This window comes from Rhinatrema bivittatum, chromosome 9 (assembly GCF_901001135.1).
Source record: "Rhinatrema bivittatum chromosome 9, aRhiBiv1.1, whole genome shotgun sequence".
Lineage (NCBI taxonomy): Eukaryota > Metazoa > Chordata > Amphibia > Gymnophiona > Rhinatrematidae > Rhinatrema > Rhinatrema bivittatum.
Genome location: NC_042623.1, coordinates 80,404,451 through 80,548,629, shown reverse-complemented (window position 1 = coordinate 80,548,629; position 144,179 = coordinate 80,404,451). Strand labels below are relative to the sequence as shown.

At 45.2% G+C, this 144,179-nt stretch overlaps 2 protein-coding genes across 3 annotated transcripts; both read right to left on the bottom strand.

Moving 5' to 3' along the window:
* Positions 1–3,503: 3,503 nt before the first annotated feature.
* LOC115099195 (fibrinogen-like protein 1) lies at positions 3,504–21,407 on the bottom strand. 2 transcript variants are annotated; one of them, XM_029616627.1, is made up of 7 exons: positions 21,387–21,407; positions 14,776–14,860; positions 14,315–14,342; positions 12,543–12,634; positions 11,262–11,382; positions 9,308–9,493; positions 3,504–3,972 (listed from the first exon to the last, which is right to left on the bottom strand). In XM_029616627.1, the coding sequence occupies exons 2-7, from the start codon at positions 14,854–14,856 to the stop codon at positions 3,668–3,670; spliced, it is 813 nt and encodes a 270-aa protein (XP_029472487.1). In that variant the 5' UTR covers positions 14,857–14,860; positions 21,387–21,407; the 3' UTR covers positions 3,504–3,667. The 2 variants fall into 2 exon arrangements, with proteins under 2 accessions (XP_029472487.1, XP_029472486.1); XM_029616626.1 differs by lacking the exon at positions 21,387–21,407 and adding an exon at positions 15,887–16,036.
* Positions 21,408–70,297: 48,890 nt separating this feature from the next.
* On the bottom strand, positions 70,298–143,341 carry SELENOO (selenoprotein O). The gene is made up of 9 exons (XM_029615492.1): positions 142,672–143,341; positions 132,834–133,037; positions 120,171–120,351; positions 111,719–111,849; positions 101,626–101,906; positions 98,814–98,964; positions 83,404–83,589; positions 75,806–75,962; positions 70,298–71,251 (listed from the first exon to the last, which is right to left on the bottom strand). The coding sequence occupies exons 1-9, from the start codon at positions 143,241–143,243 to the stop codon at positions 71,054–71,056; spliced, it is 2,061 nt and encodes a 686-aa protein (XP_029471352.1). The 5' UTR covers positions 143,244–143,341; the 3' UTR covers positions 70,298–71,053.
* Positions 143,342–144,179: the final 838 nt, after the last annotated feature.

Here is a 144,179-nt window from a genome sequence, read left to right as displayed (position 1 = left end):
GAAACGGGACCGGATGCTGCACGATCGGCGGCAGACCCTTCGTGGGTGAGGCTGTAAGTTTAAAGGGCCTTACCCCGGCGGGTCTGTGGCGCCGATTGCGCAGGCCTGCCTCGTGGACGTCCTCGCTGCGATCGCCGAACAGAGGAGGGGTTCGCGGGCCAGCAGAGAATTTAAAGTGCCTCAGGGCCTCTCCGGGTTGGTTGATCTTTTAGCCAAAAGATCTTCATTCAAAAATTGGAAGAAGGATCCAACAGAAGAAAATAGGATAAAGCATAAACATTGGCAAGTTAAATGTAAGACATTGATAAGACAGGCTAAGAGAGAATTTGAAAAGAAGTTGGCTGTAGAGGCAAAAACTCACAGTAAAAACTTTTTTAAATATATCCGAAGCAGAAAGCCTGTGAGGGAGTCAGTTGGACCGTTAGATGATCGAGGGTTTAAAGGGGCACTTAGAGAAGATAAGGCCATCGCGGAAAGATTAAATGATTTCTTTGCTTCGGTGTTTACTGAAGAGGATGTTGGGGAGGTACCCGTAATGGAGAAGGTTTTCATGGGTAATGATTCAGATGGACTGAATCAAATCACGGTGAACCTAGAAGATGTGGTAGGCCTGATTGACAAACTGAAGAGTAGTAAATCACCTGGACCGGATGGTATACACCCCAGAGTTCTGAAGGAACTAAAAAATGAAATTTCAGACCTATTAGTAAAAATTTGTAACTTATCATTAAAATCATCCATTGTACCTGAAGACTGGAGGATAGCAAATGTAACCCCAATATTTAAAAAGGGCTCCAGGGGTGATCCGGGAAACTACAGACCGGTTAGCCTGACTTCAGTGCCAGGAAAAATAGTGGAAAGTGTTCTAAACATCAAAATCACAGAACATATAGAAAGACATGGTTTAATGGAACAAAGTCAGCATGGCTTTACCCAGGGCAAGTCTTGCCTCACAAATCTGCTTCACTTTTTTGAAGGAGTTAATAAACATGTGGATAAAGGTGAACCGGTAGATATAGTATACTTGGATTTTCAGAAGGCGTTTGACAAAGTTCCTCATGAGAGGCTTCTAGGAAAAGTAAAAAGTCATGGGATAGGTGGCGATGTCCTTTCGTGGATTGCAAACTGGCTAAAAGACAGGAAACAGAGAGTAGGAGTGAATGGGCAATTTTCTCAATGGAAGGGAGTGGATAGTGGAGTGCCTCAGGGATCTGTATTGGGACCCTTACTGTTCAATATATTTATAAATGATCTGGAAAGAAATGCCGACGAGTGAAATAATCAAATTTGCAGATGACACAAAATTGTTCAGAGTAGTTAAATCACAAGCGATTGTGATAAATTGCAGGAAGACCTTGTGAGACTGGAAAATTGGGGCATCCAAATGGCAGATGAAATTTAATGTGGATAAGTGCAAGGTGATGCATATAGGGAAAAATACCCATGCTATAATTACACAATGTTGGGTTCCACATTAGTGCTACAACCCAAGAAAGAGATCTAGGCGTCATAGTGGATAACACATTGAAATCGTCGCTTCAGTGTGCTGCGGCAGTCAAAAAGCAAAGCAGAATGTTGGGAAATTATTAGAAAGGAAATGGTGAATAAACGGAAAATGTCATAATGCCTCTGTATCGCTCCATTGTGAGACGCGCATCTTGAATACTGTGTACAATTCTGGTCGCCGCATCTCAAAAAAGATATAATTGCGATGGAGAAGGTTCAGAGAAGGGCACCCAAATGATAAGGGAATGGAACAGCTCCCCTATGAGGAAGACTAAAGAGGTTAGGACTTTTCAGCTTGGAGAAGAAACAGCTGAGGGGGGATATGATGGAGGTGTTTAAAATCATGAGAGGTCTAGAACGGGTAGATGTGAATCGGTTATTTACTCCTTCGGATAGTAGAAAGACTAGGGGACACTCCATGAAGTTAGCATGTGGCACATTTAAAACTAATCGGAGAAGTTCTTTTTCACTCAATGCCACAATAAACTCTGGAATTTGTTGCCAGAAGATGTGGTTAGTGCAGTTAGTATAGCTGTGTTTAAAAAAAGGATTGGATAAGATCTTGGAGGAGAAGTCCATTACCATGCTATTAATTAAGATACAGATAATAACCACCGCTATTACTAGCAATGGTAACATGGAATAGACTTAGTTTTTGGGTACTTGCCAGGTTCTTATGGCCTGGATTGGCCACTCTTGGAAACAGAAATCTGGGCTTGATGGACCCTTGGTCTGACCCAGTATGGCATGTTCTTATGTTCTTAGAAAGGGAAAGAGACAAGCAGAAAAAATCAAATCAAAGCCTTCAAATTCAGCTTCTTCCAGAGCATAAATCCTCTCCATGGGGAACATTCACACGCAGACCTTACTCAATTGAACTGGGGGCCAAAGATTCTTTATATTAATTACTCTGAGAATTAACATTCTATTTAGGGAATAGAGTAAGCCTTCCAACTGTTGCTGTCTGGTTATATTTTCTGCTCTGCGTCTCACTCTTTTTATCTCCTCCTCTGTTTCCACTTCTCTCTGCCTGTGTTTTGGTGGTGGTGATGTCTCCCTTTTTTACCTTTTATTTCCATTTAGTTTTTCTTTTCTTCTTTGTCTTTTTCTTCAGTGAATTCTTCATTCCTTTCCCTTCCCTGTCTCTTCTTCAGCCGCTCCTCTCTTCTTGTTCTCTCTCCCTCTCCCATTCTCTCTCTCCTGCACTTTCTTCTCATCTTCCTGCACTCTCTCCTTGCCTGTCTCTTTCTTGCCCATTCCTCTCTTCCTCCTCTTCTCTCTCTCTCTCTCTCTTTTTCTCCTGCTGTCTCCCCCTCCCTCCTTACAACTCCGAAAGCCTGCCAGGTCCTGATGGCCACCCAAAGACAAGCATCAGCACTTGCCTTTCACTCATTTTGTATCCATCGTATATGCAGCTCTCGACTCTTGACTTCTGCCCCCGATGGGGCTATCAGCTGGTCCCAGGGTTTAGCAGGCAAGGAGAGGATCTCCTTGGAAATGGAAGAGCATATAAAAGGTAAAGATATTCTTTCCTGCTCTTCTCCTGCTCTTTCCTCTGCCAATTGTAGTCTTGCAGAAGGAAGTGTTTAACAAACAGTAGTGCTTCTCCTTTCTGCTTTAACAGCCATAACCTTTTCTTTGCTGGACATCCTGAACTGCACTCATACACTCCTGAAAGGACTTGGCAACACTGCAGCCCAATCTGGAACCCAGCAGTGACTTTATTCTTCAGACAGGAGCTGCAGAGGGAGGGGAGGGAGCACAGTAAAGAAATCAGGAGGGCAGTGCCTTCTACTGCCTGCCCATGATTGTGTGAAACCAGCGCACAGAGGTCCAGGGTCGGAGGGAAGGTGGCTACTGCCAACGGTGGTGCCGATGGTGCCCCCTCCAGCTCTGGGGCTGCAAAGAGTCATCAGCATGACCTGGGGAGCCTGTCCTGGGAGAGACCACTAACAGATTATGGGAGAAAAGAGAATAAAAATCCACATGATTAGAGGTTGCAGTATTTTTATTGTGTGGTTTTCTGTGTGTATCTCACTGGAGAAGGCCATACAATGCAGTTTCAGGTTTCCCTAGCTTCTATTGATATAACAATTGGTGCTACCTGTAGCTATTACTTTCCTTCCATCCCTTCCCAGTGGGAACTTTATTGTCTGGAGGATTAAGCTGTTTTTATTTTGAGGACACTGGATTTCAGTGATTCACTGCTGTTCCAGGTTTCCCAGTGCACGCCGGAGTCCCAGTCTTTGTAGTCGTCCTGGGAATGCCACTCCCCATTCAGATCTGCCATGCCACAGCTACTGAACCACCAGCCAGAGTATTTTCGATCCTGGCTGCAGCTCTTGTAAGCCCTATCGCCCATTCTGCAGGGGTCACAACCATCATTGTCCCTATCAATGGTGCTGAACTTGCTGCCGTCCTGGCTCCTGAGGTCCTCGCCATCGTTCTGTCCTCGGAATGCGTCTCCTGTGAGCAAAGCCAACACTTTGGTCAGTCATGTTTCAGGATTGAGGGAGGAGCTGCTAGGAAATGCTTTAAATATTCATAAAGGAAAGCCCACAGTTGGTGACTCCAAACTAGTTTGGAAATGGTGCAGGTCACGTATGGATCCTGCACACAAAGACAAAACATTACCCTGTGCCTATGATAACACAAAGAGCCCTGTAACCGAATTAGTGTGTGTGTAATTCAGCTGTGCAGGGAAAAGATGAGCAACCCACCTCATGCAAAAACCATCAAAAGTGAGAATACTGATAAAAATCCTCTCCCAATCAAAGAGAAACAGAAATCATCCACACAGTAATAAACACTGTGCTGTACTAAACAACTGCCCGCTTCCCCCATTATCTAAAAATAAGTAACAGTTCCTAAATTGAATCATCACTTCCTTTTTGTCACAAAATCCGACCAAACATTTTTGGTTTTAAAGTGCAAATACAATTACGTAGCAGAGCTGCAGCGTAGAACCCACAGTGTGACACAAGCAGGATCTCGACACGTTTTGAAATCTACTGCTTCCTTTGCAAAGCTCGAGCAGATATTGGCTAACAAGTTACCCCTGAGAAAGAAATAGATTTCAAAACGCTTAGGTTCCTGCTTGTGTCACACGGTGGATTATGCGCTGCAGTTCTGCTAAGCTCAGTAATTGTATTTGCATTTTAAAAAACACCCCATAAAAACCAAAATTCTTGGATTGAACTTTGTGACAGAGAGGACGTGATGATTAAATCGAGGCACCTTTACTTCACAAGCTTATACCGAGGCCAAGTATGAACTGTTCCTCTTAGCACTTCATTTATTTTTAGATAAAGGTGGCCGCAGACAGTGGATAAAAAGTGAGAAATGTGCTGAGCCCTGTACTCAAGTCCAGGACAGGACAGATTAAAATCAGAAGTCCTTGCCAGGGGAGCTGGATATATCCTGAAGTTTCCATGCAGATGTGAAATAAAGTGTTTGGAGCATAAATATGTTTGGGTTTTTTTCAGATATCCCAACTGCAGGCATTTCTGGATTTCCATCCCCCAAACACAGAAATTGGTTAAGAGCTAAATGAAGATTCTGGCTGTTATCTCTGATTATTAAGAGAGGAGATTTGTAACTAATCTCCTCTGCTTTGCTTTGATTCCCTTAAATCGCTCATTTATAATTAGTATCGCCTGGATTTGCTTAGAGAAAAAACAGATAATATTGTTATTATTTGAAACATCAAATTGCATTCCTCTTTTAAAGTTGTTTATCTGTATACAATTACAATATTTGTTGTTATAAATCTTGAAATGTATAAAGAAAAAAGTCCACGACAGGGCAGCAATAAAAAACATTTCTGAAATCGCATCTCTGTTGACCAACAAACGGTTAAAAGCTTGGCAAAATTCTGCAGCTACATCTCCAGTCTGTGTATCACCTTTCAGAAAGCTCACCCTTTCACTTTTCATGATTATAATAAGCCTGTTTTTATTAACCCTGTGTCCAAGCCTCGGGGTTCCTTATGGAGTTGCAATGGTTTGAATCATGTATGTGAGGAAACTCGAGGCTGAGCGGCACTACTATAGCCTGGAGTCTGGAGAAACCCCAGAATGCAATGTGAACATTGATGGGGAACGTTTCTGCAAAACAGTGCTAAACATCTGAAACCTCTGTGAGCCTTTTCTCAGTATCAGCTGGGAGCTGGGCCTCTGGAGGGTAAGGAGCTTGATTAGGAAGGTCACCTTGGGCAGTTGATTTTTCAGGCTCATTATCTCCGGAGTCTGAACACACATCAGAAACTGGTAAAGACATTTTTGCAGCTGTTTGAGGTTCAGGCTTTAGGCAGTTAGCCTTAAGGATGTGTACTGTTCCGACCTCACATGCAGGCCCTCGGTGTTAGGAACGCAAAAGTGCCCCATGGGACCAGTCTCAGCACTCTCAGTCTCTTAAGTCATTTTTATATGTTCTTATGTTTAATTAGCCACAGCCGGAGAAGAAAGGGTGAGGTCTCAAACACAGATTTGGAAAAATTTCACCTGCTAGATGTAGATTTTGCCTAACATTCTCTAATTGTAACGTAACTTCCATTTAATAAGATTGGTGTACTTTTTAATGTTTGTGCTATTAAGAATGCTGAGAGTATAGGGTGTGGGGTGGGGCTCACTCTCTAGCTATGTGACCCATGCCCAGCAGCCATATGGTTTTCCCTACTATTGGAGCTATTTATTTAGAATATTTATATTCCTCCTATATTGAATATATCATTTAGTTTTTTAAACCACTTTCTCATTGGTCATCATGATGAAAAGCCATTGCTGGGGTCAGGGGTCCAGCGGCCTGATTCTACCACTTTGGCTGCAGGGGGGGGGGAAGCAATTTGCCGTAGTTCGAACAGGGTCCAGGTGAGCGACCCGGCCGAAAAGCAGCACTGACTGGAGTGGAGTTATTCCTCTGCGGTGAGGCCTGCTATTGAATATATGGACTTATTTATAAGCCTTGTGACCAGCCCATCGTAATATAATCAGACTCCTCCTGTTTGGTGACCCCCGTGTACATCAGAGCTTGTTCCTGGAATCTCTGTGATAACCTCCTCTAACCCTGGAGCAGCATAAACACCATCAAAGCCTTTGTCTTTTTAAAAATACAACTCTCGTATGGTGATGGAAAGTCACCGTAAGGACTGAAGCATTATCAACTGGCTGCATGCCCTCTGGCTTCACTCAATTACTTTTATGGATTTCTAATTCAGATTTTTCTAAGGCAATCAGGATTACAAGGAGCGCAGCTACAATGGGTGGTAAATACCAGGACTGACTCAGCCTGCCTTGTTAACATGGAGCCAGCGGGCAGGCCTAAACAGTGGGCTCTCAATCTAATCCTTGAGAGAGGGCAAGGCAACTCCAGTCCTCAAGTGTCACAAGCTTGGTCAAGTTTTGAGGATATCCACACTGAATATGCAGGAGATGTACTTGCATGCAATGGAGGTTGTGCATGCAAATACATCTCGTGAATATTCAGTGTGGATACCTTGAAAATCTGGCCAGCATATAATACTCGAGGACTGGGGTTGCTTATCCCAACCCAGTTTGACACTTAGTAGTGTCAAACTGCAAACCTAGAGGAACACAAACTGGTCAAGTTTTATGGCTATCCCTAATGAATATGCATGTGATATCTTTGCATGTGTAACCCCCCCCCCCGGACTGTATTTTTAGAGTGAGTTTCTCATTAAGATAGTAGCGGGCAACACCAGCCCTTAAGCACCACAAGCCAGTCAGGTTTCCAAGATATGCACACTGAATATTTATGAGATGCATTTGCATGCGCTGCCTCCATTGCATGTAAATACGGATTCATTGTGGATATCCTGAAAACCTGGCTGGCTTGTGGCATTCAAGGACTGGAGTTGCCTACCCCTGGCATAAAGCATGCTCAGATGGCTGCTGTTACTTTTACCCTCTTCAGGGTCAGTGCAGAATTCCTGGCCCCACACAGACCCCCAAGGGAGGCAGCAGCCCTGTATTACCAGAGGCCAGTGAAATCTGAGTGGCTTCCAGCACTTTCCTTTCAGATGGACCAATGGCCTACTAAAAGCAGAGCAGCCAGAAGAATCTTCATAGGGAAGATTACTTCAGAAAATGGACCCCTCTCATGGAAGAAAGCTACAAGTAACAACAATTCTGAGATAAGGGACTGGGAAATTGTGAAATCTGTTTAAATAATCAGAAAGATAATTATAGAAAAATAATCATTGGCATTCATTTAATGAATACTTGGTGTAATGGTACTTTTATCACTGATAATGAATACAACAGTTCAAGTGCAGATTATAAAAATAAAGTTTTATATTGTTGGTAAATAAGTCATTGTCGCTGTCATTTCTCAGGTTTTCCTGAGAAGCTGATAAGTACTTACCAATGGAAAAGTGAAAGCACTCTAGACCCTGAATTGAGAGTGGTAAATGTTATCCATGCATTGCTTTCACTGTATGCAAAATATCTAATGCATAGTCATTAGGGAGCCTGAAAACCAGACTGATTTGTGGCCCTCATAATGAATATGCATATGTTTACGTACGTTGGGCACCTAGCATATGCAAATATATTTCATGGATATTCATTACGGATAACTACAAATTCAGACCAGCTTGGGTGCTTCCAAGGACTGGGTTGAGAACCATTCCCCTAATTGCTCCAGCTATTTTAATTTGTTCCAACAGTTTCCTCTGATAGAGGAAAAAGCTCCTGCTGTAGTTTTTTGAGCTGAAGTGGTATAGAAGGTGGGTAATACACTCTTTTGCCGCTGCAGTTTTGTGGCATAATTACAACCGGCAAGCTCTGTGTTAAATAAACTTCATTCCAAGTCTTAAATCTCCCATTAAAATGCATCCGAGACGGGAACATTTAGGAGGGAGATAATGGGAAAATGATCATTTCAATCAAAAGGTGCATCTATCTGATGAAGAGGGATAGAGAGAGCATGGGAGCTGGCCTTCTTGGGTCTTTGATATCCCAGTGTTAGTTAAACATGAGGCCTAGTCATTAATGAATTGTGAAGGGAAACAGCAGAGCCATTCTGACTTGCCATGAAACTGGTTTCAAGCACTACGTGGATTTGCGCCTCTACATTATCATTCCTTCCATGCATGTAGCATCTTCTCCATTTTACGCTGCTCTCAGAACTATACAAGGAGAACTTCAACATTAGATCCCTGTGATGTGTAAATTGTTCTTACCAACACCAGGCTAACTGAAAGAGCTTTGAGCCAAGTTGTCATTGTGCCTGTGACCTACTCTACTGTACCAAAGAAGAAAGCCAGCTTCAAGGCATCAGATCTTAGCCTGTATCCTGTGTGTAGCTTTTTACTTTCTGAATGTCAGAAATAATATTTTTCCTATAAGTGGGAAGCTGGCACAGTGGCAGGGAAGAGTGAAAAGGGAAGGATATGAGCTCCACTGTAGCGACCCTGCTCTTATAACTTAGTGGTGGACAGTCAGGACATTTGAGGCTTAAATCACAAAGTCCCCTGGTTAGAAACAGTGTGTGCCACCCGTGAAGTGCTGCAGTGAGGAAGGACCCCTGGTACGCACAGACCTCTTAACCTGGCCTGACAGAGGCCACCACCTTGTCTTTGAGAAGCAGCTGTTAAAATTTGAACTTCAGCCTGTTTATCTATGTCTGTTTTGGTATGTCTGCATCATTTTGGCCATGGTTTGCTTTCTTCTTGGAAGATTAACACAAGACTTAGGATAAACCTTACACAAGGGTGGAATTCTGCCATGCAACACTCCATTTCTGCTCTGCCAGTATATAAAAGATTTCATTGAATACTCACCTGCAGTACCAGAGTATGCACCTAATGAAAGATGATAGCCATTCTCTTCATTGCCGACTTTGAAGGATGCATATTGTGCATAGGCTTTAGCATTGCTGAAAGCTTCCAGGCTCACTAATAGCTGAGCTGTCTTGCCTGCCTGGTTTGTCAGGTAATAAATGGGGTCCAGACCCAGCCAGTGTTCACCTTAAAGAGAGTAGAAATGATTTCATAAAGATCATTCAAGGACACGGACAATGGTGCAGTGCTGGAGTGCAGAAGATTTGCATGTCTGGAATATCGTGCTCTGTAAATTAGATGTTAATAAATATTCTCTAACTCTGCTTTTCACTTTACTATCTTATTTCTGTGAATAGATGCACTAATGTAATGCTGATAATGAATCTTTTCCGTTCATGGCTTTTACATACTGGTGAATAACTAAAAAAATGGTGTAGACACATCATGAACGAGGAGGATAATTCTAGAACACTAAGTGGCCTAGGTCCGGTCTCTGGATTTTGCCCCAAATGACAGGGCCAAGGTCAGGTCAATGCCATTTTGAAAAATGGTGTTGATGGGCCCGGAGCTAGGAGTCACTCTCGGCCCCACTGGACACCAATGATTAGAATGAAGGGTATTGGAGGGTGGGAGAGTCTGGCTGACCCTCCGACCACCAGAATCCTTTTTTTGGTTGGATGTGAACCACTAGATCCCAGGGATATTTCATTATTTGGATGGGGGGTAAGGCTAAGGGGAACTTGTTTTAATTCATGGGAGGGATTGGAGAAGAGAGCAGGCCATTGCCGTGTGGTTTGTCTCATTTTGGTTTTCTTCTGGGGTGCCAGAGCCACTTTGGAAGGCAGCGGAGGTCTCCAAAGACCCTGGGGTGAATTTTGGCTAATTTTGAGAAGGGATTTTGCAGCTGGCCCTTTAAACAACGGTGACACCCCCTCCGTTCAAGGTGGGCTGCCATCGCACGGTTCTGCGGCACCATTTTTTGCCATGCACTTGTGCCGTGTTTAAAAAACCTGCACTGCAGTACTGCCGCAATAGTTTGCTGGGGAGGGGGGCTCTATATTGCAAAGACACTCTTCCCCACAATAAATCCAGTCAGACCGCAAGTTCCTGGGGCAGGGATCTACCAACTGTAAGTGAATTTGTAAATCGCCTTGAACTTATGTTTGAAAGAGAAGCAATGAAATGCAATACTTCATTTGGACTAAGACCGTGCAAGAGAGCTCTCAGAGATTTTGGCACCTCTCGGTCAGCACAACTGCTAGCAAAACTTAACTGTCCTTAAAAATGCATAATGTAAGGACGCGTCACGGACCACAAAACAGCAATGCAAGCATTTATGTAAGGTACAATCTGCTTTGGGGTGCCAAAAAGCAAAACATAAATCAAATTTAAAAAAAAAAAATCAAAAGGTGAATCCGATTTGGATTTTCAGATTGCCATGTGGTTCCTGAAGCTCTGAAATATTTCTGATTACTAATTGCCAGGATTTTCATTTAAAAGGGACTGTTCATCCCAATACAAAAGACTGTGGAGCAGAGAGAAGGTACTAAAAGGCCAATTTAAGGAGTATTGAGAAAAAAAGAACTAGCAGGCTCCTTCATTACAGCGATGGCTTCTGAAGATCTTAGTCGGCAGTGCTTCCCAAACCTGTCCTGGTGACCCCACAATCAATCAGTTTTTTCAGAACGTTTACCATTAATATGAATGAGGGACATTTGCAAATTTCTCTCATACATATCCTTGGTGGATGTCCTGAAAATCTGACTGGCTTTTTGAGCCATCAGGACAGGTTTTTGGAAGTCCCGGTGTAGTGCAGTCACTTCTGCCTCATGGAAAGCTTCATTTTGCCTCCTTCCTCTCTATGCAGATCGCTAGAAATATGTTCCTCTGCATCACAAACCAGGCTCTGTGTGTGATGCAGGAATAAAGCCCCCAAATCAGACTCTCTACCTACCTCCACGGTTTCCAAATCCTTGTTTATATTCTTCCCAACCTTTGTCAAAGCTCAGGGAGTCTGCACCATCGTGTTTCTGTATGACTGTCCAGCCTCCGTCCTTGTTCATCTCACAGAAAACCTGTGCATGGGGCGCCATGAAAAATGAGTTACTGCTGTAGATTGCAGCTCATTTAAATAGAATCTTTCGTTTTTCTCATCCAAGCACTTATCTCTTTACATTGCAGGTTCTCAATCCAGTACTTGGGACACATCTAGCCAGTCAGGTTTTCCAGGATATCCACAAGGAATATATGCAGGAGATAGATTTGCATACAATGGAAGCAGTGCAAGCAAATCCATCTCATGAATATTCATGGTAGATATTCTGAAAGCCTGACTGTCTGGGGGTATCCTGAGGACTGGGTTGAGAGCCCCTGCTCTATTATTAATCAAGGGTTAGGGGTGGGGATCCTCTGGTTCTCAAGGGCCAAAAACCGGTTGGGATTTCAGGATATCCTTAATGAATAGGCATGTCTTAGATTTTAATGTAGTTGAAGAAGTGCATGCATTTTCTTTAGGGATATCCTAAAAGCTGGAAGAACTCTACAACTGATCTGGGCATTGCTTTCAGAGTAGGGAATGCCATTGCCATCTTTTCCATAGATTAACATATAATACTTAATGCACTGTTTAGAGTAGAACATATATAAATTCCACATTTAAATTACTGAAGCATATCTTCTGTTAACCTGTGATCAATTTTTAAAAATGAACATTGGAGAGGGATCATAATCATTGCAATCTCTGATCTATTCTAGGTCAAACAATAATTAAGATTATGATTCTAATTCATAGCAATTCCCAAGGGTGTAACGTATCGGAGTACGTTCCTAATTCAACAATAATCAAAGTCCTAGAAAATCAGGCCCCAAATTGCTGTATCCCTGATGCTGGTGTATCTTTTATCATGTGTTTCTTCACTAGATGTTTAATATGTACTGTATATATGAACTACTTCAGGAGTGGCAGCTCCTGGAGTGCCACCAACAAGTCTGGTTTTCAGGATATCCACAATGTATATACATGAGATAAACGTGCATGCCAATATCTCATATATTTCCATTGTGGATATCCTGAAAACCAGACTTGTTGGTGGCACTCTAGAGCTGGAGCTGCCTACCCCTAAAACTGCTTGGATGCTGCAAACAGGTAATTCTTGTTTTGATAGATGTTAGTCTCTGTGTCCTACAAAGTCTCAATACATTTTATAATTAAGCTAAAGATCATTTATGTTCCTACCTGGTAAACTTGTGGTGCCCCTGCTGGTTTTATTGAGTATACTCCACTACCAGACTCTGGATTTTTCTTCCAGATGTCAGAACAATCCTCACCTTTAAAAAAAAAACAACAAATAGAAGAATAGACACTAGGTCAACTATTTACAGAATATGTATATTTCCTATATTTGTATAATTCCTTTTTCTTTACACTGAACATAGACCGCTTTTTGATGTTTCCTTTCTGACAAATGCAGTGCCCTGTCCCTCCTGAGGCAGTGTCTCTGGTGAAACTTGTACAAGTCGAGGGATTGGTTTGTGCTATATTGCTTATATACATTTGCTTTTGATGGATGCTCCAATAAAACCCTCCTGGATTTGTTCAGCAAATAATCTTGTCATCTTTAATGAAGTTTGAATTTAATATGAAATTTTGTTGTTAAGAATAGTTACTGCACCTTCTGTTCTCTACATAATTCCTTCATTAAACAAAAACACAGGTTTGGGGTGTTGCTGATCTGGTAATTTACCTCTAGACCAGTGGTTCTCAATCCAGTCTTCAGCACACAACCAGCCAGCACTGTTTTCAGGATATCCTCAATTAGTATGCATGAGTTAGATTTGCATGCGCTGTCTCCAATTGTATAAAGATCTATCTTACACATATTTATTGTGGATATCCTGAAAATGTGACTGGCTGAGTGTGTCCCGAGGACTGGGCTGAGAACCAGTGTCCTAGACAATATTCTTAGGCATCCAAGCCTCAGCATCTGATATTTTTAAATTATCACTGGACTATATGTAGTTCCTATGACAAATCAGGCCATAGACCAGGCTCTTATTTATTTATTTTTTAAATTTCTAGTCCTCACTATCGCCAACTCTATGTGGACTACAATGGTAAAATTATACATTAAATAGATAAAGATAAAACAGCATTGAATTTAAACAATTAGAGCACTCTGCATTATAAACTACAGAATATGAAAGGCTTAAAAACAGGTGAAACATATGAATTGCAGCTGACATGATCACTTAGGACGACCATTATATACTACAAAAGGGTAAACATCAGGTCGGTGTAACGCACTATGGAAGGAGCATGTAAAATAAACAAGAAGTTCCATGCAGAACTAACTGAGTTTTTGTTCTGGGACATGGGCACATCCTGGTGTATATGTCCAGGGTGGCCGACTGATCCTCAAGAGTCGCAAACAGGTCTGGTTTTCTGGATATCCACAATGAATATGTCATGAGATAGATTTGCATACAAGGCGGGCATTGTATGCAAATATATTTCATGAATATTCATTGTGGATATCCTGAAAACCAGACCTGTTTGCAACTCTTGAGAATCAGAGTTGGTTACCCCTGGTATATGTGGATCCCCTTCCAAAAATTATTCTTGCCAGGATCCTCTTGGAATCCCTGATGTTTCCTGAAAATTTTGTGCGGAGAGGACACCAGACACACACACAAATTCATGAATGTATCAGCTTTGTATTTTGCTTTTGCCATGTTTCCATATTTGACACGGTGTATTTTCTTAATTTATGAAGTAGTAATGGTGGGCTGTGTTACTCCAGGTCTGCCTCTCACTTCTCACACAGTATTGAATTGTATAAATCAAAGCTCATTAAAGTGGCCAGTAACCTCTACAAATAGTTGCCATAAAAGCAGATGATATGCCACCAGTTTTCATGACTCTCCCTTGAAGCTAATTATGATTTTTGAAACATATAAATTCCAGATGACGTAATAGCTCATACACATACAGTTCTGAAATGTCTTTACCTTTAGCCACTGGCTGAGAATCTGGAACCTGTCAAAAGAAGAGGCATATTTTACTTTAAAAAGAATCAGATTCAGAAGCTATTACAACAGTACCTGCTGTAACCCTTGCACCCGCCCCTCCCAAAAAAAGATAGTTATGCAAGTTAAATTAATTATAAAAAACCAAGAACATGACATTCAATCTTCTACCATAGTGCAATTAACTACAATTTAAAATGACCACTTTGCTTAAGTTGCAAATGACCCCTAAACAAAGCGTATTCAGTAAGCAACATTCAGTATTGCACCTGCAATATATCAGCTTCCCTTCAAAGCAGGATTTCATGCAAGGCTTGTGACTACATTTAATATTCTCTTCTCAATCTGTTTTTACCTCCTTTTAATGTATCTACCTCAGCAGCTAAGCAGTGTAATTTTCTCACCTGCTTCGAGTGTAAGAATACCAAATGTGTTTGTCTTACCTGTGGCTTGACTTGGTGAAAAGAGAGGCATAGCAGTATGGCTATGCCAGAAAAACACTTCAGTGGAAAAGCTGAATTCATTTTCCTAAGTAAAATCAGAAAAAAAAAAATGGGTTAGAAATGTCTGAAGTGTCCTTCAGTTTGACAAGATCCAATTAAAACAAACATTTCCAGTTGCTTAAAAAAAACCTAAAAAACCTCTTGTTTAGTGGTTTGCTTACTGTTCTTTAAGGGACACTTTTTCAGAAATACTGTGGGATATGACTGTGATAACCTTACAGGAACATAAGTTATTACTGGTGCTCACCAGTAATAATTTACAATTTTATTGACATTTATAACAGTTAACTCTGAAGCTAAAAGTGGTGCAGGATCTGTCCAGCCATAGCTGGCTCAAGCCTTCAGTGCCGGGCACCTATTTTCTTTTTAAACAAGTCATTAGCACTGTTCCCTCTATGCTGTGCACGTGTGCATGCACTCACAGGTCGTGAGCTCTGTGCACACATCAAAACATAGTGTGCACAAAAACTCCTGATATTCTTTGCATTATACTGGCTCGTAGTGCACAAATTTGAGCTCGCTTATAAAACGTTTCACAAAAACAATATATTTGCATAGTCTTTCAAAAAGTTGAGAGAAAATTGGTCATTAGCATAAAATAATTGTGCACCCTCATTTAAAAATTGTGCATTTCTTTCCTGAGTTAGTGCATCTCTGATCATATTCATTTCCCACCCAAAAAGACATCTTTTTAAGGTTGCTTTTAAATCTGAAACACTGGATCTCCTCACTTGTTGATTTGAAAAAATTTACACAATGTGAAATGTGCTGCCAAAGTAATGTACAAAATGATTGAAATAAAAGGGTAGGAAAAGAAGGGGGAAAATGACAAAGTTCTTCTCTAGCTATCTTGACTAGACGGTAAGTTCTCTGGAGCAGGGACTGTCCCTTACATGTCTGTACAGCGCTGCATTCGTCTAGCAGGGCTAGTTAAGACGCTAGCTCAAAACTTCGTGGACAGTTTACTTAGTTTGTCTAAACTAAAGCCTTCCTGGAAGATACATAACCTGCAGGAACAAAGAAAGCATCTGCCAGAGGAGATGAGGTTTACCTATCAGCCGCAACACTTCACTTCAAGGCCAGCTCGACCCAATGGAGATCAGAGGAAAGATGCAGCGTGAAGGCTGAGCACTCAATAAATAGGCAAAGCAGGGCTGAGCCCCTTAGTCACAGAAGGAAGTGCTGGAGCTGTGCTAACAGTTTAGTCACAGATTGTGGGAGGGAAAGTTTCCACTCTAAGCCCTTACTCAGAGAGAGGCAGCGGGACTAGGGCGGAGCCCCCTCTCCAGCACTGAGAGAGGTGAAACTTCTGCTTAAGACTTCATTAGTATTAATGTTATTCATGATTAACAAAGTGGTGCAACATGCAAATCATGCCACATCTTTGCTTTTTTTTCTACAATGTGACGGATAAATAGGTTTCACAGATTTACAGATAAAAGACTGATGCATACAGACGAGGATCCGAGATAAGATACTATATGTGAGCAAACCAGAATGCATCCAAACAGGTTAACAACACAGACTAGCAGCAAACTAACAAAACATTAAAACATACCAAAATGAATCCGTGTACAAAAGATGTTCATTTAGGGGTGAGTTTCCACATGTAAAAATCAGCATATACTCATGTAAGTAGTGTGTACCAGCTAGAAGCAATTTGAGAAAACTCATGAGGACGCACATACTTGCAGCATTGCGTGTAAATGTTAAGAGGGGAGGGAACAAACTTGGCCGTTTTGGGGTGCTTTCTGGCTAGGTGCGGATGTACGCACATAAATTGCTATTTCGTAAGAGGTATATACGCATTCAGTACCAAACTTCTCCATGTGCTTTTACAGCTGCTCATTCAGTCACAAATGTGAAATTGGACTTGTCTTTTGTCTGTAGTTTTTGGGTGGGGGGATCTGGGTTAAGTGGTGGGGGGTCTGGGTGAACTGGTGATTCCAAGCACGTGCAGAAATAACTATTTTCAGAAGCCGAGTATTTGTGCTTACTTTAGCAAATACCTGACTCCAGGTTTAACTCTGGGTTATTATGTGCACACGTTACAACTATTGCATACGCAGTGTTACAAAATATTTATGGAAAGAATTTGTTTCTTTGCTTTACAAAAGAACGCGCTTACTGAAACATACATGCATACTTTTGGGACAGAAGTATGCGGTATTTTATAAACTGTGAGGCTTCCACACAAATCTCTGCAGGCCCCAGTTACACACATTTGATGCCTTACGCAGACTTTTCCAAATTGACTTCCCAGTATTTTATTTTTTAATAGGTTTATAACCCGCTTCCCAAGTAGCTCAAAGAGAGATGCAGGAGACAAAAAACGTAATATGAAAGCATCGGAAAACAGCAAAAGGTATAAAAACATAATATTAGGACTTGTTAAAAACTAAGTAATACATAAAAAGAACAGAAATACATATATGATGCAATCTAAACAATTTAGAAGTAATACAAACAAAATAATTAATTAAAAAGTGTCATAAAAGAAGAGCTGTCTATAATATACAAAAATGAAAGACAATAGAAGAAAACTATGTACACTTCAAGAGAGTGCAATGCTCTATAGAAAGGTGTTATGGCAAATTAAATACAGGGTGGGACAAAGGCAAAATTTCCTGAACTCAGAAAATGCCATAAATGCCCATCTCAACTTTGGGTCAAAGACTCATCTTGAGGATGAGTGGACAACAGATGGATGATGTGACTGCAAAATTGGCTAACAATAAATTGAGAAAGGAAGCAGTGAAATATAGTTTTAGGGTTAGTTCAGGTTTTCTCTCTCTGCACCAAGGGACAAGAGAAAACTGGACAAAAAAATGGCAATTATAGCTCAAGAAAAATCTCAGTGCACTGAAGGCATCAAATGCATATCCACATAGAGGAATGGGAGTTTGACCTGTCAAATTGGCAGCACTTCCTAAACATTTAAATGATATTTGAATGCCATCAACTTTGCCATATATTATTATTCTGTACCTTGCCATGTGTAAACTACTTATTATGTAAGCATTTTGGGATAATACGCAGCCTCCACGTCCAGTTATTTGACTACATTGACCTCTTTCAGCAGCTATTTACCTATAGGTTTGTACTGCAGATTTGACAATTCAGACTCCCAGACCTCTGTCTCTCTTTATATTTCATGTATTTTGTGCACAGCTATTTTGCGCTGTGACACTTTATCTTATCCACAGACCAGTATTCAGAGTCCATACTACCTGAAGGAAGAAGGAGAAGCCCATAATGAGAGTTCAAGAAAGCTTGTAAGCCTATGTGAGTGTGAGAGTGAGTGGAAGGATGTGTGTGTGTGTGTGTGTGTGTATGAACATGTGCAAGGGAGTGAGGTTGCCTGTGTGAGGGAATGTGTATGAGTGAGTGATTTGAAGCCTGTGTGAGGGAATGAGTATGCATGTGTGTTTGTGTGAGAGAGAGAGAGTGTGTGTATGAGAGAGAGAGAGAGAGGGAGCCTGTGTGAGGGTGTATGTGTGTGAGAGAGAGGGAGCTTGTATGATGGTGTATGATGGAGCAAGGGTACATGTGTGAGTAAGAGAGACAGAGGGGGGGGAGCCTCTGTGAGGGTGGGTGTGCATGTGAGATAGAGAGGGGGGCCTGTCTGAGTGAATGAGGATATGTGTATGTGAGGGAGAGAGAGTATGAGAGCGAGAAAGCATGTGTGCATAAGTGAGAGAGCATCTGTGTATGTGGTAGAGCCTATATATATGTGTGTCTCTGTATGTGAGAGAGAAAGTGAACATGTATGTATGTATGTATGTATGTAAATGAGAGAGAAAGGAGGTGGTTTGTGCACAACAACCTCCGCTCCCCACCACATCAACTAATCCATGACAATCTCAGGGCATCTGGAAATCAAAAGTTCCCAGTATAGAGAGTGGTTGATTTATATCCTTGTTAGTTTTAATTATTGGGTGTTATTTGATGTGTCTGCTTTTTTCAAAAAAATTTTTGGAGGTTGGAACTTTTTTTAAATTTTTATGTTTGTTATTATTTGTCAGCTATTTTGAAATATTCTTTTTAATAGTGCCTGTGTTCTGCATGTGTGATCAAACTTGAGGTATTCTGCTAGCGTATAGTTTCTGTGTAGGGTTTTATAACAGCTAAGCTTGCTCTGTTTTCTAATAAGAGGTGTATTGATGTTTTAAGGACTGGTATAATATTTACAGCATTGCCTTTTCAGAGGTAGGGTCGTTACTAATTGAATGCTGGCAGGTAGTCTGCTGTTTTGCTATGGGAGGTTTACTATATTGTAATTCGCTTTACTCATGGCTTTGAGTGCCAAGCCTACATCCAATAGGCCTAATGCCATATGGGTTCCAAGTTTCTGTTTTGCCTTTTAAAAGGGTTGACATACAATATGGGCTGGATTCTAAAAGGGTTACGTGCGCGCCGAGCCTATTTTGCATAGGCCTGGTGGCACGCGCAAGCCCCGGGACGAACGTAAGTCCCGAGGCTTCGTAAAGGGGGCATGTCAGAGGCGTGTTGGGTGGGCGGCGCAAATTTTGGGGCGTTTCGGGGAGCATGTTGGTGGCGTGGCGCCAGCCCGGGGGCGTGGTCGAGGCCTCCGGACCAGCCCCTGGGTTGGGTGATGGCGCGCCAGCAGCCCGCTGGCGAGCGCAGAATTATGCCTGCTAGAGGCAGGCGTAACTTCCATAACAAAGGTAGGGAGAAGGATTAGATAGGGCCGGAGGGGTGGGTTAGGTAGAGGAAGGGAGGGGAAGGTGGGGGGGGGGGGGGGTAGAAGGAAAGTTCCGTCCGAGGCTGCTCCGATTTCGGAGTGGCCTCGCAGGGAACGGGCAGCGTGCGCAGAGCTCAGCGCGGCGCACGCAAGTTGCACAAATGTGCACCCCCTTGCGCGCGCCGACCCCGGATTTTATAAGATACGCGTGGCTATCTTATAAAAGTATATCTTATACTTTTGTTCGCCTGGTGCGCGAACAAAAGTACACGCACGCGTAAATTTATAAAATCTACCCCTATATATTATATGTAAATGCACTGCTGTAAGTGATATGTTTATCTCAGAAAACTGTACTTTGAAAGTCCTTTTTCATGTAAAATCTGTTATTATAAATACATCATTTTTATTTGTTTGGGTGGGCCAGGGGAGGAGGTCTGGGATGGGGCTGGCGCAAAGCTGAAGGTTTGCCTAGAGAGTGCTTAATAGCCTTGCACTGGCCCTCTTGAGTTTGTTCCTAGTATTTGCCATAATAAAGGATACCAGCTCAGCTATTAAAACTGAGAAAAAAAAGGCACTTTTGGACTGTTTATTTTTGTGAGATTATTTGGAGAAATATTTTGAACTTTACGTATTTTTTGGTTGCAGTAAAGTTTCTTTGAACCCCCCACCCCACCAGTGACCAGCGCCTTTCAGCCTTCAAGCCAGGCCATTCCATGTATGAATACTGTGCAGCAAGATAGTTTACAAGAAGTGAGAGACTGTTTGCGTCCCCACCTCCATGAGCCCAGGACCTTGGAGGTTTATCCTCCCCCCCGCTGGAATGAACCAGGACACCCCCAGGGCAAGAAGACGGTGATTGTGGTGAGAAGAAGGAATTTTGTGAGAAAAGTGCCTCCAGGGATAACAGTGTGCCCCTGAATTCCAGGAGGTCCCTGACGAGGGGGTTGCAGATATATTATTTATATACAGAGATGTACATGTGTACACAACACATATAGTAACCCATCTTGGGCCACAGCAAAAAAGGTTTGCTTGCCTCTGTTCTATAAGTTTCAGAAAGCCTCCCTGGGTTCCAGCTGACGACGATGCAATCGCTGATACTGGTGGTAGAATTGTTCCTCCTGTTGAATAAAATGGCATTGCTCTGGATTCCTAGCACACCTGTCTTGCTTGTTCTTCACTTCTTACACCACTTCTAGCTCATGACTGATGATTCATTTTAGGGACCTGATTTATCTTAACTTTCACCATAGGCACAGAATGGAAGAGACCTTTGTGATAAATCAGGTAACATTGTGCGGAGGGAGAAAGTCCACGGGAATCCCATAAGTGGATATTTTTGGCTACTCACTTTTTCCGGAGGCTCATACCCATCAGTTTTAGCCAGATCAAAAGATTCAAGTTAGTTTAGTTGTCTTCGTCTGTTAAAGTGGATTAGCTTTTAAAATGTGGTCTAAAATATATAGACGTGCATTCTGGCTTGTGCCAGTGGACGCAGCCAATTTATAACATACGTGCGTATGTGCGCACATGGTATAAAATCAGCTGCATGCATGTACACGTATGCACAGTTTTAAATGTGAATATATGTGAAAGAGTCTAGCACAAATGTAAGGATTGTGAGAAAGCATCTAGGGAAAACCTCATATGGTGCCTTAGATAGGCTACTGATGCCTATAAGGCTACTGATACTCCAACCCCACAGTTGTGGATGAAGGATATGTTACCCCAGAATGTATGATGCTTTCATGATTTGTAAAGCTATCAATGAAGTCAAGTATGAGTCCACTGAAGTGGATATGCTGGTATACAATGTCATGTTTTACCAGACTGTTGTACTCACTGCTATGGCGCCAAGATCATGGTTGAAATATCTTCATGCTATCTGTATATCCATCCCGACATTGCAATGTTTCGAAAATCAATTCTTCGTCAGGGAATCACTTATGAGCATGATGTCGGCACTTTGAACATTAATCTCGGCACTGTCATAAATACCTGAAACGATAATATGCAACACAATACTTGAAATGATGTGATAACATCTACATGTAGACGGAGGTAAACTGTGATGGACACTTACTTAGTTTAGAGTGGTCATTAATAATGCGTCTAAGATCGAGACTCTTTGCACACTACAAAAAATGTTAGAGACATCAATAAGTGTCCCTATAGTAAAGAACAATGTTAAGTTGAGAAATCTCTTCAAAACTTACGTGTGCGATCTGGGTCTGCTTCATCTGGCCGATCTGTGATTGACAGTTGGTGGCTATAAGACGCTGACCTTTAAATCAAAAAAGTCCTGCCGATTTCGGGAAAGCGGACATGACGCGTGTGTCCAAAAAAGGGCATGTGCGTCATGAGGGGGCCATTTTGAATTGGTTGGAAAACCCCAGAGTCCAGAAATGGGCTTATACGTCATCCGGCGGCCATTTTGGCTGATTGGATAAACCTAAAGCTCCAAAAATGGACTTGTACGTCATGTAGCAACCATCTTAAAAAGGTGAAGCCTCCAAAAATGGGCTTATGTGTCATGAGCAGCTATGTTGAATGATTGAGTAAACCCAAAGCTCAAAAATGGGCTTTTATGTCATACCGTGCACACATGTGCATTCAAATGCCAGCTCTGCCGCGTAAGTGGGGGGGAGGGGGGGGGGTTAAAAACAACCGCATGCTGACGCAATAGCCCTTTTTCCCAGTTCGCCCAGTTAACAGATCTGACTTTCTAACCCCCTGTTATATAGCCTTCCTTTTACCCCCGTTGACTTGCCTAGTTTATTTTAATACTTACATGCCGTCGATAGTAGAAGTAAAGTTACGCGGTAGGGGACCTCAGTGCGCTTTTTGAGCCTACATACTTACGTGCACATTTCAAGGTAACCTCCCAGAATGCCCACGCCCCGTCCCTTTCTTAAACCTTTTGATTTGTGCACATACCGGGAGGCACTCGCCTACCCGTGTGCTTTCTAAAATCCATGCAGCGAGCGTCGGCCCAAGACACTCGCACATCTCCTGGCTTTGGTGCACATACGGCTTTTAAAATCGACCTTTATATATTCCTCCAGATCAAGCTTGCCAATACAACTGTGCTCAGAGAGGCTGGACCCTTCAATTCAAACTTCAGTTAGGAATTTGGGGGTACAGATGGATTCAGATTTTTCCTTTCGGCAACAGTTAGCAGGCATGGTTAAATCAGGGTATTTCTTTAAGCTCCGCAAACCGCGAAGACTAAGGTTTACCTTAGAAAAGGATGATTTTAGAGCAGCTTTACAAGCTTTTGTATTTTCCATGCTGGACTATTTTAGTGCCTTTTATATGGGTCTCCCGCAATGTCTATCTGGTAACTGGATCTCCATTATGAGATCATGTGTCTCCCGCGTTGAAATCATTACGCTGGCTGGCAGTTATCCAGAGGCTGAGTCTAAGCTGCTACCTTCAACATTTAAAGCCATCCATGATGAAGGGCCAGAGTATTTATTTGTTTAAAAAATGTATATACCACCTAGCAACATTTCTAAGTGATTTACATAACATTCATAATAATCATTAAATTCAAATGAAATACATAAAAACAATAAATATTCCAGGCCTCATTAAAAAACATTAACACATAACAGCACATTAAAACCTGTCTTAACATAAAACCTAAAAACATTAAAGGACACACAAAAAAATATTAACTACATCTGCCGTGTTATTTCCTGCATAAGGAGTCATATTCCCTGTTAATGCTCCTACAAATTATATGCTTGCTGAGAAAGAGCAACTTTCAACATTTTTCTGAATTTTAACATAGCTGGTTCCGCTTTTACGCCCTGTGGCAAGTTATTCCACAGTAAAGGACCCTGCACATAAAACAATCGCTCTCTTGATTCATCTACCCTCACCATTTTAAAAGATGATACATTCGGTAAAATCTGTGTGGCTGATCTTAATATCCTTGTCGGTTGATAAAATTTTAAAGCAGCTTTAAAAAAGCAAGGGGGGGGAGGGGCAACGTATTTATGCCCTTATAGACCAGCATGATAATTTTGAATTTAATTCTCCAAGCAATTGGGAGCCAGTGATATTTTAATAATAGAGGTGCATATGTTGACACAAAGGAACCCCAGACACAGAACGCGCAGCTGAATTTTGCACATACTGTAAGGCTCAGATAGTATTATTTGGGAGACCTGGATATAGCAAATTACAGTAATCCACTGAAGAGGTAACAAGTGAATGAAGTGCAGTCTTTAAGTCATTTCCATTGAGATATGGTGGTAACCTCTGCAACATTTGTAGTTTAGAAAAAGCATTCTTTACAACCTGGTTCATTATAGCACTAAGGTTACATACTTGTTGGAGACCTGTTTTTGAACTCTATCTACCATTACCCTACTTGGCATTTCTACAGAGGGAAATCTAGCTAAATACAAGATCTCTGTTTTACTCATGTTTAATGTCAATTCGTTTTCAGATGGCCACATTTTTAGTCTCACTGTATGTACCAGCTCTTGCCTTGAGATCAATGGGAGCACTCTTGTTTACAGTCCCAGGAGTAAAAACTGCTCAGCTGCAGGAGACCAGGACACGGGCTTTCTCCTGAAAGGCACAGACCCTGTGGAATGATTTACCTGAGGAGATAGAATCAGCTAAAGCATTACAAGGTTTTCAGGAAACAGGTTAAGGCCTATTTGTTCCGGGAAGCATTTGAGGGTGGTTAAGATGTTTTTTTTGCTATTAATGTTTTAGCTTACTGTTTTTAGATAATGTTGTAGTTTTATTATGTGTGTTATATTGTAATTGGCCCAGAACAGATATATTGATTGCGGTGGAACATAAATTACTGTAAATAAATAAGTTGCAGTCTTCAAACTTTAATATGAATCATGACCATAGGAATGGATCCCAAAATAGAATAGATCAGAAATTGTTGGATTCAGATCATACATTTTGGATGGTCCCAATTCTAGTGAAATATGAAGAAGTCAACAGGTTATCTCTGAATCTAACAGCATGGGCTGATTTAATTTAGACGTACACAAGGACAGTATTTCAACATAGCTGCCCCTCAGCCTGGTTGTGCTGAAATGCTATTTCAGACATTTCTTTCTTTGCACGAGGTCCACACTGCACTTTCATCCATAGTACTAGCACATGGATGAGGCGTGCTGTTACTACTTAAGGAGACGTAATTAGGGCATCTAGTTCGTCATTGGGATTTTGCACAATTTTAAGTCGCTATAATTAAATGTTAAATCTAGGAAGTGTCTCACTCGTTCTATTGCAACATTTTCAACCTCTGCATGCCTCATTGCAGCCCAAACAGTACTATAGTAATCTTTCTAGGACTCTCTCATCTTTGCATGTCCTGCAGTGCCAGTGCTGTGAGCCCTTCTGACTTATGAACATGCTCTCCCTGGCCTCCCCCTCCCCCACATACACACACACACAGGCCAAGCAGGCCACTAAATATAGTCAGTTAGATTCTGGATCACCTCCAGAGGAAGAGATACTCAGATTCTGGATCACCTCCAGAGGGAGAGATAATCAGTTAATTCTGGATCACCTCCAGAGGAAGAGGTATTCAGATCCTGGATCACCTCCAGAGGAAGAGATAATCAGATTCTGGATTACCACCAGAGGAAGAGATAATCAGTTAGATTCTGGATCACTGCCAGAAGACGAGATTGTCCAAATAAAGAAATTTTGCCTTGAGATTTTTTTTTTTGTTTGGCTCAGCAATGTCCTCCAGCTCCTTCTCACTTCCAGCTTAACTGAATCCAGCCTCGCTAGGGCTATGATGCCATAAGCCACTGAAGTGAAAGTCCTTGATCGGGGGGCTCAGACTGCAGCTCCCTCTGGAGCTCGGATCGTATGCATCCTAAGTCTGATCAGTTGCTGTAAAGCAATGGCTGAGACTCCCAGCTACCACAGGGACTGTGAACGCTGCCTCCATGGCATCTTCAGCTAGCCTGAGGAATGGAAGATTTTCACCCAGGTCCTCTGCATGGAAGCGCACAGCACTGCTGCTGGGCTGGTAAAGGATTAATTTCTTAGGTGCTTTGTCTACCAAAGTTTCAAACCATAAAATCAATCAAAACGCTAGAAGGTTAAAGGAGCATTACCAGCTACGTGCTCAAGGGATCACATTTCCTGTGTCTTGCTTATATCACTTTGTTTTTCTGATTGCCTTTCTTCTCTTTATTATGTCTGTTCTCTTTACAATAGCAGATGTACACATTTTTTTAATTATTATTATGGCTATTCCCCTTATTTTAATAATCTCTTTCCCTGTATCTACTCTTGCACTGGATCTGCTATAGTCATACTCTGTGGAATCTGCTTGGGGTAACAGATGACAACCAAACCACCTACTTATTTAGCTCCTAATGACTGGGGATTGATTAGCTTCACAAGATGAATTTTAAAAACCTCATTTATTTTTCCCTCAAACCTAAAATAAAATTAAACAGAAAAAAATATGAATGATGATGTTTATTTTTAGCTACCAATTGGATTGTTGAAAGCAGATGTCCTGATTTAGTAAAACACTGCCAATATGAAAAATTATGTTTAATGTTCTCCATTATTAAGTCTTTTGGACTTTATTGATTGTGAGGAAAACTAAAATTATGGAAATGTAGTGTTCTTCCATCATACTATGTGAGCCAGGTTGTTTAATACATTTTAACTTTTCTCTGCTCTGGAATGTGCTAGGTATTTTGTTTTGGGAGGCCGGGGGAGATCCATTAACTCACCTCATCTGTGCGGAAATTTGAGTTTGAGAATAGAATTACTGTCTCTGAGCGTGAGTAGGCTCATTTGAACTCGCATTTCCAAGAATGAAGTCAACAGAGCTGTTGATGATCCTAATTTCTGAAGGGAGGACTTAGGCCAGGACATCCTGGTGACTCCACAGTCGGGTTTTCAGAATATCCACAATGAGATAAATTTGCATAGATTGGGTCTCCAATATGTGCAAAGTTACCTCATGCTTATTCATGGTAGATATCCTGAAATAGAATATAAAGGTAGATAAGGAAGTTAAGGTTCATCTAGTCTGCTTACTTTCATTCCTGGTGCAATGCGTTAGACCCCAGGTGATTGTTGGCTTTCCCCTCGCTTCTTCACAACCAGGAATCCTCTGTGCTGATGCCGGGCTTTCTCGTATTCTGTCTCTACTACCTCCCCTGGGAGGGCAATCCATGCATTCCCCATCCTCTCTGTGAAGATTTATTTCCTGAGGTTGCTCCTGTAGATGTCCAACCATTCATGGGGTTTGGGAATTTTGAAGGTTTTTCTCTCTTCCCCACCCTCCTCCCATTTTCTCAGTAGTCTCTGTAGGGTTCTCAAGTAGCTCCTTTTGTTTTTGTTTTTTTGGGGGTTTTTTTTTTTTTAGAACAGGCTAATCCAGTTCTACCTCACTGAAAATACAAACTTGTAATCCTGCTTTTTGTTGGGAATTCAAAACTATGAGTCCATACAAGCAATGTGGTAAGACTAAAACTGGACCAACCTGGCCTAAGATAATTGAGCCAGCTAGCAACCCTAGTCTTCTGTCACTTCCCCCTTCCCCAAATGTTGTCCCAGGCAGCTCAAGGGGCGCTCACCACTCATTGGCCTGCAGGAGTCACCATAGCAACAGTAGCTTTCTTTCCTCCCTAGCCAGCACTGGGCACACCATCTTTATGGAGCATCCAACCCCCTCACCACACACACCTAATGGACAGAAGATGAGAACCCAGATTTCCAGTCCATAGTGCTATGGTCTGAGCCATGGGGCTGCTCTCAATAACTACAATCCTGAAAAATTCTTTTAACTGTTCCTTCATAAAATTCACCAAAGATCCTCTTGCAACTTTAGTCAAGCAGAACACTGCCATGTTCAATTCATTTTTGTCTCACTTCAGTTAATGACAGAAAGAAATCTATGGACTGAAAATTATGAATCAAAATAGAAATAGTGAAAGTTGTGTCACAAGATTTCATTGATAAATGTTAGTCTTAACAGACTCCAGTATTGTTTTGAAAGGTAGCCTTGAAAACATTTCTCAATCTACAACATGCAGATGCTCTCCCATGGCTAAATATTGACATGCCCCAGGGTATAACTGGGAAGTCAGTGAGAAAGAACCAGAGTCTTTAGGAGAGAGAGGAGAGGTTTGAAGGGAGCTTGACGAGCACAGAGAGGAGAGGTTAGCAGAGAAAGGGCCAGGATCAATTGACTTCTTGGTAGGGTTGCCCATGCCTAAAGGGGTGGGGAGATGAAAAGCTTTGGGTCTGGAGAAGAGAGTCACAAGTTCGTGAACAAGGAAGAATTGGAATTCTATCAATTCCCACTGGGGCAAGAGCCCAGATGTGAGAAAGGAGTTTGTTGTGGATGAAAAGGATTGTCCAAGGGAGGAGACCAGTGAGGTGAGCAAATCACTCAGTGGTGCCAGGAAACTGATCCTGAACACCAGTGTTGTGGGGTGCAGAAATTAATCATATTCCTGAGATATGCCAGTAGATAAGAAACTCCTTCTGCATGTAGTGGGGAATCCTTTTGTGAATATTGTAAAATAGTTACAAGCACTATCATTTGCTACAAGAATGGCTAGGACTGTATACACGAAACTTGTGTTGAACTTTGTAATTAAAAGCAGCCAGCTGGGAGCCCCTCTACTTATTTTATTTAAAATTTATTTAAATACTTATATTCCACACATTTCCAAGTATTCAAGGCAGATTACAAATAAAATGCTCATAAAACATAAAAGCCTCATATCATCATACAATATCACATAAATTAAGCAATCATAAAATATTAAAACATATTAAACACACATCTATAAAATTAAAACATTAAAATACATCTATAAACAAAACATGATCTTTGTGCCACCAAAGACTGCTGTCTACACTAATAATAAATAGAATATGTGCCTGCAGAAACCTTGTGTTGCGTTCGGCGGTCTGTGGGCTGCTCCCGCAAACTGTCGTCCATATCTACCTGGCAGAGCCAGCCTTGCTGCCTCCCAGCGCTGCAAATGCTGCAAACATGCCACTGAGCTCCACACAGCGGGATGCCGCGACCCTCTCCCATTGCACCTCTCCTTAGGCTCAAGCGCACCCGACATCGGCCTACTTAAAGGGCCCACAGCGGGAAAGGCCCCGCAGCACCCCTTGATGACTTCACAAGCTTAGCCCTATAAAGGGCCCTCTCTGCCTTTCCCTTACTGCCTCAGCAACAGGTCCAACTACTGAGGTAGTGCGTGTTGCTTCCCAAGCTTGTTCCAGTCTTCGTCTCTGCCTGCCCTAGTCCTTGTGTGCCTGACCTGCTTCTGCCTTGCCTGCTTGCCTGCCCTATCCATTCCTCTTCCTCTCCCTTGGATAGCTGGTTTGACCCTTTCCTGGACTCTGGATACGCCTGACTGCTGCCTGCCTACAATCTTCGCCTGGCTTCGGACCCTGTCTCCAGTCACCAGCAGAGACCCTTGCCTAAGTCCTGCCGGCCCCAGCCCCCAAAGGCTCAAACTGAGGGCTCTTGGGCTGGTAAAGGTGAAGCATCTGACTGGGTCCGCCTGCCGATGTGAGAACCTGCAGGGCTCCCCTCCCTGCACGTACAGCCAATCTCGCTTCTGCCCATGGGTCCACAGACACATGAAATTAAAAGTTAATGCATATTATCAACTGCATTTTTTAAAAAGTGTGTTTTTACTGCCCACTTGAAACCAGAGAAAGTTATTTACGTGATTTGCCTTTTTAGAACAGGATAACATCAGTCAAATATAAAACATAAGTAAAAAACAAAACATTAAAATTAGTGAAAAACCAAAATATATATGTTAAAAAAATGCCAGTAAGCACACAAACTGATAAACAATCCCCCATCACCAACACACCCTCAATCTAGCCTCTGTTAATAATGTCCAAAACCCGGGGTGAGAAGCTAAATCAATCCCTCACCCGCTTACATCCCAACAGATAAAAACCTAAAATCCAATCAATTCTCAGCACTGTCAAACAATCCTTGAAATTTATAATGTGACATGAAGTGGTTAAAGTTTCTGGATTAACCATGTCTTTACAATTTTTCTAAGCAATACGTGGTTCTGCTCCCTCCAGCATCTCCGGCGGTCCTATTCCAAAGAACCGGTGCAGCAACTGACAAAACCCTTTCCCTAGACATTGCTCAAAGTAACTCCTGCAAAAAAAGCATATTAAGCAAAATAAGCAATGTCTCCTGGCTAGATCTTAATTCCCTACTAGGGTGATACCAGCTGAGGTGATCCTTCATATAGTTAGGGCCCTTTGCCCTTAATGCCCTGAAAATGCCCAAGGAAGATGGCATTTTGTATTTTTCTTACCACTTGAGGTCAACACACCACCTTTCTAAGAACTCACATAGCCATGTCAGAACTCTTACTAAGAGATGGCTGCATACTGATAGCCCAGACTGTTTAGTAACTAAATTAAGTGGTGAAAAATAGGACTTGCAGAGGACATTTTTGAATTTCGTGTCCCATTGTATAGAAATAGAAACCAGTTCTATCTGCAGGGCCCCACATCCCAGGAATATGTGCCAGAAATGATCAAAGAGTTGCATGGTCAGCCTGGAGCCGCATAAACGTGTCATTCCCATAATCCTCATCTTTTTGCAGCATCCTCGCCCTGCAGAGGTTTGCTATTTTGTTCTACCTTAGCTCAAACCCTTCCCGTTATTTCCGGCATAAAATTACAGGTTCTTTCTCCAAGCCGGCCAATTTATCACAATGGTGACGCCGAACCAGAATTCTGCCATCAAGGAAGACAAAGTCCCTTACTGCATTGGCATTTGCAATGCTGGACCCTTGCTTTTAGTCCTTAGGAAGGCAAGTTGCAAAGCATCTAGTTAGGCTAAACCAGGTAAGAGGTTGACGCATCTAGATAGCCCTGCCTGAAAACTACCCTCCTCCTCCCAAGTAAAGGAGCGCGAGAGCTGCCCCAGCCGGCGCACTTTTAGCTTGTTCCTGAGGGGATGTTTAGGCCAGTGAGGGAACAAGCGCACCCAAAGGACATTTTGAAAAGAAGGCATGCTATTTCACCCTCTCAATCAGCTGCACAAAGAAGCAGATGAAAAGTACCAGGTGTTGCATAGCCTTTGCCTTCCCTACTGCAGCAGCAACCAGAAATCTGATAGAAACATGCAATATGCCATTTTATTCAGCATTCAAAATGAAATTAAACAACAGATAATTAATAGTTGGTGTGCCCACTGTTAGCTTGCAAAGTGGCATTAAAATGAGTGGGGTAACAGGTTTTTTTCTGCTTCTTGCTGGAATTTTCAATAATTTCTAAGCTTTCTTGAGACAATTTTGGCAGTTGACTGTCACCAAATTCCATAAAGCACTCTTGAGCAGTCTTGCCCCATGACCTCTGAACCCAGCTATTGGTACGACCACATTTTTTGGCAAACTACTTTTTTGTAATAAAGTTTGCTCCAGCATCACAAATATCACGAAATGTAATACACTTAGGGCCAGATTGTAAAAGCCCTATGCACGTAAATCTATAGGATTTACGCACGTAGGTGGGGGTAACGCGCGCTGGGCCTATTTTATAAAGGCCCAGTGACACAAGTAAAGCCCCGGGACGCGTCTAAGTCCCGGGGCTTCGAAAAAGGGGCGGGAAGGGGTGGGCGGGGTGGTCTGGGGGGCGGGGCAGGGTCAGAGGCCTCCAGCACAGCAGCCATTTGCTGCTGTGTTGGAGGATCGCATGCCAGCAGGGTGCCAGTGCGCGCAACTTGCGCCTGCCCAGAGGCAGACGCAAGAGGTAAAATAAAGGTCTGGGGGGAGGTTAGGATAGGGCTAGGGGAAGGGAGATTAGGTTAGGGGAAGGGAGATTAGATTAGGGGGTTAGGAAGTTCCCTCCTAGGCCACTCCAAAATCGGAGCGGCCTGGGAGGGAATGGGTGAAGGCGGCGGGTGTCGGCGCGCGCAGGGTGCAGACCCCAATTTTATAACATGTGCACACCTGCGCACGCATGTTATAAAATCGGGCGTCCATGCGTGCGTGCTGGGTAGCGTGCGCACAATTTCTTAAAATCTACTCCTTAATGTGGTCAATCTGATGCTTTTTGCTATTGTACCTTCCGGCCATAAATAATAAATTTAAGTAATGTGTAAAGTAATTGAATGGCCTACGAAATGGTACAAAAATTATATTAGGGAGATAATCCAGTGGGGAGCTGGGGGGGGGGGGCGGGGGGAGGCTAAGGTGTACAAGGGCATTTGAAGCAAATGTGCTTTAAGCCAGTTTTTAAGAGAAATTGCCGGGAAAGTGTACAATACACACATTTAAGGCACCCGCTGACATTACAATTATGCTATTTGAAATCTGCTCCCTATAAATTTGATTAGGCGCTCTGCTCTTGTCTTTACTGTTCAGATTTCTTTTCCTCTGGCTATTTTGTATAAGCCCGTTTTCTACCAGTGTCCTGAAATTTGGTGGATCGGTAGCATACACAATACAATGACTTCAACAGATGCACATAGTTGTATATTGAGACTAGGCAGGAATCATGCCTCAAAACAATGCAAATTAGTAGTAAAAGGAGGAAAAAGGAAAGCAAAATAAATACCCAGCTGTGTTTGAATTTCCTGGAAGCCATCCCTGTGAAAGAGGCAAAACCAGCTGCAGGTGTTGCTCTATATACACTTGTGATTCACATGCCCATGTTCAGAGGAATGGGGAAGTTTTACAAATAATCTTAACAGATATCCTGATGTTGCAAGACTTGCAAAATCCTAGCGTCTAGACAATGGCATGACAACAGACAACGCAGCACACAATAACGTGTGGGACTGTAGTTCCCCAAGTTCCATGCTACATGACTCCAAAAGCCTGTGTTCAGTCTTAAGTTTGTGCAAGCCAAACATCAGTTTCTGTGGACAAAAAAAAAAAAAGACTAGGCATCAAGGACCAGGTGACCGCTCTGGTTGTTATGTTTAGTCTCCCACGTGGTCAATGACCTTTAACCTCCCAGCCAGGGACAGACCAGCCACTGGTTTCTCTTGCTGCTGCTGGTTTTTCCACTCCCAGCAATCATATCTCACGTGTCCTACCTGGTCGCGACCCCAGTTTATAAGATTCATTCGGAAGCTTGTTTTTGGCTTAAATATTCCTGGAAAAGACTTACTTTGAAAATGCATTTTAATTAGCTTGCCTACCTGCAGGTCCAGTTTTTAGCTTTTTTTGCTGCCCTGCTCCTCCCCTCCCCTCCCCAGTTCACTTTTTTTTTTTTGTTAACCCTTAATTTTTTATTGTTTTTCCAATCAGGGCAGGTGCAAGGCATCCTAGGCAAACCTTAGCCTTGTGTCCACCCCCCCAACCCTGGTCCTCCCCACACATAATTCCACATTTTATAACAGGTTTGACATGAAAAAGGACATTCAAAGTACAATCTTCTAAGGTACAAATATCACCCACTACATGTATATTATATTTGCATGCACTACTATTATGGCAACCAAAAATCCTGCAAAAAAGGCACTTGGAACCCTTATGGTATTGGGCCTATTGTAATGTATTGGGTGTGAACTTGGCCCTCAGAAAGCCAATAGTAAACTGAATTTCAATTACAATATAATAAACCTCCCATATCAGAACAACATTAACCGCCAGTTCTCAAACAGTAAAAATCCTACCTCTGAAAAGGCAACACTACAAATATTACACCAGGCTCTACAATATCAATACATGTCCTATTAAGAAAATAGAACAAGCCAGGTTGTTGTAAATCCCTGCACAGAAAATAAATTCTAGCAGAATACCTCACCTCAGTCACACATGCAGAACACAGACAGATTGACACCAAATACAGAATAAGAACATAAGAACATAAGAAATTGCCATGCTGAGTCAGACCAAGGGTCCATCAAGCCCAGCATCCTGTTTCCAACAGAGACCAAACCAGGCCACAAGAACCTGGCAATTACTCAAACACTAAGAAGATCCCATGATGCAATTAATAGCAGTGGCTATTCCCTAAGTAAACTTGATTAATAGCCGTTATTGGACTTCTCCTCCAAGAACTTATCCAAACCTTTTTTGAACCCAGCTACACTAACTGCACTAACCACATCCTCTGACAACAAATTCCAGAGCTTTATTGTGCGTTGAGTGAAAAAGAATTTTCTCCGATTAGTCTTAAATGTGCTACTTGCTAACTTCAGGGAATGCCCCCTAGCCCTTCTATTATTCGAAAGTGTAAATAACTGATTCACATCTACTCGTTCAAGACCTCTCATGATCTTAAAGACCACTATCATATCCCCCCTCAGCTGTCTCTTCTCCAAGCTGAACAGTGCTAACCTCCTCATAGGGGAGCTGTTCGATCCCCTTTATCATTTTGGTTGCCCTTCTTTGTACCTTCTCCATCGCAACTATATCTTTTTTGAGATGCGGCGAACAGAATTGTACACAGTATTCAAGGTGCGGTCTCACCATGGAGTGATATCGAGGCATTATGACATTTTCCGCTTTATTAACCATTCCCTTCCTAATAATTCCTAACATTCTGTTTGCTTTTTTGACTGCTGCAGCACACTGAGCCGACAATTTTAAAGTATTATCCACTATGATGCCTAGATCTTTTTCCTGGGTGGTAGCTCTTAATATGGAACCTAACATCGTGCAACTACAGCAAGGGTTAATTTTCCCTATATGTAACACCTTGCACTTGTCCACATTAAATTTCATCTGCCATTTGGATGCCCAATCTTCCAGTCTTGCAAGGTCCTCCTGTAATGTATCACAATCCGCTTGTGATTTAACTACTCTGAATAATTTTGTATCATCCGCAAATTTGATAACCTCACTACTCATATTCCTTTCCAGATCATTTATATATATATTGAAAAGCACCGGTCCAAGTACACATCCCTGAGGCACTCCACTGTTTACCCTTTTCCACTGAGAAAATTGACCATTTAATCCTACTCTCTGTTTCCTGTCTTTAACCAGTTTGTAATCCATGAAAGTACATTGCCTCCTATCCCATGACTTTTTAGTTTTCTTAGAAGCCTCTCATGAGGGACTTTGTCAAATGCCTTTTGAAAATCCAAATACACTACATCTACCGGTTCACCTTTATCCACATGTTTATTAACCCCTTCAAAAAAATGAAGCAGATTTGTTAGGCAAGACTTCCCTTGGGTAAATCCATGTTGACTGTGTTCCATTAAACCAATTCTTTCTATATGCTCTACGATTTTGATCTTGAGAATAGTTTCCACCATTTTTCCTGGCACTGAAGTCAGGCTCACTGGTCTATAGTTACCCGGATCGCCCCTGGAGCCTTTTTTAAATATTGGGGTTACATTGGCCACCCTCCAGTCTTCAGGTACAATGGATGATTTTAATGATAGGTTACAAATTTTAACTAATAGATCAGAAATTTCATTTTTTAGTTCCTTCAGTACCCTAGGATGCATACCATCCGGTCCAGGTGATTTGCTATTCTTTAGTTTGTCAATCTGGCCTACTACATCTTCCAGGTTCACAGTGATTTCATTCAGTTCGTCTGACTCATCACCCCTGAAAACCATCTCCGGAACTGGTATCTCCCCAACATCCTCATTAGTAAACACGGAAGCAAAGAATTTATTTAGTCTTTCTGCAATGGCCTTATCTTCCCTAAGAGCCCCTTTAACCCCTCGGTCATCTAATAGTCCAACTGACTCCCTCACAGGTTTCTTGCTTCGGATATATTTAAAAAGTTTTTATTATGAGTTTTCGCCTCTATGGCCAACTTCATTTCAAATTCTCTCTTCGCCTGTCTTATCAATGTTATCAATGCTTATGTTTTATCCTATTTTCTTCAAATGGATCCTTCTTCCAATTTTTGAAGGATTTGTTTTGGCTAAAATAGCCTCTTTCACCTCACCTTTTAACCATGACAGTAATCGCTTTGCCTTCCTTCCACCTTTCTTAATGTGTGGAATACATATGGACTGCGCCTCTAGGATTGCATTTCTAAACAATGTCCATGCCTGTTGAACACTTTTAATCTTTGCAGCTGCACCTTTCAGTTTTTTTCTTATTTTCCTCATTTTATCAACGTTTCCCTTTTGAAAATTTAGTGTTAGAGCTGCAGACTTACTTATTGTCCCCCTTCCAGTTATTAGTTTAAATTTGATCATGTTATGATCACTGTTGCCAAGTGGCCCCACCACCATTACCTCTCTCACCAAATCCTGCATTCCACTAAGAATTAAATCTAACCAATTGCTCCATGAAGCAGTCATTTATTACATCCAGGAATTTTATGTCTCTAGCAAGTCCTGATGTTACATTTACCCAGTCAATATTGGGGTAATTGAAGTCTCCCATTATTATTGCACTGCCAAATTGGTTAGCTTCCCTGATTTCTCTTAGCATTTCATCATCTGTCTGACCATTTTGACCAGGTGGACGGTAGTATACTCCTATCACTATACTCTTACCCAACACACATGGGATTTCTACCCATATAGATTCTACTGAGCATTTAGTCTCTTGTATGACCTTTATTCTGTTGGACTCTATACCCTCCCGGACATAAAGTGCCACACTCCCACCAAATTGATCCTCCCTATATTTCGATATAATTTGTATCCTGATATAGCACGGCCTTAGTAAGTGGAAAAGCAGCGCGGCCTTGCCAGAATCAGCAGCGTTGCCGCGCTGCTTTTCCACTTACTTAGGCCGTGCCGACAACGCAGTTGATTTCAATGGGGCCGTGCTTTTTCTTTTGCTGTGTACCCGCCAGCCACACTGCTCTCCTCGGCACATAGCAGTGGTAGAGGTACCTATTGGTAGCGGCGTCTATGGCCATTGACATGCTATGGCTCTGGGGGCTGGATCAGAGGTGACCCGCTGAAGTTTCTACATTTTTGTGAAGATTTTTCTGAGTTCCCAGGAGGAAGAGGAAACATCTGTAGAGAGAGGCTGTGTTCCTTGCTACTGGACTTTTCCGAAGAAACAGCTGAAGAGGAGAACTGTGACTAAGACTTATAATTCTAGTCTAAGGACACCCAACCAAAGTCTTCACCCTGAGAAAGACACACTTTGGGAGACTGTGCAAAGACTATAATATGTGTGTGCCATCAGTAGTTTCAGAAGGGGTTTTCCATCCCAGTTAAGGATACCCTGCCCAACTGAGAAACTTGCTTGTCTACCTGCCTGATACTGAGAGACTCTTGCACAAATACAATTGCAGAGCTGTAAATTCCATCGTGTGCCAAAAATTGATGTGAACAGTGCCATTTTACTAATTAAGAACTCTGACAGTAAAGATTTCATTTTAGACATTTACTTTGACCCTCCAGAGCCTTTTGTGGCATACACATCCTTTAAGTTGATGAGAAGTGTTACCCCTCCCCCCCCTTCCCTCCAGGGCCATGGAGGATTTAGTCCTCCCCCCATTGAAAGAACTCTATCCCGGGGCCTTTGGACTGTGTCAGAGTAGGAGAAAATTAAGGGATGAACCCAGGGACATTTGTGTGCTTCTGCTCTCTTGGCCCCTAAACTGGAGACGGGGGTTACAAAATTTATAGATTTATAAACTGTCTTGCCTTCCTAATTAGGCGGCTTTCCAAATTGTTGCACAATAATCAGGGCTATTTTGAAGGTAAGCCTGGCCCTGGGAGCTCTTTTAGATTCCCTCCCAAGAAGATTTTGGTAGCAATTAGAGAAAAGCTGGCAGAATTGCAGCTTTAGTCACGTGAACGCCATTAAGAGCCACCAAGCAAAGTGCATAGAGGTTTTGCAATACTGAACATCTAAGGTAATTGCAACTCTACAGACAGTAAACTAGCAACTGAAAAGTAGCAGGCCTCAAACATTAAATTGTCACATTAGATCTAAGGGCTGAGCATGGACACTATGACTAGTGGACCAAGATGGATACCTCCAGTTAGACTGAACTAGCACGCTAAAGGCCTTTGGCTCATGGTGTGCTTCAAAATGTTTTCCTGAACTCTGACCAACTTTGCTACAAATACACCTCTTCCTATTGACAGGCCCAGATAATGGCACAAGTAATGTAGGCAACTGCCTCCGGCACCAAATTTTGATAGGCATCACTGCCACCATACCGGCCTGCCTCCGTTGTCTTCTTAAGCCAGTGCTCATGACAGCAACTCAAATAAATGTGAGTATAGGACCTGTGAAGCCAGTGTGTCTTTACAGGCCTGTGGAGGTCCCACCACCTATGAGTCTCCATGGTTACAGGAACTCCTGTGGGAGGAGAATGCGGGGCGGCTGCAGGGCCTGTGAGCATGCGCTGACTCACAAGCCCCAATGCTCACTTTTTTTTTTTTTTTTTTTTTTTTTTTAGAATTCCTGCAGCTGCTAGCTAAAGACCTCCTGAGGTAAGAGGTAAAGAAACCATGGCAAGAAGAGAGGGCAGGGGCAATCCGAGGGAGTGGGGGAATCCCTCCCTCTCAGTCCAGTGATTTGCGGAGTGGAGAAGGGGAGGTAAGAGAAGAAAAACATCCTCTTCCCTGTGCCCATGAACACACACGTTTTAAATCTGGCACTGCTGACTAGGCAACTCTGCATCCTATCAGTGTAACACTTGGTCGACCGAAGCAGTCATGCCACGGCTGACTCTCACATATCCCCAGGTGCCCTGCCGATGTTGATGTCACTGCCATGCTACCTCTCTCAACAGTTCCTAGGCGCATGCATGTACCCTGCTCCTTAATAGGCCCTGTGGCGGGAAACCAGGATGTGATGCCCAAGGATGACATCATGAGCTCCGGGTGTTTAAACTCCAGCGATTTACTCAAATGCTGTCTCAGCAACAGGTCCCCCTGCCTTGCAGTGCGGGTTGCTACATTCCCACACCTCATTCTTCTGCCTTGCCTTGTTTTCCTGTCTGGTCCTGCCTTGCGCTGTTTCCCTGCTGTGCTTTCTTGCCATGTTCTTGACTTGCCTGTCTTGGCCTGATTGTCTGGTTCTGACCTTTGCTTTGCACTTTGACTTTGCTCTTGCTCGCTGCCTGTCCTGACTCTTGGCCTAGACCCAGATACCATCTGCTTGCTGCCTGTTCTGACCCTTGGCCTGGACCCAGATACTGTCTGCTCACTGCTAGCCCTGACCACTGCCCAAATCTTGACTTTTGCCTAAGCTCTGCTGGTCCTTGGAACCCAAGGGCTCAACCTGTGGGGAACTGGGTTGGTACAGGTGAAGCTCCAGTTTCTGTCCTAGTAAGAGTGCGTCCATCACTCGCTAGGCTACATCAACCATGCCATAGCCCAAGAGCGGGCTCCAATCCATGACAATCAGGCAGGCTACATGGGATTAAATCCTGAGTTAGCTAAATCTCAGTCTTCTTAGGGCCAGATGCCCTAAAGGGGTCCCCCCCTTACAACATCTGACCAATCACAGAGAGCCAATTGTCTCAGCAACACAAAATATTCAGCTACACAAATTGTTTGTATGATCCATTGACTTTATTGACAGAATAGCTGATCTGTTGTGGTCCTCAACAATCAAAGGACAAGTAAAGATCTGTTAGAAAGTCCTGCATCCTGATCTCAGTTGCATCTCTGCATAGTCATATCTGGGAACTTTTGAGTTGTGGTCACCCTGAGATTGCTGTTGATTAGCAGAGGGTGGGGGGGGGGGAAGCAATGGAATAATATGAATCAGCTTTCTCTCTTCCACTGCCTCCCCCCAACTAATCCACACTTTCTTTTTCCCCCACCCATCACATCACCTGCCCCCCCTCTCGAGATGACCCAGCATACTTCCCCTTCATCTCTCCCTCACCAGCACTCCCGGTGCTTGCTCCCACAATAAGTCTTAGCACCATGACTTATCCTCACTCTGCCCTTCGCTGAGTAATTCCCAAGTCCTGGAATCACAGCTGCAGACTGAGTTTTGTGTGTATTGTAGGCCCTCTCCAGTTTCTCCCCATGTGCTGTTTGCAGTGTCTACTCCAGGCTCACTATTTTCTGAAGGCTTACAGAGGAAGGGGAGTGGCTGAGCTGTATACAGAGAGGCCCTGAGATTTCTTGTGTTTCCCCTGAGACCCTGCAATTGATGCAGATTCCCCGAATCTCAGGGTGAAATCCTGAGAGTTCCCACGTATGTACACAATCATACCACCACCTCATCACACATTCACAAATCCTAGTTACTAAGCGATGATTAATATGTTGTTTTTTTTCAATAAAATGTAAAGTGAAAGGGCTGTTGTCTGTGCTGCAGGAGTCTCACACACCCTACATGAGAATGTTAAGAGGACAATCAGCCTAAGTCTCTGTGTTTTCACCTAGGCCCAGGGTTACCCAACCATGAGCTGATTTCCAAAATTATGTATTGAACAAAATTAATGGTTAATGCCATAAATTAAGACCATTTGTTAGCCTGTTTGGTGGAAGTTCAGGCACATAGTGGAGGCGGTGTGCTCTACTCAGGCCTCTGGAGTGAGCCAGGGGTCTTTGCTGGTTCTGCAGCAGTGCCGTAGTTGCTTAGTCAACAATTTCAATTAGAACTCTTGGCCAGTCATCGTGGGAAGGGTGAGAAACGAGCAAAAGATCAGGCAAAAGTTACTCAGAGAGTTATGATTGTTATCAATGCATGACCTTATTACACAGATTTCACGAACTGTGCACACTCTGGTAATTAAAGGAAAACAATGGTAAGTGAGGTGAGCTGCCCATGAGTGCCAGGGCAAGCATTAGAGATGTCATTTTGGAATGTATCAGTTATTCCTGTATGAGGTAAGACAAGGAAATCGTACTTGGTCAATATTAATTCACACTTCAATTACAATGCATGCTCTTAAGCTGTCCTAATTATAGTGGATCTAAGAGCCTTGACTAATTCAGTTCATTTTGTGCCATAAACAGCACAAACAACTGTTAATCATCTTAAATGGACAAAGCACTCTACACTTGCAAACATGAAAGCATATAAAGAAAATAAGAGGAGCTTGGTACATTCTATACGTGCTTTTTGTACCCAGGTGAAATTAAAGCAACATTGGTATTTAGATTCTTAAAAAAATGAACATGCCTGCCTTCTGTGCCTTAGCTACCTCTTTTGCTCTTATTACTAAGTCCCCTTTCATATTTGTCATAATACATTTTATGTTCTGTCCCCAGCACCAGTGCGCAGTTTCGTGAAACCTCACTCAACAATGTGCTTCTCACGGGACCTGACATGATCAATAACTTGTTAGGAGTAGTGATCCGCTTCAGAAAAGAAGCAGTCGCTGTGACAGCCGACATCCAACAAATGTTCTACTGCTTTGTTGTTCACCAAGACTACAGAAATTACCTAAGACTCCTGTGGTACCGTGACGACGACATTAATAAGGAGATTGTGGAATACCGGATGCAAGTGCATGTCTTCGGTAATAGTCTATCACCTGCAGTAGCCACGTACGGGCTCAGAAGGACAGCCCAAGAAGGAGAAAGAGAGTACGGGCAGATGCCAGACACTTTGTGGAAAGGAACTTCTATGTAGATGACGGACTAAAGTCCTTACCTACTGCAGAGGAAGCAATTGATTTAATAAGGATGACACAAGCAATGCTGGCAGGCACCAATCTAAGGCTCCACAAAATAGTCTCCAATAGCTCTGAAGTAATGAGAGCATTTTCTTCAGATGATCATGCCAAAGACTTAAAGAACTTGGAACTGAGAGTGGACAAGCCTCCTCTCCAAAGAAGCCTTGGATTAAATTGGGATCTAAAGAGAGACGTCTTCACATACTAAGTCTCAACCCAAGATAAACCGTATACTCGCCGAGGCGTTTTGTCCATAGTCAACAGCCTGTATGATCCACTGGGGTTTGTGGCTCCAGACACGATACAAGGAACAGCCTTGTTAAGAGAGCTCTCATCAAGTACTATCGAGTGGGACACCCCACTACCTCAAGCAATGAAGCCAGAATGGGAAAAATGGAAGAGCTACCTAAAAGTGCTTGAACAGTTCCACATACCACGCATTTATGTCCCAATACCGTTTAATACAACCAGCCGCAAAGAGATCTGCGTTTTCTTGGATGCATCTGTGAAGGCCATAGCTGCGGTAGCCTTTTTGAGAGTGACAGACGCAGAAGGAATAGTGCATGCGGGCTTCATCTTCGGCAAAGCCAAGTTAGCACCACAGCCCAACCACACCATACCACGTCTAGAATTGTGTGGAGCGGTGCTAGCAGTAGAAATAGTGGAGTTAATAACAGCCGAAATAGACATGCAAATTGATGCTATCTGCCTTTACACAGACAGCAAAGTAGTACTGGGCTACATCTACAACCAGACAAGAAGGTTCCATGTGTACGTCAGCAACAGAGTTGAGTGTATACGTAAGTCAACATACCCAGAACAATGGCATTATATGCCCACCGATCATAATCCAGCTGATCACGCTACAAGAAGTGTACCAGCATCCCACTTAATGAAAATGACGTGCCTGACGGGGCCAGATTTTCTCCGGAAATCAGAGCACAAGTTCCCTGAACGCTCATTTGATCTTGTAGACCCCGGTGCTGATTCGGATATTCGCCCAGTCACAACTACTCTTCTCACCAGTTTTGTTCCTGAAAGCAGCTTGGGAGCTCACCATTTCTTTTGCTTCTCAAGTTGGACAACACTGAGAAGAGCAATAGCGCTCCTCATCCATATAACACTATCAAGACACCAATCAGCTGATGACAGGCCTGTCATCGATGGCACCTTTGCACAAAACCCCCCTCAGTGAACGAGCTTACCCGAGTGGAGAGTACCAGTTTATGCTGCGTACAACAGGAAACATATGCAGAAGAATGGAGATGCATCAGCAGAGGTATGAACTTATCCAAGGACAGTACCCTTCGGAAGTTGAACCCTTTCATTGACAAAGACAGCCCTGCTGAGAATTGGTGGCCGCCTCACACATGCAGAACTAGATTGGAGTGAGAAGAACCCTGTCGTCCTTCCTGGTCCACACCACATAGCCACCCTGCTCGTGTGACACTACCATGAACAGGTCAAGCACCAAGGTCGGCACTTTACAGAGGGAGCCGTCAGAGCCGCAGGATTATGGATCGTGGGAGCGAAACGATGCATCACCTCCGTAATTCACAAATGCATGAAGTGTCGCAAATTATGCAGCAACTTTCAACAACAACAGATGGCTGATCTGCCAGCAGATCGACTCAGTACTGAGCCCCCGTTTACCTATGTGAGGCTAGATGTTTTCAGACCCTGGTCGGTTATATCCAGACATACCAGAGGAGGGTACACGAATAACAAGCGTTGGGCAGTGATATTCACCTGCATGAGCATTAGGGCTGTGCATATTGAAGTCATCGAATCTCTGGACACTTCAAGTTTCATAAACACATTACGTAGATTCTTTGCGATCAGAGGTTCAGCCACTCAGATCCGCTCTGACTGCGGAACCTGCAAAGAGCTGAAAATTGCATCTGTTAAAATTGACTATCCTACCATTAAAAGGTACCTCTATGATCAGAAATGTACGTGGATATTCAATCCACCCCATTCTTCACACATGAGAGGATCATGGGAGCGAATGATCGGGATGGCACGCCGAATTCTTGACGCTATGTTAACAGAAACCAAACCAACTTGACTCACCCATGAAGTCTTAACTACCCTTCTGGCAGAAGTGGTAGCCATCATAAACGCAAGACCGCTAGTTCCAGTGTCATCTGACCCTGAGTCGCCACTGATCCTAACTCCAGCCATGATTTTAACGCAAAAGACTATTAGCATTCCTGTGCCACATGGAAACTTTGACAGCAAAGAGCTCTACAAGCATCAATGGAAACAAGTCCAACAACTTGCCAACTCCTTTTGGAGTCATTGGAAGAGAGAGTACTTGCCGACTCTCCAGTATTGAAGCAAGTGGCAATCCAACAAGCCCAACATCTGAGACGGTGGCCTTGGCCTTCTCAAAAACAGCCAAGCCCAACGCAACAGCTGGCCTCTAGGACTCGTCGTCAAGACTTATTCTGGAAACGACGGACATGTTCGCAAAATTGAAGTAAACACTGTGAACCAAGGGACAGCCAAGATCTTCTACAGGCCCATCAATGAGGTGGTGCTCCTCATGCCGCATGAAGAGACGAACTCCGTGGACCGTTGTCCACTTCAGAGACTCTTTCTCTCTTTGTGTTGTCTGTCTCTCATTTCAGCTTGGTGAAACCCTTTGAAGAAGACATCGCCTGGATGGCTGAGATGATCGTGAACCTCCCTGAACATCAAAGGATCCAGTTATAGTGAACTTTGCACTGTTGCATAATGATATAAGAACTGATATAGTGGTATCTTGTGATACCAGACGGGGAGTGTTCTGTCCCCAGCAGTGGGTACATGTTTGTATCTGTACATATTGTAGTTTAACTGTGTTTAGTGCAGTCCTCCCTTCTGAGGATTCTTAATACCAAAACATTTTTTGTAACCCATTAAAAAAATGTCTGTGAGCCTTTGCCTTTAAGAGAAGCTCCCTCCCCCTCCACTTTCTCTCACTATTGGAAGAGCTTGAATGCCCCTCAATCTAACGTGAGTCTTCCTAGGTGCCTTATAGGTTCCAGGGACTACCCTTCATGCTCTCCCTGAATCACATGGCTCTTAGGATCACTGCCATTGGACCTTGCCCCCTGCCCCCAGCTTGTGGAGGCGTTTCCTTTAGTAGCTCTCAACAAGAGTTCAGTTCACCCCTTGCATGCTTCTGAGCCAGCAGCGCTCTGTAAAACTCCCTGAAACGATCGGGTTTTTTACCTTCTTTCTTACTGCCTTCATCTGAAGACTAAATCAGCCTCATATCCCTCAAGCTTCCTACCTCTACCATAAACTAAATCCTGCAACACAAGAGACCTCCTTCTCCCTCCTGCTACTCTGTCTCCAGTTACCAAAGGTCTTTGCCTAGGAGCTCATGTTTGAAATGCAACAACTGTAAGTAGAATTTACCTGTACAATAAATAATTTCAAACTTAAAGAATCTTTGTCTTGAGGACTGATTGGAGAAAAAGTTTAGCTGCCTGAATAGGAAAAAGCACAGACGTTTACCTGGTTCAGAACATTTTATATTTATATTCTTTGAATTTATAGCCACAGTCCCTGCTTCTGTGTCTCTTTTCTCATTCATTCATTACTTATGTTTTTCATGTTATCAACCTGCATGGAATTTTCATAACAATCAGCACAGCATCACTCAAATTTACGTAGATTAATGTAGATGTTTTTAGACACTCCATAGTTGCTGTCTCGTGTTTCTTCTTTTATTTTGCTATGGGGAAATGCAAAAGGAAGAAGCCTGCTTACTTTGTGCCTTCGCCCCAGCTGTCGGCTCCGTGGATAGCTTTGTGGTTCTCTGGTGGAGACAGCTTGGGATGCAGTTGGTACTTCAACAGTGGAGTCCAATCTCAATGCAGCAGGAAGTTTTGGTCTCCCCTCTCCCTGCATGTGTGGGTCAGAGCCAGCGTGTGTATGAAAGAGACAGAACCTGCGTATGTGTGAGAGTGAGAGAGCCTGTATATGTGACAGCATATATGTGAATGAGACAGATTCTGTGTGTGAGACAGCATGTGTGTGTGTGTGTTGGGCGGGGGGGGAAGAGAGGATAAAGATTGTGAAATCCCCCTCCCTCGATCCACAACAATCTGTAGGTGGCTGGAAAACAAAAGATCCCAGGTATGGAGAACTGGAGATTTTTAATCCTATTATTTTAAATTTTGGGGTGTTATTTCATGTGCCTGTTTGAAATATTTGGTATTTGGGAAGTATTAGAAAAAAATGTGTGAGTTATTTATTTTTTTCCAAAATCCTTTTTATTAGAGAGCAACACAGGTACAATCAATAACCCAATCTTAGGGAAAAAGAGTACAATGGGAATTAGATATTATCAGCATGAAACAGTGTAAGAACAATCCCCAATATAGCGATATCAGTTATAACAACACCCCGTGTACTCTTCTTTTTGTGGTCCTCCGACCCAGCAAAACAGATTAAACTCCAGACAGATCCCACCACCCATTCACACCACATACTACTGCTAGCATTCCACACACGCTACACCTTCACAACCCCTCCCCCCCCTGCCCTGGGAGACACCCCCTCCATAGCTAGCATTATCCAACATTAGTAACATAGCAACATTACAGGCCTTTGCAAAATTCAGTAATTATTGTAATGCACAACAAACGCAGAGCAAATCACTTCCAAGAGGGGTGATAACCGGCGGCTGTTGAAGTACATTGAAGGTCCAATGGCAGTAGGTCATAACAGGTAGACCAGCACGACTGGTATAGCATATCCCTTTCTCTCTCAATATCCATGGCAGCCATTCGTTCCATTTGCATGGAGAAGGCCAGCCGTCCAAACCACGCCCGCAGGTTTGGCGGTGTATCTGGCGCTATCCAGTCAGCTAAGATCGTGCGGCATGCCAGCAATATTGCAGTGTGACCAAATTTATCCAAGGATAATTTGTAACAAGGAAGAGTGCCTCTTAAACCAGAAAGAAGTAATTTGCCTGTCCAGCCAATAGAGGAGCCAGTACATTGAGCTACTACTGCAAGCACCTTCGTCCAGAAGGTTCGCAGAACTGGACAAAGAAACAGTCTATGTGCCAAAGTACCTGTCGCTTGATGACATTTAATACATTTTGGGGAGAGTAACCGTCCCATCCGACAGCGGCGAACGTCATCGCAAAAAATGTGATGCAAAATCTTAAATTGTAGCTCCTGAAGAGAGAGATCTGGTAGACTTTTGGGCATAAGCGTAAAACATGAAAGCAAGTAAGAAGTAGGGATATCCATAGTCCACGCCTCAGTCCAGTATCATGCTAAAGAAGCCACATGCGGCACAGTGCGACTTTTTCTACCAAACTCACACCATCCTTTAATGGAGTTACACTTGAAAGCCCCATCAAAAAAACTCTGCGTAAAAGCCGACTCTTGACGAAAGGACTCATCAGTCCAGTGAAAGGATTGGAGATAATGATGGGTCTGTAAATATGCATAGAAATGTTTAGCTGGTAAATCATATTCTCGAGCTAAATACACAAAGTCATGTACTATTGGCGAGTCAGTAACATAAAAGCAAAAAGTAAACGCCAAACCTTTTTGTAGCCATGTATCAAAAAGAAAATAGTTGTCTCGGCCTGGAAGAAAGTCTAAGTTGCCCATTAAGGGCATGAAAAGAGAGGAAAGCCCCTCCAGTCCTCTTCTAGACCTTATCCATCGCCAGGCCAAGTTATTTTAATTACTGGATGTTTGTTGGCTTTTTCCATTGTTGCACTGCATAATAATCGGGTTTGCTGTGATTTCAAAAGCATGTGTGTGAGCGAGAGTGAGACAGTGAACATGTGTGTGAGAGAGAATATAAGGGAGTCTGTGTGGAAATAAACACATATGTTAGAAAGTGTGTATATATAAGAGAGAGGAGAAAGTTTTTTTATACCTCCTATCCCTGACTAATCCATGATAATCTCAGGGTGACTAGAATCTAAAGTTATCAGGTATGGACAACAAGGAATTTTATTTTATCCTTAGCTTAATTATTGGGTGTTATTTGATGTGTCTACTGTTTTGAAATATTTTGATTGGAAAATTATATATTTATATATTTTTAATCATTGGATGTTCTATTCATCGCTACTTTGAAATATTTCTTTTTATGAGTATGGTTACTATTATGATTGATGTTTTTTATATCAATTTTATTTTGATGTTTAATGAGGAATGGTGATGTTTCTGTTTTTCCATTGTTCCACGGCATACAATTAATATATTAATTAATACATTAATTTATTTATTTGAAGCATTTATGTTTATCTGAATTAATGAGAATTTTAATGTTATTTTTACTATAGTTAAATGAGAAGTGGCATGGAATGGCTGACCTATGAGGAAAGGCTAAAGAAGTTAGGGCTGTTCAGTTTGGAGAAGAGACGACTGAGGGGAGATATGATAGAGGTCTACAAAATCATGAAAGGACTTGAACGAGTTAATGTAAATCAGTTATTTACTCTCTCTCAGATAATAGAAGGACTAGGGGGCATTCCATGAAGTTAGCAAGTAGCTCATTTAAAACACATTGGGGTAGATTTTTAAAAGAGCGCGTTCGCGTACTTTTGTTTGCGCACCAGGCGCAAACAAAAGTACGCTGGATTTTATAAGATACGCGCGTAGCCGCGCGTATTTTCTAAAATCCTGGATAGGCGCACGCAAGGCTGCCGATTTTGGGCAGCTGGCGCGCGCCGAGCCGCGCAGCCTGTCACCGTTCCTTCCGAGGCCGCTCCGAAATCGGAGCGGCCTCGGAGGGAACTCTCTTTCACCCTCCCCTCACCTTCCCCTCCCTTCCTCTACCTAACCCACCCCCCCGGCCCTATCTAACCCCCCCCTTACCTTTGTCCATAGATTTACGCCTGCGAGAAGCAGACGTAAATCTACGTGCGCCAGTGGACTGCTGGCGCGCCGTGCTCCGACCCGGGGGCTGGTCCAAAGGCCTGGACCACGCCCCTGGTCCCGCCCCCGAAACACCACGCCCCGCCCCCGAAACACCACGTCATCGGGCCCCGCCCCGCCCCCAACACGCCCCCTTCCAAAAACCCCGGGACCTAGGCGCGCCAGCGCGCAAGGCCCTGCTCGTGTAAATCCGGGCGGATTTACGCGAGCAGGGCTTTTAAAATCCGCCCGATTGAAGATAATTCTTTTCCACTCAGCACATAGTTAAGCTCTGGAATTCATTGCCAGAGGATGTGGTTACAGTAGTTTGTGTAGCTGGGTTTAAAAAAGGTTTGGATAAGTTCCTAGAAGAAAAATCCATAAACTGCTATTAATTATTAAGCAATAGTAGCTTGAGATTCATTTAATGTTTGGGTACTTGCTAGGTACTTGTGACTTGGATTGGCCATTGTTGGAAACATGATACTGGGCTTGATGGTCCCTTGGTCTGGAGCCTCCAGGCACAGCGTCCATTTGCCGCTGTGCCCGAGATCGCAGGCCGGCTGTCAGCCGGTGCACGCAACCTACGCCTGCCCAGAGACAGGCGCAACTTCTAAGTTAAAAGTAAGGGGGGGGGGGGTTAGGTAGGGGAAGAGAGGGAAAGATGGGGGGGGGGGGGCGGAGGGAACGGAGGAAGACTGCGTGGCTCAGCACGTGCAAGTTGCACAATTGTGCACTCCCTTGCACGCGCTGACCCTGGATTTTATAACCTGCGCGCAGCTACGCAAGCATGTTAAAAAATCAGGCGTAGATTTGTGCGCACCGGCTTGTGTGCTCAAATCTACGCCCATGCGTAACTCTTAATATCCAGCCCTATATACGTTGTAATATTTTTACTTTAGAACACTGAATGTTCTTTTTCATGTAAAATCTGGTACTATAAATGCATAATTTTTAATTGTTTGTGGGAAGGTTGGGCTAGGACTGTGTGTAAGACTGTAAAAGCAGGATTCCATCTAGAGCTGTGCTTCTTTGGGTTAGTGGCTCTCCTCCGTCTCAGCCAGTATGGATCACTTCTGTTCCCCCTTTCCCTTGAGTAGGTAAGTAGAGCAGAGCCTGAGGAACCATCAAAACAGCCTGAAGTCAATGGGAATACACTGGCTGTGGAACCAGTGAATCTCCTAGAGAATGGGATTGGGAAAGGGAGGAAGCTGCAGAATGGGGAAGGGCTGGTAGTAGGCAAAACTTTACACCATGACGCAGCAGTGTGAGCACATAAGCAGCAGCACAACAGTAGTATGTCAGAGAGCGTTTATGTGGTTTGATGTCCTTTGGAGTGAGGAAACTCACACAAAGATGAGATTTGAACAATGTTCTCTCAATTTAGCTTGATGTACCTAGGTACAGAGTCCATCAAGCTAGGGCGAGAGAACATTGTACAGATCTCATCTTTGTGTGAGTTTCCTCACTCCGAAGGACATCAAATCACAAGAGTGTACTGTTCTGTAAGTACGTCTCACTCTGCATGTCAACGTGGCCCCTAACCCTTACAGTACTACCTAAAATTAATCTAGGCCTAACTTTGGAAGTGTTTAAATCCTTTACCACCCAGAGGACTTCCAAGAATATGAAAAAAAAAAAAAGAAAACTATGAAGGGAGAGGTTACATGGTGGAGTTAGGACGGTAGCTGCAAGTAGTAGAGTTCCAGATGGCACCCCTGTTATTTTCTTTTGAATTTTTGTCACATTTTGTGACTGGGCATAGTATCAGGAAACGGCCGCAATACATGGACAGATTCTTAGGCAAAATTCTTGTGCCATAGCAATTAAAACCAGGAAAAAAGAAAGACAAAATAAAGCTACCTGACTAAGATGATGACGGAGCTGACAAGGTAGGCCATGCTATGACAGAGAATATGATCATGGATCTTACTGTGGTAGTGGTACAAGCCTTGGTAGCAGGCTTAATAAAATAAATGAGAATATTAGGAAAGTGAAGGTCTCAATCCAAGACACTGAAAAACGCTTGAATGAAGAGGAATCCAGAGTCTCCACTTTAGATGATGAAATTAGGGATCTAAAAGAGAAGGTGTGCACATTGGTAAAATCTGTGACACAAGAAGTAGACAAACTGGAAGATCTCAAAAACTGTTCAAGACAAAACAATTTTAAGTTTTTTGGGGATTACTTATAAAGTGTCAAATCTCAAACTGTCAGCATTGTCGAAAACATGGCTCCCAAGGAAGTGCAAATCCCGACCTGCTGGGTAAAATAGTGATGGAGAAAGCCCACAGGATTGGAGTCAGATCAGCGATACAAGGCAGGACACATGTAGTGACTGCAAAATTTCTAAATTATGCACACAAAATGCTGATTCTCTAGGCTTACGAAAGCAAAAAGAAATTACACATCAGGGCAGAAAGTGTTTATATTTCAAGACTTTTCCAGTGGTGGTGTCAACAAACACAGAGAATTTACACAAATGTACTCAGAACTGATTCGTCACAACATTAAGTTTTCTGTGCAATACCTGGTGCAGCTGAAGATCTGGCACAGAGGCAAAGTATTATTTATGAATATGGTCACTGGTACCAAATCTTTTGTACAAACTCTACCAGGGCCTGAGTGTGGAAATGGATATAGACCGATAGATGTTTTTGTAACTTCATCATACACCCAGTTTGCATTTAATTGGTTGGGATTCATTGTGACGCAGCTCACATTTAATGTTGCATTTCAGTATGCATGACTCTGGTTGACAATGGCCTTGTTCAATGCTTTTTTTCTTTTAGCCATTCATTTACTGGTTGTGGAGACAATGACTGTATTGTATTTTTTCCACAAATTTTTCTGAATTGGAAGTAGGATCCAAACGCACTGATGTGAACCTCTGACTCAATAATGATTTTTTTTTGCATAAACTGGGAGTTTTGTTTTTGTTCCTGCTGGAGGTCTTTATGAGTTGAGGGGATGGGAAGGGAAGTGGGAGTTGGGGGGTATGAATGTGGAGTTGGGTGACTAGGCAATGATACCGTTCAATTCTTCTGGTTCTTTTTCAGCAGGTTGCTTATTATTTTGTCTTGTCATTCTTGTAGGGAGGCTGCTACTCGTGGTGGGACAAAGTGGCCTCTCTCTGTGCAGGCCTTCAAGCTCATCAGGCTTTGGATACTATTTTCTATACGCTGCCGGTTAAGGTTATTACTTGGAATGTTGGGGCATTAGGCAAACCCATTAGGTGGGAAAAAGTATTCAGTCATTTTCAAAAAACTTGAGTGCAGTGTAGCGCTGTTAGAAGAAACATCTCTCAGACCCTGAACACTAAGCTGAAAAGGAAGTGGGCTACACAAGCAATTTTTTGCCTCTAGTTCCACCAAGAGTCAGGATATAGCTATTCTAATTTACAGGAATACTTAATTTAAATTGAAAGACTCCATAGCAGATCCATATGGCAGATTTATTATACTTTGGGGGGAACTACAGGGTAAAATCATTATTATGGTATCTATATATACTCAGTACATAGTAAGTGTGATCCTGTAATTTCTGAAGACAGAATATATAGCTCAATGTTGAGATTACTTACCTGATAATCTCGTTTTCCTTAGTGTAGACAGATGGACTCAGGACCAATGGGTATAGTATACTCCTGATAGCAGTTGGAGACGGATCAGATTTCAATCTGACGTCAGCCCCTAGTACATATACCCCTGCAGGAAGTGCAGCTCTTCAGTATTCTCCTCGAAAAGCATTGTGGATATATGTGTGACTGACTAATTTGATTAACTTGAATAACTTCATAACTTGGTTAAACTTTATAACTTGATTAACCTGAACTGGTTGGAACGACTATAGCTGGAGACTGCCAGTGTACTCAACCAGAAAGCGCCGACACCTGGTAGGGTGGGTGCCCTAGGTGAATGAAAACATGGCTTACCCTTGAATCATTCGAAATTCCATGCGTAACGGCTGCCAAGAGTGGGATGCTGAGTCCATCTGTCACACTAAGGAAAACGAAATTATCAGGTAAGTAATTTCTCCATTTCCTAGCGTGTAGCAGATGGACTCAGGACCAATGGGATGTATAAAATCTACTCCCGAACCGGGTGGGAGGCTGCCCGTGACCCACTGAGTACTGCCCTTGCAAATGCTGTGTCCTCCTGAGCCTGAACATCCAGACAGTAGAATCTGGAGAAGGTTTGGATGGAGGACCACGTCGCAGCCCGCCAGATCTCAGCGGGAAACAGCATCTTAGTTTCTGTCCAGGACACTGCCTGGGCCCTTGTGGAATGGGCCTTCACTTGTAGAGGTGGAGGCTTGCCTGCCTCTATTTTGGCCGCTTTGATTATTTCTTTGATCCTGTAGGCTATGGTTATCCACGAGCCTGCTTCCCCTTGTTTCTTCCTGCTGTGAAGGACGAACAGGTGGTCATCAGTCTTTCGTATGGATTCCGATCTTTCCAGGTATCGGACTAGGATTCTGCCGACTTTAAGATGGGTGGAAGGCGTGAGTCTTCCGAGTCCTTATGCTCGTCTGGAGATGGCAGCAAGATGGTTTGGTTTTAGATGGAAATGAGAAACCACCTTTGGAAGGAAGGAGGGGACAGTGCGTAGCCGTATGGGTCCAGGTGTGAATCTGAGGAACGGTTCCCGACAGAATAGTGCTTGAAGTTCGGAGATGCGACGGGCTGAACATATTGCCCCCAAAGAATGTAGTCTTCAAGGTCAGGAGCTGTAGGGACAGACCGCGTGTAGGTCTGAAAGAAGGTCCCACTAGGAAGTCGAGTACTAGACCACTTTAGTGGTGGTCGGATTTGCTTGACCCTTCTCAGGAAGTGGGAGATGTCTGGATGGGAAGATAGACTGATGCCGTCCACTTTGGCTCTGAAGCAGGCCAGCGCGGCCAATTGAACCTTGATGGAGATGAGAGACAACCCCTACCTCAAGCCATCCTGCAGAAATTACAGGATCATGGGAATTTTGACCGTCCGCGGAAGGATGACACGGTCTTCACAACAGGCTTCGAATATTCTCCATGTTCGTATGTAAGTTAAAGATGTGGAAAACTTGTGTGCTCGGAGCAAGGTGTCAATCATTGCCCTCAAGTATCCGCTCTTCTTCAGGCGAGTCCTCTCAATGGCCAGACCGTAAGAGAGACTAGAGTTGGGTCTTCGGGGAGGATCGGTCCTTGCTGGTGCAGGTCCCTGTGTGAAGGTAGACAAAGGGAGGTCCCCGCCAGACGTCTTCGCATGTCTGCGTACCATGGCTTTCTTGGCCAGTCCGGGGCCCACTAGAAGTACTAGCCCCCTGTGGTGTTCTATCTTGCGGATGATCCCACCCACAGTGGCCATGGAGGAAAGGCGTACAGTCGGTCTTCCCGTGGCCAGGTCTGGACGAGGGCGTCAATCCCCTGGGATTGTGGTTCTCGTCTGTGGCTGAAGAACCTGGGAACTTGGGCGTTGGACTGGGTTGCCAGAAGATCCATGGCTGGTGTTCCCCAGCGGTTTACTATCAACTGGAAAGGCTGTGGTTGACAGCATCCATTCCCCTGGGTCTAGACTCTCTCTGCTGAGGTAATCCGCAGTGACGTTGTCTTTTCCCATGATGTGGGCGTCTGAGATCCCTTCTAGGTTTGCTTCCGCCCACGCCATTTGGGGTGGGGGGGGGGGGTCTATTTCCCGGGATGCCGGTTGGCTTCTGGTTCCTTCCTGGTGGTTGATGTAGGCAACTGTTGTGGAGTCTGACATGACTCTGACAGATTCGCCCCGGAGTCTGTGACTGAATAGTAGGCAGGCTAGTTTGACTGCCCGTGCTTCTAGTTGGTTGATGTTCCATCCCGACTCTTCCTTGTCCCATTGCCCCTGGGTCGTCAGTTCCTGGCAGTGGGCTCCCCACCCTCGTAGGCTCACATCCGTGGTGAGCAAGACCCAGGTCGGTGGGGATAGCCTTACTCCCTTGCTCAGATGGTCTTCTTGTAGCCACCATTGGAGCTGGAGGCGAATGGCATAGTCCTGGGACATCGGGTTCCATTGTGAAAGTAAGGAATGTTGTAGCAGTCGCATGTGGGCTCTTTCCCATGGAACTGGTAGTGATGGTCCAGGATGTGGAAATAGGCTTCCGACAGATCCAGAGGGGTCAGAAATTCTCCTGGCTGTACCGTCCTTATGACAGAGCGTAGGGTTTCCATGCGGAAGCATGGTACCCTCAGATAGCAATTGATGGACTTGAGGTCCAGGATGTGCTGGAACGTGCCCTCTTTCTCGGGGACGATAAAATAGATGGCATGGTGTCCAGTATTTTGTTGGTGCGTGAGCACCGGTGTTGTTGCCTTTAGGGTGAATAGTTTTGTCAGTTTGGTTCCCACTGCTGTCCTCTTGGAGAGGGAGTGGCACAGTGATTTCACAAATTGTCAGGAGGGATGCTGTGGGAGTCCAGATAGTATCCCGCTTGAGTTATAGTTAGGACCCAGTTGTCCGACGTTATCTCGACCCATCTTTGGCAGAGTAGGGCAAGCCTGCCCCCCATGGCTTCTTCCTGAGGATGGGTCTGTTGATTCTTATTATGGGGTGTGACTGGGCCTGGGCCGGATCCCCTCTTGTTGTGTTTGTTCCGAAAGGACGCCCCTGCCTGTGAGGCGAGGTGCTTGATATGTATGTTTGTACAGTCTAAGACGCTGTGATCCTCTGCCCTTAGATGTTTGAGGAGAGGGGCGTTGGCTTCTTTGTTCTTGTCCTCTGATAACCGAGGTACTGGGGGTTCGCACCAATTGTCGGCTAACTTCTCCAGTTCGCTTCCGAACAGGAGGACATTCTCTTGAGTTTCGTCTTGGAAGTCACGTCGGCTGACCAGCTTCAGAGCCAGAGTTGCCTTCTGGCTGTCATAATGGATGAGACTCCCCTGGCTGAGTTGCGCACCAGGTTGGAGGTCGCATCCGTGAGGAAGGATATTGCTGGTTCTAGTGTTTCGACGGGCATGGTGGCGTTCCTGGCAAGTGACAAACAGGCGCGTGTTACCACGGCACAGCAGGCAGCAATCTGCAGTGACTTAGCTGAAATGTCGAATGACTGTTTAAGGATGGATTCCTCACATCTGTCTTGGGCATCCTTGAGTGCCGCTCCTCCTTTGGCTGGAATGGTAGTACGCTTTGAGACAGCACAGACCATGGCGTCCACTTTGGGGAACCCCAAGAGTTCTTTGGCTGAGGGTTCCAGGGGGTATAGGGCTTCTAGGGCCCGCTCCCCTTTGAAGCTGGCCTCCGGAGCATTCCATTGCAGGTCAATCAGTTGCTGTACGGCCTGCAGCATTGGGAAATGGCATGAAGCCTGACAGAGCCTGACCAGAACAGGGTTCGTCTTTGGCTCCGCTGTGGTGCTTGTGCCTGGGATGGCCAGCGTCTTCAGGCTCAGAGACACGAGGTCCGAGAGCTTGGCTTGGGAGAAGAAAAACATCATGGTTTGGTATGGTTCCGTTCCCGGATGGATTTCCCCTTCCTCCAAGGAATCTGGCTCTTCCTCCGAGGAGTCCGTGTCCCCTAAGGAGAGGCTTTTGTCTGGAGAAGGCAAATCTCGGGGAGACCGAGAGGGCCCTGGAAGGTTTTGGTCCTCTGGTGGAGCCTGTGGCTGTAGAAACCCACCCAGGAAACGGTTCCTAGGTCTATATTGAACCCAGCAGCATTCCCCGAGGGGCCCGTGCCGAGCCAGGGATAGAGAGGTCCAGGTAGTACCATTGGTGGAGCTGGGTTCCTCTACTGGCAGAGGAGGGCCTTGTCGCGGTTCCCCCAGAGCCGCCTCGCACTGTAGGCACAGGGCAGTAGCCACTTCGTGTTGCGCAGCTCTCAGATGGCGGGCTGGGCAGAGGGCTTGTCCCTTGGCTTTCTTGGCCGGCGGTGCCATGATTTGTGCACGTGGAGTTGTTCAAAACTTGTCTGTGCGCGTATATGCGCGCTCCGGGAGGCTTAGTTGTGTGCGCCGCTGTGTGCAAAGGCCTATTTGTGCGCGCCACTGTGCGCACAGCACAGATATGCGCACGCCGCTGTGCGCACAAAGTAGTTTGTGCGCCCGGGTTGCTGCTGTGCGCACGGCTCAGTTGTGCGGACAATATGGGGATCAAGGGGGTGAAATGGTGCTGGCAACCATGCGGGCAAGATGGCGGCCCCCCAGACGTTCACGTGGGAGGATCCTCGCACTGGATCGGGGTCTAGCCCGGATGGGGCTGCTCAATCTGATTGAACAGACGCTGGAAGGACGAACTGTGCGGCTATCCGAGCCTCGGAGACTTTAAAAAAAGTTTTCTACCTTACCTTGTCTCGGTGCTTCCCAGTCTCATGCCAGACGGTCTCCGGCTGCGGGGGGAGAGGAGATTACCTTCACTGCCGCGCTTGGAATTGTACCCGCTGCCTCTCAGCCACTCCCGTTCCTGGGGGCTAAGTCCACATCGGGACCTGGCTACCGGACCGAGGCTTACCTCTGAGGGATCTTGGAAATCACCTCAGGAATTCTCGACTGGGGGAGGGACCCTTAGGTATCACCGTAGGAGAGCGAGGCTCCTCTGTAGAGGTAAGATTATTTCTTCTGTATTTTGGAATTTTCTTCTTTGGTTTGGATTTTCTAACGCTGTGCAAGCGTGTGTATAGTCCCAAACTGCTAAGGAGACGGAGAAATACTGAAGAGCAGAGCTTCCTGCATGGGTATATGTAGTGCTGACGTCAGATTGAAATCTGACCTCGTCTCCAACTGCTATCAGGAGCACACTATACCCATTAGTCCTGAGTCCATCTGCAACACACTAGGAAATTAGCCTTATGACTGTCATGTGTTCAGTGTGTCACACATGTGAGATCAGGTGTGTCCCAACAGAAAAAATGTTGGGAACCACTGGTATAGGGCATGCTGGGTGTGCTCAGTGTGCCAAGTCAAAGTTCTAAAACCTTTGACACAAGTTTAATGTGTCGGGGCTCCATCTGATGATGTCACTCATGTGTGAGGACTACCATTGTGCTTGTCCTTGGAGAATTGTTGCTCTGTGCAGTTACCCCAGTCAAAATGAGTTTTCTTTTTCTCCATCATTTAGCCACTATAAATTCTTTGTGTTTATCCCATATGCTTTTGAATTCCATTACCATCTTTGTCCTCACTACTTTCTCTGGAAGGACTTTCCGCGTATCCTCCACCCTCCCATGAAGAAATACTTCCTGATATTGGTCCTAACTCGACCCCCTTCAAGCTTCATATGCTCTAGTTTTCTTCCCATTAAAAAAGGTTCCTGTACATTATTAATACCTTTCAGTTATTTAAAAGTCTATCATTTCACCCCTGTTGCTCCTTTCCTATACCGTATAAGAAAATTACTTCTTACCTGCTAATTTTCGTTCCTGTAATACTATGGATCAGTCCAGACGGTGGGTTATGTTCCCCGTCCAGCAGATGGAGTCAGAGCAAACTTCGGAGGGTGCTGGCATATAAGCCGGTGCATCCCTCCTGTATCCTCAGTATCGAGAATATCAAAGCCAAGGAAGAATACTGGACAGACCAAGGCAGGTGGATCAAGCAAAACCCTGAACAATCAACCGTAAACCGTGAAAAAACTATGCAACGTGCAATAAGAACTGTCCAAACAGGGACAAACAGACACACAGGTAGAGATCCCCGAAGGGAGAATAACCATGAGAATAGGAAGACAAGAGAGACGAACGAGCAGGTTCCCTCCTAGATCTCAAGAGACGTCCAGGGAGGGCGTCTGGACTGATCCATAGTACTACAGGAACGAAAATTAGCAGGTAAGAAGTAATTTTCTTTTCCCTGTACGTACTAGGATCAGTCCAGACGGTGGGATGTACCAAAGCTTCCCTAAACCGGGTGGGTCCCCGGGAAGCCTGCTCGAAGGACCCTGTCCCCAAAGGAACCAGACTCAGATACCTGTACATGGAGCCGGTAATGTCTGGAGAACGTGTGGAGAGACTTCCAGGTCGCCGCACGACAAATTTCCTGCGCAGAGACGAGCTGGGACTCCGCACAGGAGGCAGCCTGGGCTCGGAGAGAGTGAGCCTTGAGACCCGGCGGGGGATCCTTTCCGGAACCGATGTACGCCGAAGTCACCGCCTCCTTGAGCCAGCGCGCAATCGTAGTCTTGGACGCTTGACTACCCTTTCTAGGCCCCGACCAGAGCACGAAAAGGTGATCGGAGACCCGGAACTCGTTAGTCACCTCCAAATAACGGAGAAGGGTGCGCTTCACATCCAGGCGGCGAAGAGACAGGGGAGCATCAGCCGGGAAGGCTGGCAGCTCCACTACCTGGTTCACGTGGAAGGAGGAAACCACCTTCGGCAGGAACGAAGGGACAGTCCGGATGTGAACCCCCGAGTCCGTGAACCGGAGGAAGGGTTCCCGACACGAAAGAGCCTGCAGCTCGGAGATACGCCGCGCCGAAGCGATGGCGACCAGGAAGACCGCCTTCAGAGTGATGTCCTTGAGAGTGGCCTGCCGCTGGGGCTCAAAGGGAGGGCCCCCTAGAGCCCGCAAGACCAGGTTGAGATTCCACGAAGGACAGAGAGGACGCACCGGCGGACGTAGGCGCTTAACTCCCCGGAGGAATCGCGAGATGTCCGGATGAGCCGACAGACCAGGCCGTCCCGCGGCACGAGCCAGCGACGCGAGAGCGAAGACCTGCACCCTCAGGGAATTATAGGAGAGGCCCTTCTCCAGCCCCTCCTGCAGGAACGCCAGCACTAGATGACGGGATACTGCAGTCGCGAGAGCCCCCCGCGCCGAGCACCAGACCTCAAAAACCTTCCATACCCGCACATAAGCGACCGATGTGGAGGTCTTCTGCGCCTGGAGGAGCGTATCTACCACGGGACCGGCGTAGCCTTTGCGCAAGAGGCCCCTCCTCTCATAAGCCACGCCGCAAGACAGAAGTGTTCCGCCTGCTCCGAAAATACCGGGCCCTGGCGGAGCAGACGTGGCAGGTGCGAGAGACGAAGGGGCTCGCCCACCGCCAGACGAAGGAGATCCGCGAACCACGGGCGCCGCGGCCACTCCGGAGCCACTAGAATGACCCGACCGACGTGTTTTTCTATTCTCCTTAGCACCTTGCCCACGAGGGGCCAGGGGGGAAAAACGTAGAGCAACAGCCGAGGGGGCCAGGGAAGGGCCAGGGCGTCGACGCCCTCCGCGCCGCGCTCCCGCCGACGGCTGAAGAACCGAAAGGCTTTCGCGTTGACCGCTGACGCCATGAGATCCAACGCGGGCGTCCCCCAGCGTCTGACAATGAGAGCCATCGCCTCGTCGGAGAGGGACTACTCTCCCGGATCCAACACCTGACGACTCAGATAATCCGCCTGGATGTTGTCCACCCCGGCGATGTGGGAGGCTTCCAGACAGTCCAGGAAACGTTCCGCCCAATCCATCAGACGCGCCGCTTCCAGCGCCACCAGTCTGCTCCTGGTGCCCCCTTGCCGGTTGATGTAAGCCACCGTCGTCGCATTGTCCAAGAGGACTCGGACCGCTCGTCCTCTGATCATGGGCAGGAACTGCACGAGAGCCAGCCGGACCGCCCGGGTCTCCAGGCGGTTGATTGGCCAGGCCGTCTGTTCTTTCGTCCACAGACCCTGCGCCGAGCTCCGGAGACACACTGCCCCCCAGCCGGACAGGCTGGCATCGGTGGTGACAACAATCCAGTCCGGCGTCTCCAGGGGGCATCCTTGGGATAGGTTCCTGGGATCCAACCACCATCGCAAGCTGGCCCTGGCGGTCGGAGGGAGAGGAAGGATCGCCTGATAGTCCTGGGAGACCGGCTTCCATCTCGAGAGAAGGGACATTTGCAGGGGCCTCAAGCGTGCAAACGCCCAGGGGACCAGGCTGATTGCGAACGCCATAGAGCCGAGGACCTGCAGGTAGTCCCGCGCCGTGTGAACCGGGAGAGCAGAAAACCTGATGATCAGCTCCCGCAGGGCTTGCGCCTTGTCCGGCCGCAGGAAGACCTTGCCCTGTACCGTGTCGAAGCGCGCCCCCAGGAAGTCCAACCGTTGGGACGGAAGGAGACTGCTCTTGTTGAATTTCACCACCCAGCCAAGGGACTGTAGGAAGGACACAACTCTGTTGACTGCCGCCCGCCCTTGCGGCAAGGACTTCGCTCTGATGAGCCAGTCGTCCAAATAAGGGTGTACGAGAATGCCTTCCCTCCTTAGCGCTGCTGCCACCACTACCATAACCTTGGTAAAGGTCCTGGGCGCGGTCGCCAGACCGAAGGGCAGCGCCTGGAACTGAAAGTGTTGACCCAAGATCTTGAAACGAAGGTACCTCCAATGGTCCGGCCGGATCGGGATATGCAGATAAGCTTCCGTGAGATCGAGGGAGGCTAGGAACTCCCCCTGATGAACCGCCGCGATGACGGAGCGGAGCGTCTCCATACGAAACCTGGAGATCCGAAGCGTCTTGTTGACCTCCTTGAGATCCAGAATAGGGCGAAAAGATCCGTCCTTTTTGGGAACCACGAAGTAAATTGAATAATGTCCCGAGCCCACCTCTCCTGAGGGGATGGGCGCAATGGCTCCCAAGTCCAGGAGGCGGTCCAGCGTCTGCTGTATCCCCAGCCGCTTGATGCTGGACCCGCAGGGAGAAAAGAGGAACCTGTCCCTGGGAGACCGGACAAATTCCAACGCGTAACCGTGCCTTAGGATGTCGAGGACCCAGCGGTCCGTGGTGATGTTGGCCCACTCCTCGTAAAACAGAGCGATGCGCCCCCCAATCCGGGGTAGCGAGGAGAGGGCCAGCCTGGCATCATTGCGTTGACTTGCCGGGGGCTCCCTGAGCTGAGGAGTCCCTGGAGGGTCTGCGGCCACGAAAGGGCAGAGTCCACGACTGCGACCAGTTTGACGGGGTCCTCGGGCCTTGCTGTCTGGAACCCCTGTAGCGCCTCTGAGCGCGGTACCTGTTCCTAGGAGTCCCCGTGGACGGACGAAAGGGCCGGCGACGGTCCTCTGGAAGCTTGTGGACCGAGTTCTCTCCCAGGGTCTTGATAATCTGATCTAAGTCCTCTCCAAAGAGGAACCTGCCCTTAAAAGGCAGGGCACCCAGGCTAGACTTGGAGGAAGCGTCCGCAGCCCAGTTCCGAAGCCACAGGAGGCGCCTGGCGGACACCGCCGACGCCATGGTCCTCGCCAGGACCCGCAGCAAGTCATGTAACGTGTCTGCTCCGTAAGCGATCACCGCCTCCAGCCGGTCAGCTTGAGCCGCCTCGTCCGGTGGCAACTGCTGGGAAGTGAGGAGCTGTTGGACCCATCGCAGACCGGCTCTCTGGGTAAGGGAACCGCATATGGCCGCGCGGACTCCCAGTGCCGAGACCTCGTAGATCTTCTTGAGGGCGACCTCCAGCTTCCTGTCCTGGATATCCCGTAGGGCAGTGCCTCCCGTGACCGGAATCGTGGTGCTTTTCGTGACGGCGGAAACCGCTGAGTCAACCTTGGGGACCTTCAGAAGATCCAGAAAATCGCTCGGGAGAGGATAGAGCTTATCCATGGCCCTGCTAACCCGAAGGGACGCCTCCGGGTTATTCCACTCCCTCACGAGGAGGTGTAGGAAGGAATCATGGATCGGAAACGTCCGTGCCATGGGACGGAGACCCGCTAAGACAGGATCACCCTTGGATGTAGCGGAGGCCACGGAAGGCGCTGGAGGCCCCGGGGGCTCGACTGGGGGGTCAAGGTCCAATTCCTGAAGCACGTGCGGAATGAGATCCGTCAATTCCTCCTTGCGGAAGATCCGCAGGACCCGTGGGTCGTCGCATTCCAGGTGTGCTGAGAGTGTCTCGTCGTCCGCCTGTGACGCCGGGTCGCCCCCCAGCCCCGGTAGGGGCGCGGGCGTAATCAGGGGGGTCCTGGGGCTGCCTCCCCCGGCCCCTAATCCTGCCACCGACACACCTGCCAGCCTTGGGGCTTTAGCGGGAGGAGGAGTGGGAACCAAGCCCCCCTGTGGATTCAGGCTCTGTAGGTACGCTTGGTGCATGAGCACCACAAAATCCGCCGAGAAACCCGATGGGCCCGCTGATGGGGTGGGAAGGGGGTCCTTGGAAAGCCCGGAGGAGGAGGAGGGAAGAGGCCCCGGATCCAGGCTCGGGGGCGCCAGAGGTAAAAATTCCCCCGAGGTTTCTTCTGCGTCAGAGCCCATGCTACTTTCCAGCTCCAAGATGGCCGCCGCTCCCGCCAACGCCGGGGGCGGGCCCAGCCCCTGAGGCCCGCGGCGCTCGGCTCGCGGTGGAGAAGTGGGCAGGAGAGCGGTGCTAGTCTCCCCTCCAGGAAGGCACCTGCCGCAGAGACCGTCCCTCGATGCGGCTTGTCCCGGGCCGCCACAGGCTGAACAACGGACGCGCTGCATCGCGAACGTCCGGGGAGGGGGGGGGGCCAATGCACACGAGGCAGCAACGCCGAAGAACTCGCCGCGGGAGGAGCGGGCCGCTGCGCCCGAGCTCAACTCAAATCCGCCCCAACAGCCCCGGGGGCGGCAGGGGAATGAAACGTCCGTGCCGCCTGCGGTCCCGGGGAATGTGACGTCGCGGGACCGCGGGGAGAGGGCGAAAGACCGCGACTGAAGTGAGGGGAGAGGCTGGCCCCACCAGCATCCACCGACGGAGAACGCCAAAAGCGAGCTAGAAAGGAAAAAATACAAAAACTCCCCCCCAAAACACTTACCCTGTGCCCCTCCGGGATAGGAAGCTAGACGGGGGGGGGAAGGAAGGAAGAGGCAGTCCAAATGGCAAGCCTGAAACAGAAACAAACGTGGCGCCAGCCGAGCCAGCTCACCACCAGAAGAACAAAACTTTTTTTTTTTTTTCAAACTAATAAGATTTAATAACTTGATCCACCGGAAAGATAGAATAATAAGAAAAAACAAGTGACAAGTCACTCAGTAGAGGGAACCATGAGTTCCCCTCCTCACATCTGCTGGAGTCAGAGAGATACTGGGGATACAGGAGGGGTGCACCGGCTTATATGCCAGCACCCTCCGAAGTTTGCTCTGACTCCATCTGCTGGACGGGGGACATAACCCACCGTCTGGACTGATCCTAGTACGTACAGGGAACCGTATTTAGTTTCTTCAATTTCATAACTCTTTTTGTGCAGACCCCATACCATTTTGGTTGCCTCTCTGGACTGTTTCCATCCTGTCTCTATTCTTTTTGAGATGAGGCTCCAGAACAGAAATAACAATGTCTTCACACAAAAATAGGAGTGTTGATCTGAGATTTATTTATTTATTTATGCATCTGCTTTGCTGTTTATGGACTGGTGCAAAACCTAAATACCCATTTGGTATATGGGTGAGTTGGTATGGAGCTCTGGTGGCTGTGTGGTGGTTTGCAGTTTCACTTCATTTGCAATGAAAAAATATTACCTTATGTTGAAACTTTGCAGTAGAAACCAAACAGTTTTCTTTACATAGTCCAACCTTCCTTACTGTTGTCTCAGAGTACCTGGGACAGAGGGAGTGAAGGCAGAAATCCTGTGTATATGCAGCCAATTCAGCTATACGATGAAAACATTGCCTTTAGAACCTCAAAAATCACACAAAAATCAGCACCTCTCCCCCAAAAGCAATTACATCTTATCATATACACCTTGATCCTGCAAAACCTTGTCCAGTTTTCTTCTGAATTAATTTTTGTAGTCATGATTATTTTCATGATGCTAGGACCACACCTCTTGGAGCAGACAGCCTTTTAACTACTGAATGTGACAGAATCCAAGCCTTCTGGAATGATTAGTAGTAACTGGTGAACAAAAACTTGCATTATGACATATCCTCAAGTCAGATGTAATTTTTACTCAAATAGTAATTGTAATGTTATTCAAAAAAAAAATTCCCCTGAATTCCAAAAAACCTTGGTTAACCAAAGAACAAGTCTGGTGATCTTCAGGGATGCTTTACAAGCACTGTATTGCCAAAAATATTATTATACACAGATGATCAATGGAATTGTTTTATCATGTGATCACAAAATCTCTTATTTGAACACATAAAAACTATTCAGGGGAGAAGTGATGTATTTTCTTACAGCATCGTATTACAAAGGCACAAGAAAAATAGTTACTGATTGTACATGAGATGTTGAAATAACTTTGAAAAACCTGTAAAACTTTGTGGACTTTGAAGCAAGAGGTAATCTCCTAAGGAATGTTGGGAAGCAGGAACAAAACAGTGATAAAGAAATATTCTTGCAGTGGCACCATAAAGCTGACATGTGAATGGGAGAATGAATGATGTATGAGATCAAACAAACAATAACCTAGGTAATCTGCCAGAGCCTAGGGGAGAATACCAACAGACTGGGACTGACATGGCCAGAAACAACAAATACTACTGAAGCCTTGTACCCTTTGGAGCTCTTAAACGTCAATAGCGGGATAGGTCTGGACTACCATTTCTGGTAACTGTATGCTTTCTATACTTTGTTGCTGTGCTTCATATTTGTGCTCTAGATCAGCGATTCTCAACTGGTGTGTCATGACACACCAGTGTGTCGCCAAGCACCGAAAGGTGTATCGCGTGCTACCCACAGCCAGCGGGAGCCAAAGATTGGAGCACTGCCACTGCTTGAGACCAGGCCAGCGGGGGCCGAAGACGAGCTGTTCAGCTGGGGGGCCAGTGTGTGTGTATTTGAAATGAGAGAGGGGGGGTGTGCTTCAGTCTGTGTGCGCGTGTGGTTGTGTAATGTGAGAGGGAGGATATTTCAGTCTCTGTGTGAGAGCAAGAGAGCATGTATGTGATTGAAAGCGACTGGTCAGAGAGGTGACACGTGAGCGTGTGTGAGATTGAGAAAGACTGGTCAGAGAGGTGACACGTGAGCATGTGTGTGATTGAGAAAGACTGGTCAGAGGTGAAACGTGAGAGTGTGTGCGCGTGTGATTGAGAAAGACTGGTCAGAGAGTTGACGTGTGTATGTGATTGAGACAGGTTGTGGTCCCTAAGGAAGAGGACTATGAGGACAGCTTCAGCTGCGGCTTGCCAGGGAAAGGAGTAGAACTACTGGAGAAGGTAAGTAAAGGTGGATTTTAAGTTCATTTTTCTTGACTGACTGCCATTTTAATTATTGGGTATTATGCGATGAATCACCTGTTTTGAAATATTTTATTGGTGTTTGGAGAGTTTTTAATTGTTAGATGTTGTTCTATTCATCAGCTGTTTCGAAACATTTATTCATATAGTTTTACAACTATAAAACAATAGGGGGGATCTATAGCAGCTTGGCTTTTTCTGTTTCTCTAATTGGAGGTGTATTGGTGTTTAGGGCCTGGTTTAATATTTGTAGTGTTGCCTTTTTATAGATAGGGTTGTTCCATTTGAGTGCATGCCATAATGCAGGTGTAACTTTATACGGATTAGTTTGTGTGCATTAGTGTAGATCTTGGTGCTATGTTAGGTGCTATATTTCTGTTTCCATTTTTCCAATTTTGTACTGCAGGCAGAGTAGCTTTTTTGGGTTTCCATTCCAATTTCTGTCTCCTTATTTGTAATTTGTGGTCTTTCTGTACTTGGTAAAGGTCGATTTTGTGTGTGTGACAGAGGTGAGTTATTTAACTATTGTGTTTTCTCAGTAGGACTTTTTTTTTAAATTTAGGTTTTTTGTAGAAATAACCATAATGCAACAATAAGGCAATATCTAAGAACAGATAGGAGTTTTGTAGAGATACAATAAACTAATAAACAGTAAAACAAAAACTCCAAGATTTCAAATGAACCACGAACCAAAAGGGTTACATCATGAGTGCACATGGTTTACATCATAATTTCACCTGGTTTTTCCCAATAGTACAACCTCCCACCCCCTCCCTGACATCCGAGGAGACAATTTGCCAAAAAGAAAAAGAAAAAAAGTGTCATCCACGGGGGTATGTGTGTCAGAATAACTGTACGGATGGTGTACCTAGACGCAAGTCTTATAATCCCACACCTCATATCCCAGAAAGAATCAAATTTTCCTAGGGTAGACTGGTTGACCAGACTTCATAAGCTTGCCAACGTTTCTGAAACAGAGGCAGGCATTTGTGTCTTACGGCCGTTAAATGTTCCAAATAGTGGATCTTTGCACGTTTCTGGACTACTTGCTGTCGGGTTGGCACTTCTGTCTGTTTTCAGCCTCTAGCAATTTCTGTCTTAGTCGCAGTCAATATTTATATGATTAAATAAAAATGCTCTAATGTCCCTTCTGCTGTCTGTATGTTCAATAAAAACAATGCTGAATGCGGGATTAAGACAGTCAATTCAGACATCAAGTGTGCCAACGACATCTCAGGGTTAGATATTGCAAACAATATCTCGTCCGTGAACTATCGTCCGTGAACATGGAGAGTTTATACTCTTGATCTCCCACCCATACTCCCTGTATCCCCCCCTTAGCCCTGATTGCCACCGCTAGGAGTTCGAGATAGAGTGCAAACAGAAATGGCGAGGACATCCCTGCAGAGTCTCCCGTTCAATCTGAAAAGATTTAGAGTAGCCCCCATTAACTTTAATGCAAGCATTGGGAATCCGATATAATTGTGTAATCCAGGTAGAGAAATTACCTCCTAGCCCCATTTTGTCTAATACTGCTAACAAGAAGTCCCAATGTACCATGTCAAATGCCTTTTCGGCATCGACCATGAGAAACGCCATGGGTACCTGTCTTCCTGTCCCCACCAAATCAGATCTAGCACCCAGCGCACATTATCCGCCGCAAGTCTACCAGGGACAAACCCCGTTTGGTCAGGATGTATTAAGGAGGTCGCGACGCCCCCCCAGACGATTAGTTAGTACCTTAGCGAGAAGTTTTAAGTCCAAGTTTATAAGTGAAATGGGTCTATATGATCCACAATGAGTCGGATCCTTACCAAGCTTAACCAAAATTGTGATTCCCGCTTTATTAGCTTGTTCTGAATTGTCCCTCCTTTTAAAAGGTGGTTGAAGGCTCTAGTAAGAGGCCTGGTGACGACAGTGTGCAATTTCTTGTAGAAAACCGCGGAGAAACCATCTACCCCGGGAGATTTGTCCAATTTCAAGCCCTTGATCGCTTGCTCTACCTCGAATTATTATCTCCTTATTTGCCATATCCTGCTGTGGTTTCCCCAGTAGCGGCAGATTGATATCGGACAGATAATCCTGGATACCGCTCTGCAAAATATCCAGATGTTTAGAGTAGAGTTGTTGATAAAATTGGGTGAAGCGGTCTCTAATGGCTGCTTCTCCGACACAAGTTCCCCCTTCTCATTTTGAATTTTAAGTATTTGGTTGAGACTCAATCTGGCTTTAAGGCGTCTAGCTAGCAACCTAGCCGCTTTATTACCCCCCTCATAAAATTCTTGCTTTGCTTTATCCAGTTGGTGCGCTATAGCCCCCAAATCTAGCTTTTCTAGGTCCTCTCGCAAACTTTTCAGTTGAGAGCATACCCAGGGATCAGGATTTCGCTTGTTCCGAATTTCCATTTTACCTAATTGTTGAAGAATGGTAAATCACCGGCTTTCTCGCTCCTTTTTTTTTACATAAGTGGCTCGCACAATTAGCTTGCCTCTCACTACCGCTTTAAAACAGTCCCATAACATGTTGGGAGATACTTCCCCATTATCATTCTCCTCTAGATATCTTTCCATCTCCTGATGAAACTGAAGTTCGTACTGACTATCCTCTAGCAGGCTCTCATTGAGCTTCCAGAATTGTTCACCCCCCAGGTCACCCAGGCCTTGCAAGGAGATTCGGATTGCCATGTGGTCCGACCACGTGATCACATCAATGCATGCATCCTTTACAAAATTAACCAGAGTTTTATCTACTAAAAGCATGTCTATCTTAGAGTAGGATCCATGGGCAGATGATAAGAAAGTGTAATCTCTTTCTGAGGTATGAATATGGCACCAAATATCCACCAAGTCCCAGTCCCTCATGAAGTTCCTTAGGCTTTTTCTGTGTACCTTAGAATAAGTGGAGCTGCCAGTACTGGTATCTAAATAAGGATAGCATGGCAGAATGAAGTCTCCACCAACAATCAACAGTCCCTCTGCCCATTGCCTCATGACTGCAGCTATTTTGTCTATAAAGGGACCTTGTCCAGTATTGGGAGCATAAATATTTACTAGCGTATATACTTGGTGACCAATTTTAATTTTTAGGAGCAGATATCTGCCTTCCTGGTCCCGAACCACCGTCTGCATGTCCAGCGTCAAATTATTTGAAAAAAGAATGCCAACCCCACTATATTTAACTTTGACCGTAGCTGCAGCAAAGTACTGTACTGGAAAGTTATGGGAAGTCATTAATTTCTCATGCCGTTTTCTTAAATGTGTTTCTTGACAGGACAGAAAATCTATTTTAGCATTAAGGGCATCTTGTAATAAACGTTTTCGTTTGTGATATGTATGTAAGCCCTTAACATTCCATGACATCAGTTTGATTGTTCCCGCCATATTAAGTAACACACCCAGGGCTCATCATTACTGTACACCGGTAAAATATGATGCACAAACTAACCCTCCCCCAACACTGCCATCCCCCCCATACCATAGGTTATACTCTCCCTATCTTCTCCACCCCTCCCCCCTGCCCTTACCCCCCCCCCCCATCTGCTATGAAAGGAATGGTCACTCAAATCCCCCCCAGGGACCCGATCTCTCATTTCCCTGTATCCTTACGGTTATAAAACAGTCTACAGCTATAGAGCCATCTCTTAAAGATGTCCATTCTCTGCAGATAGACTCATAGAGCATGGGAAAGCCCATATGTCCACGAACCTCCAAAAAAGGGAGAAGACCACACTGGGTGATGCATATAGTGCTGCCACTTCAACTATTAAGGTCATGAGATGGAGCAAATCCCTCCGAATTCCGGCGCAGTCTCTTTCCTCCGGATTGCACTCGTTGCCAACGCTGGGGAGTTGCCCCTCCAATCTGATGCTGCAAACAGCAGATTATCCTCTCTATTTGTATCTCCATCCCAGCATCTACAAGGATTTTCCGAGCTTCATCCACAGTCTTAACTCTGGAAGTTGTTCCCCTGATGGTGAAGGAGAGCCCAAAGGGGAATAGCCACTTATATCGTACTTCTCCTTGTTGCAGAGCAGTCACAATGTCCTTAAACTCCCTTTGCTTCTTTATTGTATGGGCAGACAAGTCCTGAAAGACCTCAATGTTGTATCCCTGCCAAACAATATCTTTCCGTTTGCGTGCTTGCGCCATCACTTTTCTTTCAGCTGATATGAGTGGAAGCAGACCACTATATCTCGCGGTTGGTTGTCCCGTGGCTTAGCCAAAGCCCGATGCGCTCTATCCAAGAGGATCTCAGATCGTCCTTCCGGAGGGTCATTATCATAAAGGAGTAAAGCACAATTGTCTTTAATCACCACATTACAGTCCAGATATACAGGTTCTTCGGGCACCACCCCCCGAAACCGCAAGTTGCCCCGCCTCGAGCAGTTTTCTAGGTCATCAATCCATGCCTGTAATTCAGTGTTGGACTCCTGCAGATATTTCACCTCTTTTTGAAGGGACTCTTGGTGCTCTTCAATTTCGCCGACCCGCTGCTCTGCTGCACCCACGCGGTCTCCCAGCTCCTCATGATCTTGGCGCAGCTCTGCCATCATTGCCTTGATCTCTTCCTTCATGGACCCCATCTCTGTTTTGAGATCCCCAAACCAAGCTTGAAAGTCGCCGCGTGTGAGGGGTAGTTCATCAGCAGCTGATAGCAAATTCAGAGGTGCCGCGCTCGCCAAAGCCGGCGCGCTCTCGCTGCCATTTTTGCGGGCTTCCCCCTCCTCCAGGACTGCCCCGGGAGGCCACGGCTTCGTGTTGTCGAACGAAAAGTGCTTTAAGTCGGCTATTTTCTTCCGTACTGTCATCCTGGTAAGTTCTCGAGTCCCTTCAGCTATTTTTCTCTCTTGGTTGGAGGTTCGGTGCGCTGGAAGCTGCGGTTATTAAGATCGGTGTCGGAAACAAGTTCCCTAGGCGGCCATTCAGTGAGGTGACATCCAGTAAAAGGAGTTTCTGTTGCTGTTATTGCGATAACACCAGAATATCTTTTTTGTATGGTGAGTTGTATGGGGAATGTTCTAGTTCTGCTATATACCTATTGCTGAGGGTCGGGAGTATGGGTGGGGTTCCTGTGGATGCAAAGTGTACATTTACATTTAGCCTTGTGACTGTCATGTGTTCAGTGGGTCATGCATGTGAGAACTATCAGGTGTGTCCCAACAGAAAAAAAGGTTGAAATCACTGCTCTAGATCTAAGGCTGGTGATTCCTAAAAAATAATGGCAGTGGTTTTCATAATAATGTTTCTGGATTTGGTAACTGTGCTGCTTTGCAGTCTTATATTTAGAAATTGTAAGCAACTACTGACACAGTGAAAATCATGAATATGGCTCTTTATTTAACCCATATTGTGATTCACATTAGAAAGCATTAAAATTGATATGTTTATATGCCAATGTATATTTTGTAAACATTTACACGCATGCATAAATTGAAAGATAAATAGGGAACTCAATTTAGTGTACATGGCTAATTACTGTGCAATTTTCTCTGCTCATTGTATATAAAAACTGATAGAGTTGCATTTTACAGGCTTAACCCTGAATCTCTTTTCTAGCAAAGAGAATATAAGAAAATTTGATAAAGATAGGAACGTTCACAGGAAATGAACTACTTAATTAAATGAAACATAGCTTCAATAAGCAATATCTGGGCCTTCACTTGCAAAAGGGCAGAGAAAACTCAGCTGTGCGTCTCTACAGCAAGCTTTTTTCTTCAGAAAGTGCTTTTAGTCCATCATCAGACACAAATACATCAGATTTCTGAGTTGATATTTGTGACGTCATAACCAACTACACTTGAGTGCCTGAGCGCCAACTATTTAACTTCCACATCAAAATGCACATGATATCCATTAAACAAATAAAATAAATGGTTTACCTTGACAACAATACTCTCATATCCCTGTGTACAGAAAAGGTTATCCTGGAAGTTTCTTACTAAAGTGCGCTTCGGTGGCAGCCAAATGAACTGTGCTCAGAACTAAACAGCGCTTTAGTTATACCTTGTAAGATTCTCCAGAGTTGAAGAATGACCAGGTTCTCCAGGTTCAATGGAAAATCACAACAAGGTAATTATGATGATCATGTAACAGAAAGTTCAGCAGCCCAGAGTGGAGGTTTACTGCTATAGGAAGGCATGATTCTGTTCATTGAACTACAGGAAGCACCCATAGCTGAGACCACGTCATCTAAAGGATCATCTTCATGCAGCTCATAGAAGCTCTCTTCTCCCTGGTAAGGTTTTTCCAAAAACTTCAACACCCGTTTTACCTAGATGAAAACATTCAGACAGTGACAGTATTAAGTGACCGAGAAAATTATAAAGAAAAATTCATCTGGTTCAGTCATAGTGCTAGTTCACAAACAACTGTTTGCCTCACCTTGTAGAAGAAATACTCATGATGTAAACATATTGACCCAAAAAATATAAAAGACATTCCAGAATGTTGTCGCTTTAAAAAGGAGCTTTTTCCAGTCCATACCCCCCCTCCCCCCAAAAACACACATTTCTCTCCTGCTCCATTGGGCTTCCAGTTCAATCAGAATAGGCTCCAAATGGGATTATGGTACCACGAGCCTTTACTTGCAGATACATGTGATGTTTCCTCCAGTTTTAACTTCCCTCTGCCCCCGCAAAATTGGAGTGCTTCAAATGCTGCCTTAGTAGTATCCCCTTGCCAGCCTGAGGAGTAGAAGCCTGACTGCAATCAAAGCAGGATCTCCCATATGGCAGTGCACCACCATCACTGGGCCACAATTTCAAATATAAAACATAGACATTAAATAGCGGACATTAAAACTTTCATTCTAAACCAATAAAAGTTTGATTTTACAGAATGTTGACCTAACTGTAGGTGCAGTGTTTTCTAAATACATTGCAACTGCAGAATTTTAGAATCCCATTTTTAAGATGTGTCTGGTTTTGAAATACTGTTTTTAAGAACATAAGAAAATGCCATACTGGGTCAGACCAAGGGTCCATCAAGCCCAGCATCCTGTTTCCAACAGTGGCCAATCCAGGCCATAAGAACCTGTCAAGTACCCAAAAACTAAGTCTATTCCATGTTACCATTGCTAATGGCAGTGGCTATTCTCTAAGTGAACTTAATAGCAGGTAATAGACTTCTCCTCCAAGAACTTATCCAATCCTTTTTTAAACACAGCTATACTAAGTGCACTAACCACATCCTCTAGCAACAAATTCCAGAGTTTAATTGTACGTTGAGTAAAAAAGAACTTTCTCCGATTAGTTTTAAATGCACCCCATGCTAACTTCTTGAGTGCCCCCTAGTCTTTCTACTATCCAAAATAGTAAATAACCGATTCACATCTACCCGTTCTAGACCTCTCATGATTTTAAACATCTCTATCATATCCCCCCTCAGCCGTCTCTTCTCCAAGCTGAAAAGTCCTAACCTCTTTAGTCTTTTCTCATAGGGGAGCTGTTCCATTCCCCTTATCATTTTGGTAGCCCTTCTCTGAACCTTCTCCATCGCAATTATATCTTTTTTGAGATGCGGCGACCAGAATTGTACACAGTATTCAAGGTGTGGTTTCACCATGGAGCGATACAGAGGCATTATGATATTTTCCGTTTTATTCACCATTCCCTTTCTAATAATTCCCAACATTCTGTTTGCTTTTTTGACTGCTGCAGCACACTGAACCGACGATTTCAATGTGTTATCCACTATGACGCCTAGATCTCTTTCTTGGGTTGTAGCACCTAATATGGAACCCAACATTGTGTAATTATAGCATGGGTTATTTTTCCCTATATGCATCACCTTGCACTTATCCACATTAAATTTCATCTGCCATTTGGATGCCCAATTTTCCAGTCTCACAATTTATCACAATCTGCTTGTGATTTAACCACTCTGAACAATTTTGTGTCATCTGCAAATTTGATTATCTCACTCGTATTTTTTTCTAGATCATTTATAAATATATTGAAAAGTAAGGGTCCCAATACAGATCCCTGAGGCACTCCACTGTCCACTCCCTTCCACTGAGAAAATTGTCCATTTAATCCTACTCTCTGTTTCCTGTCTTTCAGCCAGTTTGCAATCCACGAAAGGACATCGCCACCTATCCCATGACTCTTTACTTTTCCTAGAAGCCTCTCATGAGGAACTTTGTCAAACGCCTACTGAAAATCCAAGTACACTACATCTACCGGTTCACCTTTAGCCACATGTTTATTAACTCCTTCAAAAAAGTGAAGCAGATTTGTGAGGCAAGACTTGCCTTGGGTAAAGCCATGCTGACTTTGTTCCATTAAACCATGTCTTTCTATATGTTCTGTGATTTTGATGTTTAGAACACTTTCCACTATTTTTCCTGGCACTGAAGTCAGGCTAACCGGTCTGTAGTTTCCCGGATTGCCCCTGGAGCCCTTTTTAAATATTGGGGTTACATTTGCTATCCTCCAGTCTTCAGGTACAATGGATGATTTTAATGATAGGTTACAAATTTTTACTAATAGGTCTGAAATTTCATTTTTTAGTTCCTTCAGAACTCTAGGGTGTATACCATCCGGTCCAGGTGATTTACTACTCTTCAGTTTGTCAATCAGGTCTACCACATCTTCTAGGTTCACCGTGATTTGATTCAGTCCATCTGAATCATTACCCATGAAAACCTTCGCCAGTACGGGTACCTCCCCAACATCCTCTTCAGTAAACACTGAAGCAAAGAAATCATTTAATCTTTCTGCGATGGCCTTATCTTCTCTAAGTGCCCCTTTAACCCCTCGATCATCTAATGGTCCAACTGACTCCCTCACAGGCTTTCTGCTTCGGATATATTTAAAAAAGTTTTTACTGTGAGTTTTTGCCTCTATAGCCAACCTCTTTTCAAATTCTCTCTTAGCCTGTCTTATCAATGTCTTACATTTAACTTGCCAACGTTTATGCTTTATCCTATTTTCTTCTGTTGGATTCTTCTTCCAATTTTTGAATGAAGATCTTTTGGCTAAAATAGCTTCTTTCACCTCCCCTTTTGACCATGCCGGTAATCGCTTTGCCTTCTTTCCACCTTTCTTAATGTGTGGAATACATCTGGACTGTGCTTCTAGAATGGTATTTTTTTTTAACAATGACCACACCTCTTGGACATTTTTTACTTTTGTAGCTGCTCCTTTCAGTTTTTTTCTAACAATTTTTCTCATTTTATCAAAGTTTCCCTTTTGAAAGTTTAGCACAAGAGCCTTGGATTTGCACACTGTTCCTCTTCCAGTCATTAAATCAAATTTGATGATAGTATGATAACTATTGCCAAGCAGCCCTACCACCGTTACCTCTCTCACCAAGTCCTGTGCTCCACTGATAATTAGATCTAAAATTGCTCCCTCTCTCGTTGGTTCCTGAACCGATTGCTCTATAAAGCTATCATTTATTCCATCCAGGAACGTTCTCTCTCTAGCGCAGGGGTGGGCACTTCCGGTCCTCGAGGGCCACTAACCAGTCTGGTTTTCAGGATATCCCTAATGAATATGCATGAGAGAGATTTGCATGCACTCTACCTCAGTTGTATGCAAATCTATGCCATGCATATTCATTAGGATATCCTAAAACCTCGACAGGTTTGTGGCCCTCGAGGACTGGAATTGCCCGCCCCTGCTCTAGCGTGTCCCGAGGATACATTTACCGTCAATATTGGGGTAATTGAAGTCTTCCATTATTACCGCACTACCAATTTGGTTAGCTTCCCTAATTTCTCTTAGCATTTCACTGTCTGTCTCACCATCTTGACCAGGTGGACGGTAGTATACTCATCACTATAGTCTTCCCCGACATACAATTTCCTCTGTTATAATACACAATTGTATTTATCCTTCGTGCATGAACTTCCGGTCTGTCTTTCCAGACAATTCTAAGGGTCTGCACCCAAACTTATGGATGTGAGCATGTTCCATCACTTTTTGCTACTAATCCCAATAAACACATGGCACAAAAATTAAACAAAAACGTCTAAACCCTATTACACATGTAGGCATATGATTGTAATCCACCTAGAACAGGTATTCTGGAAATTGGGCAGAACATAAATTAAAGTAATTAATTAATTAATATTGTCAGTCACATGAGATTCTATTTCACAAAATGCAACTGCAACAAAAATAAAATTCCTATGATCAGACTATCACAGCTGTGACTGTATAAAGTGAAAGCAGTGAGAGGTCCTATTTCTATCAAGAATGCTTGTGCCAGCTTAACACTAACAGTTTTTACTGTAGACGTCCCACAACCAGACTCTCTAGTCTGCAAGGTCATCCTTATTTTCGCTCCCACTCTAACAAAGATAGTTTTTAACTGATTCAAGTCTTACTGCTGGAAGGAAGTCATGGAGGCGTAAGCCCAGAGTCCTGCTCGTATGCAGAAAGTGATCACCCAGATTGTTTCTTGGCTTAAGATCAAATCTGAAAATGGCTCCTTCTTGGCCTTCTGGCTGAAAGTGAAAATCTGTACTATATGGGAGAGGGAGAATGTAATGCCCTATCCCACCTCAATGCTACTGGGGACATGAAAATGTTAGGAGTATGGCCAAACATGGAAAATTAAATTTCATGTTTAAAAAAAAGAAACAGCAATTATCCTGCCTTCTCTCTCCCCCAGAAGCTTTCTAAGGCCTGAGCATATTAGTTCAGAGATGCCCCGACTTCTGCCAGCTTGGGAGACTCAAACCCAAGCTTTGTACTGCCACAAGTAATTCTGAAATCAAGCTGCTGGGCCACTAACTGGTAAGATTTAATGAGCTAAATACTATTAAAAATTAAAATACACAATAACTTTTTCTCTGCAGGAAACATTCATACTGTACCTCTGTGAAATCTCCATTTTCAGCAGCTTCTATGGCATTCTGCGCAATATAATTTCTCAAGATATATTTCGGGTTATTAGAATCCATCATCTTCACTCGATCAGAATTCAGTGCTTCAGCATTGCCAACACTCACTCTCTCTTTCTCTAAACGGGCACTGAAAGTACGTAAGAAATTACATCGATTTTACAGTTTGATTCGACTATAACACTGACGTTCTTTAGTTTATTGTGGCCATGTAAGCACTGCAGTAAAGACATGACTTACTAAGGCTTTTCTCTCATACTGTAATCTATGGGAAAAAAAGGTTCATAGATCAGATTCTAAATGACCAACAGAAGACAGTAAGAACCTGACAAATATGAAAAAGGTCCAGAAACGACCATTTTATATATTATTTTTTAAACTTCTGTACAGCTTTGCTAATGCATATCAGCCCAATCCAGACGTTCCTTGCAAATGTTGCTTACCTGTAACAGGTGTTCTCATAGGACAGCAGGATGTTAGTCCTCACATATGGGTGACATCACAGGATGGCGCCCAATCACTGAACACTTCTGTCAAAGTTTCCAGAACTTTGACTGGCCCCTACTGGGCATGCCCAGCATGGCACTAACCCTGCAGCCAGCAGGGGTCCCCTTCAGTCTTGTTAAAAAGCTACAGGTAGTGCTGAAAATAAAATAAGAAAACGTTACGAACCCAACACCGCGGGGCGGCTGGCGGGTTGCGTGAGGACTAACATCCTGCTGTCCTGTGAGAACACCTGTTACAGGTAAGCAACATTAGCTTTCTCACAGAACAAGCAGGATGGTAGTCCTCACATATGGGTGAGTACCAAGCTGAGGATGTCCGAGTATGCACCAAATGTACTCAGGCATGCAAGGCATTAGGCCTGGGATGAAATTTGGCAGAGGGCATCCTGAACCCTAACGGGCAGGTGGAAGGGTATTGGTACGTCACATAAATAGGTTGCGCAAAATAGATTGGCCAAAGATGGAATCTTGTCTTCCGGCTTTGTCTAAGCAATAATGGGCTGTAAAGGTATGGAGAGAACTCCAGGTGGCAGCCCTGCAAATGTCAGGAAGCGGCACTAAGCGTAGGTGTGCTACTGAAGAAGCCATGGCCCTCACAGAGTGTGCTTTAACATGGTCTTGACGTGGAATGCCCGCTTGCTGATAGCAAAAGGATATGCAATCCGCCAACCAGGAGGAGAGTCTGCTTACCCACAGGCTGCCCCAATTTGATAGGATGGAACGAGACAAACAATTGAGTGCTTTTCCTGTGGGCAGCTGTATGGTGTAGGTAGAACGCTAGAGCCCGTTTGTGGTCAAGGGTATGCAGAGCCTGCTCTCCTGGATTGGAATGGGGCCTGGGAAAAAAGGTAGGTAGTATAATGGATTGATTGAGATGAAACTCTGAAACTACCTTAGGTAAGAATTTAGGGTGAGTGTGGAGTACTGCCCGGTCCTGCAGAAGTTTAGTGTAAGGCGGGTAGGTAACTAGAGCCTGTAATTCACTAACTCTGCGAGCGGAAGTGATTGCCAAAAATAAAATCACTTTCCATGTGAGATAGCGAAGGTCACAGGATTGAAGAGGCTCGAATGGTGGTTTCATGAGCCGACCCAAGACTAGGTTGAGGACCCAAGAAGGGGCCGGAGGACGCAGAGGAGGTTTGAGGTGAAGCAAGCCTTTCAAAAAACGTGTTACAATGGTTGTACTGAGATGGGAACATCCCCGACACCTTTATGGAAGGTGGATACTGCACTGACATGCATCCTGATGAAGGAAGTTTTTAGACTTGACTCTGACAAGTGCCAGAGATAGTCCAGAAACTTCGTGATTGGACAGGTAAAGGGGTCAAGGGATTAAGAAGAGCACCATGACGTGAACCTGGTCCATTTGTAAGAATAAGATTTTCTCGTGGAAGGCTTCCGTGAAGCAATCAGGACACGGGAAACTGATTCCAAAAGGCTAAGTGGCTGAAGGATTAACCTTTCAACATCCATGCCGTCAGGGACAAGGCTTGAAGATTGGGGTGGCGTAGGCACCCGTCGTTTTGAGTGATTAGAAGCGGGTCCTTTCCCAAGGGAATGTGCCTGCGAATGGAGAGATCCTGAAGTATTGGAAACCACATTTGGTGCGGCCAGTGGGGTGCTATCAGAATCATGGTTCCCTTGTCCTGACGTAACTTCACGAGAGCCTTCGAGAGAAGTGAAAGTGGAGGGAATGCATATAGGAGACCGGTTGCCCATGATAGGGAGAACGTGTCTCTTGGCTGATAGTGTTGGCTGCAAGTGAGAAAGCAGAAGTTGTCTACTTTGCGATTTTGAGGTGATGCAAAGAGATCTATTTGAGGATAACCCCATTGGTGGAAGATTGAGTTCGCTACTGAGGGGTTGAGAGACCACTCATGCGGTTGAAAGGTGCGACTCAGCTTGTCTGCCAACACATTGTCCACTCCCAGCAAGTAGGTGGCCCTGAGGTACATCGAGTGGGAGAGGGCCTCCGCCCAGATCTGTGCAGCTTCCTGACACAGAAGGTAGGAGCCTCCCTGTTTGTTGATGTACCACATGGCCACCTGGCTGTCCGTCTGGATCAGGATAATTTGATTGGAGAGGCGATCCTGAAGTACCCCGAGAGCATATCTGATTGCTCGAAGCTCCAGGAAATTTATTTGGTGTTTGACTTCCTCTGGAGACCAAGATCCTTGTGTCTGCAGATCGGCCACGTGGGCTCCCCAGCCGAGGTTGGAAGCATCGGTGGTGAGAGTTAGTTGAGGGTCTGGAGCCTGGAAGGGCAAGCCTTGGAGGAGATTGACCTGATTTCTCCACCAGGTGAGAGACTGACTGAGTGAGTCGGTTACGTGGACAATGGTCGACAAGGGCTGAATGGATTGAGTCCATTGTGACCTTAAGAGTCCACTGCATTACTCATGGCCAAGCGGGCCATCAAGGTGACCTGAACTGAGGACGCCATGTGTCCCAGGAGGATGAGAAAGTGGTGTGCAGTCGTGGAGTGCTGAGACTGCAGCTGGTGTGCAAGAGACACGAGATTGAGAGCTCGCTGTCGAGGCAGAAAAGCCTTTGCCTGCAAGGTGTCCAAGTCTGCCCCAATGAACGATAAGGTTTGAGATGGGACTAAGTAGGTTTTGTCGTAGTTGACAAGAAATCCAAGCGAAATTAGAGTGTGTAAGGTAAGATGTAGGGACGACAGAGCAGCTTGCTGAGTGGGAGCCCTGATCAACCAATCGTCTAGATAGGGGTAGACGTGAACACCTTGAGTCCTGAGGAAGGCTGCAACTACGACGAAGCATTTTGTGAAGACTTGTGGTGCAGATGCGAGGCCGAATGGAAGCACTCGGTACTGATAGTGCTTGGGGCTTACTAGAAACCTCAGGTATTTGCGATGAGATGGAATTATCGCGATATGAGTGTATGCGTCCTGGAGGTCTAGAGAGCAGAGCCAGTCTCCTCCTTGTAGAAGAGGAAGAAGAGAGCCCAAGGTTACCATTTTGAACTTCTCTCACTGGAGGTACTTGTTGGGGGCACGTAGATCCAGAATTGGACAAACGCCTCCCGATTTTTTGGGGATTAGAAAGTACCAGGAATAGAACTCTAGGCCATGCTGAGAGTAGGGTACTGGTTCTACTGCCTTGGACTGGCGGAGGAGGGAGACCTCCTGTTCCAGAAGGATGGAGTGATCGGATGTTCTCCACGTCGGTAGAGGTGGGGAGTCCGATGGAATGGAGAGAAAGTTCAGACAATAACCTTGAGCAATTATCCTAGGACCCACTGGTCTGAGGAGATTGAGTGCCACCTATTGTTGAAATGGCACAATCGACCTCCCACTGGTATGTGGGGCAATGGAAGCTGGCTGCTGCTCTCTATGCAGGAGTCAAAGACTGGAAGCAGGGCCCGGCTGAGGAGCTGCTTGTGGTTTTTGTTTTTGTGTCTGACGAGACTGGGCTTTTTGAAACTGTCTCGTAGAACAGGTTCTAGTTGGTGGCAGGTAGGACTTCTTCGGGTGGAAGAATGACTTCTTAGAGTCCTTTCGAAAGGGCTGTTTTGAAGAGTACTCAGAAGGCATCACAGAGAGCTGTCTCAGGGTCTCATGATGGTCCTTGAGTTCCGCCACAGTCCGTTGAATCTGCTCGACAAACAGATTGTCTCCTACATAGGGCAGGTCAGACAATCTATCCTGAACTTCAGGGCAAAGGTCGGAAGACTTGAGCCAGGCCCATCGCCTTGCCGAGCTAGCAGCTACAGATACCCTGGTGGCAGTGTCGAAGATATCTTAAAATGATCTAATCTCATGCTTGCCTGCCTCAAAACCCTTGTTTACTAGGGTTTGGAGTTGCTCTTGAAATTGCTGAGGCAGGGAGTCTGTTAAGTCTGGTATCTGCTTAAATAAGACCCTATTATATTGGGTCATATAGAGCTGATAAGAGGCAATTCTGGAGATGAGCATTGATCCCTGGAAGACACGGCGACCAATGGCATCTAGAAATTTCTGTTCCTTGCCTGGGGGAAAGGAAGTGTGAAGTTTTGATCTCCTTGCTCTTTTCTGGGCAGATTCGACAACCACAGATTGGTGATCCAATTGAGGTTTGCGAAAGCCTGGAGCTGACTGAACGAGATAGGTGGTGTCAGCTTTCCTGTAGACTGGAGCAACAGAGCCAGGATGGTTCCTAGTTCTTTTTGAGGAGATCCAGAAGAACCTGGTGGATAGGGATGGAGGTTATTTCCTTGGGAGCATCCAGGAATTGTAACAGCTCCATCATTTGATGCCTGTCATCTTGTTCAGTCTGCAATTGGAAGGGAACCAATTCAGACATCTCCTTCACAAAAGTTATGAAGGAAAGTTCCTCTGGAGAACGCTTTCTGCTTTCAGTAGGTGAAGGTGGTGAAGGCAAATCATCGGTGTCTGGTGAAGAATCATCAGTCCACGTGTCGTAGGGATCAGCACCTGCTCCTCTAGAGACTAGAGGAGGACGGGGCGGTGGGATCCCTGAAGGATCTGGTCGAGGCTCCGAAGGAGTCGAAGGAATAACTGGAGGCACCAATGAAGGCATCGAAGGCACAGATGGATGGCTCAGTGGTGCCAATGGACGCGTCGGAACAGATGGGTGGATCGGTGGCATCGACGGCTGAGGCATCAGCAGAACTCCCGATGGAGGGATGCGGAATGGTGTTTCTCCTCCCGATGACAAAGCAAGCAGGGAGGGTACTGGAGCCATCGGTGACCCGGGGTCCATCGGTGAAAAGCGGCCATAAGCGCTTCCATTGAGAGCAGCGGTGCCAATGCTGCTGGAATCAGGTCAGTGGTCGGTTCCGCAATCGGTACTGGTGTCTATGCCGGAGGAACCTGGAGTCGATGCATCGCCTTGTCGATGGCCTCCTGAACCATCTGGTCCAGTTCTTCTCGGAGACCTGGAGCAAGCAGCCCCGGCTCCGGAACAGAAGGAGGCAGAGGCATAGCCAGAGGGACCACCGTTAAAGGTTGAATCGCGGCTCCCGATACCCTATCGGGTAAGGGTTTCCTCGGTGACCTGGTCGGTGCCTTTTCTGGCCAGGGCTTCTTCAATGGTGGCTTGGACGATGGTGAGGTCGATGATTTCACTCCCTCGATGGTCCGAGACTTTCGATGCCTGTGGCGATGTTTATCTCTACGATCCCCTCTGTCCTGAGGGGGAGTAGAGGGTGTCAAAGGCCGAGAAGTCGTTGATGCCAGGCAGTCACCAACCGGAGGTCGATGCTGGCGCGAAGTTGACGGTGCCGGTTCCGACGACATCGATGCAATAGATGGCGTTGGGGTTTGAGCACGGAAGAGAAGTTCATTCTTCTCCATTCTAGCCTTGCGACCTTTTGGTGTCATAAGGGCACATTTGGTGCAGGTTAGGACATTGTGCTCACATCCGAGACACATTACACAGAATTTGTGAGGGTCTGTGAGGGACATGGTGCGATTACAGTTCAGGCACCGGCGGAACCCCGACGCCATAGCCATGAAAAAATTGAGCCGTGGTACGGTCGACGGCCAGTAGGCCGCGAGGGCCAAACTAGACGGAAAACGGGTAAAAAACTTACCGGAGTACCACGGCTTGAAAAAGTTGAAGGAGGGACCCCTGTGGGGTAAATTAAATTTTAGTAATTCCGTAAAGAAAATTCCTGTCAGGAATCTCTGCAGAGCTCCTTAACTGCGTGGCTACTGCTGCGCAGAAAAAAGAAGACTGAAGGGGGACCCCTGCTGGCTGCAGGGTTAGTGCCATTCTGGCATGCCCAGTAGGGGCCAGTCAAAGTTCTGGAAACTTTGACAGAAGTGTTCCATGATTGGGCTCCATCCTGTGATGTCACCCATATGTGAGGACTACCATCCTGCTTGTCCTGTGAGAATCTACCATACAGAGGGTGTTCATGTGATAAAGTCAAATCTGCCAATCATGTGATCTTTAGAATGTCATATTTGTGATGTTATAAGTAAATTCTAATTAAAAGTATTTTATATTAAAGAAACAGTCTGATTATCTAAGGAGTGATGGCACCATATGACTTGTCTTGTTCATGCCTCTGACCCCTCCCCTCTTCTTGTTCTTTCATGGTTAGAACAGGCTTGCCAGAAAGCTCAGAGAACCTGGAAGGTTGGCAGGAAGAAAGCAAGGCTCTTATGACATCCAGAGAGAAAGCCTGGGTCAAAAAACAATGAGTGGAGATGAGGACAGCATGAAGGACCCAAAGATGAAGGAGAAAGGAAGCAGAAGCAAACTTTCTTCCATCCAGATGAAAGGTTTTGGGGAGAAGGATGGACACTCTAATGCTGCAACTTTGCTACTGAGATGAATGAAATTGTTAAGACCTGGGTTTCAGCAAGTGATTAATTTAGTAAACGACAAGGAACCAAAAGACTTGGGTTCCATATAGCAGAGAAAGTCATCATCAAGCTTCTTTATTCATTTATTTTCAAACACTGAGGTTTCTACTGCCCTCATTCTCTCTCAGAGGGGCTGCCAGGATAGTGCAAGTGACCTGCAGGACGACTCCTCGGAGGCATACTCTCAATGCAACTGGATGGCTAGCAAGGTTGCCACTGTAGCAGCAGCTGCCTTCCCTCCCCTTTCCTGGATATATACATGACACCACCACAACATCCCCACAACTCTATGCTGTGGTCTGAGCCAGAGGACCACACTTAAAAAAACAGAGCAAAATAAAAGTGGAAAGAGCCAGTGCCCTGGTACAGCAGCTTGGAAATAGTGGAGATCCATGCACTATTGCTTCTGCTTCATTAGTAGCAAGGTATCAGAGTTGATTCTATTTATCCAGATACTTATATTAAATTCTAGTGGTATGCTTGATTATTTCATAATGTCAATAACAAATTGGCATGCCAATTTCAATTGCTATTTCAAATAATAAAGCTGCAGACCCAAGAAGTTGAAGCAATGGTGATGGATATTCTGTTAGGAGAAAAGGGAAAGGAGGAGAGGAGGCATGACTAGTACAGAAATTATGGAACACTTACATATCTTCTGTGTTAATTGCATTTTTATTACTAATTTAAAAAGAACAAAACAAAATATCCTTTGCATCCTGTCATTTTACCTGTATTTCTGCAGCCACTCTCTCCAGTGTTCTTTGTTCCTTCTCAGTAAATCACAAGATGTTAGTTCTTGTAGCTTGCTGTACTGCTCTATACGGTCTATTTCTTTGTTTAAATGTTCTCTTGTCCCAATCATTGCAAATAACTGTGGATTTGATTGAGCCAACATAAGCATCATAGAAAGTTGCCTAGAAAGAAATATCAAATAAAATCATTAACAGCCAGAATGTGATTAGAGATCTCGGTGGATTTCATGTTTTCAAAGATTACAGGTTCTAAGATATGACTGGTTAAGACTTCAGGGCAGTGTGTCAGCCTTAAATGTGCCTTTAATCTCCTCAGATTGCAGCCTAAAAGGCCCAGCTATGCACTCTTGCCTTCAAACTTCATTTTCCTTTAAACTTGGTAAAACCATCAGAGACAGACTCTTGTTGTGGTGGATAAAAGTTCAGATAATGGCTCTTATTCAGCTAACAAAATCCTTACCGTGCATATGGACACTGGGGAATTCTCCAAGCAAGCTTAGTGTGACTCCCTTGATTATATCAATAAAGTTCTTGTTTTCCATCTGCTGAGTCAGAAGAGAGATCCTGGATTCCCTTCAAAGGGTGCTCCAGGGACAAATGGTAATGAAACCCACAAGGCAGTAATGGATCTGGTATGTATAAATGGGGAAAGTGTTTCTAGTGCACAGGTGCACAGCCACTTCGGCTCCAGTATCAGAAAGTATTTATTTATTTATTTTTAATTTTTATATACCGAAGTTCTTGTGAAAATTACAAATCACTCCGGTTTACATAAAACGATGAACTGCCCAACAGAGAAAGGGGCTTTACATAGAACTATATAAGAGCAACAGCAAAGAGGAATCAGAATCCTTTACTTCAAGGAGTACTGACTTTGGCAGGATGAGAAAAAGTGTGTAGTAGTAGAATGGATTAAAATAAAAGAAGCTATAATAAAGGCTACACATCTTTATGCTAGAAAACAACATAAAAGTAAGAGGAAAAGAAGTTGACTATACTTTTTTAAAGATGGTGGTTGAAAAAGTAAGGGCAAAATACTAGCAACAAACATCTGGAAAAGCTGAAAAGCAGGAAAGGTTGTCCGCAGGGCAATGGCTCGCCAAAATGCTGCCTTGAGCAAGGGTTGCTTTTGATGCTGCCCTTCCCTTTTGTGCTTGCAGACTCAAAGTTGATGTGTTGATGGGTCCATGTCCCTGCCCCATGACTTGATGTCCTTCTTGCTCACTCCTCAAGATAACAAAGATACAAGCAAAAAAAAAGATAGCAAAAACTGCAGAGCAAGGTGGCAAGACATTTTGCAAATATGTCAGAGAAAGATGGAAGTGCAGAAGTGGAATTGTAAGACATAAGAGAAAGCAGAGTTGCTTACCTGTAACAGGTGTTCTCACAGGACAGCAGGATGGAGCCCAATCACGGAACACTTTTGTCAAAGTTTCTAGAACTTTGACTGGCAACTACTGGGCATGCCCAGCCATGCACTTACCCTGCATCCAGCAGGGGTCCCCCTTCAGTCTCGTCTTATAGTAAAAAGTACGTGCAAAAAATAAAATAAGAAACGTAAATGAACCCAACTCTGCGGGGTGGCGCGCAGGTTTCGTGAGGACTAACATCCTGCTGTCCTGTGAGAACACCTGTTACAGGTAAGCAACTCTGCTTTCTCCCAGGACAAGCAGGATGGTAGTCCTCACATATGGGTAAGTACCGAGCTGAAGATGCCTGAGCAATGCACCCAAAAACGTGCAACAGGCACAATAACAGGGGTGGAAATTTGGTTAGGAAAGCATCCTGAACCCTGATGTTGGGAAGTTAAACTGAAAACAAGTTGCGTAGAACAGACTGGCCAAAGATGGAATCTTGCCTGCCAACCTTTTCTAAGCAATAATGTGCTGCGAATGTATGGAGAGAACTCCATGTAGCAGCCTTACAAATATCAGCAAGCGGCACCGAATGTAGGTGCGCTACTGATGTTGCCATGGCCCTGATAGAGTGTGGTTTTACATGTTCTTGCAGCGGAATGCCTGCTTGCTGGTAGCAAAAAGAAATGCAGTCCGCTAACCAGGAGGAGAGGGTCTGCTTTCCCACAGGATTTCCCAATTTGATGGAATCGAAAAACACAAACAATTGAGTGGATTTCCTGTGGCAGACGTGCGGTCTAGATAGAAGGCTAGAGCACGTTTGCAGTCTAAAGAATGCAGAGCCTGTTCTCCTGGGTTTGCATGGGGCCTGGGAAAAAAGGTAGGTAGGATAATAGATTGGTTAATATGAAATTTCGACACTACCTTCGGTAAGAATTTAGGGTGAGTGCGGAGCACTACCCTGTCATGCAGAATTTTAGTGTAAGGCGGGTAGGTAACTAATGCCTGCAATTCACTAATTCTGCGAGCAGACGTGATAGCGAGAAGGAAAAGTACTTTCCATGTGAGATAACGGAGATCACAGGAGTGGAGAGGCTCAAACGGAGGTTTCATGAACCGACCCAAAACTACATTAAGGTCCCAAGCAGGGACTGGAGGGTGCAGTGGAGGTTTTAAGAGGAGCAAGCCTCTCAAAGCGCGTTACTAAGGGTTGTGTGGAAAAAGAAACATCCCCTACGCCTTTATGAAAGGTGGCTACTGCGCTGATATGCACCCTGATGGAGGAAGTTTTTAGGCCTGCCTCCAACAGGTGCCAGAGATAGTCCAGAAACTTCGCTGTGGAACAAGTGAAGGGGTCTAAGGACATAGACCATATTGTAAACCTCTTCCCATTTGGAGCGGTAAGACCTTCTCGTGGAAGGCTTTTGTGAAGCTACCAGGACTCGGGACACCGACTCTGAAAGGTTAACAGGTGGAGTATTAACCTTTCAACATCCAGACAGTCAGATAGGGCCTGGAGGTTGGGGTGGCGCAGGCATCAGTTCTGCGTTATCAGAAGGGGATCCTTCCCCAGAGGAATATGGCGGCGTACTGATAAATCCTTGAGGATTGGAAACCACATCTGGCATGGCCAGTGAGGGGGCTATCAGAATCATTATGCCCTTGTCCTTTCGTAACTTTACGAGAGTCTTCAATATGAGTGGAAGTGGAGGGTATGCATAGAGGAGACCGCTGGCCCACAAGAGGGCGAAAGCGTCTCTCTGTTGCGAGTGGTGACTGCGAGTTAGAGAGCAAATGTTTTCTACTTTGTGGTTGTGGACTGACGCAAACAGGTCTATGTGAGGGTAACCCCAAAGTTGGAATATTGTGTTCGCTACTGTGGGGTTGAGAGACCACTTATGGGGAAGAAACGTGCGGCTCAACTTGTCCACCAATACATTGTCCACGCCCGGCAAATAGGTGGCTGTGAGGTACATTGAGTGGGAAAGGGCCCATGCCCATATCTGTGCAGCTTCCTGATACAGGAGGTAGGAGCCCGTTCCACCCTGCTTGTTGATGTACCACATCGCCACCTGATTGTCGGTTTGAATCAGGATTGTCTTGTTTGAGAGGCAATCCTGAAGGACCCTGAAGGCATATCTGATTGCTCGAAGCTCCAGGAAATTTATCTGGTGTTTGGCTTCCTTTGGAGACCAGGTTCCCTGAGTCTGCAGGTTGCCTTCATGAGCACCCCACCCTAGGTTGGAGGCATCTGTTGTCAAGGTAATTTGAGGTTCTATAGTCTGAAATGGAAGGCCTTGAGTTAGATTGGAGTGTTGTATCCACCAGGCCAGCGACAGTCTGAGCAGTGTGGTAACGTGAACAATGTTGGACATTGGCTGACAAGCTTGAAGCCACTGGGATTTTAGAATCCACTGCATGACTCTCATAGCTAGGCAGGCCATCGGAGTGACATGTACCGAGGATGCCATGTGACCTAGCAGTATGAGGAAGTGACAAGTAGCTGAGGATACTAGAATCTGTAAAAGTTGTGCCAGAGAGGCTAGGGTGAAAGCCAGATCCTGAGGGAGGAAGGCTTTCGCCCGTATTGTGTCGAGGTCGGCCCCTATAAAAGATAGGGTTTGAGATGGAACTATCTTGGATTTGGGATAGTTGATTAAAAACCCTAGGGAGGTCAAGGTATGGATAGTGAGACGCAAGGATGCTAATGCAGCTTGTTGAGTCGTGGCCCTTATCAACCAATCATCCAGATAAGGGTAGACGTGGACACCCTGACTCCTGAGAAAGGCTGCGACTACCACGAGGCACTTGGTGAATACTCGTGGGGCAGACGCTAGGCCGAATGGCAGTACAGGCTACTGGAAGAGACGAAGGCCGACCAGGAATCGCAGGAATTTGCGATGAGACGGAAGAATTGAGATGTGTGTGTATGCGTCCTGGAGATCCAGAGAGCATAGCCAATCTCCTTTCTGAAGAAGAGGAAGTAGAGATCCCAAGGTTACCATCTTGAACTTCTCTCTTTGCAGATACTGGTTTAGTGCACGAAGGTCCAGGATTGGACAAACGCCACCTGACTTTTTCGGGATGAGGAAATACCGGGAATAGAACCCCTGCCCTCGTTGGGAGAGGGGCACTGGTTCTATTGCCCTGGACTGGAGGAGAGTTGATACCTCGTGTTCCAGAAGAAGAGAGTGGTCGGATGATCCCCACGTCAGCTGAGGTGGGGAGTCCATCGGCACAGTCAGGAAATTGAGGTGGTAACCCTGAGTGACTACTGCAAGTACTCACTGATCGGTGGTGATTGAGTGCCAAGTGTTGGTGAAATGGCACAACTGAACGCCGACTGGTACTGATGGGAAAGGAAGTTGGCCTATGCTCTCCAAGAAGGAGTCAAAACCCCGACGTTGTTCCTGGCTGAGGAGCAGGTTGGATCTTCTGAGGTCGGGATTGCCTGGACTGACCTTTTTGATAAGGCTTAGAAGGGCGACCTCGGGAAGCCGGAGGATAATACCTTCTTGGTTTGTAGGCCGGTTGCTTAGAGTCTCGCCTGAATGTCCTCTTAAGAGTTGGACGAGAACTCAGCAGGCACTAAAGAAAGTTGACGCAGGGTTTCATGGTGGTCCTTGAGCTGCGCCACAGTCTCCTGAATTTTGTCTCCAAAGAGATTATCCCCAGCACATGGCAGGTCAGCCAACCTGTCCTGTACCTCTGGTCTGAGGTCGGAGGATTTCAACCAGGCCCACCTTCTTGCACTAATCCCCGCTGCGGACACCCCTAGAGGCAGTGTCAAATATGTTGTACGCAGCGCGGACCTCATGCTTACCAGCATCTAGGTCTTTCTGAGCTAGAGCGTTAAGGTCATCCTGGAATTGGTCAGGTAAAGATTCAGAGAAATCCTGAATCTTCTTAAAAAGGTTTCTGTTATACTGGGACATGTACAACTGGTAAGAAGCAATGTGAGATACAAGCATTGAGCCATGATAAACCCGTCTGCCAAAAGCATCTAGGGATTTCTGTTCCTTTCCTGGAGGAATAGAGGAATGAGGTTTGGAACGTCGTGCCTTTTTCTGGGCTGATTCCACAACCACAAAGTGATGATCCAATTGTGACCTCTGAAACCCAAGAGCTGTCTGCACAAGATAGGTGGCATCTGTCTTACGGTTGACAGGTGGAACTGAACCTGGGTGCTCCCAATTCCTCTTCAGCAGGTCAATGAGGATTTCACGAATGGGAATTGACATGATTTCCTTAGGTGCATCAAGAAACTGAAGTACTTCCAGCATCTTGTGCCTTGAATCCTCTTCTGTCTGAAGCTGAAATGGAATTGTTTCAGACATTTCTTTAATGAAATTGATAAAGGACAGATCCTCTGGAGGAGAACGCCTTCTCTCTTCAGGAGGGGAGGGCTCTGAAGGCAGATCAGCGGTATCCTGGGAAGAATCATCAGTCCAAGGATCCTAAGGTTGATCACCAGCTCCCTGAGGATCTTCAGAAGGGAGAAATGGTATTAATCCTGAAGGACCAGGCCTAGGCATCGATGGAGGCAACGATGGAACCGGCGATATCGATGGATGAGTCGGTGGCAGAATCCCAGACGGCGGTAGGGTAACGGTGTTTCTCCGTCTTCTGATGACACAGGTATTGGCATCGAAGGAAGAGGACATACCGGTGTTTTCGGTTCCAGCGGTGGAAGGGCACCAAGTAACGCATCCAATCTACCCAATAGCGGTGCGAGCACCATGGGAATCGGATCGGTGACCGGCTCGGGCACCGGTATCGGCATCGATGGAGGCTGGAAGCCTTGCAGTGCTTTATCGCTGGCCTCTTGGATCATCCGATCCAATTCCTCGTGGAAGCCTGGGGCGGGGAACCCCAGCACCGAAGTAGGAGGCAGCACTGGCATAGCCGGACAGTCCACCGGTGAAAGTGGAATCACGGCTCCCGGCACTGATGAAGGTGGGAAATACCTCAGTGACACAGTCGCAGAGGAGGATGGGGCCTTCTCTGGACAGGATTTCTTTGTCGGTGGCTCTGTTGACGCCAATGGCAAGGACTTGCCAGGTTCGGCGGAATGAGCCTTCCGATGCTGATGTTGACGCTTTTCACGATTTTCTCCTCTGTCCTGTTCTTGAGGCACAGAGGAGGTAGTAGACACCTTCGGAGTAGTCGATGCCGGATGGACAGCACCGGTGTCCCATTGACGACGAGAGGTCGATGGCACCGGCTCAGATGAAGTCGAAGCGGTTGATGGAGTCGGGAGTTTTGAATGAAAAAGAATCTCCATCTTCTCCAAATAGGCTTTGCGACCCTTCTGCGTCATTTGGGCACATTTGGTGCAAGTTAGGGTATCATGGTTGGACCCCAAGCACAAAACACAAACTCTATGCGGGTCTGTGATGGACATTGTCCGAGGACAATTGGGGCACCGACGAAAACCCGACCCCATGTCTGCGACAAAAATTTAGCTGCGGTGCGGTCGATGGCCAGTAGGCCTCGAAGGGAAAACTTGACGGGAATCAACCGCAAAGAAGGGAAAATCTTACCTTTCGACCGCGGAGTACAGATATCGATTGGGGGACCCCATAGGGTAGAATTTTTTGAAAATGTTTAAAGAAGTTCTGTGAGAAAAATTCCTGTCAGGAATCTCAAGAGAGCTCCTTAGCCCACGTGGCTACTGCTGCGCGGAAAAAAAGAGACTGAAGGGGGGACCCCTGCTGGATGCAGGGTCAGTGCATTGCTGGGCATGCCCAGTTGGTGCAAGTCAAAGTTCTAGAAACTTTGACAAAAGTGTTCCATTATTGAGCTCCATCCTGATGTCACCCATATGTGAGGACTACCATCCTGCTTGTCCTGTGAGAAAAGCAAGTTTGCTTACTGTAAATGGTGTTTTCCATAGATAGCAGGGATGAAGTAGCATGATCTGTGCTGCTGGATGACATAGACCAGGTCTAATTCAGCTCTGCTTATCAAAAGGAAAAAGACGACATGCGTGAATGATGACAAAGAACAAAGCAGAAATGCTAAATACTTTTTAGTGTTCATTACAGAAGGGAATGGAGAAGGATCACAGACAGTAGGAAAGGGCACTTATGGCAGTGATGTAGAGAATCATGACAATTTTGAACATAATGCAATCAAATTTGACAATCACTGTAAGGAGGATATCAGGTAAAACAGATGCACTAGCATTTAACTTCAGAAAGGGAGACTACGATAAAATGAGGGAATGAATTGGAAAAAAAATAAAAGGAACAATTGTGAGGGTTAAAAGTTTGCATGAGGCATGGACCTGCTACTTGGATGTCCCACTGCCAATTTAAACATAACATGACCAAGGAGGAACTTATCTTTTCACAAAAACCCACTTCCCCTCTTCCCTTTATTACTGTCTCTGTAGATAGCACTCTCATCCTTCCGGTTCCCTCGGCCCGTAACCTTGGGCTCACCTTTAATATCTCTCCTTTTCTATACATATCCAAGATATGTCAAAGCGTGTCATTTCTTCCTCCATAACATTGCTAAAATCCATTCCTTTTTTCTCAGCATCCTACCAAAATGCTCATCCACTCTTTATCAGCTCCTGCTTTGACTACTGCAACTTGCTCGTGAGCCACCCACTGAACCATCTTTCTCCACAGCAATCATTCAAGATTCAACTGCGTAACTTATCTTCCTTCAGCATAACTATAACCATGCAACCCCTCTCCTCAAATTGCTACATACATTTCCTGTCCACTTCCACATACAGTTCAGCTTCTCTTTACTTACCTAGACATACATTTGCTGTGCAGCTCCTCATATCTAGCTTCACTTCTCTCCCCCTACACATTTCCTCGTCAACTCTTCCTCAGGCAAGATGCTCTTATTTATGCCCTTTTCTTCCACCGCCAACTCCTAACTCCGTGCTTTCCACCTTGCTGCACCATATACATGAAACAGACTTCCTGATTCAGTGCATTGTTCTCTCTCTCTGGCCATATTCAAGTTCAGTCTAAACCTTTTGAGGCTGTTTTTAAATTTGAAACACTTCTCTACAAAAAAATACACTTCCCACAGATTTGTCATGTATGTTTGTCTTGACTAGATTGTAAGTTCCATGGAATAGGGAACGTCTTTAATACATATCTATACTGTGCATGTCTAGTAGCGCTTTAAAAATGTGGAGTAGGAGTAGGAGTAGTAGTAGTAGTAGTAGTAAATATTACTAATAGATTTAACTTTCATGCAGGGACGACTGTCCTGAGAGGGAAGCTCATGTTGCCTTGGCAGCATTTCCCCGGCACTATAATTTTCTGTCAGCTTGGGGGTAGAGCCATATACAGATGCAGAAATTACTTTTCCTCTAATACAGATACAGATCCTCCTCTTTCACCCCCCCCCCCCCTCACTTAACATGGACTCTTTCATATGTCCCTCCCTGATCCAAAGCAATAACAAAAGAATTAAGACTCTCACAAGATTCTAATACAGATTCCTCTAATATAGAAATTACTTTTCCTCTAATACAGGTACAGATCCTCCTCTTTCATCCCCTCCCCCCCCCTCACTTAACATGGACTCTCTCATATGTCCCTCCCTGATCCAAAGCAATAACAAAATAATTAAGACTCTCACAAGGCTCAATGTTACCAACACCAATTTTCCACGTATCAGAATCTCTATATCTAACGTTACCAATAAGAAAATTATTCCTTACCTGCTAATTTTCATTCCTGTAATACCATGGATCATTCCAGATGGTGGGTTATGTTCCAAGTCCAGCAGATGGAGTCAGAACACAAGATTCCCAGGGGAGGAACCATATAACCACGCCTCCCCTGTAACAGCTCTCAGTAACTAGACTAACAAAGCCCAAAAGAGAGAGACTAAAAACAGAGGGATCAAGTAATCAAAGAAGGAATTGAAATAACCGCTGTCCAAATAAACAGCAACTAAATTCTGGACAGTGAACTTGCGAACAGCAGTGCGTGAACAAAAAAAGACGCGCAGTATTCGAAATACAGAGTAAAAGATTGTTAAGACAGGTAGGCAGGGATGTCCCACAAACAAACCCCCAAACCAAGGGAGGGTGTCTGGAATGATCCATGGTATTACAGGAACGAAAATTAGCAGGTAAGGAATAATTTTCTTTTCCCTGTACATACCAGGATCATTCCAGACAGTGGGATGTACCAAAGCTTTCCCATCACGGGTGGGCCGCAGACAGTCCTGCTCGTATTACCTTGTCTCCAAGCTGACCGCCTGACAGAGCACCGACGTCCAGGCGATAATGTCTCGCAAAAGTATGGATCAACTTCCAGGTGGCCGCCCTACAAATCTCCTGAGTGGAGACGGAGGAGCTCTCCGCCCAAGATGTCGCCTGGGCTCAAAGAGAATGAGCCTTGACAACCAGCGGAGGGGACTTACCTACGCCAAGGTACGCCGCTATGATCGCTCCCTTCAACCACCGCGCTATAGATTGTTTGGAGGCCATGCAACCCTTCCGGGGTCCGGACCAGAGGATAAAGAGATGATCAGAGAGCCGAAAATCATTAGTCACCTCCAGATAGCGTATCAGAGACCACCATACATCCAGTCTACGCAGGTCTCCAGACTCAGAAGAGGCAAAAGATGGTAATTCCACCAATTGGTTGAGGTGGAATGCCGAAACCACTTTAGGGAGAAAAGAAGGAACCGTCCTCAGCGAAACCCCTTCAGGCGTGAAACGAAGGTATGGTTCACGACAGGATAGGGCCTGCAGCTCAGAAATACGTCTTGCTGAACTGATTGCCACGAGAAAAATGGTCTTGAGAGTGACATCCTTGATGGTAGCCGAGCTTAGAGGTTCGAACGGCGAACCACAGAGGACTCGGAGCACCAGATTCAGATTCCACGACGGACAAGGTGGGCGAATCGGAGGCTTCAAGTGTTTCACTCCTTTAAGGAAACGGGAGATGTCCGGATGCGAGGACAGAAACTCCTTATTTTCACTGCGAAGAAAAGCCCCCAAGGCCGCCACCTGAACCAGAAGAGAATTGTAAGCAAGACCCAAATCCAAACCTGCCTGCAAGAAGGAAAGGACTTGTGGCACTGAGGCCTGCATGGGAAGAATGTCATTCGCTCCACACCAATCCTCAAAGACCTTCCAGACTCGAACATAGGTAACAGAGGTGGACATCTTACGTGCTTTCAGTAGCGTTGAAATAACTGGCTCCGGATAACCGCGCCTCCTCGACTGACGCCTCTCAAAAGCCAGGCCGCAAGACAGAAGCGATCTGCCTCCTTGAAAAATATTGGTCCCTGGTGTAGAAGACGTGGCAGCTGACCGAGACGAAGGGGACCCTCCACCGTCAGATTGCGCAGATCCGCGAACCACGGTCGTCGGGGCCACTCTGGCGCCACAAGGATCACCGGCCCTTGGTGTGCCTCTATCCTGCGGATGACCTTGCCCACGAGGGGCCACGGTGGGAAAACATATAGGAGACAGTGGCGCGGCCAGGGCAGGACCAGCGCGTCCACGCCCTCAGCGCCGTGCTCCCGCCTGCGGCTGAAGAAGCGGGCGGCCTTTGCATTTCCGGCGGTTGCCATTAGGTCTACGTGTGGTGTCCCCCATCGCCGTACTATTATCCGCATTGCCTGCTGCGAGAGCTCCCACTCTCCGGGATCCAAGTTTTATCGGCTAAGAAAGTCCGCCTGTACGTTGTCCACTCCCGCTATATGCGAGGCCGCTAGTCGTTGGAGGTGAAGCTCTGCCCACTCCATCAATTTGTCGGTTTCCAGAGAGACCAACCGATTTCTCGTGCCTCCCTGGCGATTGATGTACGCCACTGTAGTCGCATTGTCCGATAGCACCCTGACTGCTTGATCGCGTACTATGGGGAAGAAACCCTGTAACGCAAGACGGACCGCCCTGGTCTCCAAGCGGTTGATGGGCCACTTCGACTGTTCCTCCGTCCATCGACCCTGGATTGAGCTGTCCTGACAGACCGCTCCCCGGCCTGTGAGGCTGGCGTCCGTGGTGATAATCACCCAAACCGGGTCCTCCAGCAACACCCCCTGAGCTAGGTGCCGCGGTTCCAGCCACCAATGGAGACTGATGAAGGTTCCTCTCGGAATCGGAAGGATTGCCTGGAAATCTCTCGACACCGGCTGCCACCGGGAGAGTAGAGATCTCTGCAGAGGCCTCAGATGCGCAAATGCCCAAGGAACCAAATCGATGGTCGAGGCCATGGTCCCCAGTACCTGCAGGTAGTCCCAGGCAGTGGGCGTCTCTAGCGCCATAAATCCTTGAATCTGCTGAAGCAGAGAATGAGCTCTGTCCGGATGCAGAAAAACCCTGGCATTCTTGGTGTCAAAGTGAGCTCCCAGAAAATCCAACAACTGGGACGGGACCAGGCTGCTCTTGGTGAAGTTGACAATCCATCCCAGAGATTGGAGAAGTTGTAGCACTCTGTCGACTGCGAGGATACACTGCGCTCGTGACTTTGCACGGATGAGCCAATCGTCTAGGTAAGGATGCATAAGGATGCCTTCCTTGCGCAAGGTTGCCGCCACTACCACCATGATCTTCGTGAAAACCCGTGGAGCTGTGGCCAGGCCAAAGGGAAGAGTGCGAAATTGGAAGTGTTGACCCAAAATTTTGAAGTGTAGGTAACGCTGATGAGCTTGACAAATTGGTATGTGGAGATACGCCTCCGTGAGATCCAACGAAGCCAAGAATTCTCCCGGATGAACTGTTGCTAACACTGAACGGAGTGTCTCCCTGCGGAAATGAGGGACTCTGAGGGATCGGTTGACCTGCTTGAGGTCCAGGATAGGACGAAAAGTACCTTCCTTCTTGGGAACCACAAAGTAGATTGAATAATGCCCCCGGCCCAGTTCGGCGGCTGGCACCGGCACTATGGCCCCCAATTGAAGGAGACGATCGAGGGTCTGCCGCTCGGCTCCCTGTTTGATTAAGGACCCGCAAGGGGAAAACAGGAACCGGTCCAGAGGAGCACAAACAAAATCCAAAGCGTAACCGCGTCTTAGAATATCCAGAACCCATTGATCCGACGTGATTTGGACCCACTCTTTGTAGAAGAGAGCAAGGCGACCCCCCAGTCGAGGGACCACCTCGCGGGTCCGTCTGACATCATTGGGTAGATTTAGCGGATGTACCAGCACCCTGCGCTTCCTTACCCGGGCGGCGCCCACGAAAGGGCCGGTTCCAGGAGTGCAAATGAGAAGAGGGAGCCCGAGGTGGCTGTTGCCTCTGAGGACGCGCTCTCCGCTGGTTACGATAACGGTTTCTGGAGTAATTATATGATCTTGACGAACGGGGTCGATTTTCGGGCAACTTGTGCACCGCGTTCTCATTAAGGGACTTGATGATCTGATCCAAGTCTTCACCAAAAAGATACCTACCCTTAAAAGGAAGGGACCCCAAACGTGTCTTGGAAGAGGCATCAGCCAACCAATTGCGAAGCCAAAGGAGCTGACGCGCTGAGACCGCCGCCAGCATGGTTCGGGCTAGGACCCTTGAAAGATCATATAAAGCATCCGCTCCATAGGCAACCACGGCTTCCAATCTGTCCGCCTGGTGAGCCTAAGCGTCTGGTAAGGACTAGGAGGTGAGAAGCTGCTGCACCCACCGAAGACCCGCTCGCTGTGCGAGGGAACTGCAGATAGCCTCCCGCATCCCTAAGGTCGAGACCTCAAAGATACGCTTGAGGTAAACCTCCAGCTTCCGATCCTGCATATCCTTCAACGCCGTCCCTCCAGTGACAGGAATAGTGGTATGCTTTGTGACCGCTGATACCGCAGAATCTACGGCGGGAACTTTGAGAATTTCCAAAAAATCGGCCGGCAGAGGATACAATTTTTCCATGGCTCTACCGACCCTAAGGTTGGCCTCCGGGGAATCCCATTCCCGAGTGATCAGCTGCACGATCCTGTGATGAGTGGGAAAAGACTTGGCTAGAGGCCACAGTCCTGCTAGGAGTGGGTCACCCTTCTTGAGAGCCGGGTCAGGCCCCACCGGTTCCGGAGGGGATCAATATCCATTTCCTGGAGGATGTAGGGAATGAGGTCATCCAACTCCGCCACTTGGAAGATGCGGAGGACCCTAGGGTCGTCGCCCTCCACCTGGGCCGCCAAGGTGGGGTCGTCCACGTCAGGGTCCTGGGATTGTCTTTCCCCCGACGAAGTCTGTATTATCAATGGTATCCCGGTAGGGCCACGAGATGTCCCCGCTCCCCCGCCTACTAAAGGGGGGCGAGCCTGAGGGAGGGTCCCACCCAGGAGAGGGGTAGGACATGGTATCTTGGGGGGAGAGGGTCCCCAGGTCCCGAAGGTCGTTTCTCTGCTCTGAAGAAAAGCCCTGTGCATCAGGACTATGAATTCAGGGGAAAAGACCTGGCATCCTGAGGGGTCACCCACCGGGGGATCCCCCCTCTGCCTACCAGGATTAGACTGAGTAAAGGTCCAAAACGGGCCTAGAAGTGGGGAACGGATTATCCGTGTCCTCCTCAGAAAGCGCGGCATCAGAATCTTGCAACAAAATGGCCGCCGTTCCCGCGTTGAGAGGGAATGGGGCCTGGCGCTTCCTTCCCACGCGGTCTGCAGCTCGAACGTCCTTGTTAGTAGCTGGCGCACATTCCCCCTCGGGGAAACAGCCTGAGCACAGACCCTCTTCAGAAAATAATCCGGCCCTGTCGGAGCCTTCACAAGGCGCCGCGGACTGCATCGCCGCAGGGAGAGAAAGAGGGGGGGAAGCTCTACAGGTGGCTCGCGCCTAAAATGAGCGCCGACCCGGCAACGGACGCTTGCCGCGGTCCCCCACCGACCTCAAGAACTGACGGGGAATTACCCTCCCGACAGCAGGCGGCCCCGGGGAATAGTGCTTCGCGGGGCCGCAGGTCAGGACATCGGTCGCTCCCCAAAAGGGAGGGGGGAAAACCTGGGTCAGGAGGGAGAGGCCGGCGCTACCAACTTTCACCTCAGAGAGCCGAAAGGAGTCCAAAAAACTGCAGTCTTCTGCTGAAAAAGAAGATGAAACAAAAATACACTTACCCCAACTGAGCCCTCAGTGAGGAAAATGAGAAAAGAAAGAAAGAAAACAGGCAACAGCCTGTCAGCAAGTCACCAGGCTAGAGAGCGATGAGCCAGCACCAGCGGAGAGCTCTCCCCCTGCTCTAAGAGGAGCCTTAGCAAAGTGACCTAAACTGAAAATTTAAAATTTCCTTTTTTTTTTTTTTTAAACTTGATCCCCCTGAGGAGGTAGCCCTAAGCTAACAAGCTGGGGACCACAAGTCCCCTGCTCACATCTGCTGGAGTCAGAACGTTACTGAGAGCTGTTACAGGGGAGGCGTGGTTATATGGTTCCTCCCCTGGGAATTTTGTGTTCTGACTCCATCTGCTGGACATGGAACATAACCCACCGTCTGGAATGATCCTGGTATGTACAGGGAATACTATATATTCGCATGTATATTCTTCGGTATTCCTCCATCCATTTTTACCTTCCGTTAACGTTATAATACGTTACATACGTTATATAATATATATACGTAATCGTTCTATACGTTATATAATTCGTTATCGTTCTAAATCCTCCTCCCCTAATAACATTCTTTGAAATGCTGTTCTATGTAAATACGCTTACACTAAGTAAATAGTTCTAACTCCACTAAACATATATTAAAGACAACACCCCTCCCCTATCTTCTTGTTATAATCTAATCCGTTTTCTACTCTGCACTATGTAACCAATTACTGTAAACTGTCCTTGTTATAATGATTCCTATTATTGCTCTGTTCTATGTAACCAGTTATTACTGTAAACCGTTGTGAAGGCTTGCTCCAAACAACGGTATATAAAAATCGACAAATAAATAAATATACAGTGTTCTGGAGGCCATCTGCAGTCAATTCAACCCAGGTCCTGCACCCTTCTAAAGCCAGCCCTAATACCAGGACTGTAGAGGTGCTATACTATGGTGGCTGATAACATGCTTCCTTACTCCATAGTGGGGAGGTTTCAGAACACACAAGTACATTGTTCCATTATACCTTGGATCCATCTTAGGCCTGAAAGCCACTTTAAGTTCTTCTATGGAGGCACACTCCTGGATGATTTTATCCAAGAAGGTTTCCATTTTAACTTGATCAGATACTCCTAAGAAAGAGCTCAGTAAACGAAAGGCATTTGTAAAATCTGCACCTGAAAAATAAATTAGGATTATTATAATAAATTAAGGAACATATTTCATTCAAACAGGATCCTTCTGCATTTTATTATTACCTCAACCACACATGAAGCCACTTCAGAAGCAACAGACTAAAACATTTCTAGATCAAAGGAGTAAGGGTTGGGAAATGAGGAATAATGTTGCTGCTATAACCCAGTTACAATTGGTTAAACTGATGCACAGGGAGATAAAAAGATTTGTCCAATTTCACATAATTAGTGGCAGAAGGAATGTAAACCCATGTCCTGGAAATTCTTCTCATTTCAGTGTACTAAACATCAGATCATACTTCCTTCTCATTATATTATTTGCAAGTACATATAATCTTAAACTAGATTTAAACCTCTTAATATCAATAAGCTTAGTTTGCTACATGTTCCTACAAGGTTGCTAACCAGGCATTTTGGTCAAGCTAACTGAAAAAACTCCTCCTAATAAAAATCAAATGTATTAAAGTAAACTCACAACAAACTCAAATATATAAGTCAAAATAAAAGATTGTCACATGGCAGCATTTTAATGCTAATTGAATTGTGTGAAATGTAAAATAAATATCTGGCCAGCTGAGTGATCAAGGTATGTTTAGATTTCCAAAAAAGTAGCTCTATTGCAAACCTAGGTCCTGATGTAATAAAACAAGAATAAAAAATGTGCACTGTATTTCAACGCACATATTTTTAATGAGATCACTACATAAAAAAGTTTACTGAGGCAGTAAACTAAATAGTATGCAAATGCATCAGGAGTTTAAAAAAAGCACATAAACCTAACATGCACACAAAGAAAATGCACATTATAGGGCTTGATTTTTAAAAGCATTTACATGCTTGAAACTGGGTGTTACATGTATAATCCACTTTATCCATGTTAAATGGCTTTTGAAAATTGCTACAAAATATGCCACTGAATTGTCCATAGGATTTACCTGAGTTAAGTGTACTTAATATGGGTAAATGGCTTTAAAAATTGCTACATTTACATGCGCAACTCCTTTGAAAATGTACCTGTTAATTTGAATAAATCAAGATTTAGGGCAGGGAACTCCAAACTATGGCCCACAGGCTGCACCCAGCCTGCTCAGCCTGTCATGCTTTTAATTTGTGTGGCTAGATTTGGCCAGTGGAAGAATTTATTTTCACTCATGGTAGCAATAGAAAGGCTAGTGGGCATAAGAGGCCCCAGCGCCCACACATGAAGGATGCCACTGCTGGGAAGGCCACGCCCACCAGTGTACGGCCAATATGTGAGTGAGAGTAGGAAGGAAGGAAGAGGCGAGGAAAGTTGTGAGAGAGGAAAATGAAGTGAATGGGGAGGGGAATAGGGTAGGGAAGGGAAGGACTGGGAGGGTGGAGGTAGGATCAGAGGAGAGTAGAGGGGGGGGGGGGGGGAAAGGGGAAGCCAGAGTTCTTAGGGGTGTGGCAGGTTATCAACTGCTGAGAAACCTAGAACTGTTATTACCGGCATGTCATCTGATTTGCCACATCCTTGGGAACCCTCCCCCCTCTCCTCCCACAATCAGGAAACTCCAAGGGATAGTCTAAGATCGCATTTAGGCACAGGCAGGTGTCTAAGGCGCCAAATTCTAAAGGTACCCCAAAAGATGGAACTTTCCCCACTGCTTTATGATTTCTGGAGGAAGAACCCATAGCTCCTGTGGAAGCTGCCTATGGGCGCCATAATCTTAAATCTGACCTGGGTACATCCTCTGGCCCTTCCCTTGAGTTTAGGGACCCCTGATTTAGGGGCACAAAATGTGGTCTGTGTGTATAAACCATCTTTTGCATGCATAAACTATATTTAATGCACATAAAACATGTTTTAGGTATATAACACACCATGGTCTGCACACATTGTGTGCAAGAAACATTTTTGCACATAAATGATGTATGCAGAAAATATGAGTTAGGAGCATAAAAGTGGTGCTCCTAAAGGTTGTATGCATAAATCCTGAGTACAGGATCCTGATGCCAAGAACTCTAGATTCAGTTCCATAGACTAACACCAGCTCCAGAAACTTTACTCCAGCTCTGATCAGGAGTTAAAATTTCCAGCATTAAGAAAACATGAGTTAAACCTAAGCATGTCTCTGCACTGGGAAGTAATAGGTAACACCTTGATTAACACAGAATTTGCATGGAGGAGTGCTAAGCTATGTAAACATTTTTTTGAACTCATTATCTAATCGTTTCTTAGTTTAAACTCTGTACTGTCTTCCATTGCCCAGGTTTTACGCTCCCTGTTTAATGTAACTTTACTTTCTACCTTGATGTTAATTGGTTTCCCCTCAGTTACATTGTAAACCGGTACGATAAGACCTAGTCTTGAGCATCGGTATAGTAAAAGAAACTAAATATAAAATAAATAAATAAATTATCTCCTTGCTAAAATCGAAACTACTGAACTTAAGCAGAACCAACTCCTGACATGCACACTGCCTAGCATACTTTATTAAAATGGGACCCTAGTTTGGAGTTCATTTATGCTTTTCTAGCCATAAATAATATTTTCTATAAAATCAGCTTTAAATGTTTATGATGGAATGTCATTCATGTTATTTTACTATTTTGTAGGGTGACCTAGATTTGTTAAAATACTATAAATCATAAGTTCTTTGAAGTTACTTTCTCACTAACCTGTGAGGTGCATGGTTTCTAGGAAGTCAGATACCAATTTGCTATCTTCTTCTAGCTCCAACTGAAGGAGGCCTAGTTTCTTTCTCATCTTCTGCAAATAATATTTCTCAAACTCTGCATCATACTCCTCTTCAAGGATACGCTCACTCACATCCAAGGGCAGTTCTGGAACCAAAGCTTCAGCAAACTTTTGTAGATTCCACTTACAGATGCTAGGTTGTTTGTTGTAAGCATAGCGCCCCATGTTATCAGAAGCATTGCATATGTGATCTGGATCATATCTGCAATAAGGATAGCACAGTTTGCAAGCTTCTTTGTTTTATGGGCATGGAAACTGCTGGATTCTGTAGAGGATCAATACTCATTTTCTTTAGATAGTATACTTATCAAGGAAGCATTGCTGGCAATATAGCATTTCATCATATGATAAAATCCATATTTAGGAATAACACTCATTTACAGACCTCTTTTTTCCATGGCATAATGAAAGTACATTTTGCAGTGTTACATTAAATCTAACAGCCAAGCTACACAGAAATAATATACCGTAGACACTGTAATGGGTATACGTTCAAACACACATACATAAAGGGCTGAAGACATATTAAAAATTCCTAGGTATCTGCAAGAAGTTTTAGAAGCTGGGCAAAAAACTGAAATCTCATGACCTATGTTCCTCCTTATCCCCATCACTCTGCACCATGTGCCTCCATATATATCTATCTCCCTTTTCAAAAAAAAATCACCTTACTTTCACTGAGCCATAAGAGTAAAATCACAGGCTGGTGACAGCACATGGATATAAGTGGTGTTCATTTCTGGGTCCCACAGCAATTCCTCACCTGTTTCCCCTGTTTAGAAAGGAAGCATGAAAAAAGAAATGGGCAAGAGATTTATTTGTATTTGAAAATTGGTATTGTAAATGGGTAGGCAGTAGGGGTACTATTTCCAGAATTTATGACTTCTGTAAGAAGTTTGGGTTGAATAGACAATATTTAATTGGCAACATGGGAAAGATGTTGATAGGCCTGTAACAGAGGTAGAGTGGAAAGGGATCTGGTAAAAAAAAAAATCAATTCACAGAATCAGAAAGAGAGATCTAGAATCCTTCTTATATGATATTACATCCCAGAGAGGGTATAAACGAGGACATAATTGTGAAATGAATGTACTTTTCTTCATATATGATGGCCTTCCCCCAAAGATTTAGATATACTGCAGTGAGGTAATTAAATAGATTTTTGGGGTAAGACAGACACACTGGTCAAACACGCCCCCACCACCACCACCTTCAGAGAGGGCCCTTTAGCTCTAGCTCTTTTCCTCAGATAGGCTTTGTGCATAAAAAGCACAAATTATGCCAAAAAGGGTCTCTCTTAATAAGAAACCAGAATCTCCTTTTGTGCTGTCCCATGGAGCACCAGATCCCAATACCACGGGCAATCAGGATTCCCTTGCCTTGCAGGGGAAGACAACACTATAGCCACTGTTCCTGTGCTGCTACATTCTCCACCATTAAAGGCTTCAGGGCCACAGGACTGCTGTTTTTGCTGTTGACTTCCATCAGGGAAGCTCTCGACAAACTCTACCCATCGCCTATGCAATGTGTGCACAAACCAGAGGCCTGTAGCTGGGCTCTGGGATTCCCGCTCAGCGAGAGTGGCCATGTTTACAGCATGCTGCTGCTTTGAAAACTTCTACAGGTTGCCTCTCTCCTCTTGTGGTTCCCACACCTCTTGGACAACGGCCCAAACCACAGGCAGAAGCCCCGCAGCTTTCTCTGCCCTCTGGATCACTGAATCTTGAACACTCACACCCAGCCTCCCAGTCATTCACTGCCAGTGCCCATATACCTTTTTTTTTTTTATTAAACTTAAAGGGATCAGAACCCCCCCCCCCCAAAAAAAAGAGAGATAAATACAATACTCCCTTTACAGGAGTCTTTTGAGGAGGGCAGGAAGAAACAGAGAAAAAGAGGGAAAGGGATGGAGGTGAGGCTAGGATATGAGAGAGCCAGCTCCACTGGGCTTTCAAAACTCTCCTTCTGGACATGGTCCAAGTCACTGAAGGATCACCTAACCCTTGCTCAACCCTACTCTACCAGGAGGATGATCCTACAATAGGACCTAACATGCCTCAGAGCAACAAATTTTGTCTCCAAGTCTGACTGCAGGTTAGACACTTCTCCCGTACGAAAGAGACGAGAATACTGATTGACTGCAGGTGGCAAAGTAAGTTAAGTACCAAAAATATAGTAAAACTTTTCTTCTTGGTCTTCATCTGCTAGTAGGAGAGAAAAATCCAATCGTCTGGACTGGCCTGGGGACGATAAGGAAATACTAGTTTCTCTTTTTTTCCTTTTCTTTACCATTCTTTTCTCTTTTTCATTCTATCTTCTTCATTTTACACCTAAGTTATAGACATTTATAACTGGGTCATCATTAAAGTTTATTTTCTTTGAAGTACTACTAAATTATTTCACAAATGAGCTCTTGTTCAATTATGTTGTTTAAGAAAATAGAAAAACGATGGCATCTGTTAAACTATTTCAGATGAATTGGCTTCTCTTGAAGAGGAAAAATGCAATTCAAACTTATGTCAAAGTTAATTTATATAACTGTGTTTAGACATTTCCACTTTAAATATGCCACTCAAATAAAAGATCTAATAAAAAATAAAAAAAGTATGCATGAGTGCAATGGGAAACAGCTCCAGAAACCAAGTACAGCCTGCTGACACTAAGCCTACTGTAACCTTTGAGGAAAAGGGTAGTAGCAAGTGAGTCCCATATAAGCTCCAGCTCTTCTCTAATATGCAACAAGAAGGACTCTACTAACCAAAGATGTGCTCACCACCTTCTTTTACAGAATCCAAGGTGGTAATGAAAAAAGGCTGGTACAGAATGCTGGACCACCTCACCTCCAGCTTTAGATTCAGTATTCCATGCACCCGTGTGACCAAGAAATTTACAGTCCTGTATATATGTGTGTGAATACACACAGACAGGCAAAATCTACACCTGGACCACATTTTATGCACAAATAAAAGTATTGAGATGTTTAAGCTTTCTGCTGTTTTTAGAAAGCAATGTGTCAAGGTAACATCTTGAAGGGATCGGGGGGGGGGGGGGGGGGGAGGGGGGAACGGGACATCATAAGAACATAAGATATGCCATACTGGGTCAGACCAAGGGTCCATCAAGCCCAGTAGCCTGTTTCCAACAGTGGCCAAATGAAAATTGGTTTTTACCTGCTAATTTTCGTTCCTGTAATACCACAGATCAGTCCAGAAAAGTGGGTTGTATATCCCTACCAGCAGGTGGAGTCAGAGAACAATTAGAACTCTGGGCACTGCTACATAACGAGAGTGCCACATGCAGTCACTCAGTATTGACCAGTACCCAAGCCCATGCTAACAGAACTAAATAACGAAGGGTAGCACCCAACCAAATTTTCGACTACCACTTCGTCGCTGGCAAAAAACCAGACCGAACAACTGCTAAAAACTGCTTCATGAATCATGTCTGCAAAAAAGGAGCTTCAACAATAAAAAAAACTTAAGCAGGTTCTGACCAAGACAGTCTTTCGGTATCTGAAGAAAGGGGTGAGCCTCTGGACTGATCTGTGGTATTACAGGAACGAAAATTAGCAGGTAAGAACCAATTTTCATTTCCTGAACATATCCAGATCAGTCCAGAAAAGTGGGATGTACCCAAGCCACCCTACACTGGGCGGGAACCAGAAAAGCCCACACGAAGCACACTCTCCCCGAAGGGCGGTTCATCAGAAGCCTTTACGTCCAATCGGTAATGTTTCGTAAAAGTGTGAATAGACGACCACACCGCCACCCTACAGATCTCCTGAGGCGACAGTAACTGACACTCTGCCCAGAAGGTAGCCTGAGCCCTAGTTGAATGAGCTCTGAGACCCAAAGGCACCTGACGCCCTCGGGCTTTGTATGCCGCGCAAATGGCTTCCTTAATCCACCGAGATACGGTCGCCTTTGACGCTTTGTCCCCCTTCTTTGGGCCACCAAAGAGATTGAACAAATGATCAGAACATCTGAAGTCATTGCTAACCTCCAGATAACGCAATAAGGCGTGCCGCACATCCACAAGATGAAGGTCTCTGTTCTGAGAAGACTCCCAGGACCAGTTAGGGAACTTCCGAAGCTCCACAGTTTGATTGACGTGAAAGGCTGAAACCACCTTAGGGACAAAGGACGGAACCGTACGTAACGATGCCTGATCGTCATAAATCCGAAGAAAAGGATCCCGACAAGACAGCGCCTGCAACTCTGAGATCCGACGGGCCGAGCAAATGGCCATCAAAAACACCATTTTCAAAGTCAAATCTTTCAGGGAAACTCCACGAAGAGGCTCGAAAGGAGCGCCACATAGAACTCACAGGACTAAATTCAATCTCCAATCCGGATGGGAGGGAGCAAATGTTTGACCCCCTTAAGAAACCGAGCAATATCCGGATGCGCTGCCAGCAAACAGCCATCAAAGTTTCCCCGCAAGGCACCTAGAGCTGCAACTTGTACACGAAGGGAATTGAACGCCAAGCCCTTAGCGAGGCCCTGTTGCAGAAAGTCAAGCACCCGAGGAACATGCACCTCTAAAGGGTCGCAGGAACGCTGATGACACCATGTCTCAAAAAGCTTCCAAACTCTCACATAGGCCATAGAGGTGGCTGGATGTCTCGCCTGTAGGAGGGTGGAAATGACTTGTTCTGAATAACCCCTCAAGCGTAAACGTCACCTCTCAAAAGCCAAGCCACGAAAGAGAAGCGATCCTCCCGATCTGAAAATATGGGCCCCCGACGAAGCAGATGCGTTAGAGGAGCCAGCTGAAGTGGGCCCTCTAGAGCAAAGCGTACCAGATCCGCGAACCACAGACATGGCCACTCCAGCGCCACCAGAATTGCTCTTCCCGGGTGCAGCTCTATGCGACAGAGGAGCCGACCTATGAGGCACCAGGGCGGGAAGGCATACAGCAGAATCCCCGTGGGCCAAGGACACGCGAGAGTGTCTATGTCCACAGAGCCCTGTTCTCGGCGATGGCTGAAAAAACAAACTGTTTTTGCGTTCGCCTGCGTTGCCATCAGATCCAGCTGAGGAGTTCCCCATCTGGCACAAATGAGATTCCACGCCTCGAGAGATAGTTCCCATTCCCTTGGGTCTAGTTGCTGATGGCTGAGATAATCGGCTTGCACATTCTCTACTCCCACGACATGGGATGCGGCAATGCCCTCGAGATGGCACTCCGCCCAGGTGAACAGAAGACGTGCCTCCAGTGCTATGGCGGGACTTTGAGTCCCGCCTTGCCGGTTGATGTACGCCACCGTTGTCGCATTGTCCGAGAAGACTCGCACCATTCTGCCTTGGATCCAGGGAAGAAACGCCTGCAGGGCCAGACGTACAGCTCTTGTCTCGAGCCAGTTTATGGACCAGGATCTTTCCATCGCCAACCAGAGCCCTTGGGCGGACCTGTTTGCACACACCGCCCCCCAACCTGAGAGGCTGGCATCGGTGGAGATTATCAGCCAGTTCGGAGTGTCCAAATCCACCCCCCCCGTTCCAGATTGTCCAGTGACAGCCACCATGACAGACTGGTTCTGGATTCCGGAAGTAGAGGCATTGGTAGATGGAATTGCTCCGACACCGGGCTCCAGCGAGACAAAAGTGCACACTGTAAAGGTCTTAAGAGTAAGCGAACGCCCAAGGAACCAAGTCCAACGTTGAAGCCATGGAGCCCAGGACCTGAAGGTGATACCACACTGTGGGATTGTTCCTTCGAAGAAGGGAATGTATTTGTAACTTCCTATTTGGTCCGCCGCTAGAAACACTTTGCCCAGCAAGGTATCGAATTGTGCTCCGAGATAAATCAACTTCTGAGTGGGTTCCAAGTGACTCTTCTGCACATTGATTACCCAACCTAGGGATAGCAATGTGAACATCACCATGTGCACTGATCTGTCGCAGTCCACCCGAGACTTTGCGTGAATCAACCAGTCATCCAGGTACAGGCGGACCAAGATTCCCTCCTGACTAAGGAAGGCCCCACCACCACCATCACCTTGATGAACGTACGATGAGCTGTTGTGAGACCAAATGGGAGGGCTCGAAATTGGAAGCGTCATCCCAAGACCTTGAACCGCAGAAACCTCTGGTGTTTCAGCCGGATCGGAATGTGTAAATACGCCTCCGTGAGGTCCAGAGAAGTGAGAAACTCCCCTTTTTGAACCGCGGCCATCATTGTCCTCAGGGTTTCCATACGAAAGCGAGGAACCCAAAGGCAACGGTTCACCTTCTGCAGATCGAGGATGGGCCAAAACGTGCCCTCCTTCTTGGGGACCATAAAGTTCACAGAGTACAGACCTCGTCCCTGTTGAGCTTCCGGAACTGGGACAATAGCTTTGAGCTCGAGAAGTTGTTGTAGAGTCACCCATACCGCCTCTCGCTTAAGGCCACTTGGGACTCCACAAAAACCTCCCGGACCGGGCACAAGAACTCCAGTGCATACCCATCTTTGATCACTTCTAAGACCCAGCGGTCTGATGTAATTCTTGCCCATTACGTGTAAAAGTTGGATATCTGCCTCCGACAGCTTTGACGATGGAATGGGTGCTCGTGGCTTCATTGGGGGTTTTTATTACTTCCTGCACCAAGATGTCCCGAATCTCTTCCGGGCAGGTGACCCCCTCAAAAGGACTGCTGGTGCCCCGAAACAGGTTTAGAAGCAGGAGGTGCGGAGTATCTACCCGCTCTGAAACGGCGAGAGTCCCGAAACCTAGCTCGAGGAGGGAAGACTTTCTTAGAAGATCTTTTATCTTCCAGCAACCGATTGCCCTTGGATTCGGCAAGCAGCTTTACTAGCTGATCCAGATCCTCCCCAAACAGGAGCTTGCCCTTAAAGGGTAGATTACAAAGCTGGGACTTGGAGGACAAATCCGTCGCCCAATTTCGCAGCCAGAAGAGATGCCGCGCTGACACCAAGGACACCATACCTCTCGCCAAGGTCCTCACCAGATCATACAAAGCACCTGCAACATAAGCGATGCCTGCTTCTAGGCTGGTGGACTGCAGAGCCCCACTGTCGCCTGTACCGGCCCCGGCAGCCGACTCCTGGCCCCAACACAGACAGGCCCTCTGCATGAGGCTAGCGCAAACTGCTGCCCGAAGGCTTAGCGCGGCAACCTTGAATGCTCGCTTCAACTGGATCTCCAGCTTGCGGTCCTGCATATCCTTCAGGGCAGCCGCCCCAGCAACCGGGATAGTGGTCTTTTTCGTGACTGCTGAGACCGTGGCGTCCACCTTTGGAATCTTCAGTAAATCCAAAACATCAGACGATAACGGGTACAGTTTCGCCATAGCTCTGTCCACCTTCAAGCCAGAATCCGAAGTCTCCCACTCCCGGGTCACTAGTTTGCGAACCTTCTTAGGCAGAGGAAAAGATGTTGTGGGACCCCTAATGCAGTCAAGGACTGGATTGACACCCTCATTGTCAGACTCTTCTTGAGAAACCTTAAGTCCCAGAACTTCAAGGACCTGGGGAATAAGAGGTCTTAACTCATCCCGCTTTAACAAACGCACCACGCTGGGGTCATCCCCCTCCGCAGGAGGGTCATCGGGCTCATCCGGATCATCAGTATCCACATCAGCCGGATCCGGCCACAGATCTGGGTCTGCCGCTCCCAATACCCCAGAAACCGGCGTTGCCCCAGACCCTGGGATCGGATCGCATATACCCTGGGGAGAATCCCCTGTGGGGTGAGCCTGATCAGAGAGGCGCTGAGGGTCCGTACCCCGACCTCTTTTCTCAGAAGGGTCCAAACCTGCCCCCAGGAGACCAGGCCGCTTTACTGCTGAGCGTTTCCTCACCAGGAAAGCCTGGTGCATAAGGAGGACAAATTCTGGGGAAAACCCCTCCGGGTCCCCCTCCCCCACTGGAGAGTCAGCTGGGGTGATATCATCAGTTCCCCTGGTGAGGGAAGACCTCACCGGGGATAGAACAGGTGGAGAATCCTCTTCCCGCGAAGCCGAAGGCGAGACAGATGTTCCCTTCCCAAGGGAGGAGGCAAGAAGCCCTGAGCCCTCTAACCCCCGGGGAACACGCTGCACATAAGGAGGCCGCATCTAACGCCTGGCCGCGTGACCCATACGCGTGGCAGACCTGCGATTCTGTTTTCAGTCCCATTCACAGCAGCGTGCCGATAGCCTGAAATGAAATAGAAAAAGGCGCAAATAAAAAAAGAAATGCTCGGAGCCACGACGCGGAGAAAATTTCAGTCAGGCAGGACCAGAAAAACAAACTTTTCGTGCTGCGGGCTAAAAGACTACCAGCTGAGGAGAAAAAACCATGCGCAGCCGTGCCGCGGGAAAGGAGTCTATCTATAGTGAAATCGCAAGGCCCCCAGCAGGGAAGCGGCGAGTAAACGAGATACACGGAGAAAAACTCATCCTTGCCCTCAGAAAACAACCCGGAGCCCCAGGAGCTGAGGGGAACACTGCTGAAGGCTTCCCCGGCCGGCCTTAAAAGACCCGGTCCCTCCTGCACCTCTCCTTACCTCAGCCCTGTCAGTCAGCTGCAGTGAAAACAGCTCTTTTTTTTTTTTTTTTTTTTTAATTAAACTTTACCAAGACACAGAGAAAAGCTGTTGCAGGAGGCAAGGGAGCAGCTGTAGCAGACACGGTGGTGAGTAGCCAGGAGCCCCTGGTCGTCAGACACCGAACTGTGGCAGGTGAAACCCTGACAGGAATATCCAATTCCCCGGACACCTGGCTTCTACTGAGGGATGGCCCACGAAGGTGCCTAACACCTCAGGAAGCGACCGTAAACCAAAAAATTAAATTCAAACTAATTAAATAAAAAATATAACTAAAGACTGCAGGTGTGCATCTGTACCACCCACTGGAGTCAGAGAAATACTGAGTGACTGCAGGTGGCACTCTCCTTATGTAGCAGTGTCCAAAGTTCTAATTGTTCTCTGACTCCACCTACTGGTAGGGATACACAACACACTTTTCTGGATTATACTGAGATGACCACATGGACCTTACAAGTATACATTCAAAAACATCTTAGTGCATATGCAAAGGGAAAGTTGAGGACCCCGGGTCAAGCATTAGCGTTCACTTCAACTCTTACTAATTTGACATTTGCAGTTCTTGAGAAACCACAACATGAACAGAAATGGATATACATAAATACAGTTTCACCTGTGAGTCTTAATAAAGAAACTGAATGATCTGTGACAATTTTTGAGTAATCTGCTTTATTCTTGCAGGTATGAAAAAAGAAATTGTTCTTGGGTTTTTACTAGACTGTGATATAATTTTTTAGTAACCACTGCACATTTTACTTGCCCATAATAGGTGGATTTTTCAACCAATCATCTTTTGATATATAGTGAAAACTCATTGGCTGGTTTCTGTTCTGCCCCTACTGTAAAATGGATAGTCCTGTGGAGCCATTATAGGAATGTTAAGACTGCGCTCCAGTTTAACAGTAATTAGTGAGTAATTACATAGACTCCAAATAATTTTTAGTTAAAACTTTGATATTAACAGATTTTCTTTTTGTTATTTACAGCAAATTTGTTCATAGCCCCTGAGATATGGGTATATCACTGAAACACTATCAGTGTCAGGTATATATCAGCCTTGGCTTCCACAACAATGCAAGGAATATGCTTTGGGTAGTGTGACCATCAGCTAAATATTCCACTCTTCCTCATTATCATCTGGGCCATTTAATGACAGATGATTCATTGGAACTACTTTAATTTGCAAATGAAAAATAAAAAATATTGCCAATGACAACTTTGGTTATGATTAGAATTGGTGCTACTGAAACTTACAACTGTATGAGAGTTTATTGATTTGTGAGCACCTGATACAATAAATTCAATGTATTAGATAGACATGTTCCTTTAGTTTTGAGGAAATATGACAACAAAATGTATACTTTAAAATTGGAAAAAAAAAAAAGAAAGGAAACATCTTCATTAAGCATTAAAACTGGTTTGTTACTCACTGAAAATCAGCCATATAACATCTTCAGAATAAATTACAAGTTAGCTATACTGACCTGTCCATAAAGCCAAAAGGTCCATAGTCAATAGTAAGTCCTACAATGCTCATGTTATCAGTGTTTAGTACCCCATGGCAAAATCCAACACACTGCCATTCTGCAGCCAACCTCGCTGTTCTCCGTGTTATCTGAGGAGAAGAGAAGAATTTTAAGTACAACATAGTTGAAATGTCTACATGAAGAATCTTCTGCAGCATTCCATTTTTTATCTAGACCATTTAGGATTTAACAAAACAGGCTACATTTTGTCAGGTTTAAAAAAAAAATTGCCATAGAGCGATATATCCGTCAAAGAAAAAAAGGAGGCCTTCATTTTTCATCGACTACAATCTACTTTAGCTTGCCTTTTGACTCCTTAGAGCAAGCAAGTTTGCTTACCTATAGACAGCAGGATGATTTAGCCATTACATGTGGGTGGCATCATGATGGCATTGACAGGATCCCATCTCTCAGAACTCAGCAAAGACTTTCCTGAGCATGTGTGGGAGATGCCACATGTACATGCAGCCTCGGGAGCCCCTTGATCTCTTACAGATCTTAAGTTTTAGCGAGGTAGTTGACTGTTCAGGACAAGAACAATTGAAAAGCTTTACAGTGAGATTGAGGCCTCTTTAGGTAATACGCCAGGGCTTTCTTACAGGCCAAAGTGTGAAACGCCCGTTCGCTTTTGTGCACATGAGATCTTCGAAAGACTGTAAGAAGCATAACAGCTTGATTAGTATGGAATGCAGATACATTTTCGGAAGGAAACTGGGTGGAACTGAAAAGCGATCCTATTGTGAAAAAACTATCTTTGTGAAAATGAAACCAGAGCCTGTAGTTCACTTTCTTTTTATGCCAAAATGATAACCACAATAAACACCACTTTCTAGGTGAGAATTTTCAAGTCTGACTTAAAAGATTTAAAAGGAGGTTTATTGATTTGAGCTAGGATTACACTGAAGTTAAGAACATAAGAAATTACCATACTGGATTAGACCAAGTGTCCATCAAGCCCGGTATCCTATTTCCAACAGAGGAGTAGCCTAATGGTTACAGCATCAGGCTGTGAACCAGGGATCAAATCCCTCTGTCACTCTCTGTACCCTTGCCTCAGGTACAAACTTAGGCCTGGATTTATCAAAATGCACTAAATATCGCATGCGATAGAAAAAGGGGCATGTTTTATATGAAAGAGAGAGAGAGAGCGAGACTAGCCATAATACCCTCACACTAGATAGGTATTTATATCTCTATGGCAGGCCCACCTAGTAAACTCGAGGTGAGGTTTAGGTATTAGTGTAGGGGGTTAGGGGCCACTCTGACATTCAAAGTGAGACGTACGAACAGAACAGTGCTCTATTGTGAAGATTTGATGACCTTCGGAGTGAGGAAACTCACTCAAACGTGAGATTTGTGCAATGTTCTCTCAACCTAGCTTGATGTTACCCAGGTAAAGAGTCCATCAAGCTAGGTTGCCTTAACGCAACCTATCGCACAGCTTAACGCTACTGAAAAAGGTGTAGCTAAAATCTGCATTAAAACCATGCGATAGGGCTTCGCAAAACGGTGAACCCAGCCCACTCCTGCCCCTAACTCCTCCTCTTTTTCTGATTTGCATCGCACCATACGTTAAAGGGGTTTTCGCATGCATTAAAGGTGCTTAACGCATGCAAAAATACCATAACGCTATTTGATAAATGACCCTATTAGGTTGCAAGCCCTCTAGGGATAGGGAAATACCTAGAGTACCTGAATGTAATCCACTTTGAAGTGCCAAATGGCAGAATAAAAACATAAAGATACCAAAGATTAGGGAAGGATCGGATCTCCTTCCACCTGCTAATATATCGTAAAGAACTTTGAAGAAATGCTAAGATCCGAGGATGAAAGGAAGAAGAGATACTGAAGCAAGTCCCTCAGGTCACAGTAGATGGATAAGTTCTTGGAGGAGAAGTCCATTAATGGCTATTAATCAACTTTACTTAGGGAATAGCCACTGCTATTAATTGCATCAGTAGCATGGGATCTTCTTAGTGTTTGGGTAATTGCCAGGTTCTTGTGGCCTGGTTTTGGCCTCTGTTGGAAACAGGATGCTGGGCTTGATGGACCCTTGGTCTGACCCAGCATGGCAATTTCTTATGTTCTTATGACTGACATCACACTGAGTTGAGAAACTTCCACTTGAAAATGCAGATCTTCTGGACGAAGGCTTTCCACCTGAAATAGATACATCCTTCACCTCCTTTGGGAAGCATAAGAAGGAGACTACTGCATGCTCAATATCCACACCATGAGGGCCAGAGAAGACAAATTCGGATAGCAGAGTCACCTGCACTCCGAAGGGGTGAGCACCAGAGATATATCCCAATGGAACCAGAGACCAAATTGACAGATGGACGAGATATGAATACCAAACTTGTAAAGGTCAGTCTTGGTGATTAAAACAATTTGTGGATAAGCATAAAGTAGACAGGCATTCCAACTTACTAGAAAACCATTAAGCAGATCTGTTGCTTGGCTGCATGAAGCAGAACATCTTAACTTTTCTGTTATTTCTGAGGTGAACAAGTCAGTCTCTGGCTTTCCCCAGCGCCTGAACAAATTGCCTTATTTTTAAATGAACCATTACTCATGCAGTAGCAACACTGCTGAGGCAGTTTGTCAATATATTCTGGATTCTTGGAAGATAGGTTGCCTGGAGATGGATGTTGTGATTCCCTGCCCATGACAGATTGGATGGCCTCCTGGCCAATGGCATAAGAGCACATACCTTCCTGTTTATAGAGAACATGGCCACTTGACTGTTCATCTAGATTAAAATTCTCTTTACCAAGAAGAGTAGAGAGAAAAGTCCACGAGTATAGCAAATGGCTTGCATCAACACGAGGCTGATTTGCAGATGATTCTACTGGGGACCACAATCTTTGGGTCTATGTCACACCATGTGCATCCTCCACCCCTTGGTGGAGGGGTCTGTTGAAAGTCTTACTTGATGCCATAGGACATGTAACAAGACCCCCACCTGTAGAATTTCCAGCTTCTTCCACCATTCAAGAGATGCTCTCATCCCAAGGTTCACAGATTTTTGGTGGGATGATGGTTGATAGATCTGAGCCAATTGGCTTAGGAGACATGTAGGATAAAACCAGTGACCCTAAATAAGAATGTGCATAATTGAACCTCAGCCTGCAGCCATGCATACAGACTGAACCAAACACCAGGCCTAAGCAACACAAAGGTTAAGTCTTCTGTCACATGATGATTTTGGCAACTTCATTTGAGACTGAATTACACAGAGGATAAAATACTGCAATTGTTCTTCCCTATCAGACATCTGTCTGCACTTCACAATGGGCTAGACACATGAACTGTGACTATGTGCTTGGTGAAAACTTTGTTTCCATGCATGAAACCAGCTATCATGTGGGTATTGTTCAGCAAATGTCTGCCGATAAACCTCATTACCAGCACTGAGAATATTCACATGCATCTGGACTCAAGATGACATCATCAGCATCCTACCAATTCTGTGTTAATAGATGGTGGTGATAGCTAATCAAGATTGATTTTGGATCCTATGGAACTGAATATGTAATGAAGCTCCAAACATAGAAAAGGACTCTCAACCATAAAGATTGCAGTTTTTCTTTCCCAGAACTTTAACTGTTGCAGTTCACTATACCCGTGAACTAGCAAGCTTTAAACTGAGTTCCATGTTCACCACAGCCTGCTCAATTAACCTTGGAGTAGCTGCCTTGTCATAATTGCCAACTTTATTCCCTGAAAGAACTTTGGCAAGCCAAGTTCTTCTTTACCTTGTTCCTGCCGGCCTACCTCACATAAACATCTGAGATCTCTGGGTTTTATTTACCTGTCATTAGCCTGCCAGGGTTATTGGATCTCTGTGCCATGCTTCTCTGCAGGAGTGTGACCCGCCATCAGCTAGCAGCGAGACAAACTGGATTAGTTTGGCATTGTGTATTTGTCAAGTGCAGGTTGACTTGGAGATAATGCATGAGTTTATGCTCATTTTTCATAACAGTGCCTTGCTCTGTAAAACTGAGAAACTTAAAATGAAAATATGTATATTAAATCTTGTATACTTATGCTGCTATAATAAAACTGATTGACTACCTACAAAAAGTATAAGCAACTACTCCCTTAAAACTAACTAATTCATATCATAAGGATGTTAAATCTGCTAATCACTTGTAGATATATTCTAACCAACAGACCCCACTGAATGTCCCCGCATATACAGATGAGTCAAGGACACCACATATACTGCAACTACCAAGTAGGACCAAAACTGATTTTGCTGACACTCTGACCTGCTGATGTAACGGCCTTACTAGGACCATCAGCAACGTGGTCTTTTCAACAGGTAGAAACACCTTTTCCTGAAGTAAGACTACACAGGCTCCTATTCTTTAAGCCAGAACCAGGTTTGACTTGGCAAAGCTGACCAGGAAACTCAAGGACTGGAGAAGCCAAATATACTTCCCGAGGGACTCTAGAACTCTTTATGGAGATGGATCAGTTGCCAACTGTTCTGGTATGAGAATATACGGATTCCCTGCTGACGAAGCTGTGCAAAGCATTTCTTTTCAACAGGTAGAAACACCTTTTCCTGAAGTAAGACTATACAGGCTCCTATTCTTTAAGCCAGAACCAGGTTTGACTTGGCAAAGCTGACCAGGAAACTCAAGGACTGGGGAAGCCAAATATACTTCCCGAGGGACTCTAGAACTCTTTATGGAGATGGATCAGTTGCCAACTGTTCTGGTATGAGAATATACGGATTCCCTGCTGACGAAGCTGTGCAAAGCATTTCTTTTCAACAGGTAGAAACACCTTTTCCTGAAGTAAGACTATACAGGCTCCTATTCTTTAAGCCAGAACCAGGTTTGACTTGGCAAAGCTGACCAGGAAACTCAAGGACTGGGGAAGCCAAATATACTTCCCGAGGGACTCTAGAACTCTTTATGGAGATGGATCAGTTGCCAACTGTTCTGGTATGAGAATATACGGATTCCCTGCTGACGAAGCTGTGCAAAGCATTTCGTGAACACCCTTGGGGCTGCTGAGAGCCAAAGGAGAGTATTTTGATTTGGCAGTGCACATCTGAACCTGAGGAACTTCTGATTATCAAGATGAATCGGAATGTGTGCATAAGCATCTTTCAGATCCAGAGCACACATCCAATCATTCAGTTGAATGAAAGGAAGAATCATCTGGAGGGAGTTCATCTGGAACTTCTCCCAAACCAACAATTTGTTCAGTTTTCACAAGTCCAGTATAGGCCTTAATTCTGCTAACTTCTTAGTAATTAAGAAATACTGGGAAAAGAATCCCTGGGCATACCAGGAAAAGCTTGACGCTTTTTCAGCATCTAGGCTGAGTGCCATACCTCACCTGGATTCCTTAGCTGTTAATGCCTTGACCAAATTTCAAGATGATAACCTACCCCTTATAAACCACATTGGTAATCTCCCAAATCGTTGCCTCAGTCAACCCGTTGAGCGCCGTCACTGATTCAGGCACCTTTTTATCCTCCAGGGCTGCAACTTTTTCAGTCCCTGTTCTTTTAGGTCTGGTTGACATTTCACTTGTTTTTTTTAAACAAAAAATTGTTCATCAATCCTGTGCCAAATATAAGGGCTCCAGTAATTGCTTTAACTTTGCAGAATATTGCCCTAGGCAGCTGATCCCCATGGAGTTCGAATACCCGACCACCTCTCGTGATCATGTCATCACCGGAATACCTCGACTTTTTTCTTTTTTTTTTAAAGAACTGAAAAGTCTGAGGGGTTGTTGTGGCAGCGGCAGAAAAATGTTAAAGCACTGAGGCAAAAAGGAGCACTAGGACCCAAAAAATAGAAAAATTCTGAGGCTGGGACACATCCATGCAGTAGCACACATGAAAAAAGACTGAGGGCTTCATGAGGCAGGGTGTGCATGCTGAACTCCTGCAACTGCTCATAAGAACATAAGAAATTGCCATGCTGGGTCAGACCAAGGGTCCATAAAGACCAGCATCCTGTTTCCAACAGAGGCCAAACCAACAAAGATCTCCAAAAGCTGGGTCTGTCTCAGAACTTCTGCGCATGCACAATAGTCTCTACAGACATCAGAGTTGGATCTGTGATGGTGTTATTGGATGATGTCACCAACGCAAAATGGCTAATTCATCCCTCAGTGTTGACAAATAATATTCACTATCCCCCTGCAGCTCAAACAATATTTATACATTATGAAATCTTAGATTACAATAGGATTATGGTCTGGATCAGTGATCTACTGCTCTCTAAGGTGGTGGTAATTCACTTAAAACATATTCAGCATGCTATTAGAATTTTCCTTTGAAGCAAAGTTTAAAAAAGAAATCAGCCTAGCACAGTGTGATTGCCCAGTGGTACTTAAGCATAGGAGTGGAAGAGGGAGGAGCCACTGGCTGAGGGTCCAAGTGGACAGAAATGGGGGAACGCTGAGGACTGCACCTGAAGAAAGGCTTGTAAGCCTTGAAAAAATTCCACGCAAGAAAAAGCAGCCGGGACCAGACCAAGGCCAGAAGAAACTGGAGCTGGTACCACAGAATTACCCTCGCCAGTGAAGGATCCAGTCAAAGGAGAACAAAGATCTGGCGTCCCCCCAGTCGAGGTTGTGACCAATCCATCATCAGAATGGGAAGAGCCAGGCTTAGCAAAATCCGAGGAAGACAACTCTCCCTGAGCAGCACGGACAGAGGTTAGAAGCCAGGTCAGGCTGAGAAGCCCTAATATGACAGGCAACACAAATAGGAAGACACTTATGCTTCTTGCTTACCAGCGCCATTGCTGCAGTAAACATGCTCGGGAATGGCTCATGCTCAAAAATGAAATGTGCCCAAATAATAAGTGACTAGAATAAAGCGCGGCAAGACGCAAGCACAACCTAAAGTCAAGTTAAGCACATAAAGTTTGTGGGTGAAAAAGTGCATCCAAAATAAAGAGCGCACAGGGCTGACACTGCGCACACCGACAGCCTATAGAGGGCAGCAGAACACGCACAAGAACGCGCGAAAATGGCCGCTGCGGCCTACCACGTGGCATGCAAGAAAAAATCCTAAGTGCAGAGCCTAGTCCATCCGGGGCCGCTCAACCCGCCAGGTTGCCCAGTTCTCCAACCCCAACGGGAGTGGGAACAAATGTCGGCACGGCACGCCGAGAATTAGACCAAAGGAAATCCTGAAACACCTCTGTATGTTTCAGGTAAAAAACTTTCTCCTTTTTTTTCCTTCAAACCTGAGATTAGCACTTACCGGCTGAGTACAGAGACAGTCTCCGGCTGCAGGGGGAGACGGCATCTGCCATCACTGCCACACTCAGCCTCCTGCCTTTCAGCTGAACTAGCAACTAAGTCCTTGCCGGGAAACCCAGCTACCGGTCCAAGGCACACCTCTGAGGGACCAGGGAAATCGCCTCAGGAATTCTTAACTGAAGGAGAGACCTTTAGGTATCACCAAAGGAGAGCAGGGTTTTCTTTTCCTGAATTTAGAATTTCAAATTTCTCCTTCAAAAAGCTCTAAGTAATCCCCATAGGGAGATGCACATCCACCATCTGCTAGAAACGGAGAATACGGACAGGCTGGGGTCACTGCAGGGTTATATATACTGTGACAACAGCTTGCTGTGGCTCAGTCTCCATCTGCTGGCAGGGGAGCATAAACCCACTGGTCCTGAGACCATCTGTCTACATGCTAGGAAATTAAATTGCCTTCTTTTCTCCTTCTAAAACGTAAAGCAATCCCCAGTAGGGAGATGCATGTTCACCATCTGCTGGAGATGGAGAATACTGACAGGTTGATGTCACTGCAGAGGTGTATATATTCCATTGTGTCAGCTTTGCTCCGTCGCCATCTGCTGGTAGAGGTGCATAACCCACTGGTTTGGTTTCACCTGCCTGAACGCTAATAAATAAAGTATATTTTGGGCGCAACCTGCTTAGGATTTTAGATAGACGGGATAGAAATATTTTTAAATAATTAAATCATAATTGGTATAATCTCTGCCTTCTGCCTCTCTATAGCTGCAGTAAAACAGAATGCACTAAAAACCACTGCTTAAACCTCACAATAACTATTTTCATTTTTTTTCTATACATAGGGTTATGCTAAATTTAAAGAAGCAATGCAGTTATTCTATTGCATTCTGCTTACCCAAAACAGTTTAGGGCAGAGATCGACAAACTCAGACAGTCTTGCCACATGGTGGACTGTGTAACCCTCTTGGCTGCTCATTGTGCCAGCAAGGAGCATGGTTAAGAGCAGGAGAGATTTTAGAGTGCAGCAAAGTTGGTTCTTATAGGAGGTAACCCCCTCATAGCAATATCACTTGGCCCAAAAGGTTACCGACCCTTTGTTTAGGGATTAAGCTATGAACTGGGTGGACAGAAACAGTATACAATCAGGGACTAAAAAGGCTCCTACCTCTGTGAAGAAGGCAGCATTCCTCTGAACACTGCTGTTAGCATGAGCTTGCTGAATCTCTGGATAGAATGTTCCAATTACGTAATCCAGCATTTTTATTCGAATGTCATTTCGATTAATGCTGGGACCACTGCGTCCAGTGTATTCATCTTCTGGTTTAAAAATCTCAAATGAGCCGAACCTGTTTAACAAACACCTTGTAATTGTTAAACAATTTTTATATACTTTTTTTTTTTTACTGGAAAGTGGTCAAAATGGTTTACAGTGCATACGTACATAATAAAAAGTAAAAATGACTCACAACTCATATGCATTTTAAAAGGATATTAGAAAAATAAATTAAAAGTAAAAGTAAAAAGTAAGAACCAATTAATAAAATTAAAAATTACAAAATTAAAAGATAGTTTTCTGCGGGAGTGACAGATCGTGGAACTATATTTAGACAGGGCAGGAGCAGTAGGGTCGGTCAAAGGTTTGGAGGTAGCTGGTCAGGAAGTGTAGTCAGAGCTGATTAATTATTTCTGGTAAATGCTGTTTCAAAAAGATAGGTTTTTAAGTTCTTTTTAATTCTTTCTTGCTAGAGGAGTTTCTTAGGGTGTCTGGGATCGAATTCCAGAGTTGGGGTCCTGCTAAAGAAAAAGCTCGTTTTCTGGTTATGTCTAATTATGCGGTCTTAATGGTCGGGACTTCTAATAAGTTTTTATGGGCAGAGCGGAGGCTTCTAGATGGTTATAAATCCGAAGCTGTGAATTGAGCCATGAAGAGTTATCATCGTTCAATAGATTGTAGATGATAGAAATATTTTATATTTTATTCTAAAATCTACTGGTAGCCAATGTAGGTTATAAAGAATCGGGGAAATATGGTCTCTGCGAGAAGTTCCTGTGAGAATGCAGGCTGCAGCGTTCTGGATCAACTGTAGCGGGTGGAGGGTGTTTTGTTGAAGACCAATAAGTAGCACATTACAGTAGTCCAGACCACTGAATATTAAGGATTGGAGTATTGTTCTAAAGTCACTGAGATGTAAAAGTGGGCAAAGTCTTTTCAACATTTGTAATTTAAAAAAGGAATTTTTTTTACCAATGTAGATATGTGATTGTTCATGGAAAGGCTGGAGTCAATTATGACACCAAGATTTCAGGCTCTTTTAATGATTGGTACAGAAGATCCATTCAGATCGAAAGTAGGGGGTGGACCACAATCGGAATTTGGTATGGATGACAAGTGAATTATTTCAGTTTTGGAGGTATTGAGTTTTAAGCAGTTATGTGAAAGCCATACTTTTATCGTATTTATGTATAGAGAAACTAATGATAGAGTATAGAACCATGAAATTGAATAAGGGATATAAAACTGTATATCATCCGCGTATATTTCAAATTGAATGTTTAGGTTGTCCAATAAATAGCATAGTGGTAAAAGGTAGATGTTGAAAAGGATTGGGAAGAGTTAAGCGCCTTGTGGGACACCGGAGGGGATGGAATAAAGTGAGGAAGTGAAAGCTCCTAAGTGAATTTGGCATTGTCGGTTTGTAAGAAAGGAGTTGAACCAGTTGTGAACTAAATCTGAAATACCAATTGATCGTAGTCTAGATAGTAGTATGGTGTGACTAGAATGTCAAAAGCCACAGAGATATCTAGTAATACTAGAATGTAGTCTTGATTGGAATCAACGCCTCTTAGTATGGTATCAAAGGAGGACAGAAGCAGAGTCTCAGTACTGTGAGTTTTCCTGAAGCCATTATCATTTAGTTGAAGCAGGACAATGGATTCAGTGACTTTGGCCAGAGTTGTAAGTGAAGCAATCGGACGTAAGTTGTTAAAGTTAGAAAATTCTTCATTTTTCTTTTTCTGTATCGGTAAGATGGAGGTCAATTTAAAGTGATCCGGATAAATACCTGAGCTCAGTGATTGGTTTAATAAATTAGTTAAGAATACATATGTGGATGCAGTAAGTGTTTAGAGTAATTTTCTATGACATGGATTGAAAGTAGAAAATGAAATTTTTGTTTTACTAAGGACTTGAATTAAAGTTTCTGTGTCTAAGGATGAAACTGAGGACCAGGTGCTCTCTCTTTTTATGTGCAGTGAATCATTTGGGTAAGGCAGATTTACGAAATCTGTAGAGATGTTAATTATTTTCTGTTTGAAATGCACTGCAATTTGGTTACAGAGGTCATTACTGAGTGTTGGGTGGCTGGGAGAAGGTGATGATGTTCGTTTTTTCACAATAGCAAATAGAGTGGCGCTGTTACCATTGGCGGCTTGGATTTTTATACAATAGAAATTTCTTTTTGCTAGAGTGACAGCTTTTCTGTATTTTCTGAGGCAACTGTGGAAATGATTTTTAAGAATAGAGGTTTTAGGTTTCCTCCACATACGTTCAAGCATGTCGTAATTTGTTTTTTTGTGCTGGGGCCGTGTGTTTTAATTTATAGTGAAGTTAGAGATGGGGGCCATGGTATCTAAAACTGTTATAATAGTTTTGTTCCAAGTTTCTACTGTAGTATTAACGTCATGTGAAATGGAACTAGGGAGATTGTCATCGAGAAGTGAGGTAAATTGGTTAGGTATAATTATTTTGCATTTGTGAGACTGAGTCAGACCTTTTGATGTATTGGGGAAGTTGGTATTAAGGTGAATTCAGAACTCAGTAAGACAATGGTCAGACCAAGGAATGGATGATACGGATAATTTAGTGTCAGCTGATTTTACAAACTCTTCATTGTGAAATAGTTGGTCTAAGGTGTGGCCTAATCTGCGAGTTGGAACAGTAATATTATAGTGCCATCCTAGGCCTAATAGTGCATCGACAAATGCAGAGGCTGTCACATGGTGATTTAGCTTGTCAAAATGGATATTGAAGTCTCCCGCTATTATGGTTCTTGTAAGGTCTAGAGGGAAAGTGGATATTGTTTCAAGGAGAAGTGATGAATCATTGTAAATTATTCCAGGAGGAGAATAGCCAGTAGGATGTTCAGTAAGCTGGTTGTGATCAGAAGGATCTCAAATGGAAGTATCTGGGGAAGGGACACCTTACGTGGCAGAAGTGTACTTTTGCAGATAGCTAGAAGGCCACCTCCTTGAAGGTTGGGTCTGGGTTCAGAGAATGGGAGGTATTTGGGAGGGCATAAGGAATTGATGGTAACATTGTCAGTATCGGTTAGCCAGGATTCTGTAATGAGAAAACAGTCCATTTTTTTGTCAGTCAGAATGTCGTGAATAATAGTAGTTTTTTTCCTAATAGCTTGAGCATTGCAAAGTAGTAGCGTGAGTGAGGACAGGAAGACAGGGGAGTCATTGATAGAAATATAGAAACATAGAAATGACAGCAGAAAAAGACCAATCGGCCCATCTAGTCTGCCCAGCAAGCTTAGACTTATTTTCCCATATTTATCTGTTTCACCATCCACCAACTTCAGGGCTCTTGTTGGTAATTGTTTGATTCAAATTTCCTGCCATCTCCTGTCATTGATGCAGAGAGTTATGCTGGAGTTGCATCAAAGGTGAGCATAAGGCTTATGGTTAAGGGTTGTAACCGCCGCATCAAGCAAGCTACCCTGATGTTTGTTCACCCAGACTGCACAGATCGATGCCTTGTTGGATGATATCTGAATGTAAATCCTGTTTTCCTCACTTCCCCCTACCATTGAAGCAGATAGCAACGCTGTATATGCTTTCAAAGTGATGTATCAGGCTTAATTGGTTTAGGGTATAACCGCCGTAATAAGCAGCTACCCCACGATTGTTTACCCAGATTGTGAAGTTCAGTCCTTGTGGTCGTTGCCTGAATGTAAATCCTGTTTTCTACTTTTTTCCCCCTGCCGTAGAAGCAGAAAGCAGCACTGTATATGTATTCAAAGTGATGTATCAGGCTTAATTGGTTTCGGGTAGTAACCACCGTAATAAGCAAGCTACCCCCCACGCTTATTTACCCAGATTGTGAAGTTCAGTCCTTTTTGGTTGTTACCTGAATGCAAATCCTCTTTTCCACATTTCCCTTTGCCGTTGAAGCAGAGAGCAATGTTGGGGTTGCATTAACCGTGCAAGGGATTTTTTTTGAGTAAGGGAAGTAATCACCAGGTAGTAAACATTCCAGCAAGCCACCCCCATGGCTCTACTCTTCATTCCCATCCTCTAGCTTGGTATGCTAATTGGTATGCTAATTAAAGACATTTGATGGTTTGTTTTTATCTTTTCTTTATTTGATTTGCGTTTGTAATACTTCGGTAGTAAATCACTGTATGTGCCGCGTCCAATTATTATGGGTATCTCCATAGTGATTATTATACAAAATATGAGGTTATAGAGTTATGTACCAAGTAAAATGCAGTAAAACTGGCAGTAGAGACTGGTGAAAAGAGACAGATATGCAGATTGAGTTTAAAAATTTGCTGAGAATAGGAAACAGAGAAATTGGCAATTTAAAGAAAATGAAAAATAGACAGCAGTTACTTCGGCTAGGATTCTTTTCTATATTTCTTAGATATTGTCACATGAAGGTTGCGCGAAGGGATGCACTCCTTTGACACGTGGCGCCTCCGGCATCACTGCGGGCCATTTAAGCTTCCGCCCCAGATGACATCAGGAGGGGGGGGGGCGGAGCAATTGGACCCAGCGATGGGCAGTGTTGATTAGAGATGGTAGTTGCTGCTGAAGGTAAAGTTCGTAAATAGATGACTTCATTCCACCCTGCTGGTTGATATATGCCATTGTCGTCACATTGTCTGAGAACACTCACACCGCCTTGTCTTGAATGAATGGGAGAAATGCCAGTAAGGCTTTGTGCACCTCCCTGGTTTCCAGCTGATTGATGGACCAGGTCGCCTCCTCTGATGACCACTGCCCCAGGCCAATTTTCCTTGACACATCGCCCGCCCCCCCCCCCCCCCCCCCCCCCAACCAGAGAGGCTGGCATGTATGGTCACCAACACCCAGTCGGACATTTCCAGATCCATCCCTTTATTGAGATTGTGCCGAAACAGCCACCAAGAGACTGGACCTGGCAACCTCCGGCAATGGCAAAGAAAGCTGAAATTCCTCCAAAAGCGGATTCCAACGGGATAACAGCACCCTTTGCAGCAGACACATATGAGCGAAGGCCCATGGAAATAACTCCAGCATAGAAGCCATGGAACCCAGGACCTGCAAATAGTCCCAAACCCTGGGAACCAACAGACAGCAGCCAAAGGACCTAACTCTGCAACTTGACTACCCTCTCCGTAGTCAGAAACACCTTCCCCATCCAGATATCTAAGCATGCCTCCAGATATTTCAATGATTGGGTTGGCTTTAAATGACTCTTTACCAGATTTGTCATCCAGCCCAATGAATCCAGGAGCTACTGGACTGAGCGACAACACTCCATTTCCGACTTCGCCTATACTAACCAATCATCCAGGTACAGGTGCACCAGGATACCTTCCTGCCTGAACGCCACCACCACTACCACCATCACCTTTGTGAACATGTGTGGCGCTGTCACCAACCCAAAGGGAAGGGCTCGAAATTGTAAATGCTCCCCCAGGACCATGAACCTCTGGAACCCCTGGCGTCTGGCCTGAATGGGGATATAGAGATACAGAGATAAGCTTCCAACAAGTCCAATGACGACAAACTCCCCTTTGCACACTGCCGCTATCACCGTGCACAACATCTCCATCTGAAACCGCGGCACCTAGAGAGCAGCACTGACCTTCTACAGATCGAGAATGGGCCGAAAATTCGCCTTCTTTTTGGGCACCATGAAGTACATGGAGTACAGACCTGTCCCCCTCCTAAGGGGGCACTGGAATAATGGCATGCATGAGTGTAACCATTGCAAAGTATCCTGCACCGCCTCTTGCTTGAACCAGGAGACGAGCAGGAGATTACAAAGGCGTCCCTGAACATACGAGAAAATTCTAAGGCATAGCCATCTCTTACCACTTACAGGACCCACTGGTCCGAGGTGATCCTGGTCCACTCCTCATAAAAGAGGGACAGCCTCCCCCCGATAGCCACCGGTGAGGAGCGGACCAGCCCGCCTTCATTGGCTAATCTTATTTCAGCTCCCTTCCTGGGACCCTCCGTCCCTGAGGTCTGCATTGGGCTCAAAAGGACTGCTGCCTGCCGAATTCTATTTTTGTGCCACCATCCCAGGGCTCCTGCCAGCGTGAAACCTCCTTGCCTCTTGGAAGTGAGCTCACCGAGGAAAAGAATTCTTAGGGGGAGGGGTCTTCCTGCCTCAGGCAATTTATTACCCTTTGACTCCCCCAACTGCTTCATGAGCTGCTCCAGATCCTCTCCAAACAGCAGCTTGCCCCTTAATGAGAGGTCAGACAGCTGGGCTTTTGACCATACATCCGCCAATCAATTTCGCAGCCATAAGAGTCTCCATGCCGCCACTGCAGAGTCCATGCTCGACTCATGTCATACAGGGCATCCGCTACACAGGCCACACCCGCTTCAAAGCGGGTAGCTTGAGCTGCCAATCCTGACCACTTATTGTGTGCCTTTTGCACCCAGCACAAGCAGGCTCTCTGCATCAAGCTTCTGCACACCACCGCATGCAGACTCAAGGCTGATACCTCAAACAGTCTTAAGTAAAATTTCCAGTTTCTGATCCTGGTCATCCTTCAGTGCGGTTAAACCTGCCACAGGATGATTGTCTTCTTGGTAACAGTGGACACCACTGCATCCACCTTGGGAATATTCCATGACTCCAACTTCTGTTTCAGCAAGGGATATAACTTAGCGATGGCCCTGGCCACCTTCAAGCCCACTTCAGGAGATTCCCACTCCTGATCCACCAGCTTCTTCACCTTCTTCGGCAACGGAAAAGCCTTAGGGGATCTCCATAATCACTCTAGGACTGGGTATACCCCTTCATTGTCCAAATCCTCCTGAGTGTTCTTAATCCCCAGCTCCTCCAATACCTGGGAAATGAGTGAGCCCAGCTAATCCCTATGGAACAGCCAAATCACCCAAGGATTGTCACCGTCCGCGATCAGAACCTTGCCCCGATCCTGCCCTGGATCCCCCAACGCACTAATGTACTAACAGAGTCCGCGTCTGGATCCACCGGCCCTCCCTGCATCTGATCCAGATTATCTGTCTCCTCTGAAGTGTCTTCTATCGTGGCCCAACTAAGACCCAAGGCTCGCAGGATCCCTCCAGATTCTGCATGCCCCCCCCCCCAATCCCTAGGCTTCTTAACCATCCGGGACTTCCTGGACAAAAGCCTCTTGGGTCCCTGCTCCCTTTCTTGGCCAAATAGGCCTTATGGAGCAGAAGGACAAAATCCGTGGAAAAAGCTTCCGGATCCAAAGAAAAAGGGTTTGGGTCTGCATTCCCCTGCACTTCTTCCCTTCCTCTGCTACCAGCAGGGACCTGATCCATGGGAAATAGCATGAGAGGGGAGTTCCTAGGCTCTGCCACAGCAGCCTAGCTCCCAGCATGTGCTAAAAAAAAAAAAAAAAAGGCTCCTGGCTCCTCTGAACCTCCCCCCCCCGGGCCTCCATAACCAACCCAGCTGACCTCGTGTTGCTGCCGCCCCCTGGAGGTCCCAGCCCCTCCAGAGACACATTCCCTGCAAAATGTGGCCGAATCCATGAGAGCCTGTTTCAAACAGCAGAAGCGACAAATTTTGCTGCGCTGCACGGGAGGTGGCATGCTGGTGCGATCAAGCTAAAAATAGCCCCTGCTGACGCAAGGAGAAAGCGGTGCTGTCTAATGCTGAAAAAAAGCACCTGGGCCCGACTGAAGAATGAATTCGCCCCTCCCCCGGCAACCTTTCCAACTCCTGGCAGAGAAATCCAGCCAATCAATTGCCTGAGCCCTGTTCCTCTTCTGCCTGGAAACAGCTTTTTTTTTTTTTCAAACAACTTAAAAACAGCCACTCACAAACAGGGCCAGGGAAGAGAAGAAAATTCAAATACTTCCCAGATTCTGAAGGAGGCCAAGTGCCGAAGGTGTCGGGGACTCAGAGGGGGTGAGGGAACCAGGACCCCTGGCTTTCACCCCTCCTGACTCAGCCCTTGTCTTGAGAACAGGGATCTCCAACCCACCGCTAGCCCTGCGCAACCCGAGGGATGGCCCACAAAGGAACCTAGCACTTCGGGAAGCCGAAATCTCCTAAAAATATTCTCTTTTTTTTTTTTTTTTTTGAAACTCCAGACTGCAGGTTTGCACCTCTACCATATGCTGGAGACAGAAAAAAAGTGAGGGACTGCAGGTGGCACTTGGTTATGTAGCCGTGCCTCAAAGTTTTGTTCTCTGCCTCCATCTGCTGGTAGAGATGTATAATGATCTGGGGTTCGAACAGGAAGCTGAAAATATTAGCTAACACTGGGAGTAGCTGTCTACAGATCTACAGTACAGCATTGTTTACACAACAATGATCTACATGAGAGAGTTGTCGGAAGGAAACCTTTTTGGTGACCTCATCACAAAGTCATTGTCTAAAGTACGCAAAACAATACTTTGATTAGACAAACATTTTGGAACAAAGTACTTTGGACTGATAAAACAAAAATTGAACTGTTCGGCCAAAAACATACAAAATATATTTGTAAAGAAAACCTTGCCAATCATAAGAACATAAGAAATTGCCATGCTGGGTCAGACCAAGGGTCCATCAAGCCCAGCATCCTGTTTCCAACAGAGGCCAAACCAGGCCACAAGAACCTGGCAATTACCCAAACACCTAGAAGATCCCATGCTACTGATGCACTGATGCAATTAATAGCAGTGGCTATTCCCTAAGTAAACTTGATTAATAGCAGTTAATGGACTTCTCTTCCAAGAACTTATCCAAACCTTTTTTGAACCCAGCTACACTAACTGCTCTAACCACATCCTCTGGCAACAAATTCCAGAGATTTATTGTGCATTGAGTAAAAAAGAATTTTCTCCGATTAGTCTTAAATGTGCTACTTGCTAACTTCATGGAATGCCCCCTAGTCCTTCTATTATTCGAAAGTGTAAAAAACCAAGTCACATCTACTCGTTCAAGACCTCTCATGATCTTAAAGACCTCCATTATATCCCCCCTCAGCCGTCTCTTCTCCAAGCTGAAAAGCCCTAACCTCTTCAGCCTTTCCTCATAGGGGAGCTGTTCCATCCCCTTTATCATTTTGGTTGCCTTTATCATAAAGCACGATGAATCTATTATGCTTTAGGTTAGCCTAGAAGTAAATGTCCTACAAACTGAAGAAACTGAATCTGAAAGAGGCTGGATATCTCAGTAAGAAATGGATCCAAAATATACCTCAAAATCAACCATTAAGTACTTAAAGGAAAGACAGATGAATGTTTTATAATAGCCTTAGCCTTCAGACTTGAATATTATTGGAAATTAGTGAGGGGATCTCAAACATGCAAGGCATGCAGGGAGATCTAGGAATAAGAACATAAGAATGTAAGAACATAAGAAATTGCCGTACTGGGTCAGACCAAGGGTCCATCAAGCCCAGCATCCTGTTTTCAACAGTGGCCAATCCAGGCTACAAGTACCTGGCAAGTACCCAAATATTAAGTAGATCCCATGCTGCTGTTGCCAGTAATAGCAGTAGCTATTCCCTAAGTCAACTTGATTAATAGCAGTTAATGGACTGCTCCTCCAAGAACTTATCTAAACCTGTTTTAAACCCAGCTTCACTAACTCCACTAACCACATCCTCTGGCAGCAAGTTCCAGAGCTTAATTGTACACTGAGCGAAAAAGAAGAGTACTGCAAGGTACAGTATGAAAAAATTCTAAAAGTAACAGAAAGATTTTTGCTGGCTATAGGAAACATTGTGAAGCTGTTATTCTTACCAAAGGAGGTGTTACAAAGAACTGAATGAAAGGATGCCCAAACTTTTGCACGTCACGTTTATTTTTTTTTTCAATATATTAAAAATTAGCAAAGAAACAATTCTACTTTAAACACTGCAGAAAGATGCTATGTAACTTTTTATCATAGAGGTTGTGTCAGCTACTGTTCACTTAAAGATTCACTGCAACATACAATTTGGCCAAGGTGCCTAAAAACTTTTGTACACAATTGTACGTCAGGCCTACGTTGCTTCATCACAAATTCTTGCAAAACATATGAAGTATCTACCTAAAACTATACAGATCAGGGGTTCTCAAGCCAGTCTTCTGGACACACCTAGCCAGTCAGGTTTTCAGTATATTCACAATGCATTTGGATTAGATCTGCATAAAATGGAGGCAGTGCATGCAAATCTCTCTCTTGCATATTCTTTGTGGATATCCTGAGAACCTGACTGGCTAGGTGTGTCCCCAGGACTGAGCTGACAATCACTGATACAGATTATATGGTGAGTCATATTTCAATAGCTGTACCTAAAAAGCACTTCATAAAACCACAAACAGGTTTCTCAGTAGTGCAGGTCTACTTGTGTAATTAAAAATATTTCTGTAGGAAGGAAAGGATGCCATTTTTATACCACTATTACTGATGCAGCTGGAAACATTACTGTATATACGAGTGCAAAGGTTAAACAAGTTGAAAAGAGGGACTGTACAGAGAGGCGTAAGCATTCTTTCTTGGAAGGATGTGATTCATGTCTGATTTTTTTGATTGGGTGACTAAAGAATTGAATCGAGAAAGAGTGCTTGATGTGATCTACTTGGATTTCAGCAAAGCTTTTGATACGGTCCTACACTGGAGGTATATGAAAAAAATGAGAAGCTTGGGAGTAAACACGAAGGTGTTGGAGTGGATTACAAAAACTGTTTGATGGATAGAAGGAGACGTGTGATGGTAAACGGAATCCACTCTGAAGAGAGAATGGTGTTAAGTGAAGTGCCACAGGGATCGGTGTTGGGACCAGTTCTATTCAATATCTTTGTGAGCAACAGTTCAGAAGGGATAGAAGGTAAAGTTTGTCTATTTGTGGATGATACTAAGATCTGCAACATGTGCACTTGGAATCCTTTCAGAGAAGGGATCTGGCATCTCATAAGGCGCTTAGAGCCTTAACAGGCTATTTTCTCTCTTGGCACAAAGTGCATCAGGATCACACATAATTGTTTATTTTCTCATTTTACCTGACTAAACTTGTTTGAATGAGTGCGGTGTCCTTGGGGGAGGGGGGGGGGGAGCGCATGTGAATGTGTGAGAATGTGGGGAGTGATCGTTCATTATAAGACAGGTTTAAGCCCCTGTCTGGAGGGGGGTTACCTTGAAAAATTTGGGTCACTGTATTCTGCTCTTAATTAGCATTGTGGCCCTATTCTCTCTTGCATTTTTCTGCTGTTATACATTTGCTAGTATATCCATTTTAACTCAATGACCCAATAAAGATGAATTAAAAAAAAAAAAAAAAAGATCTGCAACAGAGTGGACAAGCCAGAAGGAGTAGAGAGAATGAGACATGATTTAAGGAAGCTTGAACAGTGGTCGAAGACATGGCAACTGGGATTCAATGCCAAGTAGTGCAGTCATGCATCTGGGGTGTGGTAATTCAAAAGAGGTATGTGATAGGGGTGAAGGACTGTTGTGCACAGAGCAGGAGAGGGACCTTGGGGTGATAGTGTCTAGTGATCTGAAGATGGTGAAGCAATGTGAAAAGGTGATAGGTAAAGCCAGAAGAATGCTGGGCTGCATAGAGAAAGGAATAACCAGTAAGAAAAAGGAGGTGATAATGCCCTAATACAAGTCCTTGGTGAGGCCTCACCTGGAGTACTGTGTTCAGTTCTGGAGACCGAATCTCAAAATTGACAAGAGACAGGATGGAGGCTGTCCAGAGAAGGGTGACAAAAATGGTGGGGGGTCTCCATCAAATGACTTATGAGGAGAGGTTGAAGGACTTAAGTATGTATACCCTGGAGGACAGGAAGTGCAGGGGAGATATGATACAGACCTTCAGATACCTGAAAGGTCTTAATGATGCACAATCAATAAACCTTCTCTGCTGGAAAGAAATTAGTAGATCTAGAGGTCACGAAATGAAACTCTAGGAAGACTCAGAACCAACATCTGGAAATATTTCTTCATGGAAAGGGTGGTGGGATGCCTGGAATGCCCTTCCAAAAGAGGTGGTGAAGACAAAAACAGTGAAAGATTTCAAAGGGCATAGGATAAACACTGTGGATTCCCTAGGAACTGAAGGATGGAAATGAAGAGGGAAGTGCATAGGGATAACTTGCTATATAGCAGTTGCTAACCTTGGCTGGTGGGCCTTCATGCTGTTGCTCCAGCTCCAATATTGCTCTCTGCTCCAATATTACTCTTTACTTTAACAGTAGGGGGAAAAAAAAAGGGGGGGGGGGGAAATCGGACAGACAGCAGCCAACGAGGACACTGGATTTTGGGGTCTGGGAAAAACAAGTAGGAGTGGGGGTAACTTGCTGATGCGGCTGTTGATGCCCTTGACCAATAAGCCTGATACTTTTGATGTTACCACGAGTTTGCTGGGCAGACTGGATTGACCGTTTGGTCCTTTTCTGCTGTCATTTCTTTGTTTCTATGTTTCTACTAGAATACTGTTGCTGTCACTGCAACAGTACACCACCTACTAGGCCTGATCAGTGTATGAAACGTATGCTGCGTCCACTGAAGAGGCCTCAAACATATACATCAGAACAGAGTCAAGCAAACAGGACTTGACATAAGGCATTCTGTTTTTTTCCTTTTCATATAAAAATGCCTAAAAAGATTTAGAAATCCTACCTGATGAATGTTGGAGCTATACGTAGAACAACTGTGCATTTTTCATTCTTTGGATTTCCATCATAGAATATGTCCCTGACGACTTTTGTATCAGATGTCACACATGATCCAGCCCTTGTGGTGGGTATTCCCAAATGAAACATGGCCTCACTGCAAAGAAATTCTCGTATACTCGACCGCAGAACCTTACGACCATCTGCTTGCCTGTAATCAAAAGTAGTAATACTCAGGAAATTATGTAAATAATTACTTTGATACAGTGATAAATTGATGAAGTCAACTCATAAACCAGTAGGTTTCCCACCAACTGTTGGGCCGATTCAGTAAAAGTCACGGGAGAGCGGGCAAGCGCCCGCTCTCCTGTGCGTGCGATTCAGGGGGGAAGAAGATGCAAATTAGGGCCCGTGGTAAAAAGAGGCGCTAGGGATACTAGCGCGTCCATAGCACCTCCTTTTTGACAGGAGCGGCGGCTGTCAGCGGGTTTGACAGCCGACGCTCAATTTTTCTGGCGTCGGTTCTCGAGCCCACTGACAGCCACGGGTTCAGAAAACAGACGCCGGCAAAATTGAGCGTCCATCTTTCGACCCGCAGGCCACCGGCCAATTTCATTTTTTTTTAATTTTGGGGCCTCCGACTTAATATCGCTATGATATTAAGTCGGAGGGTGTACAGAAAAGCAGTTTTTTCTGCTTTTAAGTACACTTTCCCGGTGCCGGCAGGCGTTAATTTCTGAAAGTAAAATGTGCAGCTTGGCTGCTCCACCGGAGTGCACTGTTCTGTATCGGCCCGTGTGCCAGCATAAACCAGACTTAGCTATTGAACAAGGAAAGGGATGTCAAAGGATGTTCTCATACAAACTACTAGACAGATAGCTGCATATAAATAGACTATCAAGTTGCTACATAGAGATACAAGATTTCACAGAATGACGACAATTTCAAAAAGGGGCAATTTGGACAATTTTTTTGTGTGATTTAAAGTGAACCAACACAATCGATTATATATATATATGCTCAATAAATTAGCAATCAACATACATATATGGTTCAAAATTTTTGAAACCAACACATCCCCCCCTCCTCCTCGTACCCCCACCACGCCTGAAAAGGATCCTCATAAGATTAGCAGTTATATTGTGTTCTGTATATTCGAGCAAAGTGTCCACTGCGAAATAATCTTTGATGAAGGCATACACTGACAAAGGCCAAGAAGGCAAGCAATAAATTCACACCTAGGCTTCTCAGAATTATCAGCAAAGACACTTCTGAAAATCATTTTTGGGGCCAGCTCCATGGCTCAAACCACAGTGGTGCAAGGAATCCATGGTCAAATTAGTTGGTTAGGGTCAGTTGAGCCTGAGCGCATCAGGGAGGTGATGCACTCAAGGCTGGGGTGGGGGGGGGGGGGGGGGGGAATGCCATCAACTAATGTGAAAGGCCTATATGGTCAATGAGCAGTACTGAGAGTGCATTTCAGGAGGTACACCTCCTGTCCTTAGGTTAAAGAAGACCCCAAAGCTGCCCAGGCAGGGGGGGGGAATAAAAGACGGAGAGCATAACAACATCAATGCAGTTCTCAGGTATTTTCTAATCTAGACAAAACATCTCCCTCTTCTAAGGTACTTCATAAATGCTTGTTGAAGATTTTTAAGATTTTTTTTTTTATAGACAAGGAAATGGTGAAATTACTTACCTGATAATTTCGTTTTCCTTAGTGTAGACAGATGGACTCAGGACCAATGGGTATAGTGTACGCCTGATAGCAGTTGGAGACGGATCAGATTTCTATCTGACTTCAGCCCTAGTACATATACCCCTGCAGGAAGTGCAGCTCTTCAGTATACTCCTCGAAAAGCATTGTGGATATATGTATGACTGAATAATTTGAATAACTTGATTAACTTTATAACTTGGATAAATTGATTAACTTTATAACTTGGTTAACTTGATTAATTTGAACTGGTTGAATTGGCTACAGCTGGAGACCGCCAGTGTCCTCAACCGAGAAACGTCAACACCCGGTAGGATGGGTGTCCTAGATGGAGGAAAGCATGGCTTACCCTTGACTCACTCGCTCCCGGGGATGTCCCCTGAGAATTCCATGAGTAACGGCAGCCATGGGTGGGATGCTGAGTCCATCTGTCTACACTAAGAAAAACGAAATTATCAGGTAAGTAATTTCTCCATTTCCTAGCGTGTAGCAGATGGACTCAGAACCAATGGGATGTATAAAAGCTACTCCCGAACCAGGTGGGAGGCTGCCCGTGACCCACTTAGTACTTCCCTTGTAAATGCTGTGTCCTCCCGAGCCTGAACATCCAGGCGGTAAAACCTGGAGAAGGTGTGGATGGAGGACCATGTCGCCGCCCTGCAGATCTCGGCAGGTGACAGCATCTTGGTTTCCGCCCAGGACACTGCCTGGACTCTAGTAGAATGGGCCTTGACTTGTAAAGGCGGTGGCTTGCCTGCTTCCACGTAGGCCGCCTTGATGACTTCTTTGATCCAGCGGGCTATGGTTGCTCGCAAGGCCGCTTCCTCCTGCTTCTTCCCGCTGTGAAGGATGAATAGATGGTCCGTCTTTCGTACGGATTCCGACCTTTCCAGGTATCAGACTAGGAGTCTGCCGACGTTGAGATGGCGTAGACTTCGAGCCTCTTCCGAATTCTTATGCTCATCAGGCGATGGTAGCGAGATGGTTTGGTTGAGATGGAAGTGAGACACCACTTTGGGGAGGAACAACGGAACTGTGTGTAACTGGATGGTTCCCGGGGTGAGTCTGAGGAACGGCTCTCGGCAGGACAGTGCTTGTAGCTCGGATATACGACGGGCTGAACAGACTGCCAGCAGGAAGGCTGTCTTCAATGTTAATAGTCGGAGAGACAGGCTGCGGAGAGGTCTGAAGGAGGTTCCTACTAGGAAATCTAGGACTAGGTTGAGGTTCCAAAGAGGCACCGGCCACTTTAGGGGTGGTCGGATGTGCTTGACTCCGTTCAGGAAGCGGGAGACAGCCGGGTGAGAGGCTATGCTGCCACTCTCGCTCTTGGTTCCGGTAGCATGACAAGGCAGCCACCTGTACCTTGGAGTTGAGGGACAATCCCTTCTGTGGACCGTTCTGCAGGAATTCCAAAATCGCAGGAATTTTGACTGAGCGTGGTATGATGTCATGGTCCTCACACCAGGATTCGAATACCCTCCAAATCCTTATGTATGTTAGGGATGTGGAGAACTTGCGTGCTTGGAGTAGGGTGTCAATTACTGCCCCCGAGTACCCTCTCCTCCTTAGGCGAGTCCTCTCAATGGCCAGACTGTAAGACTCCTCATTTGAGATGTCCGTGTCCCCGAAGGTGGGGCTTCTGGGCGGTGGGATCACTTCCCTGAGCATAGAGGGTCCCTGCATGTTGAGGTTCCTCTGGTGGAGCCTATGGCAGCATTATAGGAGGCCCCGGTTGCATGTGGACAAAGGTATGCAGACCTTTGAAGAATTCCACCCAGGAGATAGAAGCTGGGTCTAGACTAGGGGGCGCCATGTCCCTGGGGAGCCCCGTTTGAGGGGGGGGTCCCACTGTGTGATGCTAGATCTGGCATACTGCTCGAGAGGTTGGGGTCCAGTACAGACTGGGGAGGGCCATGAATTGGGTCCCCTAGGGCCTCTTCGCACTGTATACACAGGGCTGTGGCCTCCTCATGCTGTGCAGTCCTAATGTGGCATGCTGGGCAAAGGCCCTGAGCTTTGAGCTTATTTTCAGGTGGTGCCATGGCTTGTGTGCGTACAATACAGTTGCACGCTCCGGTGTGCATTGAAGTTGCGCACGTAGATTTGGTGTGCACAGGCAGAGAGATGTGCGCTGTTGTGCACACGGGTCGAACTTATGCGCCCAGCACAGTAAGCGCATGGCTATGCGCTTCGCTTGTGTGCCTGGTACTTGTGCGCACAAGGTATTTTTGCGCACGGCTCGAGACGGCGGACAGGGCGGTGAACAGGGCCAAAATGGTGACTGCGACCATGCGGACAATATGGCGACCACCTCGGAGGGTCTCCACGTGGGAAGACCCTCGGATCTGACCTGGGTCTAGCCCTGCTAGGGCAGATCAACCTGGTGGCACTGGTCCCGGCTGGCAACCTGTGTGTCTCCTTGAGCTTCGGAGACTGGAGACTTTTAAATAGATTTCTACCTTACCTTGTCTCGGCGCTTCCTGGTTTCGTTCCGGGCAGTCTTCGGCTGCGGGGGAGAGGGAAAATACCTTCACTGCCACGCTCGAGGTTGCACCTGCTGCCTCTCAGCCTCACCCGATGTCGGGGGCTAGGTCCCTGCCGAAGGTTGGCCACCGGACCGAGGCTTACCTCCGAGGGATCGCAGAAATCACCTCGGGAATCTCAACTGGGGGAGGGACCCAACGGGTGTCACCGCAGGAGAGCGGGGCTCGTCTGTAGAGGTAAGATTTCTTCTTAATTTGGTTTTCTTTGGTAAATTTACTCTAACGCTGTGCTAGCGTGCATAGAGTCCCTAACTGCTATGCAGATGGAAAATACTGAAGAGCTGCACTTCCTGCAGGGGTATATGTACTAGGGCTGACATCAGATTGAAATCTGATCCGTCTTCAACTGCTATCAGGAGTACACTATACCCATTGGTCCTGAGTCCATCTGCTACACATTAGGAAATGCTCAGTTAACAGAGGTAAGGAAGCTATAATCTTTGCTAGCGCCCCCCTTAGCTGTGTCTTTTAAACCATTATCAAATTCACACACACCACTTAAGTCATTAATTCGGGGGGGGGGGGGGGGGGCTGATGCAATAAGGTACACTAGGCTGAACACACATTTTTGTGCATGTAATTTTATTCATGATTTAATAAGGATTTTAGTGCACAAACGTGAGTTAATATTTGTACACAAATTTATGCACCTCCATGTAAATCCATTTTAATGAAGGCATTAGCTATTACTGCCCAGTGCAAAGTACATTAAAGCCCTGAAGGCTTGACTCTGGAAATATAACTCCTGAGTCAGAGATGGAGTAAAGTTAATTTACATTTCTGATTAGTGCTGTGCCAGTATAATCTTGGACCTGACAGTCTCCTGGCTCCTTGGTGAACCATCGCACCAAGGAACTTCAAGTGTGGGACCATGCTGGCACAACATCACAGACCAACATTAGTCATCAGAAATATAATTTAACTTTACTCCACCTCTGATCCATAATCCACGCATAAAAAAAATTAAACATACATAAGCTAGGTACTGGGTACCTGAATCCAGAACCCCTGGAGACAGAGGGTCACTGCCCCACAAATCCACCTCCACATATCCACTAACATTCCCATCCAACTACCCATCCCCTCCACAAATCAACCAACTTACAAGACCCCCTGCCCCATTTCCTAGAGGTCAGCCAAAAATATTTAGGAACCTGGGAAAAAAAAAATCTTTGTTTACCCACTCAGCTATTTTGCTCTTTTTTTTTAAGATCTAGTTTCTATTCTTGTTTTTTTTAATATTTTGCTTCTCGTCCTCCCTTTTTCTCCATGTACCCCCCTCCAAGCTTCTTCTCTTCCTTCCAGTCTTTATTCTTTTCCTACAAGCAGTATCTTCCTTAATTCTCTCACTCTCACAACCTAATTGCCCTGGCCCTAACCCCACCAATTGCAACTGCTGCAAATCCCTGTCATGGCCCCACCAGTATCACTTCCATTGGGTACCATGCTCCCAAATTTTAAGAGCATGGACGTTTTCCAGTTGTGTCGATAAGGGTCCAATAAACTATACCCAAAGTCTCTATCTGGCACCAATTAAAAGGCTTCAAAAAGAGTTAAATATTTCTCCAAATGTACAAACGCTTTTTGCATTTAAGCTGGCAGGTTGGTGATAAGCACGTAAGACTTGCCATACTGGGTCAGACCAAAGATCCATCAAGCCCAGTATCTTGTTTCCAAAAGTGGCCAAGCCAGGTCACAAGAACCTGGCAGGATCCCAAAGGGGTAGAAAGATTCCAAGCTGCTTACACCTCAAGAATAAGCAGTGGATTTCGGCAGCTTTACCTTAAAAATGATTAATGAACTTTTCCTTCAAGAACTTTTCCAAACCTTTTTTAAAAACACAGCTTCACCAATAGCTTTCACCACATCCTTTGGCAACAAATTCCAAAGCTTAATTATGCATTGAGAAAAAAAATAAATTTTCTCCTATTAGTTTTAAATCTATTACCCAGTAACTTCATTGTGTCCCCTGGTCTTTGTATTTTTCGAAAGAGGAAACAACTGATTAACGTTTACTCGTTCCACTCCACTCATTTTATAAACCTCTATCATGCCTCCCCTCAGTCATCTCTTCTCCAAGTTGGATTCCTAATCTCTTTAGCTTTTATTCATAGGGGAATTGAGCCACCTCCTTTATCATTTTGGTCACCCTTCTCTGTACCTTTTCTAATTCTGATCTTTTTTGAGACGTGTTGATCAGAACTGCAAACAATACTCAAGATGAGGTTGCACCATGGAGCAATACAAGAGGTATTATGATATTCTGTTTTATTCTCCATTCCTTTCCTAATAATCCCTAGCATTCTATTTGTTTTCTTGGCTGCTGCTGCACACTGAGCAGATTTCAATGTATTTTCAACAATGACACCTAGATCCTTTTCCTGAGTGGTGACTCCTATTGTGAAACCTTGCATTATATAGCTTTTATTTGGGTTACTCTTCCCTAAGTGCATCATTTTGCACTTGTCCACATTAAATTTAATTTGCTATTTGCATGCCCAGTCTTCCCAGTGTTTCAATGTCTTCTTGCAATTTCTCACAATCCTCTTGTGATTTAACAAATTTGACTAATTTTGTGTCATCAGCAAATTTGATCACCTCACTTGTTCCCATTTCCAGGTCATTTATAAACATATTAAAAGCAGTGGTCCCAAAACAGATCCCTGGGGCACTCCAAAATTCACCTTTTTCCATCGGGAAAATGTACTGTTTAGCCCTATTGTCTGTTTTCTTTTAACCAGTTAGCAATCCACAATAGGGCACTGCCCCCTATCCCATGACATTTTAATTTCCTAAGAAGTCTCTCCTGAGGGACTTTGTTCAATGCTTTCTGGAAATCCAGATACTCTCTCTCAACCAGCTCAACTTTATCCACATGTTTATTTACGCCCTCAAAAAAAGTGTACCAGATTTGTGAGGCAAAACATTCTTTGGCTAAATCCATGTTGGTTTTGTCCCTGCTTATCTATATATTCAGCAATTTTGTTCTTTAAGATAGTTTCTACCATTTTGCCTGGCACAGACATCAGACTCACTGGTTTGTAGTTTCCTTGATCCCTTTTTAAAAATTTGGTATTACATTGGCAACTCTCCAGCTTTCAGGTACCATAGATGATACTACTGATAATTTACAAACTTCCAATAATAAGTCTGCAATTTTTATTTCTCAGTGACCAGATATTTGTCCAATAAGGCCACAGGACCCAGGAGACCTGATATTCAGACAAAGGCTTCACTATGAGGATGTTATAAGATGTAGTTTAACCCGCAATTGTGTACATATTTTTTGTACATTACTGCTGATGCAGCCAAAACGGCTATACACAAAAATGTGCACAGGTTAGCACCTTCTCATGCAAACCCCATGTGAATGATGGTATTAGCTATTACCCACTGCAGAGAGGTGCGCCAGCTTAACATCTAGTTAGAGGTGAAGTAAAGTTTCCAGACTAATGTAAGTCTATGTGAAAATGCTGGGTCAGGTGCTGGGACCTGTAGTCAGGATTTATGTGCCAAAAACATGCTTTATGCATACAAATCATGTTTTCAGCAAATAAAGTATGATCTATGCACACAAAAATTGTTTTTCAACATTGAAAGCATTTTCTGTGTGCATAAATCATATGAGGGGTGGGGGGAGGATTTATTGCTCTGTCTTGTGTTTCTTTTCCTACAGCACCAGATCTTGCTCTCTCCCTGAGCAAGGGTCTTGGCCCTCAGCCGGGAGCTGACTTTGCCCTTGCTGAGGGCCTGAGAATATGTCAGCTGCAATGACTGGAGACTTTTCCCCTTAGTTTCAGTGAAACCAGGAAGCAGTATAAAAATACCCTCCATGTGCACTCCTCCTGCAGTTACCCTTTCTCCAGACTCACAAATCATCTTTTATGCATGCAAAACGAATCAATTAAAATCTATGCCTCACTTTAGATCAACGCCTCTCTTTGAAATCTCTCATTTCCAGTCACACAAAATTATTTTGCAAAGTTAAAATTCCTTAGACACTTGAAACTTCTGATTCCAGAACTGTGCGCCAGTCTTTCATTTTTTCATCAGTCGACTACTGCAATTCTCTATATACTGGTTTTCCACGATGCTCTATCATAGCTCTATAAATTACCCAAAATTCAGCTGCGCATCTACTAACTGGTATAAAGATCTATGAACACATCACTCCGGTACTATTCAATTTGCACTGACTTTCTGTTCAATGGCGCATTCAATATAAATTAACTTTGATCATTCATAATTTGTTACATCACCATATGTCTCCTTGGATAGACCCAACACTTAAAATGTATACACGCAGCCAGCAACTCCTGGAGATTCCCTCCCACAACTTTGCCAGACTGGATTCAACAAGAGAAAGAGCCTTTTCCATTTCTGGCCCCCCACTATGGAACTCGCTACCTGTGCAGCTATGCTTTATTGAGGGCTCTAAAGAGTTCATAAAGGCCCTGAAGTCTTTCCTCTTTAACATCACATTTAAAAATTTAATACAGGCACAGGCATCTTAAAGATGTTATATTTTCACCCCACACACTAGTATGACCTTTTATGAAGAGTAAATGTCATTTTCCTTTATCAGGACTTGTCTCCTGTTTGCTGTTATTCGTTTAATGATTGTATTAATGTTTTATTATGTATGTTCTACTGTACCCAACACCAAACTTTGGAGGAAGCGGGTTAATATAGTTTTAAATAAATACAAATTTGTGAGCTGGGAGAATCTGCAGCCACGGCTGCAGGAGTGAGCACAGCACCGTTTTACCATGCATGTTATTACAGTGGGCCTTATTTTTAGCAGCAGTTTATATTATAAGGTTTAAGGTAAGTCATGGGGGTAGGAGGCAAGGGTCTAAGATTAAGTATGGAAATATGTATACAAATTAACCAGGCTGATAGAAAACCAAAAGGAAGACAACAAAAAAATGAGTTCAGTAAAAGACATGTTTATGTTAATTTTTATATGTTTTAACTTGTACCCCACTTTGAACCATGGATATGTACAGGTAAAAAACAATTTTTAAACAAATATCCTACAAACTTTTAAGCTTCTACAACTGACAGCTGACTATACCCTGGCTTAAAGGAATAACTAGGCAGTCTGTCTAGGCCAATTGGGTTTTATCTACTGTCATTTATCGTGTTATGTTATTACTGCTACTCTGTATCCCATTTTTCAAAGTAAATGACAGAACTTGCTGAACCACCTATTCAGGCTTCTGTAATTAAACACCACTGAGAAACGAGTAGAAAATACAACTTTCAGAAGTCTGGCAGGATGTTAGGTGGAAATAAAAAGTTCCTCTCAAAATATGATGAACAAAGTTGTTATGTAATGCTGACATGATCGATTTTGATTTAAAAACGCATTAACATTTTCTAGCGTTTCTTATGACACAGCAGCTCTCACCAAAAAATGTCTAGGAGACCCTCCCCAACCCTAGAAACTGTTACTTTACCCGTTTCCTTTTCTCCCTGTGGCAAGTTTGCCCAGACTCCCCCCAGCCCTCATTCTTGCCAGTGAGCCAAGATCTCACCTTGCAAGCCTCGGAGAGAATAGTAGCAATCCTGACATTTACCTGGAATAAGGAGTGGGGCCAGCTCCCTTCAGCTGTATCTCCCACCTGTCCCCGCCGGGGCCCAGCACCTCGCCCAGGTACATGGCTGCCCCATCCCCCAGCTGCCCAGCAAAGCTGCCAAACTGGTGGCCACAGTAGCAGTGCGCGGCGGGTTCAGAGCCGGGAGGGAGACGATTCCCGCTCAGGTACTCGGCCGCTTCCTCCTCCTCCTCCTCCCGCTGCAGCACTTCAGCATCCAGGCCCAGCCGCGCCAGGGCCGCCGCGGATAGCGCAACCAGCCGCGGCCTCTCGAGCGGGACGGGCCGCACGCGGGAGAAGCAGGAGCCCGGCACCTGCCTCGGCCGGATCTCGTCTGACGGGTCCAAGGGCAACAAGCGGAGCGCTAGGTTATCGAAGCGGAGGGCCGCGAAAGCACCTCCGCCGCGGGCCTGCGCCATGCTGCCGCTCCCGCCTGAAGCGCCGTCTACCGCCACCTGAGCCTGGTTACTCGAGCTGCCAGTCGGGTGCCGACTCCGCTGCCACCGGCACGCGAGAAAGCTCCGCGTGACCCAACAGCGCGAGAGCGCGGCCATGCACTAACGGGCGCGCGCGACTCTCTTGCGACGGCCAGAAATAAACAAACAAAACAGACGTCTGCACGCGGAACTGCTCTAGGGGAACGTGGTGCGCCTGCTCGGCTTTCGGCCGACGCACGGGTGTGCGTTATGTCGTAACACTTGTTACGCTGTGGTTGGGGGTCTGGTCACTAGTAACGCGCACTTTCCTAAGCATTGTAACACAGTAGGGGGCCGAGTTCGTATAGAGGAAGTTCAGGAAAGTTTTCAGGGAACACTTTCTGTTATCACTACAATTGTTAATGGTTTGTTTAGGGCGATTTAGCTAGCTGTGTAGCACCCTCCGTGGACCACCTCTGAACTGGCCCCAGTTGCTTAGAAAGTAAACATCTCTGTTCCATCCTTTTCCGTCCCGTCCACTTTACAAAGATGGGACTAGTTGCCTTAGCCTCTTTAGTAAAGGGAGGAGGAAGCTTGTTTTTCATAGAACGGGGGAGGTATCCCTACCTCCCCAGGCATTTTAGGCCCCGTTTTACTTAAGCATTTTCTCATAATAACAAAATGGAAAAAAAAAAGCTTTAATGAATGTGAGCCTTAGCTAAGCGATTACTTACGGTGCACGCATTGGTAGAGGAGCTCCCTCATATTTGTTATTTTTTTGGTAGTGAGATTTGTTTGGTTAGAGCCCTTGGTGAGACTGAATACCTATGAGCCTCATTGGGTGAGGGAAGCACTAGTGACGGTCCATGACAAAAAATCTCATACTAAGAGCCACACTGTACCCTATTTTTAGAGGAGACTACATCTCATAATTATATTTTGGATTACTGGTCTGGTATTAAAGCCTCATCAACAAATCAGCTGTTGACCCAGTTGCCAAGTAATGTAACAGTCACACTGCCAGCCCATCTCAGCCTTACTTATAGGCTCTCAGACACAAACACCAAACACACA

What these genes read in the sequence shown, in the direction of transcription:
- LOC115099195 (XM_029616627.1), bottom strand. Translation starts at nt 14,856, where the DNA reads ATGAATTCAGCTTTTCCACTGAAGTGTTTTTCTGGCATAGCCATACTG. An exon ending in TTCTCAGCCAGTGGCTAAAG is followed by an intron (nt 12,635 to 14,314) that starts GTAAAGACATTT and finishes TTTTTTTTAAAG; the next exon opens with GTGAGGATTGTTCTGACATC. An exon ending in GGGCACCACAAGTTTACCAG is followed by an intron (nt 11,383 to 12,542) that starts GTAGGAACATAA and finishes CCCCATGCACAG; the next exon opens with GTTTTCTGTGAGATGAACAA.